This window comes from Apostichopus japonicus, chromosome 4, assembly GCF_037975245.1.
Source record: "Apostichopus japonicus isolate 1M-3 chromosome 4, ASM3797524v1, whole genome shotgun sequence".
Classification (NCBI taxonomy): domain Eukaryota; kingdom Metazoa; phylum Echinodermata; class Holothuroidea; order Aspidochirotida; family Stichopodidae; genus Apostichopus; species Apostichopus japonicus.
In genome coordinates, this window is record NC_092564.1 from 10,951,499 (window position 1) to 11,095,677 (window position 144,179).

Genomic DNA, 144,179 nt, shown 5'->3' on the forward strand with positions numbered 1-144,179 from the left:
CCAGGCTGACGTAATCCGAATAAAGATTTGATTTTCTTGATTAAGGTGGTTAATCCTGTCTTGATAAGAAAGAACTCAAATTGATGAACGGATAATTATACAATGCACTTTCCAGTAGAATGGGCAAATGGAGATTAAAATCGTTGGTAGTTCTCTCCTGAAAGGAATTCTTTAGTGGCGGTCTATTGGGAATATGAAAAAAAACGCCATAATTTTTATCGCCATAGTCCTAGTCTGGGGATCTTTCGGAGAGTTAAAACGTTCCAGAATTCTCTGACTAGGTTTTCTTCATAGTATGTTGTTCCCATATTTTTTATGTCAGAGATTTTTTTAATCACAGCCATACGCAAAGTCTGTACACATTCCTGTGTATTGTATCAAGGCCAAGCTTAGAGAGATCTTTTGTAGTCACATCCGTACGCAAAGTCTGTTCAATTTCCTGTGTATTGTCTTAAGGCCAAGCTTAGAGTGAGAACTGATCGATTCTGACTAATGTGCCGCACTGACGTCACATCTCGACGTAAGTCGAATTTTACGAATTTTCTGGTAAGACTCATCACAGAAACTAAAATTCATCACAGGGCAAGGCTTAGAAGGGCGATAGAAAGACAAAAAATGATATGACCTGAAGGACTGGATCACAGTTTTTACTAAAAAAATCCTTTAAATAAAAATGTACATATATAAACATTTGTTATCATGACTTGAAAGTATCCTGCATATCAGGCGCATGTCCAGGGAGGGCGTTGGGGCGCGCGCCCCCCGGGTAAGGAAAAGAGGAGAGAAAAAGAGAAGAAAAAAGGAAAAAAGAGGGGGAAAAAGAGGAGGAGGAGAGGACGGAAGGGGAAAGAAAAAGAAGAAAGAGAGAAAAGGGAGAAAAGGAGGGAGTAAAAGAAAAACGCCGAGACACCGGGAAGAGAAAGAGGAACAGTGACATCATTACAGCGCTGATCCCCATTATATACACAGGGTAGCCAGTGACGGATCAGGATATCGGAAGGGGCGTGTACCTCACCCTACCCCTTTACACCGACAACTCCATTTTTTACGTTTCCAATTTTACCTCTCTCACTCATGATATATATATAATATATATGGTCTATTATAACGCGTGTGTGTGTATACGCCTTAAAAAAATTGTAGAATTGTGCTATGAAACCATTTGTGGCTGGTCTCGAACTCGACCGTGTCGTCGAGGAACATGACGCATTTCGGGAAGGGGGCGACCGCCCCCCTCCCCCCTTCAGCATGTTTTTTTATGATAGCGCTAGTAATTTCAAAAAAAAAAGTGCTTAGATGCAACTTACAAAGCCTGGGAAGTGTCATTTCCAGCGATCTGGGAGGCATTTTCGGCCAAAATTTTCTTGTACGCTTCGCGCCAACTTATGGTGGCGCTACGCTTAGATACTTTGCCTACAGGCTTCGTTCCTCGCTACGCGCCTGTTCGAATTTGTAAAGCAAACAGCAGATATGACATCATATCAGTGAGCATGAAAATGGCGTTCCAGGATGAAAAGCCTCAAAACTGTCTGACTTGCCCGAAAAAAATAACCAAACCTTTTTTTGCGCGCGGAGCGCGCGTTCAACATGTTAATGTCAATATCATATAAGCAAGCATCAGTTATTACATCGCATGCCATCGTGTACCATACGGTTCGTGAAAGTTGCGCAGTATACCGCGGGGTGCTAATGTAAACAACGAAATGTCTATATGTAGATGGAGAAAAGCATGAAAGTCCAATTATGTCAAAACTCTCTTTTACATTAGTAATGGCGAATTAGGGGCTGCACCCCCACCCCCGCCTTGTACGCCTATGTGTATAGTGTTCGCTTTCGGAAATATATGGGTTTTTTTTATTTCCTTCAACGAAGTTTTATAATAGTCGTTATAAGAGGTTTTAATATTTCTACACCAATAAATTAACTGTGTCTGTATTTTCGCAAATTTCTGACCAACATTCTTCATCACACTTCCCTCTACTCGTGCAACTTTGACCGGTCTGTAGGGGGTTGAAGGAGGTTTTTCTATATTGGTTGTCCATTGATGAAATTTTGTACAACATTATGGGTATGTTTTGAAGTGAGTTTATTCACGATAAATGTGAATTTTTAAATTCTGAACGAATAATGGGCTTAAAACATTGAAAAGTGGGGTTGACGGATATTGTGGGCCGCGACGTAGAATCACCTACAAAAGCAATGATCCACAGGACATGCGATGAGTTCGAACATGATTTGTGAATGATGACAATCTTCAAAAAGGTTATGGATGGAAAAAACTATTGGGAAATACTTGGTTCTCAGGCAAAAAGTGTACATCTGGTTGGTCATTTTCAAGCCTGAGAAGTGCCATTTCCGGTGATCTGGGTGGTATCAAAACAAGAAATTTTCCTGTACGCTGCGCGCCAACCGATGCTGGCGCTCCGCTTAGACAGTAATTCGCGCCCCGGGTTAGAAAATCCTGGATACGCCCCTGCATATAGTGGTTGAAGTTAAAGGTGGATACCGAGTGATATATGGTGACAAACAGATCTAGTCTCCATAGTGCAGCAAAGGAAACAATCTTTTTGCATGTTGTGTGTCATGTGCGGACGAGTTGTACCTCGAGGCAGGGGCTTCTTCAGAGCATTATACACGGGGGGGGGGGAGGTTCCATGTTTTATCGACTAAAAACAGAACATACCAAAGGAAGTGTTGATAAACAAAGCGCGAGTCCAACGGGGTTGGGTCCAGTGGGTTTGATCCCCTAAAGCCTTGCCGAAGGTCCCCTAGTTGGAGTCCATGCCCACAGAAATGCTAAGGGTTACGGTAATGTTGTGCTAAAATGGGGCAAACTTCGACCTTTATGCTTTCTGGGGGAGAGGTCTTAATGGGAGGGATGGAAAATATTATTATGTAAGGTGGTTTAGATGCAAAATGGTGCTGAACTGAATACATGTTGAGTTGTTGATTTTCCTATTGTTTGTTTAAATTATTATTTTTTAGTAGACCATTTCAATTGAATTAAACCACCACAATGATTTACAAATATAGGGAAGATTTCTACCTTTCCTCTATAGCTGGCCGCCACTAGCATCCCCTTAATAATTATTTATTTTGCTGTATTTTTTCATACAAGAACCCAATGTAATGTAGCGTATGTATCATAAGTAAGGTCAAAATGTGATCCAAGCATTATAAGTAAAGTTAGGGCGTTTGGGAGGAAGCCCCGTAAATAGACTTCCACAATAAGTGTAACAGGTCAATCGACAACAAAAAAATAGTCTGTTCAGCTAAAGGATCATGTTTCCGTGACGCCAATGAAATCATTCATGTTTTGACATTTTAAGACTCATGGACCTTATCATTCTTCTGATTCAGTGTTTGTCTTCCAACTTCCAAGCGATGGTCATTATTGATGTTGACGTCACAAGTAATGTGATTGGCTGAAAACTCCGTAATTGCAAACCTGTTTGGGAAAACAATTCGCGCCCAGCATAGTGCGTCACTACCTCTCCTTTCTCCCTTCTCTTCTCTCTTCTTTCTCACTTCCTTTTACCTTTCTTCTTTCTCTCCTTCCCTCTTGTTGCTCTTTGATTCATTTTGCCGACTGTTGCAAAAGTTTGCCCACTGCATGAGTGAATAGGGGTGTCACCCCCCCCCCCCCCTCCCTAGCTACGGCCCTGCGTCGAAGAGCTTTTATGAATTACAAAATGACATCCCTCATTTACATAACTTTTAAACTAGGATATCTCCCATGCAAAAGGAACACGATATTTCTTAGCAGTTTGGGGTGGTTATTTTTCACAAAGATATGCCTATCTGTTATATAAAGATCAAGGGTTCGTTTTGTGTCTTCTTTAACGTTTTTGATATTTCACGTGGCAGATTGATTGAGCCCGTTTCTTGTGCGTTTACAAAAAAGGTAAGTGTACACGTATTAACCAACAACTGATGACATAAGAGAACAATCTTAAAATGATTCAGTCTGTAACATATTTTTTTTTTCAACAAAAAGCTGGAATAAAATTTCTCAAATATTTAAATTTACAGCATCTAGTATATTTATACACTATACTTTTAAATAACGTGTTTAACGCCTATGTTTTAAGGCCTATATTGAAAATGAAAATGACCTAATGAAAATCTACCAAAATAAGGTTCGTACAATCAATACGCAGAGACACGCTCTATCGAAACGTAATTTATATTTGGGAAACAGAAAAGCTAATACATTTCTACGCATCTGCTGCTTTGTGCAATTTTAAGTTCGTGCATAAAAAAATCGATCACTTTTGAATGTAAGATATTTAAATATGCATTTGAAAACTTGGTTGCACCTTACCTATTCCTAAGTGTCCCGAGTTTTCCCATGCAACATAATTCCAGACATGTAGAACAATGAGCGTTTATCATTAAATAGAACTGCAATACTATAGTGACTTCTCCACTCCAACCCACCCCTCGCCCCTCCAACTCCTCTCTCCACTCACTTTGTGTATGAGGAAATAGGCAGTCTAAGGTTGCTTTCCATCGATAATTTCGTAAAGTATCTCTATTACGGGTACTGTAATTTTTCACTATACTACACTTTCTCATGAAGTATTAAGAATACTTCCTTCATCGCATTTTTGGTAACGTCAATTTCCAATATGCAATGAATATACCAAAGATGCACGATAAGTTACCCACCCAAATGGCTACACAGCCATTTCCCTCATTCCATATGCATTATATTCATCTGTGAGCATACACTGACCTGTAACATCTGCCAAATTGTCCCCATTCGTGAGCCAAACGTCTCCCTATCCACTTTACCTATCCAACTCTTACACACAAGCAGCAGTGAAGCACTTAATGCACTGTTTCATATAGAAACAAACTAATCTCTATTACTCCATTATGCTCATTCGTTATTATTTCATTCTCAGAATATATAAATAAGATACTTATAAGCCGATGAATAAGAACTATGTAATATTGCCATCCTACATTCTCGCTAACACATTTTAATATTTTGTAATATTTTTTGATCATTTTATTAGATGAATATACGTTCAAATCGTTCATACTTTATGGTACATTTGCTGATTTGCTCGAACGAACCAAAATGTGATAGAGGCTTTTAACTATTGGCAAACTCCTTGAAGCTCATTTCATCTCATTTGATGTTGCTGTAATGTGACGATTTTTACAATGTCGAGAGTAATCGTCGGTGTTCGTTGTGTCATCGCTTTGTGTTTTGGTCACAGTTGTGAAGACAATTCATTATTAACCAGGATGAAGAGAGCTTCATCATTCAAGTCAGGAATCTTTCTTTGACATCCTTGCGACTATGCAGTAGAAAGGATGGCTGAGATTCGGCCATTCTCTCGAATCCTCTACCCACACATTCTTCTTCAAGTCAAGTTTGTGAGCCTTGCCTGTCTTACTGGCATCCGCGGTCGTAGTTTCAAGGCCATTCTCGCCACCGAAGACATACAATGTCCCATTATTCGAAACGACCTGATAGCTCATACGTCCTTCCGGGAGCTCTGGTCCAAACCGCCATTCGTTTTCGTCTGGGTTGTAAATCTCGACAGATTTCAACATGTTTTCTGGATCCTTGTCGTCCTTAGCCACATTGCCACCAATGACGTATATTTCACGGTTGAGTACCCCGACGCCAGCACACGATCTCGGTAAAATCATGCTAGCTACGGTCTCCCACGAATCTATACGTGGATTGTAACAGTGGACTGTGTCTAACGTCTGGTCGTTCGTTTCACCACCGATACAGTACAATCGACCAAGTACTGCTGCCGAACAGTGTTGCTTGATAGGCTTGGGTAAAGGTGCTATAAACCTCCACGAATTGGTAGCTGGGTCGTAACACTCCGCACTATCCAGAGCACCCTCAGCATTGCAACCTCCTGTGGCATACACGGTACCATCCATAGATGTCATGCTAAACAGCGATCGTTGCACATTCATCGACGACCTTGGCAGCCATTTTCTTTCAAAGTGATCGTAGAGAAAGATCCCGCCTCGTCGATAAGATGTGTACGTACGTCGACTGCTGCCGTACTCGGGAGGTTTTCGGCCAGCCACATATATATTATTTTCTCCGGTAACTGCGCATGCTGCAAACTCCATCATGTCCGGTAGTGCCTTGACACGATAGGTATCACTGTTCAGTGATGCTGCGATAGCCTCAGTATGATTGGCTAAAAACACAAACATATCACTAAAGGGCATCCCTTTACGGGTGACTGTGTTGATATTACTCAGGTCGAGGTCTTGCCTTCTTTCCCTCAGTACATGGTATTGGAGAGCGCGATCAATCATCTGCTGACATGAGCTGTTGCTAGACACGATGCGATCACGCTCAACCACGTCATGGATAAAGTATGGACTCGTTAAAGCAAACCGGACATTACGCAAAACATCAACGAGATCGTACTTTCTATTATCGATATCACCTCTTATCCATGTTAAGGCAGCTTCGTAGACGGTTTCCTCTCTGTCGACATTCAGGTCATCCTGAGAGAGAAGGTCGATAACCTTATCTTTGGAGAGACTTAAGAACTCCTCCTCCTTGAATACCTGGTTGAATCGATCACAAACCAGCTTCTTGGATTGTTCCTGGAGATTATTACAGTCATGAGCCGCAGCAAAGAAATATATACCGATGCAATTACCAACGGTCACATGATGTTCCAGGAATCGTGCACATGCGTCCCGAAGGTTGTTAATTTGAAACATGTTAACCGCTAGCATCAGTCCCTGTACGTTGTCCTCGTTGATTTCAATTTCAGCAGAATACGCGTACTCTAATATAAGTTTCATCGATGCTGCATCGATTCCACCGATCGAAATTCTGTCCTGATGACTCTCAACGAGTCCACTTGAAAACATGGCGTGAAAATATGGACTGCATGCAGCTAATGTCAAACGATGGCACTTGAATTCTTGGTCTTCAACTTCCAAGATAACATCAGTTAAAAGGTCGTCTTCCCACATTTTAAGCATCTCTTTTAATACAATTGATTTATGTTTTTCGTCTACAAACTTGTATTTGTCTGGGAAGCAACCCATTTCATCAGCTTTATCGGCAACTTTGCTGTCAGAATCTACACTATTGGCTGATACTAACTTTCCTTGTGATGATCCAGAACCTCGTTTGTCGTCCAATCCTTCGCTAAACTTTTCAAGGCTTGCCAAAACAGATGCCAACGACGCACTTGCGGATGAGGCGGAAGATGAGCCTTCCCTAGCCTCTCTATCTCTGGAACTCATGCTGGAGTAATTTGTGGAAAATGAAAAAGAAGCAGATGGAGAGCTAACGATCATGCTCCGTCTGTCACGTGGTCTGTAGCTAGGTACGGAGTAGTCACTGTCAAGGAGTGCTGCTGCTGCAGATCCATCCATGACCGACTTGGCGTTACGTCTCATCGGAGCCGGTGATCTGGTTCCGGAAGCTGATTTGTCTGGATCGGTCTAATGGAAGAATTGAAATAAAGTAACTGTTAGATTACTTTTGAATGAACGAACGTAGGTGTTTCGTTTAAAACATTACGAGCATATGCAGGGCTGATGAGAGGGGCTAAGGGTAAGGGGTGGGCAGAATGTGTTTATAGGCACATTCGAAAAGGATGCCTGAGGAAATATGGAAAACCCTGGGAAAAATATTGAATAAAGGATAAGGTCTTTTTATTTTCATGACATAAAGTTTTCATAATGGTCCCCGCTCGATGCGTCTGGCTAGAGGTCAGCTTTAAGTGCTTACTTATTCATCTTCGCCGCTATCTCTTGTCTTTGGTATACTAGTGTGATGACGACATATAATGCATTGATTAATTAATTATTAGTGATTGCCCGCAATGATATTTTTTATTCCATTGCAGGTAGACATAAATACCTCAAGCATTGTAGATATGCCCCTTTATAAACGTAACCATGGATGTATGATAGCTGGTCGAACCAGTGGAAATATAAACACCAACAAACCAATCAACCTGAAATGGATTTTAATCTGTGAAGGCAACTTATGAATAAGCACGTGTACTGACTGTTCATTTCAATTACAGTAAGAGGTATTTCTGATCACTGCTGCACGCCAGAGACCAGACATTGAAAATACGACTAAATATTTATATGAATGACGTGGTGCCGTTTTCAAAATTGCCAATATAAATATAAAAGAAAGGCAGACCGAAGGATTACTGGTCCCGTATTGACATCTATTATATCACTCCTGCAAATAAACATGATAATAATCATTCTCTATTTAGAGACGGCTATTTTTTATCAGGTTGTAACGTAGATAGGAAACTATGCAGGTTTATTTGTGGTACATTCCAACACTCTACATATTATGGGTTTTCATTCTGCGCAAGTGCGTTGCTATGGGTGAGAAGTCGCGCAATAGAATATAATAACGGATAGTTAGATTGTTACGATGAAAACATGAGCATAGACACGAGAAGGGCGGTGTCGGTATATGAGAAGGAATGCTAAAGGGGCATGTATGTGTTTATATTATCAAGAGTGGTTCATTATCAAATAGTATCACAAGGCTGTAAGTGATAGTAGACAAGCGAAGTGATACAAAGTTGAGCCATGAACAGACTGAGAGTGGTACATAGCTAAGGATCATACATCAGATACCATATACAAGGCCGGATCCAGGATTTTCAGGAGGGACGGTCCTGTGGTCAATTTAAATTTTACCCGTTTAAAAAGTGCATTCTGAGGTAGTTAAGATTATTTATAAATTAGGCCTTTAATTAGGTCTAATTGTTACTACTTTTTGTGAAGGGGGTAATGTTGACAAAGGAAGCAAAGCGGGGAAGGTTTTAAAACCTTCAATAGTCCTCATTGATGGTCTTCATCATGTCTGGTATTCAGACGAGCTGATCAATTTGTGACTGTTTAACTATAGATAGATGGCGTCCCAAATATGACAGCTCTCTGAAGGCTCTACAACATGTCATCTAGATAACTAAAACAAATGGTATTCGACCCTCTCAGTGACTCATTTTAATGCTGAATTCTTAAACTAGTTCATCCTGTTGACTATTGTTGCATAAAGGCATAACAGTTCAGTGTCCTTTCATTAGCAGTACGGTACGTCGTTAAACAGGGCAAAAGTACGATGCTGTCCATTGAGTTATAATATATTAATTATAGTATATGAATGAATACAATGATAGCAAGGATTGGTAATCTGTTTCGCATTTCCTTAACATCTTTTATCTTGGTGTAATGTACGTTCGTCGAGATGATCCATTTTAATGTATTTATCAGCTAAAATAATAAGTTTTGGGGATTTTCGTTTCTTTTTGTGTAGCATACATCGAGGCATAAGCTCTCTTTCAAAACATTGTAATTCGTTTCCCCGTGTACGTACACATTATTCTCACTTATAACTATATTGTAATAAATTGGAGGATATGAAGATCAAAATAAGGCAAATTAAATTAACTTCAATGTTCAAGTCACTTCTTGATATATAGTTGAAATAAATAAAATAAAATAACTTTGAGAATGTGGACCAAAGCACCCAGTTGGGGCATTTTGTTTCTATACTGTACGTTCATGTCCCGCTTCAAAGAACTCGTGCTGACAGTATGAGCATTATGAATAATATCATGTTTCTATCACATAAAGGTTAGGAATTGTCAATACGAGTGCTCTGAAGCATGATATGGGTGGACAGTTTAGAGAGGTATACGGTAATTGTCCCAACTGGCTTACCAAATATAATTCCTTGTCGCGACGAGAGATATATTCTGTCACACTGTTACTATAAACCAAAACATACATTATTATATGCCATCAGAATAATTATTATCACTTTGATGAATGACACAACCCAACAAAGGATTTAATGTAATCCGTGAGTCATATCCGGTACCAGCTTGAGAGAAGAATAAGAAACTGATAATCAGGGGCCAACAATGGGGTTGTATCGTGAGGTTTGAAGTGGGTAACCCAAGAAAAAAACAACATACACACACACACATACACACACAAATACCATATGATGCATCCAAACAAAATTTAATTAAGAAAACCACAGAAGGAGAATTAATGGAACTCAGAAATGTACAACCCCTATTAATTAGTATTCTTGATTTAATGTTTTTTGCATTTGGCTATATTATCAAAATAAAGATTTAAATACACGACTACACTTGATATAGATCATTCGAACTGTTCGACTGGTGTATCTCAATCTTGGGTAATATTCTAAGTGTCATACAACATACCCCCCCCCCCCCCCTCGCCCTCCTTGCTCCTAAAAAATACACAAGAAGGAAAATTAAAATGTCGTAATATTGATGGTATACTGGCACTAAGACTACTGACAGGTATAGTAGCGATGAAATGCCGCGAGAATTATCATTATACAGCTAACATTGTCTTCATTGCTGCAGTGTACGTTTGAACTCAATGTGATACTTTCCTCTCTACATGAATACCAGTGTTATCAATCATGTCATATCCAGATATGCAGAAGCGCTTGGGTCTTTTGCTGCACATGTTACACGTGTAAGCTACACTTGAAAATACTCCAAAACCAGTTAATGATTTATTTCTTCACTGGCAGTATACCTGTATAGTGATCGGCACTAACATCACCATTTTAATAATTATGATTATTTTAATATTATTAAATTAATCTGATAATTCCAAATGTTAGTCAGACAGTGGGGCGTTCATTTAAAACTGTGGATGTGCATGGCTTACCATTGATGTAACAAGTCATAGCAATTTATTTTATCTTTAATAAAACTGCAAGGAAAGTTTGGGCAAGAACGTGATTCGAACCAGTTACCACAGGATCAGTAGGCCTATAGCAACATCTTATTTTGCGAAATGTGTATATGTGATTTCTATGCCATGTATTCTTGGTGCATTAGCAGAAATACTTATCGATTCCTAGTTGTTACAGTTTCAAAATTATAGAAACAACCAAATTCATTCTCTTTTTCAACTTTACAAGGTATGAAGATCGGTTGATACCAAACATAACGACGCCATCTTCGAACAAAAATCAGCCACAATTACGTGCTTATTTCACTTTCAATTTGAGAACCGCCAGCATAGAATGTCACATGCAATATGTTTTAATGAGGGTATTCAATCCGGACAATCCAGCATAAACGATAGCTGCTATACTTTGTCCGACCAATGTTGAAACTCCAAGAAGCTAAAGAATTTAAAACATTTCACTTTAAGCCAGTTAGCACCACGGATATCGAGCTAATTATAACTTAGCCTCGCTATGTGTGACGTGAATCGTGTCTTTCCTGTGGTGTTGTTTTGATATTTATTAAAGTAATACGACGAAAATTAATTCTTGAGTGACAGACTATTTTACCAGTGAGTGGTACGACATTTGATACGAGGAGGGCAATTTGCGTGCAGCAGGGATCGGTTATCGTATTTTACAGTGTTGCATGTGTATAGCTGATGATGAGAGTATGTTTGGTATACGTTTAGCTATAGTAATGGTTTATATATATATATATATATATATATATATATATATATATATATATATATATATATATATATATATATATATATATATATATATATATATATATATATATATATATATATATATATATATATATATATATATATATATATATATATATATATATATATATATATATATATATATATATATGCTTAAGCACAAACAATGGTTATACGCAAAAGTAAAATTGTACGTAATACATTTGTAAGAGAAGTCGTAATGTTTTCTGGAGTTGCAACTATACCACTCTCTCCAACATAAACTAAAGGTATTAAACAGATGTCTGCAATAAAATAAGTTCTAGTGTACCGAATATTTCGGTTTAGGCCTATCAGGGAAAAGTTACCTTCATTGTATACAGCCTACAATTATATCTGATTAAATACACAATGACGTTTTCTATTTTGTAGTGAAAAGGTTCACAAAGTTAACTATCCAACTATGAAACGAAATAAGTCTTAAATGCTAAAGAAAAAGATCATATAAATATAGGTTATTTTAATAGTTTTTATAGTTTTTTTCTTCTGTAAACCTAAACTTGGTAAATCACAATTGTATATAATATAATTAACCATTTTTGAAGGAAACGTGTCCACTTCATGCAGTATACTTGGTACCCTGGAAAAATATGATGAAACAAAGCTCTGTACTTAAGGTAATATGAATTTGTAACCTACGTGTATGAATGTTATAAAATGTTTATTCATGGATGTCAGAAATTGCCTTGAACATAATTACAGATTCACGAATGCATATATCTGTGTATTTTGGTGGACAAATACAAACGATAAGTGGTACTTGTTTAGGCATTCATTATTTTAGGTTGAGTAGGTCTATATCTGCTTAAAAAATCAATTACGCAATAGGCTAGTAACGCAATTACACAAGGCTTTTGGCATACAGTTCATGATAAAAAAAATATATCTCGTAGCTCAATTACAATTGCGCCCAAACTTTACGTGAATATGCCGCTATTTTATATGATCATTGTAATAGAGAGTATTTAGAATACAATTATTAATTAAACTCTTGTCCTTTGGAGTAATTAGTGTATGAACAGAAACATTTAAAAAAGCTGGATATAAAACGTAAACTAAAGTGACTGAAAAAATCTCGGGGTATAGGGCTTGCGTACAAAAGCACTGTAAAAGAAACTTGTGTAAGTACTAAACTTGTGTGTTTACCACTTCAGATGCACACACGGTCACTTTAATAGTAACATATGTCAAATCAGAAGCAGCTAAGTGGCTAATGTTGTCGTTAGAGACACGGGTATATAGCTTTAACTCTTCGTCACGAATCAAAAGAATTTCGTCTACAATTTATCTCCGCGAGCAAACACTCTCGGAATGTTACGATGCCAAACATTGGGCAATCTATAGAGGCTTCATGTTGTGAAATGAAATAACGTAAGTAAAAACATTGTACTTGATAATAAACCTGAAACTCTCTTAATTTCGATCAACATTAACATCTATTCATTATAATGAAGGAATTAACTAAAGGCTAGTTTGTTCCGAAGTAAACATAATAAAATTTACTGTATGTGAACTCATTCTTATATTTTGGAGAAAGTCAATTGCGCAAAAATTTGGGATGTCAAATATGGAAACATACAGAACTGTCTTATTTATTATTTTTTTCTACAGATACAGTTAGCACCCCTGTTATACAGTTTACTATTTTACTGTTTAATTTAGGAAAAGTCACTTTGTATTACTTTCCATATATATTCTTAATGTAATCATTTCAATTTTCAAGAAAACTAAAAGAAGTTTTGGCTGTACTTACATATTATTGCGCAATAATTTCTTTCCAAAAACATGAATAAAATACACTGCATATATCTCAACAACAGCTTAAAGCTATGAAATTTGGAATTGGATCGAAAATTGTATCGTGTAGCAAGTTCTGAATTAATGTTTTTAATTCTCAAACTTTGATATCCCATTAGTTGTAATGAGATTTAATTTCAGAAGGATTTCTGTGAGAAATGAGAAAATAAATATCGCTATCTTAAAATTGAGTGGCTCGAGAAAATAAATCGCAGACTAACCACAGACTGCAATGTCTCTAGACTAAAATTTCTTCAATTTGCAACCCTTCAAGAAAGTACAATGAGTCAGAGTTTATATGGTGAGATGTTGCAATAGTTTGTTGATATCCATTGCGAAGGCCTCCGATGCATATGAAATATTTGATGACGTCAAAGAAATCGCGCGTAATATTCATAACAACCATCTTGACCCACCTTTAAACTTTAGTTACAAATACAAATTCATCAATGATGTTTCCTATAACGACGCAATGTCGAATTCTTGTGAATCGCAGGAGTGTCGCGTATGTGTCATTAACATTTAAAATAACATTTAACGTAACATTCAACATAGGGACGTTGAACTACTACTCCCTTTTAAAGGAAGCCTTTTATTTTGCCTGTAACAGTTCTCAAAATCAAAATCTTATTTGGAGCAATGATATATATAAATATTGAATTTTCAAATTTTATTCAAGTTTATTTCCTAGTTTAACCTATCACTTTACACCCAAAAGTGAATGGACAAAGATATATGGTATGTAAAACACGTGCATTATCAGCATGCTGACTGTGTTCCTTTTAAATTTATAAATTGTTTGACATTATCAATTCCTTTTCAAAAACTGAATGTGACTATAAAAACAAATACTGCAATTTCATTCAGGTGCATTAAAACATGCATTCATCGGAAGTAATTAAACAGTTTAGTATAATTTAACTAACAAAAGAAACAAACTAGTAATAAAGAAAAAAAACATATTAGCCAAAGAAAATCATTTAAGGTTCAACTCTATCCGTCAACTTAGCAATAACAATCTTATTTTCATATAATTGTGAGGAATTCCGACCAAGAGGCCAGACTCTCATAATGTAGAATGCTGTGCCGCTATATGTAACACCACCATGTTTCCAAATATTTACTTGATGATGTCCTTAATCAACTTGTTGGGCCCCTAATTTAGAATTTCTGGCCTCGAGTCTGTCAGGGGCGTTAGAGAAGGAAGGGGTGGGGGGTGGGCATGCGGACTAAACTGGCTAAAATATGATCTAGAATTATGTGTCACCATCGTTGTGCACGGTTTAAGACACCACTTCGAAAAAAATGATGTTTTCAAACAGCATTTTATTATTCCTTTGACTCATAAAACATATAAGCTGCAACTAAATGTCTGTAATTGTTTTCGTTTTAAAAGAGCTAACTGCCAAATAATTATCATCTCTGATTGATTACAGGAAAGAAATCTATAGATTTTACACTGTCTACTTATAGACGCCAGAAGCAGCTACTTATACCAAGTTTCTGAATATTAAATTTAAAGTTAAAACATGAGATAAATAAATACAAATAGGAATATGCGATATCATAATTGCAAAACCCTCATAATCCATTAAATACCTATAAATAATCATTCTATATGAAACATTTCAAGATACATAATTTGCGTAATATATTTTTTGTGTGTTTGGCTTCATTTTGCTTCGGTACACAACTTGTATGGCCCTTAAATCCCACATTACTAAGTGTATGAATTCATTCATGCTAATAACACAAAGTAGTACAAAACAGCAAATATTTTTTTTTCTCGGAACATTGAAGTTTTTTTATGTTATGATCAAGGGATTTGCTTCATTCCACTTTGCAATGTACAGTGACTAAAGGTCTTAGCATGTTTACGTCATGTTATTCTATCACCTAAGGCCGCATTCCAAGCAGATAAGTAAACATACAAAAATACATCTTACCATTGTAAAAAACGGATCTGATGGCCACGTTTGAGATTATCACTCAAGTAAAAGAAAACAAACAGCTGTTTTTCGAAAATACAAAAGTAAATTGGTAGTATATATGACCCACCGAGAACTCAGAATATGTCCTATGCGCTTAGGCTATACCAACTGAATGTAGGCAATGCATGAAAAGACAACTCTTACCGTGTAAATACATCTTCAAGGCGGTTACAAGAAAACAAAATAACAGAAACCTCTGGAAATGAATGATGTGAAGTTTTTTCAATGAAACCAGGCTACCAGAGATATAGCTAAAGTTTTCCACGCCTTTTTTCTCTTATGAATAGTGTGAATGGATTTATTTAGAACATCTGTCCGGGAAAGGTTACTTCTCGAAAAGGTCACGACTGCCTCTGACGTCACATAAACCCCACAGATATGCATGGTTTACATCTTCGTGATAATTGAAACCTTGTAAATCAAAACATATCGTTCATTACCTTGATACAGCAAAGACGAAGTTAACCTTTAAGCAAATTAAAAGTATAGGGATACTTACATCGTGCAACGAATTCTTGTTTCTTATACACTGCAGAGGTCGTCAGCTACGTCTTGACTGAGAGAACAAACCTAGCTATACAGCATCGAATTGGTTAACTACCCCCGATTCCAAAGCCACAAAAATGATGTATAAAAAGTAGTTAATCACCCCTTAAGCATTTGTGTGTGAGTTTGACTCGTAACTGAGGAATCTGTATTGTATATTTCGTTACCATGATACCTCTATACCCATTGTACGTACTACTACACGGGATCACTTGGCAAGCGGGATTTCATAATTGTGAATTGTTCGTCAGCCATGAAGTTAATTTGGGAGCTGCCAACGGTATACCTACGTCACTACCGAGGCATCTCCATCCTCCATGGGAGAGATTGCTGGAATGTGACTCTTGACCAAAAATGGATCGCAGGAATGGCGGGGCTTTTGATGTGTCATGGAGTTGTTGAATATGCATGATATGGGATGAAATTGATGATGATGTTTTATATTGTTATCAAACGAAGCAGTCTAGAACGAATAAACCGCATTTATTAATGAATATTGTAGTCTATTGGTTACAGGTAATCTGTCGTTAGTAATCACTGACTTCATTCTACAAGCTGACAAGGAGCTCAACTACATGATAAGAATGAAAAAAAGGGCAGTGGAGCCGGGGCACAGAAGGAACGCGTGCGCCCATCTCCCTTTCCCCGAGATTTTTGTGAAAACCTCAAGTGCCTCTTTTAATAAATAAGAGTGCCCCTTTTTGTAATAATAGGTACTTTTTCATTTATGAAAAAGTGCCTTTTCATTATTTAGAAAGTACCCTATCGTTGGAGAATTATATAAGAAAAGAGGAGATAAAAGGTACCTGCTGCTGAAAATGTTAAGAATCAATTGAAAATAAAAGTACCCTTTTCAACAACTTCCGAATACTTGAATTTTTGGCACGGAGTGTACAGAGGATTGGCTTGGGCATCAAAGAGGATTGAGATAATTTAGTGGTTTGCCGCTTCAAAATAAAATTCATGTTTCACTTGCCTTCAATTTATTAATGGTCTGAACTCAGTGGCGGCGGAACCGGGGGGGGGCTTGGGGGGCTCAGCCCCCCAATAAAAAAGTTGAGGGGCAAATGCATGATAAGCCCCCCCCCCCCCAATATTTACCAAGGCTCCGAAACGTGCATCTGCCCATTTTTCAATGCATACTTGTCGATCTGTCCGATGCACACGTTACTATATAGGTGTAATAATTTAAGTAGTAATTGCTGGGGGATCCTGGTCCCTCGGCCCGTCCCCTGGCTATAGACGACATTGTCACCCCAACCGCGTCTTCACGTCCCGTGAAAAGTGGAAACAGTGGGTGTGAGTACCGCTAAGCGTAACACAACTTCGTCTTAGGCCAATGACTTGCCTCATTTCAGCCAGTTCTCCAACATCCCCTTACTTAGTGGCGGAGCGTCCATATATACAGTCAGGGGGCGGATCCCCCCCCCCCCCTCCTGACGGACTCAAATGGACTGCTGGCGCCCTTTTCAGCTTTTCACTATTTTTAACTTATTCGCGATTATTGACTATTTTATTGCGCTCTCATATACCTATTGACATTTGTCATATTCTGTTGGTGTAAGTTTTCCGACAAAATGGCGACGACACCTATTTATTTTCCGTTTATCTGCAAATTAGCAAGGCCCGGAAAGGGTCATTTCCTGCAATCTAGGGAGTAACTTTACTCAAAAATTGTCTGTACGCTCCGCGCCAACCTGTGGTGGCGCTCCGCTTAGATAGTGTCGAAAGCGCCCCTACAGACCATTCTTGCTCCCCCCCCTGACCAATACCCCTAGCTCCGCCACTGCCCTTACTACACTCAAAAACGTCTTTGCGAGTACACTACGAGTAATAGCTACTCTCTTAAAACACCATCGAATATACAAATTACAATGTTTTTACAGACTTTTACGTGCAATCTGAGAAATTGCAGGCTTGAGACCCATATTTTAGGGCTAGGTATTCGCAGCATAAAACACTCGGGAAGTGCCGTTTCCGGCCATCTGGGGGTTTGAAAAAACCCAACATTTTCTTGTACGCTCCGCGCCAACCGATGGTGGCGCTCCGCTTAGATAGTCTCCACACATTAGCCCCCCCCCCCCCCCAATAATTTTTCCGTTCCGCCGCGCCTGTCTGAACTCCCCCTATTTTGTGCCTACGGAGGGGAAGTTATTGCATAATAAAATATGCATTGTACCACCTTTATCGGCCTGTTAAGTCACTATTGTAACGTTATACTTGATACGTTGTTATTATAATCTATACTGTAGAGTTTTTATTTTCATATGATCTGTTTGTTTACTCTTTTACCTTGCCATTCTTCTTTGTACTAACTTCATATTTTCAAAGCTTTTTAGCTGTTCTTTAGAGGAGAGAGGTAGAGGGGAGAGAGGAGAGAGGGGAGTGAGAGGTGGGGTGAAAGGGGGAGAGGGGTTGTCAAGTGCTTGTGTGATTTTCAATGAGATAAGAAAATAAATTATGATTACCAAACTCAAAACTTGTAACACATTCAGCTGATATTTACCGTCCAACCACCATTTTATACTTGCATTATAAAATAAACACCTGCATGTGAGTTTCGCACCTTCGGTGCTCTAGTTTATTGCATGACAATGCGAATACATTGCAATCTCTGACATATATTTTACCGGGGTTTCTCCATATTTCCCGGGCCCTTAATCGACACACTTACCCTCTCTTTCGTAGAGTTTGAGGAAAGGAATCCCCTATGGTTCAAACCCTCTAAACTATTTCCAAACACAGTGGAGCGCTAACTTGTACCATGTATGAATAAGGGAAAGTCAAGGGTAACGTTATCTGCAGATTGACCAACTATTTTACAAGTTTCTTATATTAAGATGGGGTAGGGGTGCGATGGTGTCTTTAAAAGTAAGATGCGGTAATAATATTCGAGTTTAGCTTTCATTAACTTCTTTTCGCATGGACATCAACAAGATTTGCATTTTTGGAAGTTTAAATTAATATATGTAGTCCAAAGATTATAATTAGCAGTGCATGAGGAGGGCATTGCATCTTTAAAAACCTTTCATTTTCCTTGGTATTGTTGAAAGCATTGCGCATGGTAAGTCTCTTCAGGAAATAATATCTTCCTTTATCTCGATATCACCAAATAGAAAAATACCAAACTTGAGTAAATTTATCACTTAAAGCACAAAAATTAAGTTGAACATGTTGAAATAACAGCAAACAGAATATTGTTGATGACACCTAAATTTGTATTCGTCGACATTTTCTTCATCTTTTTCATCAATGCACAGAATTAAATAGTTAAAATATGTTGTGTTCTTATCCAGATTACAGAACTCTAGAATTATTGTTCAATATTCTTATTATTACATCAGCGACTTTGTAGCAACTTTCATGGGAATGAAAAAGAACTATATAATGCAAGTTCTTTAACCTGAAAAAAAAAGATTCATTCAAAGAAAATGTTGAAGCTATGAGATTTAACAAGAGTTCAAATTTTTGTATTTTCCAAATATTAAAGTCATACAATTATAATTGTAACTTTCCAGATTCATGAACTTCACATAACTTACATTTAGTATCGATTCTGTGAGATAAGTTACACGGATATGAAAATGCGGTCCACCAAGCTAAGATCGCATTTTGAAATGATCACTTTGAATTCAAATAAAATACGAAGATTCACAAGATTAGGTATCTAGCTACTTTCATTTGCAGAAAAGAAATCTGAAAAGTGAAAAAAAGTTATTCCAATAACTAGCAACAATAAAACCATTCAAAGAAACATTTATGAAGGCCCAAGATATGATTAACATACTAAGATTTTTTCTGAATAGGAAGTTTGATAGATATGAGGGATTGTTTGTCCATGACTTTGCTTATTTTTCTTCTTCCTAAAGATCATATTATAGTGGTGTTGGAATCGTATATCACCTTGCAGCAGAACAATAATCCAATCATCACACTTAATTTCTCAAGTACCTACTACTCATGTACGATACAACATTGACAACAGGGATGTGTATACAAGGACTAGAACATATATATAACATTTGAATCAAATCCTCTCCGAGTTTAAACTTTACAGAGGCATGTTTTCAAGTGCAATTGCTGATGTTGTTCACTTTTGGTTCTCTAGCAGAAGGGTTTCCTTTCATATCACAAATGATAAGTAGACAATGCATTGACCATAGTTTTTCCGATTGAGACTAGCAATATTTCATATTTGATTTCTCAGAAAAAGATGACAGCTAGTCAGCAAATCAAGCACCTTTTACTACTGTGTGTGATCTTTCTATGTTGATAGAATCTAAAGAACACTTTATGCAAGTAATTTTTATTGCAAAGCAATGAAAATGTCCTCATTGTTTCAATTTATTTCATTGAATCAACCTTTCCAATTAATTAAAATTCAGTTCAGAACTGATATTACTGTCACCTTGCATCACAAATTGTCAAATTGAATTTTAATTACAATTAACTGGTGAAAGTGTCTTCATACAAACTTGCTCTTCCAATTTCCACTGATTGTAGCAGACGACATATGACATAAGGATACGCCACTGATACGCCGGTGCTACTGAGATCTCGGCATTGGAACAAACCCAGTGTGTCTGTTTTTTGCAATCTTACTTCTTAGGCAATCTCTCTGTTTGTATGATATCCTTCTAATATTATTGTAATATTTTCGACTCTGTCGTGTATCTTTAAACTTTTGTTCTACTATGCTGTATTTTTGTACTCATTTTGTTTTCTTGTAAAGCGTATTGAGATCGTTGGTATAATGTGCTACATAAATAAGTATTATTATTTTTATTATTATTAATACAACAAATCCAAAACCTGCAAAAGTCAAATTAGTCTTGTGACAAATACGGCACATGTCTGCTGGTTTTACAAGCCATGATTTGGAAACATCTTAAACTGGCTTGAATTATATAAGGTTTGGAAGCAAGTGGCTGTTTACCTCTAGCAAATCTGGAGATGAAAGCTGTCTAACCCCAATAGTCAGGTATGTCCCAAACAACAATGTGACACTAATAATTGTATTAAGAAACTCTGTTTGATATTTGGTTAATCTCTGGCATCTCTGCATCCCTAAATGCTTGGTGAAATATGTCACATCTCATTTCAAAGTGATAAATCCATCCATCTTCTCTTTAAGATATTCCACTCTTTTGGTCTCTGTCTTCAGATTACTCCATTCTTCAAATGAGATCTGAAGAAATAATCAAAAACTCAAAACATTTTCTATTTGTTTTTCAACAAACAATGTATGGAAAATGTAGGAAAAAAGATATGGAAAATATCATATAAAGCGTAATAAATTGTTTTTGAAGGTCGTAAGGGAGCCCGCAAAGTTTACAAAAGAACTTTCACCACAACATTTATGAAGAGAGACCTACGAATAAATTATTCAAATTCATGGTGATGGGATGGTGATGTGAGGGGCAGTTTGGGGTGTGAAGAGAGGAAAAGTGGTGTGTGAAACGAGGCAGGTTTAAACTTTGTGGTATTATGTGAAGGGGTTTGGCTTGTGAAAAGGGGTTGGTCTGCAGAGACACAATCAATCTCCTTGCCTTTTTTTTTTTTTTTTTTACAAACAACAAACATGTGCAAGTTACTCGCAAGTAGCAGGAGTAACTTGGGAGTAACTTGAGTGTTACAAGCAAAATTAACTCACAAATGCAATATTACTCTAACTTTTCAAACACAATATTCCATAGGAAACCACATAGCTATTGCCTAGAGGACCTGTACCAAGGTTTATGGTGTCAATACAATGCTTTAGGAGTCACATGGAAAATGATATAAAACCTTTTAAATCAAAGTAGGGTTTTTTATAACATCCTCATAGCTATATTCCATATTCCACGTACACAAAAACATTATCTTTTCATCAAGAAAACTTGAAGCATCCTCTAATTTGTAGGCATTTACGGCTCCAGCTGTTAATCATATGCTGGGTCTACTGCCACACATTATCAACTACATGACATACAGTATCAAGGGAAGTACTGTACCTAAAAACTACATGATGTAATCCTATTATTATTAACTTAAGTAATACATTGAAAATAGCCAGATGTAAAGAGGGAGGATATAGTCTTGAAATTTTGTTCAAAGTTTGATTTTTCATTTTCTCAATCTTCGTTGCAGATTGAAAATCTACCGCAGCATGATTCTGTGTATAGTGCAAAATCAATGGAATTAGCCTATCAAGATTGGTATCATTTGGTCTGGTTTTATAAATGAAATGCGGCTTTAAAAGGAATGGGTATCTTTTATTGGTCTTCTTTACCTGCACAACACGATATTTGAGAGACTGGAGCTGTCGCACCATTAATTGCCTTCGGCCCATTACCTCAGAGCTGCCGTAGAGATAGCTGTTAGGTCCATTAACAACTACTGCCACTCTGAAAGGTAAAAGATCAGTATTCACATATAAGTTAATATCAATTCATAAGTAAACATAAGTAAACACTGAACAAAGATCAGCTTTTGGAATCAAAAGAATCTCCAAAGGAGAATACACTGTCATGCCTTGCTTAAAATCTCAGGCTTCAAATAAAAGCTCTACTGAGTCTGTTTTGGAAAACATTTATATCAATTTCCGCAAACATGGATTCAACTGGAAGCAAGGGTAAAGCTGTAACAAAGGACTTAAGACATACAATTATAAATCACCACAGATTAAACCAAATATTACTGATACTATTGTAAAAAAAAAAAATTCAACTATATTTCATCACAGATTAAACCAAATATTACAGACACCATTGTTGTACCTGAAATTTAGTTCATATAACTTGAAATTTTGTTTGAAGGCATACAAGCATGTACTACTTTACCGTGTTATCCTACCCAGTTACTACCATCCTTGTGTGACACAATATACAACATTTGGTAGGCTTGCAACTAACTGCTGTTGAACTCACCGTACTGCAGTTTCAGGTAGATCTTTACACAAGGGGCTGTGGTCTCTTGAAGCACTAGAGATATTGTAATCGAGCTTAGAGAATGGTACACCATCTTTGTCAACAGCAATCATTGCATCTAGGAGGCAACAAGAAAGGAGAAATCAGCAAAATATGCAAGTTTAACATTTTCACTTGGAAGAATATATCCATTTAATACATACCAAATGTCTTCTTAGCTATATGTCACCTAGTGAAATTGATAATTGTGAAGATTAAAAAATTCAAAACATATCATAATTTTACAAATAATGATTCAATGAATCAAAATGGAAAACCAAGACACATTTCTGATCATAAATATTAGTCATTTCAAATATATAAATGAAACACAAATCTTGCTTTGCTTGACATCACAAACATGCAGGTAATGATTGCAATTTGAAGGAAGCATGCTAAACAGTGCAGTATCACCTTTTTTAGTTTCTACATGAAGCACCTTTGTAAACATCTTACAGAGGGTTAACTTAAATTGTCTTGATTCCACCGAAACTGTCACAAGGGCAGTTTATGAGTATTAGAAGCTTACCTATCACGTAGCCTGCATCCAGTTCAACATGAGACACAAAATATTTGTCATTCCCAAGAGCTGCTTCTAGCCTCCCTACGACGTCTCGATGTAGATTGCTTTTGGTAGTAGTCTCGATTTTGGGATACCGTGCAAGATCTTCCGACAAGAAAGGTCCTTTGTAACCAGGGCATTCTAATTTAGCATAGGTATTCAGCTGGAGCAGCTTCAGCTGTAACGGAATGTGTCTTGTCTCACTAGAACCTGTAGATTAGTTGGAGTATTTAAAACACATGTGTGATATTGAGAAACATTATAAGACAAAACTCCCTCCTCTCAAGTAATAACAATATACTGTAGCTCTTGGGATTATCTGCTTTACAAAGTAATCATCCCAGGAACAGTTTAGTGACATTCACAATTTGCATTGCAGATTTTGAAGGCCCTTAGCCCTGTCCCATATAAAATACTAGGGTTTTGTACTTAAATACAAAACCTGCTATTAATTTTGCACTTGTATAGCAATTTGCCCATTTTGTATAGCATGCTGTGATGCAGTACAAGAGAAACTATTCACTGATCATATAGCAATGTACTTTACAAAGTTTGAGAATCGCGCAGCTGGCCCTAGCCTAGGATTGTGGTTATGTCTATGACATTTAATTATGAAGGAACAAGTAGTATATAATCGATATTTCAAATCAATTGACAAAGAATGAATCTTCAAGAAAAGTTTGATGAGTGTCCTGTATCAAGTTTAATAGTCTCTTCTATTTATATAACATGGCATTGGTAGCACTTATGGGGCTTCACACTTGAGAAGGATTGGGTGGGGAGGTGAAGGGAAGGGAAAGAGGAGGTTTGGTGAGCCTTGTGGAACAGAGCATTGTATTACATAGCAACAGACAATGTGAATGTAGTTTTATTTTGAATGTAAAATTCTTCAGGATAATTGGTAGTAAGAAATAAATCTTAAGCAAGCAAATTGTTGAAACCATTGGAAGAAGAAATGAGAAGCTCTTAGACTGCATGATGACAGAGCTATCTCTCATCAAGTAGTTGTTGATCTCTATTATAATATTGTGAGGCTTCTTTAGATCTTACTTTGGGCCAAATCCTCCTTACTGTTTGTTTTGGTACAGTATGTTAAATTACTCACCCATTATTTCATCAACACTTTTGGTTGCCAACAGTTTTTTCATTTGTTCCGCAGGACAAGCATTGAACACTGCTAGGGCCAAGCAAACTTCCATTTGCTCAAAGAAACTCAGTGAGTCAAACTCAAAGACTAGTCTCTTCACTAGCTGTGTGGGTGGTTTCAAATTAAGGACACTCATTCCAAAAGCAATCGTCTGAAGTTCAGACACTTTGAACTCTGTCATGTGACTACTCAGGTGTTCAATGATTGCATCAAATAACTCCATCTCTGGCATATGAAGGAGCCCAAAACACTTGACGATTGCAGCTACTTGTCTGCTAGAACATTCCCTGAGGTGTTCTTTGCAAAAAGATGCTACCTCTTTGCAGAGCACATAATTCTGAAACTTTGATATCCTCATATTATTCAGCAATCTAAGGAGCTGAAAGACCTCCCACTGGCTTCGCTGTTCCTCTACCTGGTAAGATACTGATCGTAAAACCAGAAAAGATCTACGGGCAGATGATACGAAGTAACTGGAGATGTCTACTAAGTCCTGAAAAGAAAAATCATCAATTAGCTCAAGTGTCTTATCCTCGAGTTTCTCCACGAATGATGGAGAAAGGTGAAGTGATGTTTTGAGGAGCCGTTTCAGGACAAATGGATTGTTCATCTCCTTCCATCTCAGCTCCAGAACCCTCAATGCTTCTTGGGCGAGCAACGCTGAGCCTGGATGTCCGGAGAGGAGCCTGGTGTTACAGACAAGCAGAGCAAGATGACGTACAGCCACTCCTCTCAATCGTTGACGACACTCCTTCTCCAGAAGTCTTACTGTAGGAGTTTCCACTTGCTGAAGCTTTAATATATTTATGATTGAGTTCACCAGGCTCTCTGAAGTTAACTTTGTCAAATCGGTTTCAATTGTGCCAAGTAAAGAAACGAATCTTTCATCAGAAGACAAGTCACTTTGCTCTGCATTTGAGAAAAGATTAGAATTTCTTAATGCACTAAGGGCTATGGATGCTTGATTTCCATTCAGCTCATTCGTATGTACAAATGCCAGGATGTCCTCAAATTTCTGAGCAGACTTCAACTGGGATATGACATTGGAAGCAACATCATCTCTTTTCACTCTACTACCTTCAGCTGTTGAAGAAGATGACATTTGTCGAACTTGAGATAAGTGCGAGTCCCCACAGCATGATGAGGCTTCAGAAAGTCCTCTCTGATGAAGTCTTAGAGCTCTGAAGGTTGGGCGAATGATTCTCAAGGCTCTCTCCATCATTAACTTGACATCCCTTTGCTTTCATGTAACAGCTCTCAATCACTAAAACAAAGATAACAAATGACAAACATTTATCTTACCATAGTTTATAGGGTTAAACATTTATCATACATGTATCACTACTGTATATAAGATTGGTTTTTCCGTTGTTAAATAAACATGGCAAAGTGCAAAGTTTAAAATGGCTCAAGCAAAAAGAGAAGTATGTGGTTCATACAAGATACACAAGAGTCATTTCATGAATAGTAAGATCTTTTAGCTGTCCAAAAAATGAAAAGTTTTACCTACTGTACTATCCTCAACACACAGGTCTTTCATCGAACATTTCAGCAAACAATCTTACTGTACCTTCTATGCACAACTGTAAGTACTAATCCAAGACCCTTTATTTCCATTTCAAGTTTAACATAAAATTACTTCCTATTAGAGAGAGATATTGTTACAATGATGGTCTCCCTTTACCATATATACTGTACATGTATTATTACTTGTGTATCATGAACTGTGTATCTCAATTAACCCACAACCTGCAAAGTGCAGTGTTGGATACAATAAATTGTGCAGAGCTGCTAAAATATGTGGAATTCTTGACAGCCTCTCAAGGACTACCTGTAAAGTTCTTTCTTACATCTTCGCTTTGAAGTTTTCATTCCACTAAACTGTACTGTAAACATAATTGAACCTGCATTTACACATTATACATGTACCCTACACTGATTGATAAAAGTAATTGCCAGAGAGACAGTCATAAAATATATACCTTTGCTAAAACCAGCTTCAAAAATAACTCTTGGGTTGCAGACTCCAAAATCCTTTACCATAGTGTCTAGAGCTATATTCTGATTGGTCAGGTAACTGCCTGGGTAATAGACACAATCCTATTTAATAATTTTACTGCCAAGGCCTTGAGACTAAAATAGATTTTAGTTTGCAGACTATGAGTTAAGAATTGATCCAGTCGCTTCAAGGCCATCAATTCACAAATAGATACAGTATTTTTGCTTGGGTTTGGTTTCCATTTGCAAGACATTTTACTTTCTTGCTGTCATAATTTTCTCTAGGTTTGCATTGGGGCATGTCCAAAGGTGGAGTTGGGGGGGGGGAGGTGGTATTGGCCCCCCACTTCTCATGATCAATCAGGAAAAATGGTTCAGTCAGGAGATTTGTTGCTTTCAGCCAGGGAAGAATAAGACTTCTATGGGGGCACTGTACATGCCCCTCTTTTCATCCTCACATAAAGTATTTATTATCTCAGCCTTGTATAAAGTGACTTACTGTACCTATATCTAATTTATTCTCTAAATATGCCTCAGAATGCACCAATTGACACTTACAGTATTAGTTTTCTGTGGGATCATGGCCAGACCCTCTACATGATCTGGTCTATAAAGTTTCAGGACCCTAACTAAATCAGTTGGGAGGATTTTGTAATATTTATTTCCATAATGTTGGGTTCAGAGAGCTCATCATTAAATCGATCTATCTAAGTTATTGTCTAAGTATGCATCAGAATGCACCATTTGAAGTCTAATTTGTTGGGTGCAGTGGGTGGATTTCCCCAGATTCCCTTCATAGGGAAGTAAGCTTCAAAAGTTCAATGACCCCAGGTTACATGCCCTCATGCCCTAACAACTACGAATTGAAAAAAGAAAAAGAAAAATAGGCCAAGGCTAGGGCTCCCACATTGAATTCACTACCAACTTAGGCTAGATTAGAAATGATCCAGATAACTTCTTTTTTCTCCTTTTTTCCTTATTTTGCGATGCTTACTTACAAGTATGCCTACATACAAGCTTACTTATTTACATTACAAGCGATGCTTGCAAGTTATTTTCAATTGCTACTAACCATCTGCACAGATGTACCCAAACCTCACTTAACTGTAGTGTTAGGCTACAATTGGCCTAGGCTAGATTCTCGCCACAATAGTCGGAGTCCTCCCCAACAGGCAGAGTTACAAAACTTACATAAGTGACCGTTCGCATACAATAAAGCTGATGAAAACATAAATAATAAGATTACTTTAAAATAACGATGAGGTTGATATTCCTTACAAATCTCTTACCTAACAATATCTGTCGCCACAATCATACGTCGATAAATCGAACGACCATAGACTTTCACATATGCAACATTTGTGGGCTCGGTAGCACTCAACTTCTTTGCCAACTATATCAAAATTCTACACACCTCCACAGTATTTGAACAGGGAGGACAACATGAACGAAAATACAACACGAATGGCTGAGAACACTGGGATTGGTTTGGGGTTGGAGTAGTACGGGTAGGCTAGAGGGGTATTCATTGTGTCTGGTCTGTAGCATTATAACTGTTATTATTCTCACAGTCTTTTTTCCGTAATAGTAACAGAAAAGAGAAGTGTAATTAATATATATATTATAATTTGGGAAATTCATCCGGGAACAACGATTGTGCTCCTTCATATAACTCAGATTTTCATAGTTTATGCGTTACCTCAAGTAATACATGAATCAACAAATCAAATAGGCCTACATAAATGTGGTTTGGGAGGGCAAGAGTAACTCGGCACCGGCTTTGTTAATTGAACGTTATTTTAACAGTTGGAACATTTGCCAAACCTGTGTTGGGTGAACCCTCGCTTAGTTGATATTACCGTAGTTTCGAATTGATCCAAAATAAGTTCATCTTTGTGCTTCGTAACATCTGAAAGATGTCACGTGATAATATAGACTGTTAATTATATCACTGAAATGGCAAACGGAATACAGTATGTACGTATTGTTATATGACATAAATTGACAGGAAGCGATTGTTGCACATTGAACCTCAAGAAGAGCAAAACTTGTCAATACCGGATAATTGTGATGCATTTATCTTGTTTTCCGATTACGTATACATTCCTGTTATGTCGATAGCTATATATATATATATATATATATATATATAACAGCTGCCGTGGTGCAGCGGTTAATTGTGCTCTGTACTTGCAGCGATTACCAATTGTCCACTTATTTCAGGTATCAAATTTAGGGACATCGAGGTGAAATTGTTTCAGCATGCCGCGATGACACAACGTTCTTTGTGTACAGTCCACCATTACCAGTATGTATTCTTTATTTAATGTGTTTAGACTATATCAATATGCATCTGGTTCCAAGTACAACCTAGACAAAACCGAGCCTTTAGTTTTGGGGAATTCCCAAATTAATTGTCATGACTTCGACTTCCCCGTCAGAAACGACTACATTGAAGATGTTGGGGTTGCCATTGGCAACAACAGAGTTTTGATAGAAACTGTTAATTGGAAAGATAGGTGAATAAGTGCAGTTTATTACTACGTCGCAGGAAGGGCCGTGACTTATCTTTCAGATGTAAATCGATTGTTATTAATTCAATAGTTATTTCTAGACTTGTTTATCTCATCACTGCTCTTCCAACCCCTGACTGGGTTATTACGACTATGCGTGAGAGTATTTTAGATTTTATTTGGCGCGGCAAGAAGAGTCCCATGAAATAATTCACTCTATTGTTACCGTATGAGAAAGGAGGTCTTAATTTAAGAGATATAGAAATTGTTCGTGATGCCATTAGAATTAAATTCATAAGTAAATTGTTAAATGGTACATTAAACATTAATCTTAAGAAACTAATGTTTATACTGTTTGAATCACTACGAAAACATGAACCTTAATGTGAGTATTTCCCAGATGATTCCTAACAGCTAGCAAATCACTTCCATCCATTCAGCCTTTTTATCGCGAAATGTTGTTCGCGTGGAAGAAAATTACCCGACGGCCACTTCTGTGACCCTTTAACTAGAGAGGATATTTTATTCCAAGCCTTGTTCCATAATCCTCTCATTCGTGACGCCAATGGCACTTCTCTTTTTGATCGTTGCTTTGTTGATGGTGGGATCAGTAGAGTAGGCCTAAGCCATCTAATGTATGAGATTATATCCCGGCTCAATTACCTGCTGCAGCAGTGCTTGAAAACATCACGTTAACTAACCCCGATAATCCGATTTCTTTGAAACGACGTCGAAGGGTTACTTCAACACTATTATTGATGCCTTACCTGAAGAGTGGCTAGTCGATATTCATTATTCTTCAGACAAAGTTGTGTCCTCACAGCCGGAAGTTGCGTGTATATAACGGCGCCGACACTATCAATGCGTGTGATATTTTGCTGCAAAAAAGCCACTCTCCTACTTCGTACTAAGCTTGACTGCACACCAACCGGTGAAATACATTGGAGAAAGGTTTATGGTGACATTTGTTTTAATAATAGATGGAAAAATATTTACAAACCTCCAAAAAGCTTTTATGATGCCGACATTGACTTCAAGATAATGCACAGTTTGCAATGTTAGTTTATTCAAATTTGATATATTAGATTCGCCTTTATGCACAATTTGTAAAGCTACCAATGAAACTATTACTCATCTATTTATCAATTGTCGTAAATTCAACCCTCTCTGGAGTCACTTAATCCATAAATTGAATAAAATTATTCATATAAATAACATTGACAATTGGGAAATAGCTACTTTGCTTGGAAGTGGTTCTTAAGAACTCATATATAATTAAACAAAGAAACATGACACAATGATGCCCCCAAACCTCCTTAAGTTTTAGATCTCATGGCTTAGAAATTTAGTTTGGGGAAATACATATGTATGTATTTTTGTATGTATTTTAGATCCTTCTGCAAGCAGGAACTCGCAAAGAAGCCTCATTGGCTTATCAAAGCCGCAAGCTGACAGAAGTCAGTCTGTTACATTCATATTTAACGTCCATGATTATGAATTGTCAATTGTCAACAACTCTCTAACTCGACGACATATATCTTGGAGTGACTCGAACTGGGGACCTTATGATTGGAAGGCACCGGCGTTAACCACTGAGCTAACACGCCCATATATAGGCGTCTGCATAAAAAATCAGGGGACAAATAATCCAAGCAGACTTTTGTATACGATGGGTCTGGGGTCCTCTCCCAGAAAACAATTATAGACTCCAGCATATGCGATTTCCGTCCTATATCTAACAACTGTGGATAAATATAATAATATGAAAACTGTCCCCACCGGGATCTTCGTCCATGGTTGTATAGTACAGTATCATCATGTGTAATAATGTTATCAATTAATGTTGATGAGGTACTGGTAACACGAGTTTAAAAAGCCAGAGGATGCTTTATCATTATTTGATAAGTATATTATGCCACATTTGCAACACGTTGTGTTATAGTTTATTGCTGTTGCCCAAAGGTCGTTTACATGGCTGCATGTTATAAGTAATGTATATTGTCTACACGCAACTATAGACCACATCTGCTTCTTCGTAGATAACGGATGCGTACATCGTGCTCTCGGAAGAGGCTGCTTTCACGTCTGGCTCAGTTATAGCACTTGCGATAGATTCCGGCGGAACCACGACATCTGTAGTAATCGACAAGTCATCTTTTGGTCCATGGCTTGGTAGTCGCTTCCTGCGAGGAATCGTCCACGAGGCGTAGAATCCCTATCAAAAATCAGGCAAATAATATTTTGAGAAATTATGAAGTTTTTTTCCTGGAAATGAAATACCCGATTCAGGGATCTCGACACACGTAAGAGATTTGCCTAACTCATTGCGCCCAAAACCAAATTCTTCCGATATTGTGGATATTCAACTTACAAGACATATCAAGTGAGTAATGACTTCTGATTGCCAGTTTATACCACTTTTTGGGAATTATTACATGTAAAGCCGTTTGGAAGTCAGTCTGCAAAATTTGGGAAAAGGGGAGGAACGAAACGTCCCCGTGACTACGGTCCTTATTGGCATAATCCATAAAAGTAATATTTCAGAAAAGGCACTATGATACAATGGTATCGACTTGAGTATAGTTCATTTGTCAACTAAAAAGAACAGTTTTAGTGAACTAAAACAGACTAAGGCAAAACAGACTAAGGCATGGGCCCACCAAACTCTCGGGTGGGGAACCTGCACATTGCGGCCCCGGATGTTAGTGCTGCCGCGGCTGTCTGTGAGTTTCGTACGGTTCATATTCTAGTCTCATATATTCTAAATTACCTAGCTGGAAAACCCGCATTAGACAGTTACAATATGTTATACAAGGGTCTCAATAGAAGGACAACCGAGCAAATTCGGCACGCCAAACATTTCTTTCCGGTCCACGAGAAAGCCCCCCCCCCCACAAAAAACGGGCCAAAGTCTTGAACTCAGCAGGAATTGCAGATCCAAGCCTTAGATTTGAGCACCCAATCGGCCCACCTTTCCGAATTATTACCCAATAGGCAAGTAATAGTTTGAATCTGTATGCATACTAGCCCTTGGATCTAACCAATGTTTTCTCTGGCTTTCGTAGAAGTTGAGAATCTGATCGTTTTATACCAGGGGTTTCCTAACTGGGTTCATGAACCTCTGCAGGCAGGGGGTGCGTGAGTCCATCCCAGGAGGTTCGTGAGACGTTTCTGAATTTCAAAACTAGAGTACATTTTTGTTGAACTAAAATCTGATATACCCTATAATTTAGTAATGCACAAAAGTCGTACCTACTGTATATCGACAAACTCTTTTCGCGTTCCATACGCATATGTTGCCATAGTAGTACGGTACCGTGCATGTGATAAATAACTGTATTATGAAACAGACACAGGCTGTTATGCGTATTATAGTATAATAATGACTCAGATCGTGTCTCGAAAAGTTGGAGGTTCGTGGATAACTCTGATATCCACAGGGGGTTCGTGGGGGCATAAAGTTAGGGAAACCCTGTTCTATACAATGCAAACTGAGTCACCCTATAGGCTATACTGACCTCCGGCTGGGGTTGTGCAGTTTGGTAAATAGTATGGTAGAAGATTAATATTGCTCCAATAACACAGGAGGATACTTGCAACGAATATGTGCAGCACAGGATAGCATATGGGCCACCAAACGGCGCAGATGAGCCAGCACCAGTGGCCAGTAAGAAACCATCAGTTTCATTCTGTGCAACATGTAAAATAGAAGGAAAGTAATTCTAAAAGAATTTCGGCTATAATATGTATTATTACAAAATAAATAAATCAGTAACAGAAAACTAATATTGGAATGAATTTTGACTTAACAGAGCCGCAAAGGAGTTATGGTTAAAGCCATGCAAAATGACATCACCAGACACCAGGGCCTTTAACGTCTGGTGGGGTGTGGGGGGGGGAGAATAGTTAGGGAAATGGGTAAGCATATCTTACAATAGTATACTTATGTCCAACGATGAAACATGCATGTATCGCACTTATGTGGACAATTTACAGTCTCAACGAGAAATGTCAAGTCATTCGTATTTTTACTCTCACACTTTTTACTTTAGAAAACTCACGTCAAATTTGTCGACCGTAACTCTTTGGTGCTAAATGTATCATGAGCCTTAATACTTATGTAATTAAGTTATTATTAAATAGGTAATTATGGTGAATGTTTGTGATGCGGAATCACGCAACTTCAGAAATTTACTGTAAGTTATTTGATGCAGACAAATTAGGACTAAGTTACTTAAAAGGAGACACAAACCTCGCGCGGGGAGTTGTTCTTCAAAAACATCTCTGTCATTTATAAGCCAAAGATCATGGTTGGATGTGTGTTCCGTATAAGCCAATTAACCATTAACACTTCCATGCTTTGACTTTTACTAGTGGGCTTTATTTAGCTTTGTATCCACCCCGTTTCCGGTTACCATTTAAAATATATTAATTTATGGAAAACCAAGTTGCTGTCGATATAAAACTATAGTACGTTTCAACTAAAAAGGATGAATTTGACGTCTCATTGCATGTCTATACTTACTGTTGTGGTAGCATTGGCTTCCGGAGACACTTCAGGTATATTGGATACAATGATTAAGATGAGACAGGTTGCTGTTGAAACCGTAACTATGCAAGATGATACCATGAAACACTGTAACTGTAGGTATAGGACAAAAACAAAGTCGATGGGTCTATTGCAGCCAAACCTGCAATCCGATATACTATATATGTATTGAGTACATATGGTCATGAGAGCAATTAACTGGATAGAGAACGAATAAGTTACAAAGGTTATGATAATAGGGGAGGAAAGGGGTTAAGGAGGTTGTAGGGGGAAGACAGAAAACCCGGCGGTGGTTTTCTCTAAAAGAATTTTAGTTATTAAATGTTACAGTGTTACATTGCAAATGTCCTCTTTCTTTCTCAAAATTTCGACGAATGTATTTTCTTTAGAAATTTTCCCTTTTTTTCTGGAAATTCGACCTTTTTATATTATGATAATGTAACAATAATTATAATATTAATAATAATAATAATGATATTATTATTATTAATAATAATAATTTTAATAATAATAATAATAATAATACCAAGACAAAATTAATATTTTGAAGAAGGCAAGAAGAGCTCTCGCCGATAAATAATACTGTATCGTGTATGCCCTGTCAAAAACAGACTTAAAGGAAAATAGAAAATGGAGCCGGCAGGTTCAAGATTTATATCAGGCTGGGACAAAACTTCGTCGTTGGTGGAGCATGGAGAGGAAGTGATGGAAGACCAAACAACTTTTCTTAGAGCGGGATTGGAGAGTGAAAAAACTTATCAGTTCGAGTCAGACCATGGATATTGTGATAACACTAGCCTCTTCTCTTCGGTTTCGTCATTATTTTTATATAAAACATCTCTGTCAGCCATGGTTCTGCTTGTAGTCGGGGGGGGGGGGGCTATTTTATTCAAGCCAAACTTAGATTTTACTGTTATCAAGAAAGAAATTCATCAGTGCGGTAGATACATTATTATTGATTTCCTGATTCACAATATTGTGCTCACATTAAGTGCTATATATGCCCTAAAAATCGACTCCCCGCAATTTTTACACAGATTGCCGACAAAGCAAATTCTTTCAAAGGCGATTCCATTCTGTTTGCGGGAGATTTTAATTTTGTATTCAACTTACAACTGGACAAAATCGGTGGCCAGCCATAGACTAACTTTAAGGCACGTGATGATTGTATCGCATTGACAATAAAGATAATAATAATAATTAGAATAATAATAATTAGAATAAAAAATAATTAACTAAACCGTCGTACGTAAAACATGTAAATCTTACGATATATTTTATGAGATTTAATTCCAAAAGTGATGAGGGTCTCAATATTTTCTGTATGTAACTTCGTCTGAGACATACCTTTGCCAATAACGTTAGCTTGATACGTATATAGAGTTGGATAAAATCTTGTTATGAACAAATTATAAACATGCCTTTCGTATCAATTCTTTACAAATGGAAGCAAGTGAATATAGGATTTATTGTCGAATTAATTATGTAAGTTATACTTACCCTTCGCTTTATTTTCCGGCTGAAAAGACCAATGACTCCAGTGATGACCGCCAGCTTCGGAGAAATGACGGAAACATTAAAAAAAAATTATGTCATAGAAAGCAAATATTAGTCATAGACGTAGGAAGAAGTGGAGCAGAAGGTGAATTTGTCCCTTACTTTCAAAACGGTGGTTAGAAGTATTTTTGTGCCCCACCCCAACTTTTGTGATTAGAGATACACCCCACGACAGTGTTGGGTATACGTGAGAAATAAATTCGTAATTGAAATTGAAACCATATATGTTTACTCATTTAGGTGCCTGTTTATGCATTAGCATTAGCACAAAGATTACCATGGAATTGAAATGATCAATTTTTTTTTTCATAAACAGGCACCTAAATGTTTCCATAGGCAATGTTTCCCACATTTCCACAACCATATATGGGACGCCAAACGAGTAAACATATATGGTTTCAATTTCAATTATATTTATTTCTCATATGTTTGTATAAGATAAATACAATACAGTACAATACAATACAATACAATAGGGAAGGTTAACATATTAAGGACACTAGAAAAGCAGCAATGCTGTTATCTTAACTCGCTAGTGACCATGATGACATGACATGATATCCAAATAGACATTTCTATAATCTTAAATCTTAATTGATATGTTGCTCATGCATGTAAACTGGTAAGTTTGTATTTAGGGTTACATATTGAAATAATAGTAAATAATAAATTCAGAGCCCTATTCCGTTTGCCATGTCATATACGTGCCTGGAAAAGGGGGGAAAAAAGTCTATACATATGGAAGGAGAAATGTATGATTAAAACTACCGAGTAGTAAATTCACCTAATTGAGTGGTACCGTACTATATATTTTACGATTAGTCACGGTGGAAGTCTGTATATGCCCATATAGCTTATACATTCGTTTGCTGTACTGTAACAGAAATCAGGTGACCTTCCCTGTGAAAAATCACCTGTAAGCTATATGACGGCGCTTTAGGAATTCAAGTAAGCCATGCTGCCATTCAGGCCTGATGGGAGGGGAGAGGGTGGACAGGGGAGGTGTCACAGCCCCGGTCCCTACATGACTTTGGAAGCCTCGAGCTGGCTGCCACTAAGTTATGTTCCTTTCTATGATTTAGTTCAACAAACGTTAACCTCTTTATACTGTATGCATGACAAGATCAAATGAAGCTGGATCTTACCACTCCGTTCCAAGTATCTAACGCTGTGGAGATCAACAAGTCTTCTTCATACCGCTTCGTCATAATCATTGCTCTGCCCACGATTATGTCCACCAAACCACACATCATAATCAAGATTCCAATGGAAGATATCACGCGAGCACTCGGTCGGTCGATTTTAATAGTATGTGAAGTCACATAGTATTGCTTGTTATTGCGGCGAAGCATTTTTGAACAAAATCTTCCAAAACCGTCCCGCAGCCTCGTGTTCGAGTTTCAGTTAGACCTGTTCATGATAACTACAAACAAACATTTTAATGTGTATATACTCTGTATTTCGGAAACTATCCCATTGTATACTGTTATATAAATACTTTAATACAAACTACTGCAGTTGAACAATTTGACACCCTTAAACACTTGAAATATAAGTGTTATAACTAAGGCAATTTGCAATATTGTCATTCGTTCTGCAACAGATTCAAGTGTTTTAACCAACACTCAATTACGGAAGTACAAACGCGCATCACATTGAAGACTTACACAAATTACAAAAGGAAACAAAATCTGAAAATTAATCGCTGTTTAGCTCTTGCTACCATCTTTTAACAAACGTCTATATTCTGAAATGTATAGTCTTGACGAGATATAGCCTTTTAAAGCTGTCAAATATTGAATTCACCTTTGATACGGCCAAGGTAATTTTCAAACTTCGGTATAGCTAGTGTGCAAAACGGTCATTTTATGAGGTTTAATGACATTTTGTTTTATAAAGCGATTATTACAAGCAGTGGCGTAGGAGGGTACTTTTGCGTGGGGGGCTGAAGACTGATGGCCAGCCTGGGGGAGGGGTATAAGGGGAGGGGGTGTCCCCCTCCCCTTTGGAATTTTTTGCATTTCCAGGTGGCCTCAGATGCAATTTGGTGCAATATAGCACACTTCAACACCCACTCCATTTTGTAAACTTAATTTTGGCCTCGTTTTTGAGCTCTTCCGAAGTAACAATAGCGACTTATTATTCCGAATTGCAGCTTATTAATAAGAGATAAGTGTTTGTATATACACAATTAAGAATGCAAAAGTCAATGGAAGGCTGCATATACATGCGACCACACGCCTTAAAGCCCGCCGCACACTTGCCCGACTGATCACGACAGGGCCCGACTCGACCGTCATTACCTGTACAATCGTGGATAGTCGGGTAGTGTGCGTGTTAAGACTACGACTTATCTCGTCTTTGTCAAGTTTTAGGTCGCATCGGTTTCACTGTCCGGAAAACGAAATATATAGCGTTTTCCTGACTGGCAATCGGCAGGGTTCGGCGGTTTACGACCAAAAAAATAGAAGAATATTCTGGTTACTCAATTTGATCGCTTAGCAAAATTGCTGGAAATGTACCGAATCTGTAGGTGAAAACCATATACTCATAACATTTTGTATTGCGAGGATACGAATTTTAAAAGAATTGTGATAGTTTGTCAAAAAATCTGGCAATGGCAGTATATGGATGATGTCATCAGGGCAATTCAGCTGAAAAATGTCTTTGTTTTTCTTTCGTATTTGTCATTCATTGATCCACAGAGGACTAGAATATTCTATGAAAACATTACGTTTTCATTAAATTACAGAGAACTTTAATTTTTTTTCATGGAGCTATATAATTCAAAACGTAAACTGAAAACATGGCTTTCATAGTACGCGATTTGTAGTAACACGGTTGGTGTCGGTAAGGGGTAAAAAGCGCTGGTCAGATCTTTGACAACATTAGCCCTTGCAACTTTTCCTAAAGTGTCGGTGGGCGTGTATAATGCCACACTATTTGGGTGAATATATGACACCTCCTCAGCCATGTGTATACATATGGTTATTTATTGTAGGCCTACTCACGGTCAGTTACCACTATTTACGCCTCTCATATCTACTTCTAACACAATGTTACAAATATTCGCGTCGTTTTTATTGACTTCTGGGACGTATCTTTTTTTTTTTGCCGCTGTTATTATTATCCTACGCCCTTACCTATTATTACACCTTTGTAAAATTTGATTCATTTGACGCGGTTGTTATCAACTTGTTTCTTTTCGCGTTCCATACTAATATGATTGATTAACTGCGAACAGCTTCGCTATTCAGCACTAATCATTTCGTTGCATAGCAACGTTTGCCCATGTGACACCACTGATTGAAGACTATCAAAACTGATCGATAAATGGAACGTTGTCTTGACAGGTTCCATGATTGTGTGTGTGAAAACGAGGTCATGTAGGTCCTAGGCTAGCTACTAATAATATGTGACGGAGCCTAAGCCTTGGAACTTAAGACAGACTTAGAACAGCGATAAAGGCTAAAACAGTGCTGTTTAGCATGTAACTTGGTCCATGCAAAATGAAAACAATCTAACCAATTCATCATCACGCCACATCGTCTCTTTTCAGGTCTTCAAACACCATCACTAACAAACAGTGACTGAATTTCAAGTAACGAAATCCATGGTAGCCTAACCTAACGTTAGGCCAACACTTGTAGTAAGTTCCGTAACAAATGCATACCTTAGTTGTAAGTTAAACCAACAGTAGCCTAAGCTTCGCGCAAGTAACTCTGTTTGGTAAACTTGCAGAATTTCTGATGCACACGCTTGCTAGCACCTAAGCCTAGCCAAGTATGGTAACTTTGTGTGGCCCTAGTTAAGGCTTTAGTTCTTGTATGTAGTAAGGCCGTGGCTATTCTTACGACTAGTTGTAACAATTATTTATAAACTATTCTTACGACAAAGGCGAATTCAAGCGCAGTAAAGTAAATAAAGCAACTGCGCATGTAGTAGGGGTAACCCTAACCCTAAACATATATAACCCTAAACCTCAATCCTAACCCTAAATCTAACCCTAACCGGAAATTATTGTTACTCCTCGTCGTAAAAATAGTAGGATGGTGACTTCGAAGTTCGGCCACTTAAGACTTAAAACACCCCAAAACTAAATCTTCTGGTATAAATCATTTGAAAATATACTTCATATGGTGGGAGAATTTTGTTATAGTATGATACACGGCCAAACTTTCTTTCCTGCAAACTGTTTTCACGTTGTTTTCCAAGAAGATTCTTCGTGATTGTGGAACTGGTATTTCTTGCTAGAGTATTGCGAAGTTCGGACACACAACCCACAGTGTGGCGCTGGTGATAAAATTGGTGGCGCAGTTGCTTTTTCAGTAATTATAACAGACTTCATAGATCTTCGTCATTTTATTGACAAATATGTAAGTAATTTCTTGCACACGGGTCATTTTGGAGAGAAAATAACTGTAGCTTCGTACTTTTTGGTGAAATTTGACTCTTCCTGTAGATTTTCATGGTGAAATCGTGTGTTTCTTAGGGTGTCCGAACTTTCACAGTATGCAGAACTTCGCAATACTGACTATACTCCTGGTCATAAAAATAACAACTGCGCATGCGTAGTTGGAAATTATTCTTACAACTAGTCGTAAGAATAGCCACTTTGATGTAGTAAAGGCTTCGTAATTGAGGCACCTTCAAATATTACTAGCAAGTATACAGCAGGCAACCCAAACTTTTGCAGCCAAGCAGAGTGACATATTTGATGAGTTTAATCCATTTCAGGTATATGCTGATCTAATTTTATTGAAGATTTTGACACCCTCCCCCCAGTTTTTCACATTCTTTTGGCATTTGGAAATCTTACTCCCTAAACATACCCAGAGTTACCTCAGTATGTTAACACTACCCTCTGAGACCTAAAGAACTTGACGCGACAGACATTATGCGCTCAAATTCTGCTTAATTGTACGTTGCGTAGGCACAGAACAAATATTTTGAGATTATTAATACATTTCTGAGAAACTACACATAGGCCTATATAAAAAATGCATCATTAATCAAATCCTTAATTGCATCAACTATGAGCCCACCAAGCTACTGTTTTTTTATTCATATCTAGACCTCGCTACACTGATGATGCTATTACTTGTATTAGTAATTACTATAATTGCTGTGCTTAGTCATTTAAGTCATAGGTGAAATTGTTACCACTTTCTTAATCGCAATTTTAATCTACAATTACAAAGCCATAATGGAAATTACCAAAATAGCCACTGTTAAACAAGAAAACATCAAGTTCTTATGCTTGTTGACACCTTTTTGTGGATTGTTTCACCCGGCCATTTAGCAGATTAATACAGTCAACTTCTTGTGAGTTTAATTTCCGACCTTTACAAATTCTTTCCATTAATTGCAGTATCAGGTCAAACCATCAATGAAATCATATTGCAAAAGGATTATTATAACTAAACAGCTGAGCATAATCAGCAAGATTGTCATCACCTCAATCCTATAAAAGAACATCAATGCCCTTACTATCGCAAATTTACCATATACCATCATACCTAGGGAGTAGGGGGCTTAACTTAGTTGCATAGTAAAGGCTTCGTAATTGACGCACCCCAGTAATTGACGCACCTTCAATTATAACTAGCAACGATACAGCAGGCCACCTAAACTTTTTGCAGTCAAGCATAATTACATATTCATGAGTTTGAATCCATTTCCGCTGTTTGCTGACCAAATTGTGGTTTCTATTAAGCTTTTACCACCCTCCCCCCAGTTTTACACGTATTTTGGACATTTGGAAATCTTACTCCCAAAAAATTACCAAAATTACTTCAATATGATACAACTACTCTCTGGGACCTGACCTGTCTGAGCTAAGTGGTTCAGAGCATAGCAAACAGCATCCAAAGTCAATGGATGTATACTTAGGCCTACTCTACAGTTAGCTTATGGACGTATGTGTCAATTTATGGGTATGAAAGAACTTGACACAGCAGACATTTTGTGTTCAAATTCTTCTCAATTGTACGTTGCGTAGGCACAGAACAATCAATATTTTGAGATCATTACATTTGTGAGGAACTACACATATGAAAAATGGATGCAGTTGAGTGATTTGGATTTTAGGTTGACAGACATCGTCAATCCAATCCTTAAGTGCGTCAATTATGAGCCCACCATGCTACTTAATAACCTATTGCAGTGGTTCTTATATATGTTACTAACAGTAGTGCTAGAGGGATGTTATTGTTCCTCACACAGTTAATGTCTACAGTTACAGACTACTTTTTGAGACATTACTGTTGTGTGAAACACTCATGTGGTTGGTTTAATAATATGACGCTACTTCATATATTATTAGCTCCTCTAGCTTCAGTTAACCACTACAGTATTGGAAATTGATTACCTTTGTGTGAATATGCAAATATCTCTGTAGATCTTGGTGTTGGCCTTGATTCTTTGCCAAGTTTGTCTAACTTGAAATTTTGTAAGTAGCTTGATTGCCCATTGTCCTGAAATTGTACTTTGGCTATACAAAGGTTAGCAATCAGCCCAGGAGGGGTTATTTACACTGAAAGCAAAATTTTATATTTAAATACCATTCCACTCTTTTCTTCATCTTTTTATGTGTTACGTGTGTGTGAATGGCAATTTCCAAATATTAGCAAATTTCTTGTGAATTTGATTTTAGATGGTTTGCAAATGCAAACGTTTCAGCCTTGCAAATTGCATGTCCTGGTTTTGTAGACATCCCTCCTGTAAGTTAGTGGTAATGTTACTTGCTACAGTAGTTGGTACAGTTTTAAATGCTGTTTCAGGCAACGTGCATAGTGTAAGGCTGACACTAATGGTCGCAAATTTTTTATTACAGGTCCTAATGTCCTTCACCTTTGTATGATCACAGAACAGATATCAAAAGCGAGTGTTTTCTGTGCAAAAATTCTAAAACCATGCACACACAGGCACAGAGAATATCACTACAAATCACATGCTTTTGCATAGAGCATGTTGCAGACATTTTACCTTCTGGTTGAAGATATACAGTACCTGCTTAAAGTATTACTTTCCTTCATGCAAATTTAAAGATAAATCTTTAATCAAATTTAATTTTTTGCCGAGTGTCAAAAGCCCAGCAGTCAAACCATATGTAGTCATTAATATAGCATGTTTTCCATCCCTGTAAAGGCAGGATGGACAAGTTGTAACCTCATAGCAATATTATTTACAGACAGAACACATGCATTTAAATCATGCACTTGATTCATTCTTGGATGTCACTGAGTTTCCTGACAGTAAAAGTATAATACTACGTGTTAAAGTCTTATTTTCTTTTGGTACATCTGCAGGATGGTTAACTAAATGAGCACACGCTAACAGTTACAGATCCCACCATGGCTGCATTAGCTGTCGGGAACCCAACTTTGGAGGCTCAGGATTCCGTCAATGAATCCTTAGCGCTTCAAGTCTTCACTGAGCCAGAGGATGATTCAGCTCTCATCGGTGAAGCTCTGAAAGATCGTGGTGACTCACCAGCTCAGGTTGTTCTCGACAAAACCTTAAAAGCCCAGGCTGACAGGAGAGCAGAAGAAACTAAATATGAACTCAATAAAATTCAAGCAAGGGTTGATCAGGTAAGTTTTTGATGTTGAAATGAATTTGGAAACTGATCGATATTATTATATGCTCTCATAAATGAACACTTCATTTTTGTTGGTACATTGTAATCATTTGCAAAGCTCTCCAACCTACTTCACTCTAGAGTTGTAATACTGTAGGTGCCATACAGTTCAATATGTCACAATACAGTTATAATCAGAAATCTTTGATAAATGTTGAGTAAGACCCACAACTTACCTAGAGTAACTATTGGCAAAGTAGATAATGGGATGAAAATTTAAAGTGAGTTGGTTTATCATAGTATTTGGAAATGTCACTGTTTGTGCTCTATCAATTTTGCAATGCTCGTCGATACCAATCTGGTTGGAAACGGGAGATGTAAATATGGCAATTAGTAATATCTTCACAAGTGTACTTAAATCTAATCCTATTTGACAGTTAGAAATTTAGCTAACAGTGGATGTCGTCTATCAATGTCCATTTTAAAGCATTCGTCGTAACCAAAAATTACAACAGCTGGATTAAACTGTTGCAGATAGCTTAAGTTGGTATGGGAAGCAGTACAGTAAATAATTTGTGCAATTATGTTATCAATAACTCTAGATATTATAATCTGAGTAGAATCTCTGATATGTTGAAGACATTGCTGTTTTCATCTGATTTATGAGCAACACAATTCTATCGGTTTATTTCCTTTGTATGTTTATCTCTCTCAACAGACTATGGCTGCTTTTGAATTAAATGAACAACTCCTTGAAGACAATAAAGCTGCTTACTTTGTTCCAGATTTAGTGAGTAACCGTAGCAACGTTCACTTCATATTCTTAATAACATTGCTATAGTTTGAAGTCACTCGTGATAGAGAGTGTGGAGTATTTCTAAACCCCTCATTGGTGTATTCCTACACTAATACTTTTCTGAACTAAAAGTTCTTTTTTTCTGGAAATTCCAGAGCAAGCATATATCATATAGGCCAACAAAAGTTACTACTTTTTATTCCATAATTGTATCTCATTCTATGACTTTTACACCGATTTATGTCCAAATTGGGCCAAATCGGGCTGAAACACAGTTGTAGCAAGCCTTTTTTGCACACGCTCCAAAACTTGTGCGCCCACGTTTCCCTGTTTTTGATGATTAAGCCCCGCCTCCAAGTCTGGGTTGTAGCAGATTGGCTATGACTCATGGCAGCTACATGTTAGATATACGAAAATGGCTACCCTTGCGACCAATTTTCTCTACTGTTGTTAGGTACGCGGCTGATACTAGTAGTGTATTGCACACTAATTCCATATACACATTGTTGTACTGCTGAATGCTACGTAGTGCATTTAATTTATATTAGGCCTTCGTCTGTTTATAGCTCCATGGTTTTAGTAATATCCATTTAAGGATTGTACTGGTGTTCAGGTAGCTTTTCAGAGCAAGGGTCATAATAAGTTTGTTTGATTGCCCTTGATTGCCCATCAGGTATTTTTGTATAATTACATATAGGCCTACACATTGTTGTACCGCTGAAGGCTGCTTAGGCCTAGTGCATCCTATATTAGGCCTTCATTTAGTAATAGCCACATTAGCATTGTACTGGTGTTCAGGCAGATTTTGGGCCAGGGTAAGTTTGTTTGATTGCCTTACAGTGTGTTTTAATTAAGTTTAGTTTTCAACTTATATATTAACTGTGACTCCATAATTTTAACATAATGTTAATGGGATAATACAACAACTATTCATTTGGAATAGAGTGTATATTGTGCATTTCTAGAATGAAGCATCATTATGAATTAAAAGCTTGTTTGGTATATTTCTATAGCCCCCCTCCCCCCCCCCAAAAAAAGAATTAAAAACAAAAATAATAATCTATCACATTTTATTTTCACTGGAGTATGTATAAAAGAGGAGCCGGCCATAGCATCAAAACTTTTATAAAACTATAAAAATTGTATAAGGTTATGTTTTATTTATAAGGATATAAGATGTATAACTATAAGGTTATAAGAAGTATGTTTAGCTTTCTTTTGAACCTGTGATGTTTGACATCAAATATACAAAGAACTAAAAGAAAATACTAAAATGGAGAGGAACTGGGGTGGCTATTAGGGGAGGAGGAGGCCACCCATCACTTTCAATTAAAAACTTGTAATCTACTTGTACTGTACATTATTTTTTCCAAGTCATAAATCCATGAAATCTTCATGTCAGAAAAATTGAGATGGAAACACGTGGGTTGTTTTGATACTTGGAAGTGGACACAGTTTTGATGGTAGTCACCACTACAGTCTACAGTAACATACAGTAGGTCGATAGGCCTAGCTTTCTCAAGGCAGGCATCAAGAATATGGTCGAGTTGTTCGCCTCTTCTTTGGTCGTTGTCATTGACGCCAAACTATATGACCAAAAGGTCCAACAGAGACTGAGCCAAGATGAAGGATACCACATAAAAAACAAGTTCTTAAATTTTCTATGACATTACTCTACCTTGCAACGCCGTTCTCTTGACAAACAGGCAATGAGCGCTAAAGGCAACACTCGCAGGATGAAGTGTAACCTGCAGAGACTATTCGTGGCAAAGTAGCGTAAATGCAAGTTCTTTTTGTTGTACCATGAATCCATGATTGATATTGATAATTGTAGAGACAGAGCAAAGATATGAAATTAGGAATCAAAATTAGAACTTCCAGTATTGAGATACTGCGTCATTGATGCTCTTGTCAGTATACTGTTCTGCACGATATTGTATTTGTGTAATAAAGGGAATGGTTACTAGCATAATTACCGCATGTGCCTGATGAGTAAGAAAAGACAATGTTATTATCAAGTACATACAACTTGCACGAAACATGATAATGGTCCTGAAACTTTCATATTGCCGTCTCTAAGTAAGATTTTTTTCCTTTTTTTTTTTCCACACTTTTCTGTCTTTGTCCTTCTCCAGTTTATTCCCTACCCCATTCCTTTAATCCTCCCTTTGTCCCTCCACTGTTTATCTCCTACCTCTCCTATTCCCCTGTTGTTTTCTTCTCTCCATCCCTTGTCTACTAATCCCCTTACATGTATCTCATTGTGTTCACTGTGCTCATTAACCTGTCTGTATTCTGTGCGTGTGTTTGTCCCTTCTGTTACTGTTACTTGTCATTTAGCCTCTGAAGAAGATCCTGCTAGGATCGAAACGTCAGGCCAACTTACTTTTACACATTCTATTACACAGGCTGTCTAGTGGATAAGCAGTTTGCTAACAGTTTTATTTTATTTTGACTAACTAAGATTCAAAGAAAGCAAAGTGTTTCTGTAAGATAAATATAATTTTGGGGGTTCGAATACTGATGTTCAGTTCTTTGCACTTTCAGCTTGAACTGGAAAAGGTTATTGGAGATGCAATACAGAAGAGAAAATATCAACAGCATGTCATGATTTTTGTCGTCAGCTTTGAGGAAGCAACAGAACAAAAACTAAAACTACTCAACCAGATCAACGATGTGAGTATACTTTGAAGTTCAGGTAATTGCCGGGTTGACAACAGGATTGTACTTGGTCAGTGTAAGTCAGATGACACACTAGATGCCGACAACGACAAATTGTTATTACGTACATTCAAGGACTTAGTTATTCTTGTTTCGTTGCATGATGAATGATTAAACTCAAGTGAGTGGTGACTGCTTATGTTCAGCTTGTGATGCATGCCTGCGTCCATGCCCATTCAGGGAATGATGTATCTCAACGTCCAGGCATAGATGCATTGATTGATTAATGCCACTGCTCATGCTCTGAAGCTGTGAGTCATTCATATCTACATTCAGTATAAAGCAACAAATGTCCATAGCCAGTGAGGGATGAATGTCACATGCTGCTGTGGTAAAACTGCTGACAAAGTTTCCAATAAGTTTGTCTTTAATATCAGGTACAAGCCCCAAACAGAAGCCTACAGTGGCAAAGTATCAGAATCTGTTATATTTTTGCTACAATTTAAATTTAAAAAATGATGAACTCATTGTAAATTTAATTCATACAAGTTTTCTACAATGGTGTAAAAGTCTGCCATATTTGGTTATTATGCTATTCTGTATGCATATGCAGTATTTCAAAGAATATTTAAATCTGTCTAAACATTCAGTAGTGTAGCTAACTTCCTTCCATGAAAGGGCCATGTACCACTGTGCCATCTACATACAGAAATAATACTCTGTGCTTAATAATTTTCAGATACAGTAAGAGGCAGTGGATTGAAAGGTCTAACAGTATAAGACATGTCAAGCAACGTATGAGTATTTAATTTATATAACATTATTCTGTTAATCATTTTAGTCTTGCCTCATTTGAGTGTTTGGTGGTTGATGCAGACTTCAATTTACTTCCCTTTAACTACAGTTTTACTTCTTAAAACATTATTGTGATTAGTTTGTAGGTTGTTTTGCTTGCAGTAATGGAGAGGAAGTCAGTTTTATGAATAGTTCTCTCTCTCTCCAGTTTTTTACCATTTACATCAACAACATCGATGAGAAAGATCTTCAACCAAAAGCAGCTGAAGTTGACCTTGAAGAAGTTTCCATCAGTGTTCAGGAGGCTCTGGCTACGGCTGATATGGCGACTCAGAAACTCTCCGAAATAAACCAGGAAATTGTAACATATGTAGAAAAACTGCACAGTGGGAAGGCATTGACAAAGTTAGTATATCTGTAGGAGAGAATAAAGGATATTGCAAGCATTGTCATGTATTGGTTCTACACTTGTTACAACGAGACTGTCAATTTTTTTCCCGCAAATCATTAGCACCTTGCTTTTATTCAAGGGTTTTTGTTGCAAGTGAAAAATGCTGGTAGAATGTCACAATTTGACTGATTGTTACTTGTTGTTTTAAGAAATATCTGTCAACTGATGAATCATTGCTTTTTGACAACACTCACCTCAGGTCTTGAATTAAATGGTGAAAATGGCAAGGCAAATATTTTCTTTCTTTCTTCTCTCCATCCCTTGTCTACTAATCCCCTTACATCTATCTCTTTGTGTTCACCATGCTCATCAACCTGTCTGCATTCTGTGTGTGTTTTTGTCCCTTCTGTTACTGTTACTTGTCATTTAGCCTTTGACGAAGATCCTGCTAGGATCGAACATCAGGCCAACTTACTTTTACACATTCTCCTACACAGGCTCTCTAGTGGATAAGCAGTTTGCTAACAGTTTTATTTTATTTTGATATAAATATTTTTAGGACAGTTTTTAAAGTTAGTAATTCCATAGAAATGGCAGACCATAGCAATAGTTTTTCAGTTTTCAAAAGAGCAGCTAGGCATCAATTTGAAAGAGACCTGAGCTTTGTTTATTGAAGTGAGAAAACAACAACATGTACAGAAATAACAGAAAGCAAGGAAAAATCATAAGGATATTTGTAGAATCATAGTTCTAGATATTTCCGTATCTCCTTCGCTGCTTTCATAGCTGTTTTCTGGCACTGATGTCAGGGAAATTTTGAGCCCTGATCAAGATGATGAAATGTAGGAGAAAGGCACTTTGTTGCCATTAGTAATAGATTGTTTAAGGGTATTATGAAAATCATAAGTAGTAAATGATAGTTCTATCCAATAACTGTGCTCTCTTGTTAAAATGGGTTAAAACAGTGCTAAAAACAGAGTTGAGAGATAATGACCTTGATAATTTACTTTTGGAAAATTATTGCACATTTTGTGGATACTTTAACTTTGCAGAAGCAAGAAGAAGTTAGAGAAGGCCCTGCTGCAAGCCAAAGATGATATTATGGGATTAACAGAGAAACTAATGGGAGCCCAGGCAGGTAAGTTTACCATTAATGCCATGTTACGTACGGAAAGGCTGCAAGCATGGAGGTACAAATTTTATGATGGGATTAACATTAAACCTAACAGGAGCCTAGACAGGTAATGCATCTCTTTGATAGCATGAACATTGGGATAAGGATGCAAGCCTGGAGGTACAAATGTTATTATTTGCATATGAAGTTTGAACAATTATGGTTTCACAAATTCGAAATTAAGCTGCATGTGTGCATAATTTATGCAATGAATATTCAAATCTGACAGCTGGGTTATGTGTACAGTAACCCCTTTGGGATGTGTATCCTGGCTCAAGATTCTCTCCTTGTGTGTGCGTACCCTGTATACTTCAAGAAGCCCATTACAGGATTTAAGACTCGGAAGAGACTATATGCAAGCATGGCTGTACATTAGTTTACATGAGAGGTTACTGATTGCATCTAACAATACAAAGCTGATTTGGTTTCAAATTTAGCTACAATGAAAGAAGAACTTTTCTAATAATATTTCTCAGCAAAATGTTGACAAATTGACAGTTTAAATGTGTTTGACCTCAGGTAATCTTTTAATACTAATAACTACAACATTTTAAAGACGAAGGACACAAGCTTGCTTTATTCTTCACCACCTCTGTAACAGTGGCAGCAAAAATATGGAACTTTTGGTCACAAAGTTTTCCAAAGTATAAACCTATTAATGCTTTGATGGGAGCAATGTTTTGAATACATCTGATTTGTATACACAGACGGAAAAGGCCACAATTCTAATCTTACAACAGATAAAGAACCACGGCCAGACACTATGAACTTGTTCTGACAGATGGTCTAGGGTACAATTCATACCATACCTTCTCTTGATGAGTCCCCAAAGGACAAAACCAATCACTGAGGGGATCTTTTTATATTTCTTTTTCTTATTGAGGATGGGGGAAGGACTGGACTGGCTTTTATGATAGTTTTAAAGCTTCAAATGGAATCTCTTTATATTTTCAGAAATTGAAGACAAAGAGGACCAAATGACTAAACTCTATAAACAAATCGATCTTAAGAATCTTGAGACAATGAAGTACAAAAATGTTGCAGAGAATGCAAAGGTAAGTTCAAATCTTATTTAATGGGACTAAAAAAAAACCAAACATTTTCTCAAGGATTGGCTATTCTACATAGTGGATAAGTATGTTATGACAATGGTCATAATATGGGCCAACTTGTCTATAATAATTCTATGATAAAACAAAAAATATTTATAAGCTTGCAGCTTGGAGGATGATTTTAAAGAGCAAAGAGTAAAATAATAAAAATCAAATAAAAAGGCAGTTGTTGATACTAGTTAGCTAAAAAAGAATACAATTTTTATGGTTTCTAGAATGAATTTTATATCAATTAAAGGTTTTATTAAACAGAAAATGCTTGAAATTGAGGAGGTGAACTGTTCAAGGTTTGTGAGGAATCTATTCCCATTTGTGTTCAATATGCTAGATCTTTATAATGCAAATGCTATAACTTCATCATGATTCTTGTATATGTAAATTCTGCAGTATTAATTTTAGCTGTAGTATAGGAATTAAGAATATAACATTCAGTTTGGTCAGTGATTTTAATAATGATTTGAACAATAATTAAATTCTTTTTCATAAAGTTATCGCTATTGATCAAATAAATAGAAAATGATTACCTTGTAACTTTGAGAAAATTTCAGCAGAGTTTTGGCTGATCACTTTGTAGAACCAAATCAAATGTTTACAATCTGTGGACAAGATCCCTGATCCAAAGTTAGGGCTTTCGGGTTGCCAACAAAGGTCTCCATAAACTTTGGAAAAAACACAGACTTATGACAATATTGTGGAAAATGTGGAAAAAATCTTGAACATAATTGACTTAAAATAATTTCCAAATATAACTGCATTATACAACTGAGCACCCTTTTCATATAACAATTTATCAAAGGGGAGGGAATAACTCCTTACCATAGACCCCTTACCTAGGCCTCATCATCATCTACTGGGGGAGTCACCAAGACAATTGGGGGGGTGGGGGGTGGGGGATGGAAGTAGGCAAGTTGTTCTCAAGCAACTTTAAATGCTAGGCCAGGACATAAATTAGGGGTCCTCATTATGTTACATTATATTGCTTCCTCACTACACACAGAATAAAACAGGTACATGGCATTGCATAATGGACACCAGAGTTTTCATAACTTGGACCCCTCATGTAAAGAGTGATCTATTTATTTAACCCATCTTGGACAGAGAAAATGACCTTTGCTATTGTAAGGGCTTGATTGGATTGGAAGAAACTGTGGTCATTTTGTATTAAGTGAAGAAGCTTGAATTACTCCTTAACATTTGTGGGGTTTGTGGGTAATGATATTAAGGTGCATGCGAAATTCAAACTCCTATGATCTCTCACAGAAAAAGCTTGAACAAATCGATGACCTAAATTTAGAGATAAAGGAACGTGATGAGGAAATAGAACGCCTGAATAAAGCTGCATTTGATCAAGAACTTTCCATCAAGCAAATGGAACAGTCCAAAGAGAAAAGCTATGCAAAGCTCAAAGGTGCCCATGAAGAGAGTGAGGTAAGTTAATAAATGCTCATCATTTTCTTCCATTTTCTGTGGGGTAGCTAAAGTGCACATCATTCACTTGAATTTTCTGTGGGAAAGATTAAAGTGCACATCATTCACTTGAATTTTCTGTGGGATAGATTAAAGTGCACATCATTCACTTCCATTGTGTGTGGGGTAGGCTAAAGTGCACATCATTCACTTTCATTTTCAGTGGGAAAGATTAAAATGCACATCATTCACTTTGAATTTTCTGTTGTTTATTTTAAAGTGCTCATCATTCACTTGAATTTTTCTGTGGGATAAATTAAAGTGCACATCATTCACTTGAATTGTCTGGTGGGTATGTTAAAGTGCACATTTATTGAATATAATTGTCTCTCTGTATGTCCAGAACCAACATGTACCCTACAGTACACATATATTTGGGTAGCTTTATAGAGGAAACATTGACTCATAAAGAGCAGAACGTGTCTATGTGAATGTGTCTATGTGAATGTGGAGTGGAACCAGTTTGTCAATGGAACAACACTCTACAGGTATTCAGGTAGTCACCATCACAAGAAACAAAAATCATTGGGGTTTTTATTAAGGGGATTCATGTTTAACCTAATTCTAATTGTTCAATCAAAGATTTGAACTCTTATACTCCTCAGATTTGGAACTAGTCATTAGTCATCAATGCCGTTTAGTAGAAGGTTTCTAAGGAGAGAATGTTTCGACCTAAATGCAATAAAGTAATCCAAATCACAGATTTTGATTTTTGGGGTAAAAAACAAACTGGTTGCTATAATATACATTCTCCTGTTTTTGTTTTTTTGTTAGTAGGTACATGGTGTAATATCTCTTCTTTGGCTCTGTAAATTAAATTGATGCCATCTATATAGATAAACCTTCATCTGATAAAAAAGTACAGCTCTTCCTTCAATACTAATTAGGAACCATTTTTGTTTTGATTTGATTGGTCAAAAATTTGCAGTATCATGTAAACTTCAGTGCAATATCTGTATGTGGCAATAGGTTTAAATCACAAGAAAAAGGAGTTTAACCCCTGCTCGACCTCGCAAGAGGTCCTACCGGGGGGGGGGGGGGTTTAAACCACACTCTGGGAAGTTTCCCTTTAAAGCAGGATTTTCATAATCTGTTGACGCGTTATTCTACATCGTTGTTTGATCTGAAGTTTTATGCATCATGAGTATTAGCGAGTATTCAATAGAAGGGAACAATGATTCTATAGGGGGCTTTGTGACTAGGGCAATGTGAATGTAATGCTGAAATACAACTAGCTTCTTTACTATGTTCAACATGTCTTCTTTTTTATTGTCATTACATTCGCTGTACCTACTACATGTCTGTTTATTTCACTTCTTCCATGGTTTGTTTCCTGGCACCACACAAACTATCATCTGCACAGACCAAGAAAGTAATGTAGTCATCCATGCTTTATTTGTTTGCTGTGTGAAAGGGGGGAAAAATACATTCTTTGCTGTGGCTTCAATATTGTTTTTGTATTAAAGGAAACTGGAGTTTGTAATCCAAATCTTGTTATATAATAATAATCATAATAATCATAACAATAATAAAGTAGATTATATCGGTTTATATTAAGTTAACTGTGAGTGGTTTCAGTTCATAACAGTTCCGATTTATATGCTTGCCTTACTTTTGTAACACTGATTTCCAATAAAAAGAATAACACATTAATAATTGTATTAAATCTGCCTTTGTCAACAACAGTGCCATTGGAGTGGAAACCTTCAATTGTTTTGCAACAATATGTTTTCATGTCAAGAGCTATTAAAGATAACATTGTTAAAGGAAAGTGCTCACTTGTCAAAATGGTATCGTCTAATTTCCCAATCCTATTTTCATCACAAAGATACATTGAACTTTTGTAAATTTTTTAATAGTGTACGTGCTGATCAATGATGTGAAATAATTCAAGCTTGCATTTAACATTATATTGATTATTTCTGGGACTGTTGCATGCTATATATTGATCTTTTAAGCACTAATAAAGAAATTTGTCTGTCCTTAAACTGAGAGTAGAAAGTTGTAATAACAAACTTCTAATCTACTATAAAACTTCCTGTGTGGTAGATTTATGTATAAAATACCATCAGACAGTTTGAAAGTAGTAGGATCTTTCATCAGTATCATACTTTGATCGAGATTGCCAAAAAAAATCCAGTACCAGGGTTAAACTTTCAGATGCTCTAACATGCATACTGTTCCTTTTAGAGGAGATTGTATTAAAAAAAAAAAACTAAAGGAGAGGAATACATGTTGTATTCAAGAGATAAAAACATCAATTTCTCCTTAAGACTGAAAAGAGGCTTTATTCTCACAGGGCAGAACATTTTTAAAAATACTTTATTCACAGTAGGCTTCCAAATGTATATATGACACTTGCATTGTGTTTTTACCATAGGCCTAGTGTTATCTTACACAATCTAACTTAACATCATATTAAGCTTACATTTTCAAAACTATTTTTTGGTTTGTGCACTGTTTTTAGTTAAATAACAGAGCTAGTAGGCAGTGTCTGGCATTGGACCTACAGGTACTTTAACTAAAGATCTTTTAAAAATGCAAAGGCCCGTACATTGTTTTAGAAGTCCTTCTTATACTGTATTTACTTTTCTCATCTTTTGATGGTATGTCCTATGACTGTCCCATGTTTAAGTAAGCCATTAATGCTCATGTAAACTGTATCCTTTGAATCGAAGTAGCGTTACTTCATCTTCCTGTAAATGTCTATGATATCTATCCAACCATCGGTGCACATTCATTCAGTCATTGCCTGCTGAACCATCTTAAATATCGCTTGTTAATACATACTGACCCATACTGTATATCCTAAGCTCTAACAGTGTACTATGGGACCCCATCTCGTAATACATGACGTTGATGTGTGACTATATGATGCATTGCATTCTAACATGTTGTTCCCATATATTACAATTACAATGATCATTGCATGTTATATCATATATAAATTGAAACTGCAGTGTAAGAGCCAGAACTAAAATACTAACAAACTCAATGTTGCATTGGTAACAATATATTTAGCATTTGATCATTTGATCATTTAATGTGGAACATATACATGTGCTAAAAGCATAATTATTTACTATAATATATAAGCTTTGAAGCCAAGTGTGACAATTTTGGTGCCTCTGTTGCATTGTATCATTAATTCATATTCTGTGTAACCAAATTAATACATTTTACTAAACAGGAAAGGGTAAGTAGTATTTGGGCACTACAGAGGTTTCATTATATCATGTAGACACAGTGGCTACAGTAACCTAAACTTCATACAGAATTAAATAACATTGCAAATGATGCAAAGGTGTAACATTGAAGGCATCAAATGTCACAAAGTTGGAACCCATATTTATGGAATGTGTTATTACACGTTAGACACTGCAATGTGTTTTTATGGTGTTAAGAGCAGGGTGGAGGGATGGGGAAGGGGAGGGGAGGGGAGGGGGAGGTTATTTGGGAAAGGGGAGAAATGACAAACATGTACTGTATATATCTTGTGAGAACTCTTTGTGGCAGAAAGCATATGGTGCAATAGTTTCAATGGTTCAGGGGTAAGTATTTGGGCACTACAGAGATTTCATTATATTTCACTGTATTGGGAAAGGGAGGGGAGGGGAGGGGAGGGGGAGGGGAGGGGAGGGGAGGGGAGGGGGAGGTTATATGGGAAAGGGGGAGAAATGACAAACATGTATATATCTTGTGAGAACTCTTTGTGGCAGAAAGCATATGGTGCAATAGTTTCAATGGTTCAGGGGTAAGTATTTGGGCACTACAGAGATTTCATTATATTTCACTGTATTGGGAAAGGGAGGGGAGGGGAGGGGAGGGGGAGGGGAGGGGAGGGGAGGGGAGGGGGAGGTTATATGGGAAAGGGGGAGAAATGACAAACATGTATATATCTTGTGAGAACTCTTTGTGGCAGAAAGCATATGGTGCAATAGTTTCAATGGTTCAGGGGTAAGTATTTGGGCACTACAGAGATTTCATTATATTTCACTGTATTGGGAAAGGGAGGGGAGGGGAGGGGAGGGGGAGGGGAGGGGAGGGGAGGGGGAGGTTATATGGGAAAGGGGGAGAAATGACAAACATGTATATATCTTGTGAGAACTCTTTGTGGCAGAAAGCATATGGTGCAATAGTTTCAATGGTTCAGGGGTAAGTATTTGGGCACTACAGAGATTTCATTATATTTCACTGTATTGGGAAAGGGAGGGGAGGGGAGGGGGAAGGGGAGGGGAGGGGAGGGGGAGGTTATATGGGAAAGGGGGAGAAATGACAAACATGTATATATCTTGTGAGAACTCTTTGTGGCAGAAAGCATATGGTGCAATAGTTTCAATGGTTCAGGGGTAAGTATTTGGGCACTACAGAGATTTCATTATATTTCACTGTATTGGGAAAGGGAGGGGAGGGGAGGGGAGGGGGAGGGGAGGGGAGGGGGAGGTTATATGGGAAAGGGGGAGAAAGGACAAACATGTATATATCTTGTGAGAACTCTTTGTGGCAGAAAGCATATGGTGCAATAGTTTCAATGGTTCAGGGGTAAGTATTTGGGCACTACAGAGATTTCATTATATTTCACTGTATTGGGAAAGGGAGGGGAGGGGAGGGGAGGGGGAGGGGAGGGGAGGGGAGGGGGAGGTTATATGGGAAAGGGGGAGAAATGACAAACATGTATATATCTTGTGAGAACTCTTTGTGGCAGAAAGCATATGGTGCAATAGTTTCAATGGTTCAGGGGTAAGTATTTGGGCACTACAGAGATTTCATTATATTTCACTGTATTGGGAAAGGGAGGGGAGGGGAGGGGGAGGGGAGGGGAGGGGGAGGTTATATGGGAAAGGGGGAGAAATGACAAACATGTATATATCTTGTGAGAACTCTTTTTGGCATTAAGCATATGGTGCAATAGTTTCCTTCCTTTGCTCAATCAGTCAAAACATGGGAATTAAAGTTAGTGCAAAATTGGTCACAGAAGCTGCTCAAAAATGTAGTCTCTTGGTTGAGAAGTTATGAAGAATGTTGCTATGGTAATAGATGCCTCATAAAGTTGGCTTAACTTGTAATATATGTTGTTGTGTTGTTTGCAACCATAAAATTACAACCATAATTATCACAAATACTTTTGCTTGAAAGGAGGATGTATGAAGTACAGTAATCTGACCCTTGACTTTATAATAAATTCCAATTCAAACAAAGAGGATGCTTTGAAACAAAAGTTTCCTTTCAATAATAGCTGTGCCATGTTCTCATTAGGTTTTTAATTAGCATATATGAGGGACTTTACTTTTAGTTTGATAGATTAAGTATTATTGATCAGATAAGTTTGTTCAATTACAACTATTGATTCTGTACCATAGAAGGTCTCTTCCCTAATCCCCTAGCATATTGAGATGAGCACTGTTCAAAGATATCAACAGAAATTGATTTTGAAGCTCCATTGAAAAACTAACAAGACAATAGTGTTGACAAAGTCCCACTCAATTTACATAACTGTAGCCTTTTGAAATTCTCTGGAGGCAACAGTTGGCAAGGGTTGACTCTGTCATCGTCGGCCTGGTCACCGTTCACGTGACTGGTCGTTAACTTTCATTTGATACATCGTAACTTCCAGTAAGGTTTAATAAAATCAAAATGCAAGAATTTGTGGAAAGATAGAGCTATTTATTTGGATTTGTTTTAATCAACAAGATTGCATAAGAGGTGAGGTACTATAAGTATATATGTAAGGACTAAATTATATATTAAAATATACACATACAACATGTGTTGTAGGTAATGTGTTTAATGTGTTAGGACAGTAGTGTTTGAGTGTACAGTTAGCTATTTTGTAGAGCTACTTTGTTGTTTTAGTATCATTGGTTACTTAGTTCCTAAAATTAGGAGGTCAGTATCTACTGTACAGTTATATTTTGATGCCAAAAATATTATGCATCACTTTATTAATATGGTGCATTGTCAAAGCGCTTTGAAGACAACAACATGTTTTATTTTAACATTTAATTGAAGCTAGGGTTAAATCTCCAAAGTACCCAGTAATAATAAGTAAATTTATATCACTAATGTAACTCTAGAGTAAGGGTACATTCTAAACCTAATATGTATTTGTAACACTTCATTAGTGAATTTTTTTTCTGTTACCTGAAGTTATATGAATTATGAAGGAAATAGTGAGGTGGTTTTTTGGATGGGGGAGGGGGGGGGGGTGGCAGGTACTTTACTTCAGTCTTAAATTGTAATAGTAAAGAAGTGTTTATCCTGAAGGTTTTCACTCTATTGGGGTTATATTATCTTGACTCTAGACTTTGACCTATACAGTAGTAACTAGGTCACTAAGTAAGTATGCTTTCATAAACACTTTCCTGTATGGTCACATGACAATAGCATTAAGTCACAGGTGATATCAACACGTTATGTATGTGACTCTGGAGCCATTTCTAACAGATATAGATTGCAGGTGAAAAATATAGAATAGTTTAGTTTAGTTTAGTAGAAAAAAAGGATCAGGAGGGAATCAATAATTTTAATTTCCAAACTATGAGTTTTCTAAAATAAAGTCTGTGCCATCTGTTCTATATGTTCCTTACTCATCATATTAGGAGGGCATTGTGGTCAAGTGGTTAAGGCAGTGGACTTGTGATCTAAGGATTACAGGTTCGAGCCCTGGCCAGATCATTGCGTTGTGTCCTTGGGCAAGGCGCTTTATCTCCATTGCCTCTCTTCACCCAGGTGTATAAATGGGGACCTGCGAGGTAACTTGTAAATATAGTTGCGTGCGCCGGTTTGTGGCTGCACCCTATGGGAAGTCCCCCGTGGGACACATGGTTGTGGTGCACTGTGGTGCCCCAGGAGAGATTGATTGAATTGTGCACACTTTGGTGTGTGGGTGTGACAAGTTACCAATGACCAGGGGTTAAGTTATTAAGTCGTGTGAGGAGGCATTAGCCTCATACAAGACTGTAAACCTTCAACTTTAACTTTTAACTTTTACCAATCGTATTATTTAAAATAATGAAATTTAATTTCAAGACCGTTTTTTTTTTTTAGCTTTTCATTACTCATTTGGACATAACTTATACATCTGTACTGTAATGCATTACCATAGATGTATATGAGCATCTCCTTATGAAATGATGTGTAATAAGGATAAAAATTTTGTAAACTGTTGAAGTCTTAAATTGATACGATTAATCAGGCTAGTCAAATTCTCATATTATTTACCTTGTTACTATTTAAATAGCTCAACATCCAGAAGCTGCAATCCAAGGTTCAGAATTTACAGCTGCTGTTAGAAGACACCAAAGCTGGTAAGTGATTCTTATTAATTGTTTATTAATGGTAATTAATGGTTGTACAGAACAGATGATGTCATGACTTTGAAAAAGGAATTATCTGATTAGTGTTCTCGTCAATACCGTTTCACTATCAGCTCAAAAAATTTGATTTAAGAAGACGAAATATATTATGTTTTATATCATAGAATAAGAAAATTGTAATAATTTATTAAAATATTTAAAGTGGAAAATTTAAATAGACAAATTAATCGTTTTGATCTCTAAATTATGTATGAATATGACCTCTTGTAGATCTTCAGAAACAACACAGAATTCAAGTTGAAGAACTGAAGCAAGCTCATGAAGAAGAAATTACTGATCTGACCACAGAACTACAGAAGAAAATAGACCATCTTGAGGTAAGATGCAGGACTCAACAGTTATACTCAATTCCGGATGACATTTTTAAGAATCTGTCTTTTTAGCATTTTCTTACTCTACGCTACTTCCGTAGAGTATCCTAGACAGGAATAATTCCTTGGTTTTTAAATTGTAATGCTTTCTTAAATATCTGCTCAATTAATAACACGAAAATTGAGATAGTGAATCAGTTTTTCTGGTTATTTGTAATATGTCTCAGAATGTTTTCTTTCCATGTCTGCTTTTTTTATTAGGGCGGGGGGGGGGGGGGGGTGGGGTTGTCTACAGCTACCATTCTACTTGGTGTGGTAACACTAGAGGGGAGAGTGCATTCTGTGATAAATGAATGAAACAGGCCTGACATTCTTCATAGCTATTGTCATGAGTGGCTTAATAAATTCCCACCTGTGTTTTCTCTCTCCGTCTAATGTATCGCTGTCCCAAACTTGATATTTTTGTTTACGTATGGGCTGTATCTATCCTGTCATGATCTTATGCAGTAACACTGTGGGTTGAACTTTATGTGCTTAATATGGGCTTATATTCAGTGCATTAGTTGTTCCTCGTTCTTGCATTCTTCAAAGTTAAGTTGCGGAACATGGACAGGATTGGAAGGCATCTCAGGGTACAGTGCCAAATTTAAGATTTTTAAATTTTGTAAAATGGGTTTACAACTTTCAATAATCTGTTGTATGCTTTGGTTAGACTCTGTTTAGGCCAAATTTTATGGAAATTTATATAGTGTTATTGAAAATATTTAAAGAAACCCCTTTTTTTGTGTAAATAGTATGAAAAAGAAAAAGGTAGGCTACTTTACATAACCACTTATCAGATACATTCTTTGGACACATTATTTGAAATATTTTGGACATAATATCCTGTTTATTAATATTGATATATGTATGTCTTTTTCATTTCAGAGTGAAGCTCTCAATCAGGAGAGAGGTTGGGCGTCAGATTCAGAGGAGGAGGGAGAGATTATCTCCAGCCCTCACTCTAGCAGCAGACAAACTCAGAGCAGGAAGTCTGTCAGGGTAAATGAACAAGATTGTTGTTATTTCTTGTCCCTATGACAACCTAGAAATTCTCTGGTGATTGTTTGAACAGCAAAGTTATTTGTGTGTAATGTACAGTTTGACTGAGTAATCACATTTACTTGGACTGGGATAGTTTTGGTCGCCCGACAAGATATTTAATCTCATTTCAGACCTGTCGCAAGTCATAATCCTAGATATTATTCAGTGCTGGTATAGAATTGTACACTGCACCACTTATTCATCAGAATCTCCACAATATCTTGAAATAGTTGGTTGTGGTGATATAGAATACAGCATCAGTTACTTATTAAAGAGGAAATATTCGGTTCAGTATGCTAGTATGGCAAAATGCACCAATTTAATTGACTGAAAAGTGAATGTGATCGCTGCTTCAACAACAGACATGATTCAATTTTAATTTTAATTAATAAAGTCACATTATAAAGAATTTGCTCTTGGAGTAGTATATTCTCTGTTTTGTTTGTCAATGAATCACACTTAGTCTAGGAACTACAGTACTTATCTAGTCTGTTTATCTACAAGAACTATTCACCCACTAGGATCCAAACAGGGAAAGGTATTCCTTGGAAAATTCAAGTACGAAACCTCAGATATTGGTGTAGATACTTTGCAACGCCATGTATATGTTCTAAAGTATGTGATAAAAATTAAAGTCTTTTTGCAAATAAATGTGCTGAATAATTTAGAATATAACACAATTGTTCCACTGACTGCCTCCAAGGATCCTGAAGTTGAATCTAAAATGTCTGAAGCTAGTGTTGCTGCTAGTGGTAGGATGTCCAAAGATAGTGGCAAAGCTAGTGATGATGGGTCTACTGTAATTGAGGTATGTCACTACATATGCACCCTCACACAAGCCTTGAGAACATGCACAACTTTGTGGTGATTTTTATCTCTTTCTGATTGTATCAGCGCAGTAATATTTCAAAATGTCTCCAAATCTCTCTACTCAAGCTCACTTTAAAGGCCTGTCCTGTCACTCTGTCCTTTACAGGGCTTAACATTAATTTCCCTTGCACTGTCTTGTGGAGTATTGTAAGTTCTTGCCATAATTAGCAGTACTTATTCACTATACGGTAGGTTTTACATTAATACGTTAAAGAAACTGCACCATTTTTGATGTCACAAATATTGAGATTATGCGGATAGTCAAATAATTTAGTCCACCAACCATTGCATTCTGATTTACCTTAAGATCACTCACTGTATATTTCTGGACCTACTATTTTCAGCATCTTTGATGTGCACAGTTTTGTCATTGAGCTCTGATCTTAAAAAATAAATTGTTGAAGTGGTTGTGTGATTTGCTGAGTTTTTTCCCTCCCTTTGCCAGTTCTGACCGATAGTTTTGTATAAACGATTAATATTAAAAGTGCTTTCAGTATAGCTTTTTCGTGCAGACAAGGGTTCTGTCAAAACATAAAATTACTGGCATTCTCAAAGGGTATTGAGGAGGCTGGGGTCCAGATTATATCAAAACCAACTGAGAGTGCACAAACCTTGCAAAGAAAGAAAGAAAAAATCATTATTTAGTTTAACAAATAGATTGGAATGCTCAAAGGACATTAAATTTGCATTGCATTAAATTTAACATAGTTTTTTCTTGTGGCTGCTTAAAAAGTTCCTAGACCTGAATTTGGAATTAAAAACATTTATTTCCTTTGTTAAATTATAATAACACATTGTTGGAAGGTAAGAAATTGCAGTTGCACCAGCTATGTTTGTGTTTGCTGTGAATCCACCTACTCTAGACAGAAATCAGTGGATGATCTTCAACTATGAGTGGCAAAGAAACAAATACAGTACTTGCCTTTCTTTTTGGGGGAAGGGGGAGGGAGGGGACTAGTAGGGGTGGGTAGGTGGGAGATTAAAACAAAGTTTGGATCTCTGACAGGAGACGTTTGAAGACTCGGAAAACATTCCCATCAGACCAGTGCATCACGGTCATTAGAAATAGGCAACCATTGTTGTGTTGGTTGTCTATGGAAACTTTTGACAAGCTTGATACATAACGTTCGCTTATGGAATGAGCTCTTGTGTGTGAACTAAATAAAATTGTTTGGTACTTACTACAATCAACTGCTTATGTTGGCACTATAATGCAAATGACACATTTGATTTAAGATTTCAAAACCCACAGAGTTATTCCTCAAATTAGTTTGCAAATGAACAAGCCAAGATACCCTGATGGATTTTTCCATCAAATGAAAGTCATTGACCGATTTTATTTCTCGCAGGACCAATTAAGTAGACAGTCTACACGGGTATCTCAAGAGAAGTCTGTGAAACCATCTCCACCAGACACCCCTAAGAGAGGGAGGAAAGGTAATAATTGTTTACAGCCCCTCACATTTATGTATCTCAACACAAATATCGCACCAATTACCCACTATGAGGTTCCTGGTAGTCTCTTAGTACTTACCCTGCCATCATATGACACAGGTCATGTCTAGTGCTAACCTAATTAACATTTCAGCGTACTCACTAAATTTTACGGTACCTTATGCTCTTGTATCTCTGGCATCAAACATGTGATAAATAACTTAAAATGCATAGTATTGTGATATATGAGAATTTTCTCCTTTTTGACAGTTTCCATTTGAGGGAAAGGGAATTGTGGATTATCCCTCAGGCCCGATGAGAAGTGGGATGGATCAGTGAGATAAAGCCCTTTGGCACATGCCAGTGAGGGATTCCTGGAAAATGTGGGATAAAAATAGTGTATTCTCATTTTAAGAATGTACTTGAGGAAAACCGAAGGGTGTAAAAAGAATAGGGTGCCCTTTGAGATATTTATCTCTGAGGCATGACCTCTATCTCCATGCCTCTGATTGTTCTCAAGCTGTGGGGGGGGGGGCGGTATTAAAGGGTGTGAAGACTCGTGCACAAAGAAACGTCTCATGCCGGTAATCTGACCTAGTTTCGAATGAGGTGTGACAAGTGTTAGACACCACCATCGATCCCAGAAACTACACACACAGCTTGCTACCTTCGGTAATTAGACACTAGTGTAGTCAATACATACAGCTATGGTCAATACCCACAGCACAGTGTACATAGCAGGGAATGAGGTGTAACAGAAGTGTTAGACACCACCATCGATCCCAGAAACTACACACACAGCTTGCTACTGTCCGTAATTAGACACTAGTGTAGTCAATACATACAGCTATGGTCAATACCCACAACACAGTGTATATAGCAGCGATGGACATCTCAGGTCTAGATAAATGATAACAAGGTATCACATTTCATTACTGTCTGCATATTGTAGCAACAAAAAAAAACTTCACTTTTGAAGCAACAGAAAGTTAACTTTTTCAGAGGGTGGCACGCGGTTCAGTGGGGCGAGTCTTCAATGCCTTTAATGTCGTATAACCTTTTTTTCCTCCACCCAGATGACTTAGACCCAGGCACCCCTAAAACACCAAAGAGATTAGTGAGAAATAAATCAAATCTGGAACCAGTCCACGAGGTTCCCTATGAGGGCAAAGTTACTCTGGAAGATGAAGACAAATGGACAGGTATTCCTCCAGAGACACTGCCATCGGCCTTTAAGCAATATCGAAAAGAGGTTATTAACAATTTCATTTCTGCTTTGATGACATATTTTTAGGTGTCAATCATATCTAGTTTTGCTCCTTCTGTTGCTGAAAGAGAACAATGCAGTCTTATGCCAAATCGGATCAAACAATAAAAAACAGTTGGAAGAACAAATGAGAGAGAAAAGATAATGATGGCAAGGTTGCAGCCAATTTACAATGTCAGCTTTCTGCTGTTTGAAAGATAGACAGTTGTCAACAGATAATTCAGGAAATAAAAAGATGAGACATTAGCAAAGTTCTCAATGTTTTTATGGCAAAAAGGTAGTTGCTGAAGATTGAATAAAAAATGCATCTCACTGCTTAAATAAATATAGAAAGTTACCGTGTATTGTTATGGTAACCTCATACATGGGAGGTTCATTAACATTGAAAAATTCACATCTGACACTTCTGAGAATCAAGCAGGTGTTTTTTGGTGGTCCATGTTATCAGTCTCAGATTAAGTTTTTTTTGCCAGTCAGACTTGTAGTGAGGCTGTACTGGCCCTTTTGGAGTTGTTTTCATATTTTGGAAATCTAGTATAGATACTCACAGAATAATTGATCAGATATCATATCACAAAATGACAAAGTTGCAATACCAATGTAAAGATGCATAGCAGGTTCTTTTATACACAGGAACCATGTTATTTTATAAGAGACTTAAGTTCAGAGCCTTCAAAACTGCTACACAAAATTTCAACTCTTAAATTATTCCTTGATAAAATAGTGCAAGAGTATAGACTCATTATTTCCCTTAGAGCTTTGTTCTTGCACTGCTACTCTTACCAAGGGGCATTCTGCTTGTAACCATATGCATGTCATTGTATTCCGAACTGCAATTCAGATCACTGTGTTTTCATTTTGTGCCCGTCTTAATTACTTAGGCCTTGCTCGTGGTTCATGGACTCCAGAACCAACTTAAAGTGCAAGAAGATGATCATCACAAGAAAGTTAAACAGCTCAGAGAGCACATGAAAGATAAAGACGATGGATTTCAGAAAGAAAAGTCTTCCCTTCTTAAACAAGTCGATGTCGCTATGCTCCTGAAAGAGGCAGCTGAGAAAGAGGCAGATGATGCCCTTGCTCAGCTTGAGTCATTTGTAACGGAACACGGTCAGCTGGTGAGTCACTTTACTCTTCCTACTCTTACTGCAATAGTGGCTGATTACCCCTCCGCTTTCCCCATCCCCCTCCTTCCCCTTCCCCCTCCCCTTCCCCCCTCCATTTTCCCCTCCCCTTTCCCTTCTCCCTCCTTCTTTCCCTTCCCCATCCCCCTTCCCCCATCTCCTCCTTCCATACTTTCTGAAAATACTCAAGATAGCTTTAAGCTTCTTAAACCATTTGTTGAGTTTCATTATCTTTTTCAACTTTTATTGCTTTTCCTTGCAGGCTGATGTAGCAGAAACGGAAAAGAAAGAATTGAAAAAATTGACTCCGGAACAAAGAGAAAAGTTCCTGGAGAAGAAAGTAACCAAGAAAACCAAAGATGAGAAGGTAAGAGTGGTGTATCTTGTTTGGTCTGTGAACCTGCAGTGGTGCATCTTATGACAGCACCAATATGAACTGAATATAATTTAAAACATATTTGCTGAAGCTTGACTTAGACCCCTTCCATGAAAAGTCTCTTTCTTCTTACCCCCTTCCCCTCTCTCCACTTGTTACAGCTGGTAACTAGTAAGACATTTCACCGCGTAGTTACACAGTTGGGCTTGTTTATTAATTGTAGTGTTAGCAGCCAAGAGATGTCTTTAGAAATCCAGACGGTTAAAGAATTATTAAGAAGTGATTTATTTGGTTTTATGTATCAATGTTGACTAACTTTTGTTTCAGTTTAAACAATTTGTTACTCTATAACTGCATGTTGACATCTCAGAGTCATATATATTTTATTTTCATCTTTATGTTTAAATGTTAATTAATTCTCATTCTTCTTCTTCAACTGTTAAACAATGTCTTCAACTAAAACATCACCAGACCAAAGGAAAATTAAAATAAAACAAAGTAAAAAGTCTTAATAATCATGTTTGTTTAACATTGATAAACATTCATATTCTCTTTCTTCTTCCATGTCATTCTGTCATCAACCTTTTCACTCTGTTCATCCATTCATCCATTCAACATCATCAGAAATCATCCAAAAAAGGAAAAACAACTTCCAAAAAGCAGACTTCAAACAAGTCCAAAGAAAATGTAGGAGAGAAAAATGAATATGAAAATGAGGGAGAATCCCCAGACAAGAATGACCAAAGTAAAGAAAGTATTAATAACGAAGAAAAATCACCAATAAAAGAAGTTACTCATGATGCCAAAGATAATGTAGATAATCCAGATGATGAACAGTTAGCGGAAGCCTATGAGGCAGCGCTAAATCTGGATAAGGAAGCAAAGGAATGTGTCGATAGAGGGCAGCAGACGTCTCGTCCAGAGTCGGAAGCGGTAAGGGCAGACTTAATTAAGGGTTGATTTGAATGAATTAACCTGATTATGTAATATGTCAAGTCAGTCAGTGTATGACTTTTCATTCAGTGAGCTTCTGATCTATATGGTTACCATGACGTCATCTCATTTTCCTCGTGCCATTCTTGCCAATGAATGGCATAGAGACCGGTCAGTAGACCTGTAGATGTTTCTTTCGGTGTCCGTCGCCATGGGCGACCTGTCAGAATTTTGACACCTCAACAAGTGTGACATCTGAAGAGTTACACGTCAGCAGGGAGTCATGTCAGTAGTGTAATGTGCAGGATTGTGAAATATTTGTGGATGACTAAATTTGTGAAGGGTGACAAGTTTGTCTTACGTTGTTATGGTGATTTGTCAGTATCATGGTGATTATGACAGGTGAGGAAGTGTCAGCCGAATGGAGCCAATCGAAAACTTCAAGGCACTTTTGCAATTTCGGTTTATAGCTGGCCTGAATATAGCCAAGTTTATATTTCCATTATGGTATTTTTCTGTCTTTAATTTAAAGCCACTCTCTTCACTAAAGACCATGGTCATGCACTTTCTTTTCTTTGCACTTAAAATTTGCCAAATGTTGCATTTGAGTTTCAAGTTTTGTACGATTTTCTAATCGTGTCTTGCTTTCCTTTCTGAGGCTCATTCTTGAGTATGTTCTCTTTACTCCTAACTTTGTTTCAACACATTTCTATACTTTAGCACCAAGCTCTGGTTAATAAGCTAATGTCTACCGGGAAGATGAAACCGCCTCCTCCCCCTCCTCCTGAACTTTCGTCAACGGAAAGTCGGGAGAGCGACACTGACAGCAGATCAGCTCTCCTAGAAATGGTAACCTCTATAGGAAAGCACATCCATGTTTAATGTAAAATGAGTATGTCCCTAGGGGGACCAAAAATATGCCACCAGTTGATGAAATGCAAGGAATCACTCTTGGTATGAAATATTACCAACTTCAGAGTTGTGTGTAAGTGATAAAAATACCACACGAAACACAAAGAAATTTGAAGAATTTCTTGTCTACAAGAGCTCAATGTAAATTTAGCAGACAAGTGAAAATTTAAGTAGGTTAAGTTATATGCAGATTGGAATATGTGGTTGCACAGAGGCTTATTTCAATTTCACAACAAAAATTTGCTTTAAACTGGATGTGCCTTTGAAGTAGCAGAATGCAATTTGCTATTGTTTCCATATAGTTTGCATTGAGTTTTGCTAAAGTTCCCCTATTGCTTTCCTATAGTGGCAAACCCTACTAACAATGTCTGAAAATCAGATAAATTTATTCATGCTGAATTTTAAAAATCAGCAGTGTCTCATGTACATGAGATGCCATTTAAAGCTGACTCCAATCATTTGTTATTACCTACAGATATTTGGTGTCTGTGAATGAGCCAATCACTATGTATGCATTCTTCTGAGAGAAGTAGAAAATCAGCTTAATTTATGTAAACATTGTTGGATCTTAAAATAATCATCGTAAGATCTCTCGATGTTATTTTATACGGCACTTGTGACTATTACCGATTGAAAACCTCTTTGCTGCAAGAGATATCCAAGCTTGCAATAACATGCTCCAAATCCTAATCTCAGTGTTCGCCACTCCCACTGCATTTTGAACCCTCGTTGCGGCCCTGAAGGATTCAAGTTAGGGTGTGTGGTTATTCAGTTAAGATGTCCGATGCACATTTGTTCTATATTTCTTGGTCATTCTCAAGAAGATGACACGCAACAATTTGACAATCATTATTGGCAGACAACAGGGTTATGGTACACATCAGACCAGCTGATATGAGCATTTCTATAAGCCACACCTCTGTGTCTCTTACCCTTGCTTTCTCCCTACAGCAGTGTACCAGCTTTGGTTTCTGTCTACCTAACCTTGCTTTCTGAATGGTGTAATAAATAAGCTTCCCTATAGAGCATTGTAAACCATGTGAGTTTCTGCAATATTACTCTCATTCAAACTTTCCCCACTGTTAACGCCAACGGAGATTGAATGTTTCTAACACCTCATTGTATTGCCCGTTTCTCATCGTTTGGATGTGACTAGGGCGGGTATGGGGGGGGGGGGAAGCTGAACCAATTAGTTCCTCTCCTTTCCTTCAGTCTTTGAGTTGTCACCATTATTATCAGATCCCTGTCAGGACCCACCATCAAACTAATATTCATCCATTTTCCTAATACTTCATATTTGTTCAAATGTCCTTGTAGTCCTTTGCTTCATTATGACTAACCTTGTAAGAATTTGAACAAATAACACCTGCTTATCATCCCTTTATCATTTCAGTTCATTTTTTTTTCTCTGAGCAAAAGCTTAATTCTCTCAAAGCTCATTCTTCAAACTTCATGTACACTCTCTCTGTTGCTTTAATGCTGTCCATACCATTTGCTTTAATTGTTTATTGCTTCTGCTACCATTTAAATATTTTATAAAATGAGTTTCCTTTATTAGCTTTAAAGCTCAATAAAACTTCAAATTTTTAATTACATGCATCAATGAATGATATGCCATAATTATTTAATACTAATATCGAAAGCAGATTTTCAGTCAAATTGTCTTTGGAATATATGTTTGTTTTGCAAAACCTTGCTCCTGCATTAGTAAAGGCTTTATAGGTTTTTATATAATATTTAATTCAGAAGAAATATCAGTTTTATTGGTAGGCTGCTGTCTATTTGCATAAAATGAACAGAATAATATCAATTATGATATGGCTGTGGGCCTAAGATTTCTTTCTGTAACAAGTCTATCTTTAGTGAATTTCAGCTTGGTGATTTCACATTAGAAGGAACATCTTTCTAGTTCTTCATACCACAGACTGGCCTATGATTATGTACTTGCTTTCATGATCTCCTTTAGTTTCTCCTTTTAGATAGTTTCATCACCTTTTACTTTTGCTGCACATCTGTTATTGCCCATACTTCTCTATCACTGCACAGAAGAGCACGGCTACATCGTCCGTTGTCAAAAAACCCCTCCTCGATCCTAATGAGAAAAGACAATCAAAGATGAAACAAAGAAAGAAGAAGTCACTCCATCAAAAAACTAAACCAAGTGATAAACTCCAAAATATTGAAAATAAAGTAAATAAGAAAACTGTCGATATTCGTGATGTAAGAGACGGTACAGTTGGGATAGATTCTGTTGATGGAATGAGTTTGTCGAGGGGAGGAGGGGATCCTAAAACTCGTTCTAGTGGTACCGATCAAGATAGGATCGAGGAGGAGGTTATAGCACAGCACTTGGAACGAATTCTGGATTCAGCACAGTGGGTAAGGAAAGAACTGTGACATTTTCTTTGCAGAGAAAATGAATTCATCATCTTATGTAAAAGTTAAAAGAGAAATTTGAACAATAGTTTGGCTCCATCTTCTGTTTGAAACAGTCTGTTTTTGTTAGTTTTATTAAAGATTCATTTCTAAAATGAATTACCCGACATATGTGTTTATTAATTTCACTTAATTACCAGTGACTCACAGAAACTTCAGTTTGTTTTGTTTTGTTTTTTGTAACATGAAATTAAGCTTGACGAGTTGAGTTACTTAGATATTAATCTTATTAATTTAATAAATAAATTTAATTGTTTAGTCGGACGGAGACGATGAAGGAGCCGAGGGGGACGACGAAGAAGATGAAGACAGGCCATCCTCTGCTCTCAGTCAAAGATCACTCTACGAAAAATTCAAGGCTCAACTGGAACAAAAGAAGCTGGAGGTGATTGAACGCAGGTCCAGAGCAACGTCCATGCATGGGTCTCTACTCAGTGGTCAGGAGGAGCCTCACCCTGTGGGCAGCAGTAGGGGCAGTAGTGCAATAACCACAGCATCTGCTGATATGGGCCTGGCTGACGAGAGGGGTGTAGGTAGGTACTCTATCGATGTTAGGACTTTAGTCATCCATTCATCTGATATGGGCCTGGCTGACATGAGGGGTGTAGGTAGGTGATATCTTGATGTTAGGACTTTAGTAGAACCATTCATCTGATATGGGCCTGGCTGACGAGACGGGTGTAAGTAGGTGATATCTTGATGTTACGACATTAGTAAACCATTCACCTGATATGGGCCTGGCTGACATGAGGGGTGTAGGTAGGTGATATCTTGATGTTAGGACTTTAGTAGAACCATTCATCTGATATGGGCCTGGCTGATGAGAGGGGTGTAGGTAGGTGATATCTTGATGTTACGACATTAGTAAACCATTCATCTGATATGGGCCTGGCTGATGAGAGGGGTGTAGGTAGGTACTCTATCGATGTTAGGACTTTAGTAAACCATTCATCTGATACGGGCCTGGCTGACAAGAGGGGTGTAGGTAGGTGATATCTTGATGTTAGGACTTTAGTAAACCATTCATCTGATATGGGCCTGGCTGATGAGAGGGGTGCAGGTAGGTACTCTATCGATGTTAGGACATTAGTAAACCGTTCATCTGATATGGGCCTGGCTGACAAGAGGGGTGTAGGTAGGTACTTTCTCGATATTAGGACTTTAATACACCATTCATCTGATATGGGCCTGGCTGATGGGAGCGTTATATGTATATATTCTCTTGATTTTATGACTTTGGTAAACCATTCAGCTGATGTGGGTATGGTTGATTGGGAGGGGTATAGGTAGATGGTTTGCCATCTTATCACTTTGCTAGACTGTCCAGCTGATACATGGTAAGGGCTGATGAAAGGGGAATGGGTAGGTGCTTTCTTGATCTTAGGACTTTGATGAACCGTAAAGCTGGTATGCATGGGCATGACTAGTGAGAAGAATATGGGTAAGTACTCCACTCACTTAGTCTTATGACGTTGATGGACCATTCAGCTGATATGGACATTGCTGATGAGAGGTGAAAAGGCTGGTAGGATCTTGATTTTAGTTCATATTATCCTGGTAGACTACGATATTCCAGTCTCTTTGAGTTTCCAGTTTATTGATTTCTTTTTGTGTTCTGTAAATGCTGATCAAAGTTATCAATTTCATATATAAAAATTCTATATTTTGTGTGCAAAATTGAAGAAAGATTAACTGCTAATTTGATTGAAAACTACAACACTAGAAAACCTTAAACTAAGGTCATGGCATTGTCTTTACTGTGTTCATCTGTAACTTCCAGTAAAACACAATGATTTTAAAACTTTGAAAGTTTATACATTAGTAATTAATAAAGTTCAACGCGAATTGCACTATGGAGTCTTTTTAGGAGTACGAGTCAAAACTTGAGAACGAGAAGTTATATTTTTAGCTTTTCTCTTGATTAGATCTTTCAGAATAGACTTGTCTACATTTTGTCAAAACCCTGAGGCAAAAGAACATTTCCACCCCCCCTCCCTCCCTCCCTCCCCCCTCCCCTCTTATTGTATAATATCATTTTTATTTGTGAGATTAATCCCTATCTTTCGATGAAATATACTTGACCTCACACAATGATAATGTCCTCTACCACACAAGCATTCCCTAAGTCAAGGACGCCTTCTGTTACTGTGAATCGATTAGGCTCACATTTAGTGAGTAGGGCTCCCTCTGTATCAGAGAGCGGTGTTTCAATGGAGGATGAAGATTTTGAAGAGGAAGCAGAAGTTTCAGAGAAAGGTAGTTTGACTCCAAATCAAGAGCAGGGTATGTTCAGCACTACTCATGCACATACAGTCTGCAGTGGCACAGCAGCACCTCAACTAATTCTGAGACATCTCAAATCTCTATCTCGTAAACGTCGTGGTTGTGCTTTCTGTCAGCAACAACTACTTCAGTTTACACTCCCTTTTTTTACAGAAATTAACATTCTGACTTCAACTTGCTGCACAAAGCACCATTAAGGACGGTTGTAAAAAATGATTTGCTGCACTGACACTTTTCACAAAGTTGGTTGACTGCTTCTTCAATAGTAGAGCCTGTTTCTACTTAGTTTGTGTGAAAGGTAGAGCTCTACATGCAAGATTAATGATCATATTGTAAGGTTTGTCTGTCAACAAGCACATTTTATGAATGTGTCTGTGGTGTCTGGTGCAGCTATGGTGTAAGGGCTGAAATGTATGAATGCTGATTATTGTCATATCTTGAAGGGGTATGATGGGGGGATGGGCAAATATTATGAATATGTGGTCTTCATGTCTGTTGTAGCTAGGGTGTAAAGCATAAATATGCTGATCACTGACCATTGTCATATCTTGTGGGGTGCTAGACTAGTGAAACAAATATTATGAACATATGATCTTTATATGTCTGGTGCAGCTAGGGTGTCAAGCATAAATATGCTGATCACTGACCATTGTCATATCTTGTGGGGTGCTAGACTAGTGAAGCATATATTATTAACATATGATCTTTATATGTCTGGTGCAGCTAGGGTGTCAAGCATAAATATGCTGATCACTGACCATTGTCATATCTTGTGGGGTGCTAGACTAGTGAAGCATATATTATTAACATATGATCTTTATATGTCTGGTGCAGCTAGGGTGTCAAGCATAAATATGCTGATCACTGACCATTGTCATATCTTGTGGGATGCTAGACTAGTGATCAAATATGATGAACATATGATCTTCATATGTCTAGTGCAGCTAGGGTGTCAAGCATAAATATGCTGATCACTGACCATTGTCATATCTTGTGGGGTGCTAGACTAGTGAAGCATATATTATTAACATATGATCTTTATATGTCTGGTGCAGCTAGGGTGTCAAGCATAAATATGCTGATCACTGACCATTGTCATATCTTGTGGGGTGCTAGACTAGTGAAGCATATATTATTAACATATGATCTTTATATGTCTGTTGTAGCTAGGGTGTCAAGCATAAATATGCTGATCACTGACCATTGTCATATCTTGTGGGGTGCTAGACTAGTGAAGCAAATATTATGAACATATGATCTTTATATGTCTGGTGCAGCTAGGGTGTAAAGCATAAATATGCTGACCATTGCCTTATCCTGTAAGGTGCTTGACTAGTGAAAGTATTATGAATATGAGCCTAAACCAGCTGAAGTCACTGGTTCAAATCCCATTCTAGACACATATTTCTGTGCTCTTTTAAACTTTAAAGGAAAAGTTAAACAGGTCATGCAGGGGTAAATTTATATATGACTGATGAAAAGAACATAATTTCTATAGCGTCATAGTGAATTTTGTATTCACTTTCCTAGATGCCATTTTCCTACTCAAAAAATATTTGAATTTTGACATATGTTTTTTACCAAAACCTTTTGAGGGACACATTTTGGGTGAGAATGTGGTAGATGTTGAGAATCTTGTTATAAACCAAACTTGATTGAAGGGATTGCCATTGATTTCCAACATGAATAAATTCTGTTGGTGGTAATGCTATCTTTACCTTTGGTTTACAGTGATCAAAACAGAAATTGGAACCAGTCCTTTCCTGATGACGGCAGAGAGTCAATCTTCCAGGTAAGAATGAATGAAATAGGGCAAAGGCAATTTCATGGTCTGTTCTTTTGGCGGTCACTTCATGCTATATACAATACTCCAGAAGATTTGGAAAATACAACTTCTTAATCGTTGGCATTTGGTGCATGGTGCAAAGGTAAACTTAAGAGTTTATAAAAAAGAATTTATTGTTACAAAACTACAGTGATCTAGCTTATTTAACTCTGAAATACTGTCTCATCTAAGAATGCCTCTATATCGATGCATTTTACGATCATCGCAGGATAAATGACAGAGGTCTGTAGGTCATTGAGAAAGAACGTCAGAACCAGTTTGTCCTCCCCACCCCCTCTTTTTGTTATTGTACTGTTTATTCTTGGAAATATGGGAGTGGGTGTAACATCTGATTGTCAGGGTTTCTATCTTTTCATTTTAGTTTTAATGAATTTTGATGATCTCTGGGAATATCTTGCTCCTGCTGGGATATACAGTGGTATGTCTTCAATGTGGCAGATGGATTTGTATGTAAATTTAGCTGTAGTTTTTTTTTTTTTATTTATAGTTACTTGTAATTCGATTTGTGGTTTTTTTTGTCCACGTAGGCATTCTTCCCTATCTGTGTACGATCATCCAATCGTCTTGGATTACCTTAAGACTTACGACCATGTGAAGGTTTTTAAAGAGGGTCTGGCCCAGGCGTTCTCTGAAAAAGGTAAAGATATGAACATTTGGAATTATTTTATTTCTCTTCAAGAAAACAAAATTAGGTACAAAATAGGGTTACGATATGTCCTTAATTTTTACTGTGGGTGGTTTTACAAAGTTTTAAAAGATGTCTGACCTTTAAAGGTTGTTATGAGACAGTTTTCACAAACACAGTGGAAAAACTTTCTCCACAGCCATCTAATCTTAGCTGCTTCAATTTGAGCACAGAAAGGCAAATTGTCAATATTATCAACTGGCCTCCTTTAACTGTTCTGAATCTACAGGGAATTTTCATTCAGATACTTTTCAAAGTCTTTCCAAAAATGGGAAGGGAAACCCCCAAACCTAGATCCCCCCCAAGGCCATGAAATTCTTTACTCCTTTCTCTACATAAACTATATGTTAAGCGTAATCAAAATTTATTTGGATGTTAGGATGGCTTTTTTGCTGTAATGTCTTCTGTGCTTCCTATGTTACCCCTATATTTCCTTAGTTTGGTTGCCATTCATCTTTCAAACAAGTTTCCTTCCTTTATTTCTGTGCTTGCATACAATGTATGTGTATTGACATGTCATCGTGCCCTTTTGCTTTTTGATAAAAACGCATTCTCATGTCTGATCCTCCGATTAATATGCATTTGTATAAATTTACATACAACATTTATGTTTTTAACCCAAGCAACTCTTTATCAGGCAATTTTTCTGCTCTACATTATTATTATTTTCCCAGATTTGACAATTGCCAGCGATAGACTACACGAATTGAAAGCTGTAGAGTTTCATAAAGATGACCCTGTTGCACAGCAAATTAGTGTCATGACTGCCAATGTGGAGCTATGTAAGTCATGAAGAGTAGTCATGAAGAGTAATATGAAACCTATGTAGGGATATACAGGCCTCAAAATTCAGGCTACATTTTACTGGGCTGTTTATTTGCCTGTAGAAGGAAAGGCACTGGCATTTATATGCCAGTAGATATAAATAATATAATGAAGACACATGGTAAAAGTATGTTAACAATAGTCAGTCAAAGAATCAGCATGATGTCTAGACCTAACACAACTGAGCCCAACAATTGCTACTTATAATCAGCAAATATTATAATTGGACTGCCCCACTCCCTCCCCCCCCCCCAAAAAAAGACTCTACTGTACAGTAATTGATGTGTTCTGTAATTCAGAAAAGGGCCAGTGAGAACTTGATAAAAGCCAGTGGATTTGTTGACCACTGGCAGTTTTTAGCAAGTGGCAAAAATCATGAATTTCTAGGCGATGGGGATGGAGAGGGGGGCAGGTAACTAGAGTAGAGCTCTGTAAAATTAATGAATGGCTTCTACCTGTAATATACGTCATCTTATATCTTTGTTCACAACCTGGCTTGTTGCTGTATCCGCCATTTTAGTTTTGTTTGGCTTGCAACCAGGTCGTTTTTGTGATAGTTTTTCGACATTGATATGTCTAGTATACATTATCACTGAGAGGAACCTGATTCTCGAACATATCAAGCTTTTACAACTTTGCACATGGTTTATTACCTTCTTATGTGAGCATTGAATTTTTATAGGTCGATGGCAATAAAATCAAATAACTTTTAAATTCAGTTTAGATTTTGAGATCAATTGGACTCTTTGAAAATGTCATCAGTATTTTAGTGTGTACAATGACAAAGTGTTCCCGATTCAAATTACTACAAGTTGAGAAAAGTTGATATTTTGGATATTCCAGTTCAAAAGATTGAAATGTATACATGACATGCAGATCCATAAAATAAATGTTGTATTTGGTGGAGGTCAAAGCATCAACAGAAGTCAAAGTTTTGAAAACCAGATGTAAACATGGATGAACTCTACTTGAACTGTTGATCAAAATTTTTTGTGAAAGCCTTGAAATCAGCATTGATCAAAACTTTTAAAGATAACTTTCAAATGCTGTCGTATAAAATATGACAGGAAATAAAAGATGAATGTAAAGAAAGAAACTTGGCATTCTGGTTAAAGTTAAGATTGTCTTTTGATTTTTTTTTTCTCTCATTATTTATAATTTTCAGTTCTCAAAGAAGTTGGAATGGTAGTTAGTGATTACCTAAACCAAGAGCCAGTAAGTTAATATTCAGTCAGTTTCAGCGTGTATAAGAAGTAACATTCTCTTAATAAAGAATTATTACATGATTCTGTAAAGATGAAGAGCTTGAGCTATATCAAAATAGTGCCTTTTTTATGTAAATTGTCTTTGGTGGGGATTTTTGAGGTTGGGGGGTGGTGGTTAAGGAGAATGGAACATCTGCATGCATTCCAATGCTTTTCTGTTGCTGTAGGATATTTGCTGTTTGCAGAGAATGTGAAAACACAAGAAATACAAATGTATAAAGTATGCTGACATTTGCTGTTTTATATAGATTCTTAGTTGTTGAAATGTAAAAGGATATGGGTTAAAAAATAGTGAAAATTGGACATGTGCTCCTTTTCCTCATCAGCCAATGAATGAACATTACCTAGGGCACAAACAAACATGGATTATTCAGTATTCTGTATTTTATATTTTGTAATTCCCTGTCATGGATGTATTGATAATGTGTGTAGTTTACATTGAATCTCAGTATTGCAGATACATAGCTACAGATTTGTGTGAGTGTTTAATATTCCCGAGGTTCATTGCAAACTAGCAAGAAAAAATGTTGCATAAGAGGTATCATCCAGCAAAATATTTACAGATTTATTCAATCTTGCTGTCTTTCCAAGACAAATTCCATACAAGTATCATTATGTATATACTGTAAACTGTAAGATAAAAAATATACAATTAATGATTAAGCATTTTGCTGATATTCATTTCAATTCTTTTCTGTTTTATTTGCCATTTTCATCCATCCCAGGAGGCAACTGTTTCCTCTGTGATGACATCCCGTCTGAATACCGGTATATCCCGCCTCACGACAGCTCCCTCCCTCGGTGTTCATGGGTTAGCTCCTCCTCCAGAGGCGCCCAAGTATGCCGTGCCGACTGAATCTTCTCCTTCCCAACCGCCTCTCGACTTTCCGGAGAGCAGTCCAGATGTCGCCCTGAGGAAAGAATTAGAGACTGTCATATCAGGAACAGAACCTGCCTACCGGAAGTTACAACAAGATTATGAAAAACTGTGAGTCAGCTGTATTACAATTATTTATTTTAATATTGTGCAATTAAAAAGAAACATGTGGTTTATTTCTAAATGTTTGTTCTATCTGCCAAAACTTAAATTCTCTCACTTTGAAGAGCTTTAATACTGTCTAGGTTTGTAGATAGTGCAACATACACTTGTGCACACTTTTTTCTACTGTATTTTGAGGGAATAAAAAGTGTGTGATTAGTGACGGAATAATTTCACAAGTAGCAATGCATGAATGTTTTTACTGGCATACCTTCAAAGGGTAGCTACCGTAGCTGGTTGTGTGTATAATCAAATGGTTGAGAAGAAGTACTTGTGTTCAAATTGTACATGTAAGATTGATCTTGTAACATACAACTAGCTTCAACAGTGTACAGTAGCTGCTTTGTTGTATTAACTTGTGTAAGTTTAAGTATATAAGAACTGATTTTTACTGTTATACTAGTCATATGTTACTATCAAGGTGAAAACTATTTGTGTCCTTTAAGGGAATGTTCCTATATATCCTATTTGTTTTATCCCTGGGAAGTCTCCCTGTACTTCCTAAGAGACTTGATATGTTCAACTAGAGGAAAGTATGCATTATTCTAATAATGTGCACAGTTGATGAAATTTAAAGTAGTGATAACATTACTATTCTAGGCCTTCATTATAGAGTTATATAAAGTTACTTTACCCTTTTCTGAACAGGAAAGAAGATCTTGATCTACAAAAGCAAACATATGAAGAAAAGATGAAGTAAGTCTTTGTCTCTCCGTTGGCTAAATGGAATATGTCGTAGCAACGTATCTATCTGTCTGTTTGTTTATGTGTCTGTCTGTCTGTCAACCTCCGTGCAACGTCTGTTTCTGGCAGACCATACATTGCTTTACTGACCAAAGTTGCTGCCCATGTCAGGGGCTTGCATTTGTGTTTACACAGAAAGACAATTGAAGGTTATTTGAAGTCAATTATGGCAAAGCCCAAACACGAAATCGTTTAAAATGCTTGTCTTCCTAGGAACTTAATCTGATGAATGCTTTAATATTTAAATACTTACATATGATGTAGGAATCTATCTAAGCACTTGACGGATAACCTTCAAATGTGGGAGGAGTTTGCCCTATGATAGGGACTTGTGTCCTTAAGAAAGTAGCGTAGGTCAAATGAAGCAAAAAATGACCTTTTTGAATACCACACTAAACAGGAGTTAAGTATTATCAACATGCATGGTTACTGAGGTCAAAGGTCAATACTGAAAGAAACAAGTGCTGTTTTGTTCAGTGCAGATTTCATAAATGAAAGGTTTCAAATTTAAACATTTCATAATTACGTATTCTAAAATTGTTCTAGAAGGGTGTTTGTAATGAGATATGCAATACCATGCATTGCCCTCTTTGTTCTATTATTAATTTATAATAAATCTGTAAGGGTGCATCCAACGATGTTGTTGTAAGTGTATCTTCTAATACACTTGACATGCTTGAGTTTTAGACTAGAAGATGGTTGAGTAATACTGTATTTGTGAAGGCCATCATCTGTTGTGACACTTTCACACTGTTTAGGCCAGTGAACCTAAAACCAAATAAGCATTGGTTAGGGGCCCTAGGAAAACAGGGATGGGGCCTGGGAAAACATTTGCTTAAGAACTGAGCATTCTCTTTTGCATAATGTACATAAGGAAAAGTGTAAACAGGGAGCCCCAGTGGCGTACTTTTATCTGAGGCCACATGTGACTTTAAATGCATCTGTAAACAGGACAAATGAGAAAGAATCACAAAATGCTAGTTTTTACTATTCAAATGTCTGTAACTAATATCAAAGTTTGATGTTTTTTTGTTGTTACATAATGCATAAAATTATATTGTTTGTAAATTTGGTAATCAAGATAAGGGTAAGTAATATTGCATAGTTACACAACTGTGCCTCCTGACAGGTCAATTTCAAGTTTACTTAACATCATAAAACTGATTTTATATCACAAAATGTACCACATTCTGATATAATAGGTTCTGGTAATTTGAATAATATTTAAGGGGTGCTGTACGGATGGATTTGATTCGTTCAGATAAGATCTTCATTAAGCTTTATAAGAGTATTAAGAAATCCACATCTTGACTATTTCTGACATTTAGACTGAACACAAAATACGTTTTAACTTCTCCATAAAGAATCTCTTCAATAAATGTACTACATTCTGATATAATAGGTTCTGGTAATTTGAATAATATTTAAGGGGTGCTGTCTGGATGGATTTTATTCGGTCAGATAAGATCTTCATTAAACTTTATAAGAGTATTAAGAAATTCACATCTTGACTATTTCTGACATTTAGACTGAACACAAAATACGTTTTAACTTCTCCATAAAGAATCTCTTCATTAAATGTACTACATTCTGATATAATAGGTTCTGGTAATTTGAATAATATTTAAGGGGTGCTGTCTGGATGGATTTTATTCGTTCAGATAAGATCTTCATTAAGCTTTATAATAGTATTAAGAAATTCACATCTTGACTATTTCTGACATTTAGACTGAACACAAAATACGTTTTAACTTCTCCATAAAGAATCTCTTCATTAAATGTACTACATTCTGATATAATAGGTTCTGGTAATTTGAAAAATATTTAAGGGGTGCTGTCTGGATGGATTTTATTCGTTCAGATAAGATCTTCATTAAGCTTTATAATAGTATTAAGAAATTCACATCTTGACTATTTCTGACATTTAGACTGAACACAAAATACGTTTTAACTTCTCCATAAAGAATCTCTTCATTAAAAAATACCCCAAAAATATGTGTACTGAGATCAGACTACAATGAAAACCTTAGCAAGAAAGAAAAAGGAAGCTAGATTAAAGTTCGTCCCCGTAACTTGGACGTAACTGGAGATCATTAAGTGTTTAAATTTTTGCAGTTTAATTTTTGGAATCAGGAATGTTTATCATAAAAAAACATTGAAAATGTTAGTGTTTTTGTTTACCAAAACTGCTATGAATTCTTGCAGTTGTGTAGCAGCTTGACCAGTTTGCATAGAATTTTGCCAAAACAAAGCAGGTAAAAATAAACTTATATTTAACTTTAAAATTAAAAACAAAATTGAAGTTATTCCTTGCAAACTCAAAGCTATGAGCACTGTCACATTCAATAAACTCTTGTTATTGTTATTAGAATAAATTGTAAAATGTTGTAGACTGTAATCAGTTGACTGCAGTTCCTTCCAAATAAAGAGACCTGCCTGTACAATGTGAATAGTCAGCAAAGTAATTACTTTAAGAGGCAAATATTTAATTTTTGTAAGCAAAGATCTTTTCAAACTTCCGAAGTAAGTTATCGCATGACCTTTTGTCACAGGGTAAGAGAGAAACACTGATAATTCAGTTGGCAGCTTAAGAGTAAGAAAGGGTGTATATGATTCTGGTTGATATCATGTTTTATTGATAACTGAATTTTATATGACACATATTTACACCAACAGAAAAGGTTTCAAAATAATCTCAGTTAACTGTGATCATTTCCAGAATATGTCACTCAATTTGTTATATCTTCTCAACTTATACATGTCTTTAAATAAAAATTGCAGGGACCATTTGCCGAAAATTTCTTTTTTTTTCCAATCTTGATCTGTTTTCTTTTCAGAGACAATGCTCTCAATGTGCTTGAGCTAGAAGGTACAATACATGAACTGCAAGACGAGCTGGCAGGTTTAGGAACATCGCCCTCTGTGAAGCCTCTCTCCTCTGTAACTCGTGCATCTTCCCGTCTAGAAGGGGAAACGGACGCAACGGTCATCTTCTCTAGAATGGACACCGAGAGGAATCAGAAAGCTTTGAAAAGAGGAATTAACTCCCAAAAAGTAAGAGCTGGTTGATGTTTTTGTTAAAAAGGCTGTACGTCACAAACGCTGTGCTGGTGTTTTGATATGAAATAGCTAAATGTCTGTCAGTGACAAACCCTAGGGTACGGAGAGCAGAGCTACAGTAACTATCAAATCTGAAGCACTTTCTTGGAGCCAGAAGGAACGTGCTTATAGCTGGCTAATAAGTCCTTGAGGACTTAAAGCAGGGCTTAAAATACACTCTTTAGAAGTAATATTGTATTTATATCTGGCTAATGAAAGCAACCTACAAGACAGAAGACAGAGCCATCTAACTAAGCTAGTACCCCTGAAGCACGTTCTAGCATCTAGCTATGGTTTATGGTTTATATGCTATCATAAAGAAACAAGCAAGAATTTAGCTAAACCTTTGGAATCAGCTCATCTATTTATTTTGCAGTCTTTATTAACCAATTAGATCACTATTAGGTTCCAGTTAATGGCAGTTGAAATACATTGAAATATCAAATGTATTGATTCAAACAAGATATATTTTAAATATCAGGTATATAAATGTACTGAGAGTTAGTTTTACACACATTGCAGTGTGTATTAATTCATTTATTTGTTTATCGCCAATTGTGTACAATGGGAAAGGAAGTCTCCTATAAAGTCTTAAAAAGACTTAACAAGGTAGGAGACTCACTGGGAGAAAAGAAAAGAAAAATGTACAAATATATATAAATACAGTATAAACGTAAGGATTAAATATACAGTTATGATATCCTAATGATGCTGAGATGGATATCTAAGATTATCTAAGGATATCTAAGTATTAATATCTAAGACCTATTTCTTTGTTTCTTCTGTTTCCAGATATCTCCTGACCAGTACAATGAGGCTGTTAGATCAATGGAACAGTACAATGCTGTACCAGCTAAGAGGCTGCTAAACCTGGTCCAGAAATATTCACATCATGTTCACATGAAAGAAATAGAAGGTAACTTGGACATTCTTTATTCCATTCATAAACTTGAGGGTTCTAGCATTACAACTGTATTGGTGCAATGAGGATAATCTAGCAGTTGTTTTTTACTGTTTTTCTGGGCAGACATTGAGATTACTTTATCCTTTCCATTGGTTGGTTACAATACAAGCAATGAAGATGAAACTGACATTCTTAAATAATGTTTCATATGTGATGGTTGTATTTAATGTTTCAGAATAATTATTTACTTTGTATCCTCACACTTTGTGCACACTTACACCATCGTACTGTATGTTGAGTGTTCTGGTAACCTATGTTATACTGTTCTCCACCAAAATATGGTCTTTTCCAACTACCACCATTCTCATGATACCACGCACAAGTGTCTGAAAGTATTTGTGCCTGACAATTGTAGCTTTGGATATCCAAGTCATTCTTGGGTATCTTAACTAAGTTCAGGCTCATTAAATGTATGGGGATCAATTTCATATATTTAATTTTAATAGTTTGATTAGTTGATCTTTCGGTCCTAGCAAAATCCTCCTTAAAAGGCTTTGATTGTTTGATTTGTATTATTTTTATTTCCCTCTCATTAGAAAATGTCAAAAGAAGTCACTCCATAGATGATGAAGTCTTCTCCTTATTAGAGAAAATGGAAGCTCTTCAGAATATTGTAAGTTCTTCCATCCTGTCACTAGATGCCTTTTTTTTTTCAAGTCTCCAAACTTTTCCTTTGACAGTATATTATGAAAAACGAGAATAGTACTATGCTTTGTCCAATAAATTTCATGGCACCTACATCTCCTGTGCCCTCCATGGGCACTCCATGCGGGTGCCCATGCGGGGCCCCAATACGGGGGCCCATGCTGGTGCCCAATTCACCTCATGCGGGGGCAAGTCCTCCTGAGTCCCTGTCTTGTAAGAGTTGTTTTAGTTTAATGTAACAAGGAAGTTAATTTCAAAAGCAAAGCAACTGTGCAACCAATGTCACAGTTTTCATGGTGTATTCTGTTTTTTTAAATATTTTTTAATCTTCATTTTTTACAGAGAGCAGAGAGATGGGGTGAACAGATGGATCTCCTGGCAGAAGAGAGGATGAAGTTAGCTCACTTACTAATGGAATCGCTTACAAAAATAGAGGAAGAATCAGGGATATTTCTCATCAAGCCAATCTTATCGTGGAAGGGAAGGTACAGATAGAGTTCACAGAGAGTGTTAACATTTCAAGAATCTGAACTCCTTATAATTTTGTGGTTGTTTCATTTTGCGGAGCCTCACCAGATTAAAATCTTATACAAATTTGCATAATATAGTTCAGTTACAGTTAATGTATCATGTGGGTTAGTGTATCAGATATGCTGCAAATGATGTTTCGGTTATAGGTTCATACTATGGTAATGCAAAGTGGGTTGAAATGTGAATAATATGCGAAGGGGACACTTGGACAGAGGCTATAATAAGTTTACTACCAACCTTTTTGGAAAGATTGGTAGGGGGGGTGGGGGGATAGTTTTTTGCTTTCAATTATCAATAACACATGAAGCATCCATAATTAGGTATGGTAATGTAATGCAATGTGATGCTGTGTGATGTGGTGTATTATATAATATACAATCACACCTTGTGGGATAAGGAGCATTTTGATTTTTCTGTCTTTCCAAGCAAAACTAACACTTGAGTAACAAAATGGTCCCTTAATGCCACTTTAAGATTATGCCTGCCCTTCCACCACATGACCGGATAACACAGGATGTATGCATTATGTTGTTATTTTCTGTATGACTCTTATGAAAGCTGTATTGTTCTACACAACTTGTTTTTGTTTTTGCAGGGGTTATCTTCCTCACTTCCAAAGTAAACTGAGTACATACAAGGCACCAAAGACATTTTTACGACCCCTAACAAGAGATGGTAGTGCAAGATATGGCCCTGCACCCACACCGACCCCTTCTCAGTCAACTATTAGGAGAGTTAATAGTAGAGTAAGTATGACTGCTAGCCGTTAATAAGATCATGGTGACAGGTTTGATAATTTATTACTTCAACAGATGCTAAGTTGCATGCATTAGATCAATGAAACTAAAATGTTTGAAGAAATATTAATTCTCATATGTCGAGGACAATTCGCCGATAAAAATGTGGATCTGTATTTATCGGCTTCAAGACTCTCAAGCAATCAAGTTGGACTTTGTAACTAGTTGGTTGAAATTTACAAATGAACACAATTAACCTTGGTAGCTTTAATATTTGGGATGTGCAACGATTTCATTACAGCAAAGTGAAGTAGGAGGTGGAGATGCTACTACTGTCATAAGGGACACCCTGAAGTCTCCAGCCTGTCGGGACTCACCTGTACCAGTCAACGGATCAGCTATTCAGATGGTTGGCACTCCTCCTCAAGCCATGTGGTCCATGTCCAGCTCACTCCCGGCTGACCCTCCTAAGACGACGCTGGACGAGGATGGAGAGAGAATGCTGAACAAGCTGAGTAGCCCACTGATCACAACTCCTAAAATATTAGAATTAGAGATCAACAGAATGCTGATTGGTCATAACACAATCAGGTAAGAACACTTTATGCCAGCAAATACCGGTCAATTCTGTAATTTTAAGCTTAAATTAGGGAATTTTAGGGAGCTGGAGGTGTTATTGTTAATTACTTGTTATTTGTCTTTGGGTGATTAGATTAATTTACAGGTATTGTTTTTCAGGTCATCAACATCTCCAAACATAGTTCAATGTTTAGCTGGTCATGCATTATAATATGTAAGTAAAGGGATGTAAGTAAACACAAAATAATAGAATGAAAGCTTCTTGTTTCATGAGTGTGGCTATTCAAGTAATTCACATGATCATCAAATTCAATCACATCTATGAGACAGCATATTAGAACAGAATACAGGCTTAGCGGTATTTGTACTCGTAATAATAGTTGAGTACAGTTTTTCTGTTCTTGCAGTCATCCAAATGGGTTTGTACTTGTGCTTGTATTTATATTTGTAAAATGAAATGAAATACTTATTACTAATGCTTGTATTTTTGTACTTGGGGCATTGAACCTGTAATGGGGATACTTTAATGTCATGTTAATACTATTCTGTTGTACTTTGCAGTTTTGTACTGGGGACATTGAACCCTTTATCTGGATGATATTAATGTTCATATTAATACCACTCTGTTGCCAAATGTACTAACCAGAAGCCAATAGAACTCTTTCTGTGACTAGGAACCAACCTGGTTAGGTCAACACCTTCAGTATCTCACCTAATAGGTATTTTTAGAAAAAGTAATTTAAGGTGCTGTGAAAACACCTGCTGTTCATGTGTAAAAACGATGCAATGGAGATGTGAAAATTCGAACTTTTGATATACGGTAGAGTTTAACCTTCTTAGTACTACAAGGAAACTGACACCAATGTGAGAAAGTGAATGTGTGCCAGAAATTTAAGCTCTATATTTTGAGCACATCAATGACTCACAAAGTAAAAATTATATTTGATGCCAAGCCAAAGAAATAGAAATAGAAAAAAAAGTTGGTGGAAAGTAAAGTAACAGTAAGTTCAAAGGATGGTCATAAAAATGAATGTTTTTATCAAGAAAAATTCATAACATTTTATATAGTGACTTTTGTTGAGGAAAATTTCTAGTGTTATCTTGAAATTTTTTTTTTTTTCATTGCTACTTCATTTGTTCCGTTTTAGATGTACTCTAAACATGATCAAATTAAAAAGTTTATCATTTTGGAGCATTCATTATGGACTGCTATATCTTTGTATAATCTGTATAGGGTTTGCCAAGAATTACTGATGATAGTGTTGTTAAGCCATAAAGATGATAATGGTGCTATTAGCCACACTGTAGATAATGACAGTGTGATCAGCAGTAACAACACTACCTAACACTTGTATATATCTGTCACCTCAACCTCCCACCATCTCTTTAATCACCCTACAACAAAGTTACCCCAAAAGTAACCCACCATGGATTGCAGCTTCTCAATTGTAAAAATTTGCTCTTCCAATACACAAAAGTTTTTTATTGACTTGTGAAACATGTAGTTTCAACATCTGGATACAATCTTGTCAGAATTGTATATATATAAAAACCATCATTATAAAAACATTGGGAAACAGTGCTTCAGCAGTGATACGACTGAGTAGCTAGTGCAAGGGAACAATAAAAGTGAAATATATTTCTTTATAAAGGATATTCTATATTTCAGGTTTTAGTCTCTTTCACCAGATTTTAATGTTATACTGTTTGGGATAGCTTTATTAGTTTTGTATTTTATTCGTAAATCAATGTACCATCAAACAGGAGATATGCTGGTTTATTTAGTCGTGAGGTTATTAAAGACATAAATGCTACATGTAATTCAATCTACTCGTATTGCCATCCGAGATGTGAAACTGTAGCCAAAAGCTGTAAACTACCTCGAATACCATAACTCCATCAAAAGACAATCTTCCAAGCTCTGAGCCACTCGCAGCCATAAATATTTCTTCAAAGACTATACGCTACTTCTCTTTGTCCCCTGTGCTAAATAACAACAGACGATCAAGATGTTCATTCTTTGATAGAATATTAGGAAGAATGTAAATAAAAGTGACAGTTACAACGTTACGCTGCGTATCGTCATGGTGATCACACAGGCGGTTGTAATGAAATATTATTACGTGGGATTTAATTATAACTTTTTATGATCTCGGTTTGAGTGGGAGCCTAATGACCATGTTACAAAAGGCAATTAGCTAGCTTTTAGCCATTTGAAACTAGTGTACATCACTAAAGTTGAACAAAGTCCATTTCCCAAAAAATGAGCTTAACACAGACCAATTCTGTAGAGTGGAGATAACTGTGTACTTGAAAGTGTTGCATTGCTTTTGACCTATGGAAAAAAAAAGACATCTAATTCCATTAGAAAGAGCATAATACTAGTGTCATGATACGGCAAAGTTATCCGATTCACGTGACACATGGTCAAGTTGGATTATCCGGCCTGGATAATGGAAAACTTTGTGGTCAAGTTTGCGGTCTCAGTTAACAGTTTAAAAAGAATCTAGACAGATCTTTCTCAAAATGTGCCTGGCATTTTTCTCTAATGATTATGTTCCTATAAATAAGTCATAACTTTTGAGTAATTCAATTTTCGAAGTAACGAGAGTTCAGTGAAACAAAAAAAATTTTCTGGACATTCTAAAAGATTTGGGACTGCTCTTTGAATATCTCACAACTTAATCAACCAAATGTAACAAAACAAGTATTGTACAGTGATAAAATGAACCTTTTTGTAGTATATATGTCAACAAAGATTGATTATAAAAAGAAATATTTCTAGTAATCCTTAAACACTGGTAGCAAAAGCTGTTCAGTTATATGGTAACGATAGACATATTAATGGTCGTTGTTATTATTTCATCACCTTAACCACTCTTTTGTAGCCATTTACCTGTTCTTATTGGGTGGAGAAGGATTCAAAAAATGTTTATTAATATTTAATCTCACTAATAATTGTAAAGTGCATGGTCAAGGAATCTTCCTTTTGTTTTTGATTGTTCATTTTTACAGGGCTCACTGTTTTTTACTGGTAAATCAGTTTATTTTGACATATGTTTACTACAAACGTGCCATAAATGTTAACTTTGTGCTCACTGAGACTTCCTTTTCTTATATAGGCGAGTTGTTAATAACAAGGTGTTACAAAAGAATATAAACAATTTATGTATATACATTTAATTTCCCTTGTTTACTTAATTTTTAAACTTGTTTTTGCAAAGAAGGTGGAGAACTTTTTCTCTTTTTTTTTTATTCAGTTTATTTAATTATTCAAGTTAGAATACATGTACTAGCCTTACCATCAATATTTCCAATATTCAGCACATAGTGGGGTCACTATTACATCATTAAAGTTAATATTTTGAGATATCATATACAATAGCTCCCTGCATGGTGAGCAAATTTAAGTTGAAGGATAGCAAGAAATTTGCCTTATAAATTCGAAACATTCACTGCCGTAATTTGGAGTGGACTTAGGTTAATTCTGATGAATTTAATCCCACGAAATGGTTACTAGTGTCTGTATATTTAAGTTTTTCATTCTTTCACCAGATTTCTCATTCATTTCTCTTACTGATTCTATTTCAGCTCTCCAACCAAACCATTTCTTTCAGATGATAGATTAGTCAATGCAGCCAATGCCAGTGTGAGGTCATATATGACCATAGCCAGACCTTCTGCGTACCCTATCTCAAACCTCAAACATGCCAGACCAAATTCTTCAGGTAAAGATTTAACATAATTAATCACTTCTTTTACTTTCTTTAATTCTTTATTTGATATTCACTGGTCAACATACCTGTATTCTTTAATCACAAGTCAAGTCCCTATCAATGTTTTCTGAAAATTGTTAAAATATTTTCAGCAAAATTTTGCAAATGTTGCTTAAGAATTGTAACTTGATGAAAAATGAACCTGTTAAAAATGGTGACAGTGAATTGTATGAACCCCAATGAAATAACAGTGTAGGAGTTTACACATTGTTAGTATTGTGCTCAAAGCATTTCTGAGAATGATTAACACTTCGATTTAGAATGAGTTGCTGAAAGCAGACAAAATTTGCTGTTATACAAACAAAACTAACCATCGGGTTGACCTATATTAGTATCATAGAGAATTTACCGGTTGTTATATAATTGGGATGGCATTTTTTATCAAAATGAAATGGACTATACTTATGAACATTTGGAAAGTTTGTGATCATGTCAGGCCTTTAATTCTGATGTCTAAATTCCTCACCAGTAATTACACCAGTAATGAGACCAGTAAGTTCTGATGAAATTAGAGATTTCTATTCAAATAGTATAGGTCTTGCACCAGGGAATAATTTATCCATCATTGCACCACAAAATGTTGTCATGCAAAATGCACCATTTGCTATTTATATATAAGTCCTGTATAGCAATTCTTTACACAGAGACGACATTTGTAGAGCCTGTAAAACTGCTACACAAAATTTGAACAAAAAATTTTTCCCTGTTACACCCAGTATTGCAATCATAAACAGCTTGACATAAATTATTAGCTTGTGTGATTCCTTACTTTTAAATTTGGTGATCTGGATGTAACAGCTATGAAACTCACGGACTTGGTGACTAGTGACTAAGACCCAACACAAGTTGCAGCTGTTATTCCCTGTATTTTTTTCTGCATACCTAAGCCAAAACATTGTACTATTGATGTGAAATATATGAAGTGTAGTAACCAATGCCAATCAGTGGTGACACAACATTTGTTTTGCTTTTTTTGTTTTATCCTTAATTGTCATATTTCATTTATGTTGTTTTATTCTTGTCACTTAGTACATAATTCTGTTAATTAAACATCCATTAATATCCATTACTTACGAAGCATTATAATTTTTTATTAAATCCCGGATATTTATCAGCTTCCTTTATTCCATGCTGTGTCTTTGGAAACTGATGGAAACTAATTTCTTGTTAATAATAGTGTAGTATAATATAGTATAGTATAGTACTATACATAAGTATAGTATAGTATAGTACTAAACACATAAGTATAGTATAGTATAGTACTTTCCATATGTTAGAGTTCCTGATGTTTGTTGGATCCTCCCAGGATCTCCTTCAAATGCAATCAAAGTTTGCCTGAATTTCAAGAAGATCTTGCTACAATCAAAACTTTCTTTCAAGGCCTTTTAACTTTTAAATTTATCTACACACTGGCCTTTTTTTTTGGGCAGTAGATAAGCAAGATTATTAACAACTTTTTTTTCTCTTCTTTATTGAAGTACTAGATAGCAAACTCATGGAACTTTTCTCTTGATTAATAGTATTATGAACTTGTTTACTTATTTTGTTGTTTACTTATAATATCATGATATGAGCATGCGTTATTTAGCTGTTGCAAACATAGTTGAGCTCCACATCCATTTATCGGTGCATGGATCATCTCTATAGTAAAGATGTAACACTTGTTGATCTTGACAATCGTCCCCTCCCGTCGACTTTTGTCAAATCGTGAATTATTTATTTTGACAAGAAAAGATCATGGTATCAAAATTGACACAATCCTCTCAACTGCAATGAAAAATACCGCTGGCAGCTCCTGAATTGATGAGAAATTTAAATTTCCTCAATATATACTTTAATATTTTAAACGTGACCACTGCTGGACATAAAAAGTTTAATATATATTGCATTGCCCTGGATTTAAAGACTTATTTTAACCACTCACTTGAAGCACTGTGGTTAAGCTCAATCACCCAGAAAACGAACAGAAAAGAATATTGACATATGGCACAATCCCCTATGAATATATATTTTAATAATTTAGCCCTGGGAGGCACTAATATTTTATTGAGTCAATTTTAACAGAAATTTTCCATCAGAAAACTCTTCCTTGGTGTAAACTTGTACAGTTTACAAATACATCTTTGTACAGTTAGAATCTGTTAGTTTGATGAAAAAGTACTTTGAAATATCATTTTCATTTATGTCTTTATATGATTATGGATGATATTTGTGCATTCCAAATGACCTCTTTGACTATTAACAAATAACATTTATTATGGAAAACATTTATACAATGTTGCACTGCAATATAATTCAGTCTTTACATTAACAGCCTTCAAGAAGATGCCACTAAAATTCAACTACCGTAAACTTAACAGTTGGTCATCAAACTTGAGTGTGATTGGCTGACAGAGAGAGAAAGAGGTTACACTCGATAACTTTCTCATTTATTTTATATTTCAGGAACAGATAACTCTAGGATTGGAGCTGGGTCACCTCTTTCGAGGTCCTCATCACCTAAACTTCATGTGAGAGCAAAAAGTGAGAGCTCTCTCAACACATCTCAACCCCTCCCTCCGATTAAAGTACCCACAGAGGAGAACGATCCTGATCAACTGGTGAAAATGAATGGTGACAATGAGCAAGGCCACGGTAAGTGACTTGTAGATTACATTTAGAACAGTAAATCCTGTTTAATTGTTTCTTTTTTCATTAAATTGGAAATTAAGATTTGTTTTTAGTAGGAATTTTAGTATTAATTTAACAAAAATGATTGCAAACTTTCCAAAATTACCATAAGATTCTTAATAGTCCTATATTTAACTTGGAACTATTTTTGTGTTGAAGTCAATCAAATTCTTAAGAAAAATAATATAAATTGATTTTATGTCAATCTTATTTTTAGTGACTAATCAAAGCACAAAAAAAAACTACAGTGGATCACATAATTTGTGCTTTTCAATAATACTTTACACAAGTTTTACATAAAACTTGTCTCATATTATGGAAATTTTAACAGACTGGCTTTGTTGCGTTAAAGACATAATCATGCAATACTAACTTTTTAATTCAACCTTATTTGTGATTCAAGTCCAAGTCCAAACCATTAAATCGTTTTGTCTATATCAACAATACTGTACAATGGTCAGACAACTTTGTCTCATATTCTGCAAAGTATCACAGCATGTTGAACATTGTTGTGTAGAAATCAATACATTTACAAATGTCAAGTCAAACTTGTGTTGTGACTCAAGAAAGTTAAATATGTTCAAATGTTTTGTGTTTATGAGTAATATTAAACGATGTTCACATAAAGTTCTCACATATTCTACACAGTGTAATGGTGATAGGATAAAAGAAACCAGATAACCTGTGAGCATCTGAAAATCTCTCCATACAGTCACATTTCTACATTTGAATAAAAGAAACACAGATTGTAATATGTTGACAAAAACATTTCCTCAAATCTTTCTTCCGTCAATCTGGTCAAGGATATTGATACCTCACGAAAGGCTGTCCACAAAATATAACATTTTCCCCTTTATTATCTGTCATATCTTACCTGTAACTTTGTTGTTTCTTTCTGAACCTCCTCAAAAAACAAAAAAATATGGAGAACTCATTTTAGCAGAACACTCCTCCTTTGATAATTTGTAACAAAGAGCTTCTAGTAGTAGCGTGTCAATTCTCTAGTGGTGTAGATTCATCAGTTTTAGTTGTCGATTGGTTAACAAGCCTCGGCTTTATTTGATTGACATAATATACTTTGCTGTCCTAGCCTTGACATGTCTCAATAAAGACAACCTGATATACATTATGACCTTTATCGAGACTCTGGACTCAGCCCCTTTTTTTTTTGTGGAAGATAAAACGAAATTACACCTCTTATCTAAATGAGCGCCTCAAAAGTAAAAACAATCGGCTAACGTTTATTGCCAAATTGAATTACTTCCACCACGTTATTGGCACCTGTTCCCAAAGTGACAAATTGTTAGATCTGGCGTAGAAACATGGCAAAGAAAGAAGCATCATCTTTAAGGGCTCCTTCCTTCCTTCGTTTCCTTTTTCTTCTTCTTCTTTATTTATTTTTTTCATTTCCTTTCCTCTAATAAATCAGTTGTGCACAAAGTGGAAGATTGATCATGAAATTGTCTTAATTAGATATTTTTGTTAAGAATGTAATTAACATTTTAATTATCTACAGTCATTATCGTCATTTTGAAGAAATATATTTAATATGCAATTCTTTGGAATGCCTGCTTCACTTATCAAAATGATTCAGTGGCGTAGGAAGGTACTTTTGAGTGGGGGGGCTGAAGACTGATGGCCGGCCTGGGGAGGGGTCTAAGGGGAGGGGGTGTCCCCTCCCCTTTGGAATTTTTTGCATTTCCAGGTGGCCTCAGATGCAATTTGGTGCAATATAGCACACTTCAACACCCACTCCAATTTGTAGACTTAATTTTGTATTTTCACCTGGCCTTAGATGCAATTTGGTGCTCCAAATGAGATTTTTTTTCTCATTTGAAAATGAAAAAGGGGTTTTCTGACTTGCGAACCGGGGGGGCGGAATGATACTTCCGCCCCTCTACATTTTTCACTGGGGGGCTGGCGCCCCCCCAGCCCCCCCGGTTCCTACGCCCTTGAAATGATTGCTTTATTTGCATACATTTGAGTTATTAGTTATTTTTATTAGGGGTTCAGTTCTTTCTCTTGATCGTCTTCTGGTTATATGGACAAGTAGATTATGACAGAATACAGCCAGGGTATGTGGGTACCCAAAATACCTAGCAGTTTTATGTATTATTCGATCGAACTATGTAGCTATTTATTAACAACAGAGTGCAAAACTGTACATTCTGCACTGCTTAATCCCCATCCCCATCCCCCCCCCACCACCACCACCACCAGTTTCATGAGGCCTTTTTGGTATTTTCTTGCAAGTGGATTGGTATTGTCACAAAACAATGATATGATATGTGAAAAAGAAAAGTTACCATAAGCCTACTGGTAGGTGTAAAAATTGAGATGGCGCTAACTCAAAGTAATTTGATTTTTTTTGGTATTTTCTTTGATTCGTATGTTCATGTGCAAATGCATTTAGTGCATGAAAAATATAGTCCATAGATTCCTGACAAAAAAATGATTAAAACATGGACAAGTTCTATAAATGTAGCTCACTCTGTGGTCTCATGTAAGGTTAAAGTTAGTTAGATTATTTGTGGTGGGTACAGAAGAACCCCTGTCATATTAAGTCTCGGGTTCATAGGTCATGTTTGGTGAATACAAGTGACTGTTGAGAGCACAACATATCACAAAGTGCAGCAGGCATTCTTTAGTCTCGTACATGGTTTGTAGATGCATGTTGGTAATTACAAAGTCCCTGTTTGTTTTGTGGAGATCATAGTGTCATTTGAGGCCCGACAGGACTAATCACACTAAGTTGAGTTTAATATGCCAAGTATTCTCCGCTCAGCTGATGGCTGTACAGCTGCAGGACACTTCATTAAGTTTATTCTATCCCCAAATTACTCATGATGTCTGCGAATGTTTGGGGGACTTTTGTATCAGAATAATCACCTCAGTTGGCTTTTAAGTCTTTCTGATGTTGGAAGTAAATGTATGTATGGGTGTATGTATGTATTTTAGATCCTCCTGCAAGCAGGAATTGGCAAAGAAGTCATCATTGGATTATCAAAGACGCAAGCTGACCAAAGTTAGGCTCTTAGATTCATATCTAACGTCCATGATTATGATTTGTCAAATTGCAAAAAACTCTGTAACTGGACAACATACATTAATCTTGGAGTGACTCAAACTGGGGACCTTATGATTGGACAGCACAGGCATTAACCACTGAGCTAACACTCCTAAATGATCTGGACAAGTGTATAGTTTGTTCAACTTTCAACTCAACTGCTAGAAGTTGCTCTCTGTTTGTAGTTGTTTGAGTTTTATCTCAGTAATACTTATTCAGGAGGAATTTCCTTGATATTTCTTCATTTTTCTTTCGGTAAGATCTTCCCATTTTCCACCAATAATATGTACAGATATTCTTTGATAAACATTACATTATTTTCTGACGCAATTGCTTGCTCGAACCTACTTGGAAATTAGATAAATGAATCCTTTCTTACTAGATATCTTTTATTTGACTTTTTCTCTTTCGTGTTTCATTCTTGGAAGCCGCGGACGTACAAAACACCTACCATAAAAGCAAATGACGTCCTTGCACTTTGTGAATCAGCAAGCCACAAGCTTTACCCAGCAATATTATGAATTTTATCTGATTTCCATCATCTTTTTTTGTCGTTGTATAATTTGCCAAGCTATTTGTAGACCTTATTACCAGTGACGCACTTTCATGGGTCCTGCTGTTTGACAGCTTTGTTACGTACTTCCAATATTCACTGCCTATATCATGCCTAGGTGTATCCATCAATACTGTACCGATTGTTATTGTTAGTATTTTTTAGTTTTAAACTCTCCAGAAGGAACCAGTATTCTCAGTTCTGGGAGACCACAGGGAGTTTAGAGTGATGAAATTATATGATACATGTATTACTGCTGTACGTTCACGGGAGCCTTTGATAGCTAAGTTTGCATCTTAGGCCCCCCAAAAGAAATGTTAAATGCAACAGCGCTGAATGAATCTGTGTGTCCCAGAAATTAAAACCCATATGGAGAAATGAGAATGGATTTTTACAAGTCCAAGGATTCTTTGGAATTTGAGAAGGTCAAAACATCTGTTGAATAGTTGTGGAATGTTTTTGTTCCAGTTGTCATGTGAAGGATCTAACCTCCACCCCTCTTAATGGGTTACCAGAAAAAGAAAAACAATGTATTTAATACATTACTGATTAGTTTGTGTCAAAACCAACCGTATGTTCTTAATGATGAAAATAACAGTTTGAAGAGCACTGAAATGCAAAATAGGGCTCAAAGTTGCTCATTGATCAGTGTTCTACATATTAGTGTTTTCATGTTTATTTTAATTAAATTAAGTCTTTGCTTTTGTCTTCTTATTTTTCTTATGTTGTTATTATTATTATTATTATTATGCGTAGCTGTAGATGGTACCTTTTAACTCCAAACAGTATGGAAACTATATGTTTTTTGTTTGCATAATGAGGTGCCGTATTTGGTATAGGCCCCACTATTTTTTTTTATTATATGACCATTTCAATCTGGAGCAATGTTCATGTTTGATGAAATATTAATAGAGAAGAGCACATTTAGGAAAGAAAATCTCATATGTCAATGCCATATAATTTTCGTTATTTCACAAACTCAATGGAAGGTTAAGCTGCTGCCGTTGGCAAGGTTGATAGTATTTAACGTATTTCCCCCCGTAATCTGATTCCGTAGACTTATAACAAATTTCCCCGTTCGATTTTGAGGATTAAAACTCCTTTTTTTTTTGGAAGCTAGATTGATGTAACTTGTAGTAAAAAGGTCTTCACCTCAGTTAGTACAATGTCAAATATTGCAGTTGGAGAAACGTTTTAGGAGACACTCAACCTCGGTGTCGTAATTATATGCAATTCCAATACAGTTGCCTGCACATTTTCATTTCTAAAAAGTTGCATGATATTATAGAATTCTGGCGCGAATCCTGGGGGTGGGAAGAGGGTGCATAGCCCCCCCCCCTCCCGACCACTTTTACAACTCCACTGTAAAAAAAAAAAAAAAGTCCATTTATTAGTACAACCTTGCGTGTAGACCTAACTAAAAACCTAATTTTATGCCTAAATATTCCTCAGAGTGCACCGTTACATACATGCCTTGCATATTGGGGTTGGAGTGGGGACAGAGAGAGTGGGGACAGAGGGGTACCCCCTGGAAACCCCTAATTGAGTGTGGTGACCCCGGGCTTCTACCCCTCTTGTAATAAAGCTCCTGGATCCTTATTCAGTCTATTACATTGTATTATTATTATGAAGTCAATTTGTTGTTGTTTCAGCCAGTATACAGCACATGCTGATCTTGGCGCAATTCACTGACAAAACCGAAATCAACGTAAAAAAAATCAACAAAATATGTTCACCTTCACTCGCTTGTTGGCAGAATAACTTACAGTCCCAACATAGAAAATCTGGTGCTTTCTTTCATTGCACATATATGCATTGACTGTCATTTTAGGGTGTCCTAACAGCCAAAAAGGTTGGATTGACGTATACAATGGTGGTACATACCCACGTACCGTTAAATAATGTCAAATCAATTTTGTTTCAAACTGTATTTGTTTCCTTTCACTTTTCACAGAATTCTATTTATTTTAAAGATAAGTAGTCATTGCTTGTGTCTGTTCTTCATTAAAACTTACTTGGAATTACATTATCATGCATGCAGCCAGTAAGTCATAGCACATCTTCGCTGCTTAACACAAAGCTTTACAAATCCTGAAAAGATGGAGAAAAACATTTGATTTTGTTAATTTGAGTGATTTCGGTGATCTGTTCGGTTTCAAATGTAGTCAGATGTTCCTTAATCATTTTTTTTCCACCTGTGTGTGTGTATGTGTCTTGATTAAATATAGAAAAATATAACTTCAATTTAATATAATTTGGATTTATTTTTTTATGAATATATATATATATAAATCAATTTTGTATTTTTGATAACGTCTCTTGATCCGAATCATTCAATTTTCTCACCCGTGGTGCAAATTAAATATTTTCCACTCGTTAGTTCTATTAAGTCATAAATAGCAGAAGGCAATTGTTACTGTGCCCCTCGATTTCGCTAGATAACTTCTCTCGTTAACGACAGGAAGTGGTAACATTCCGTATTGACTTTTTTTTTCTTCGCTGATAAATCAATAACCCGACGAAATGTTTACATCATTGACGTTAGGTGGCCCTTAAATCTACTCTAAGGCCTCGACTTACAAAATCAATGTCTTTTATTCGGTCAAGAAAATAAAGAAAAAAGGACTTCCAACATTTTTCTTGTTTTTTTTCGGGCTTATTTCTCTCTTTGAGGAAGTTGTAAATTGTTAAATTCACAACTCAAAAGGATGACTTTGTGACTTTTTTAGCTGAGGTTAAAATCGGATAAAGTTTGTCCTTATCATGGTATCTTTGTGACGATGGGGGCAATTCGAAGCAAAAAGAGCTAAGCGATATTTCTCGTCAGATTTTGTGTATTTTAACAACCTTCAAACCTCAGAGTCTGACGGCTGGTAAAATTATTGCCTTCTTTTAGTCAGATTTTAAGCACCAACCATCAATTATTTGATGAAACCCTCATCCCCCTTTCTTCCCCCCCCCCTTTTTTTGTTGTAAATCAGCACATTAAAAAAAGGGGTTATATGTCCTTTTTATCATTTAAGTTCTTTGTCTTTACATTTTACTGCTTTTTATACTATTGTTATTTCTCTACTTTTTAAATGTTTTTGTAGTTTCTAATTTCAAAGGCCTCTTGATAGATCTAGCTTTCACTTAACCTAGTTTCACCCTGTGTAATGCTAATAAGAACATTCAAAAGCATCAAATTAAACACAAGTCGGGTGTTATATGTCCTTTGATAATTTCAATTCTTTCGCCCTCTCTTTATTTCCTGGTATCAATTTCTTGCTTTTCCAGGTTGTCTCTCATTTATTTCATCTTTTGGATTCTTTCAATGGTCTCGTAAGAGAGTATAGCTTCTATGTTACGGAGTTCCACTCTGTGTCAATGCTCATTAGATCAAACCTTTCAAGATATCAAACATTTCAAACATGTTTATTAGCATAACGAATTGTTCACATGTGAGATAGTTATATACTTGTCACTGCAATGTCATTCGTTTGCTATTCTCATAAATCCAGACATTGTTCTACACAGCGCACCAATCCAGTTTTCTTTCTACAGGGCGTATATAGTATATGAGTTCCTTCGGTCATTATTTTACCGCCGTGGTAGCTTTTCAATCGAAATTCTAATATTTCTATTGGTTTTGAATTACATTTTGTATTTTTTTTCTTCATTCCATTATAAGAAATAAAATTTATAAAGAGGAGTCATAAAATACGTTAACAGGAAGAATAACTAATATAAAAGGAAAACTGTTAAGATGATAGGATATATAAAATACATCTACACATACAAAAGTTAATACATAAAACGATATAACAAACAGACTCCAACATACATTCTAAGTGCTTGGATTGAATGTATAATGCAGCACGATAAAATAGTTTCTGTAAACTTTTGATCTTATAACTATACTAGTTATATAACAGAACAGAGTTCCAAAATAACAAGGTTGTAATTTTCAATAAATATTTATGTAAAAATACACCTTTTGCATCCTTCGGTGATTACCATTTGACAAAATATGATATAAATAAAAACAACCTTCTTTCTTTAAGGGTATACAAAAAAGTATGTCTTGCCATATCGAAATAAAAACGTTGACAGATTATGAAATTGTCAAAGGATAGTGCTACTGCTTTATGATGATAACAGCTGGTTCTATTGTTTCATGGTTTTATTCTTATATATCTGATATCATATATTTAACGCATGTGGTTGACAATCAGGCAGGCATAAACACAACCAAGTTAAATGTAAATTTGGTAATCTTATGACTACTCATCTTATCTGTTAATTGATTCATTTTGAAGCTGCCAGGTCGTTTTGTGGAAACAACAAATGTTTAGAACTTACAGTGTTTATCTTATTGGAATGCTCGGAAGCTGATTTATAGCAAAAAACAGTTTCACGCGATCACTTAAAGCATATCCAAACTTCGTCAACTTTGTTTTTTGCTTGCTGATTCAAAGTTCAGTGTCGATATTCAGACTTTCACTTCCAACTTTCTGAAAACTCTTGCTTATCGCGTACAGTGCTGTTAACTGCGGTTATAGTATATCACGAATGTATACCTTTGAACCATATGGTCATGATCAGTTGTATATCATAGCTATATAATAGTGGTGAGTCCTACAGTAGCGACCACGATAGTCTAGTCAGCCTAGGCTCTTATTTGGGGACATATCACTTATCCTATCAACGATTTGTGGTAAAATAGCTGAATTCCCCTGGGACAGTAGTATGTTGCTCGAAGATACGAATTATAAACAATATAAGACTCGAACCTTTAGGGTGAAGGGTATTTACTTCATTAGACATTGTCTGTCTGAAAAACAAAAGAATATTCACCAACGGGATGAAGATAAATGTATTGACGAAGATTGTCTCACTTTAATCCCCCGGTGGCGTGAGCTCATATATCCTACACAGAGGTCAAAGTTAGAAATAACTAAGGACAACCTTTCAACTGTTATAAAGGAAATCTTTCTCAGTCTTCCTCGGTACGCATGTACTACCCCCCCCCCCAGACAGACGTGTAGTACCCTCCAGACATACTAGTAATAACCCCCCCAGACGTACGTGTAATATCCCCCAGATATACGTGTAATATCCCCCAGACATGTGTGTAATATCCCCCAGAGATGCATTTAATATTCCCAAGACTATACCAGGGCTTACTTCCGTTAACGGTAACCACGATGCACTCGCTGCAGGCAGTATTATTATATTTCGCTACTTCAGACAACGTAGGCAAAAATCAAATCGAATCGCTGTAGGAGATTTTATACAAAGAGCTATGAACCTCGCCAGGGAAATTAATTTCTGCCAATCGATGGCAGCTTTCATATTGGAATTTGTTTCTCATGAATTGTTTCCAGAGATTTGCCTGTTCTTGTTATGTTATGTTTGTTTCGTTTATTTTGCCTTTAATAGAGATAGAGGGAAAATTTCAAGTTGTGGTGGTATTTTAAGATTTCGCTTATTTTTTGGATATATTATTTGTAATTTGTTTTTATGAATAATGTCTAAAATAGACTCTTTGCATAAAGAAGGTTGTTCCATCAAACACATTTTTCATTTATTTGTATGTACTACGTTAACGTAATTAATCGGGCAGTGAAACAAGATGGTCAGAACTCTTTCCCAATTAAGTAAAGATCTTTTTAAGTTGAGATATCTCCAGTTCAGTTCAGGTAGTCTTGATTTATCTGCATATATCTTTAATTTCGCAAATTATATCTTCAATGCGAATCAAAGATATTATTAATTCCTGTAAGAGTTTATACTAAAGAGTGTTAAAGTTATCAGCTTTGTATTTTACAGACACCTTAAATGCGATGCTTATTTATTTAATAAAGACATCTTTAATAAAATATTTTTAAATATTTAGAAAAAGATCTTCACTTTGAATAAAAGCTAACATGCCAATCGTACACGAGTTAAAGACTCATTTTGTTAACATATGAGATTCGATCGTGTGATATTACAAGATCTTTCATCCGTTTTTGTGAGTTAATCTCTGATGTATTACGGTAATCCGGTATTTCTGTCATGTTACACTCTATTTAAACCTCAAGATTTCTGTTACTATTTTATAGTTTCGAAATTTAGATCAATATTTTCGATGTATTGGCCCGTTCATATTTTTCAAAGATGGAATATTTGTAAACTTTAATAAGCATTAATGCCCTGTTCCCCCATTTTTTTTTCACAGGGCATTCAAGACCAGTGACGCACCCTTCACCTCCCCAGACTCCACCCGGTTCCTCCATTCGTCAATCTCCACCCACTCTTCCAAACGTCGATAGTCACGACAGACTGGACAAAAACGACGAAGACGGTAAATCCACCAATGGTCACGTGACCAGGATATCCATGAAATCTCCAACGGCGGTTGAGGAAACACGATTTGTTGAATAATGAAGTTAAACAGATGAAAGATGAAAAGTGATTTTTATAGCTAAATTCTCCACTTGTCGTTTGGATAGCTTGCAGAGAAACTATCCGCTCACGTGGACAGAAGAAAGGGTTTCCAAGATAGGAACCTGGTGAGAGATGAGAGTGGCTGCTCTCACCCTCCCCCCCCCCCCCACCCACCCCCAAAAACATCTCTATAAGAATCCCTTCAACGTTACACAATTTAAAGACACGAAAACTAGATCATTCGGATTTTATAAACATGAAAGTCTCGGTAAAAAGTGCAGAAAGTTGCCAAGTTGTTTTGACATCGCCAAGGATCATGAAGTTTCATGCCGATATTGGCAATGATTTTTATTAGGTTTCATCGACGCCATCTGGCGCAGTCGAGTCTTGTTTATGGTTACATTGAGAAAATCAAAATGTATCTCGTAGATTCATCTAGCGTAAAGCCATCATGCCAGACTACATATATGTTACAGGGCCGAAATGTAAACTTGGGACGATTTTCATCTGTAGGAAGAAACTCATTCGAGTCAATCTATAGACTGAGAGTTATACAGGAATGAACTTGAGACTTCTTGCCCCTAGGTGGATGGTCTAGACATGGTTCATATGGATACGAATATACTGGCACCTAATCCATTGGATACAGATGTTATTCTATTTGATACATTAATGTACCTCCATGTGACTGTTAAATTGATCAAGCAGATAAAATGTTTTCAGAATCATGTATATGTCTGCTTTGAATGATGTGATATGTTAGACAAAAGATAACTTAGAAAAAACAAGAATCCATTTAATACATTTGGTCGATGGATATAGTTTAAGATAAATCAGAACTTTTTGAAATTGAGGATAAATTGGTGAGTGGAACATTTTCTTGTTTATAACAATTGTAGTTTTTACATTTGTTTTATCACTTGCTAAAGCACTAGAAAGCGATATGCAGTGGATATTGATCCAACTTAGTAGGTGGGAGAACCCTATATATTATTTTCCGAGGTCAAGAAAGGTCAAAAATTGGAGCTTAAACTACATCTTCTGTGCAAGACCCCTTTATTTTTTTTGTGAAGGTCAAATGTCACTTACAATAGAGGTTAAAGTATGAAATATTGTAAACATGATTACTACAAGCTAGGATGAACTTCGTATAGTGAGTAGATCCACTTAAGTTGTGTACAAGAACCCTGCTGTTTTATGTGTAATTCAAAGGTTATTTCAGGTCAAGATGATAGCTGCAAGTAACACCAACTGAATGAACCCAGTGGTATGTAGAACCACCGTAGCAGGTATGTAGAACCACCGTAGCGGGTATAAGAACCGTTTTGGGGGATGGGGAGGTAAGGGCGAATGTCAAAGGTAACTCGAGGTCAATAGAGGCAAATAGAAAGAAATACATTAATGACCTTGATATACATGTGCAAGAGTCTGTTTGATCACCTGAAGTCATAAATTCCTCAAAGCAGAGGTACTAAACAACTTCAAGATATCAAGGTCACGCGTGACACATAATGGTATATCTGGGAAGTGAACTTGTTTCAAAATCGTTGAATATTCATTAGTCAGATTTATGAAGACCCCCTTTAATGTAATCAAATCTACGTCATTTACCCCATGACATTTCCAGCTAATATGACGTATATATCAGAGTATCTTAAAAAAGAATACATTTTGACATTGATTAGATCAATATTGGTCACAATTCACATGCCACTGAGCTTTTTATAGAAACAAAGAACTATTAATTTCATAACGAGTGGGATACGTGAATGATTATGACGATGGTATCAGATTTTTCTACTTATATTAAAAACTTTAAATAAATGATAGTTCAAACTTTAATAGATACGGAGATCTTCCTATGCAGTCACATATATACTATGTTGGATGTTGTGACTTTTCAAAAAAGTTGGACAAGGCAAATAACTTTGCTGGGTACACAGTACACTATGGACCAATGGACGTTTGATCACGTGGTATACGTATTCCACAATGCATTTAGGGTCGTCAGTACGTCATGAGAGTTTACTCAGAATTTTTTTTTTGGTATTTCAAACGTGTCCTCTCCAAATGTAGATCATATTTCTTTTTCATTTTTTCTTTTTTTAGTAGACTCTTTCCCCGGGAAACTCTTGCATGTATTTCGTCGCCTAAAATTGGCCTCTAGAAAGCAAAATCAATATGCAATCTCATGTTGTGTTGATAGCAACGTTGTTTTGTTACTACGAGAGTAGACAAAAAGACGCAAAGAAAAGAGAAAAAAAACTTGAAACGGATCAGACATGTGTAGGAAATATATATATGATATATATTTAAATATATATCTTTATACATATATATCACAAATAAATATATATATATATAATATATATGAACGTCGACAATTGAAGGCGGAATTAATTCTAGCTTAAAATGGTTTAAAACATGTTAAGGCAGGAATTGAGTTTGTCTGTTTACCGTTGCCTGCTTATTATTAGACTGCCATGGTACGTATTGCACCACGTGATCAAGAGTGCTGTTAAATCGTACAATAAATCGGCAAACAGATTAATCCAACGTAAAGACATGACCAGATTCTGTTTCTTTTTCATCTGATTTTCGATGGTATTGCAATTCTGCTAGGAAGACATTTTCTTCATTATCGCTCAGGCAGTATATAGGGAGATGTTGTAACCTTGTGTGCACAAGCATACTATCAGCTAGGGGAGGGGATAAATAGAAAGGAAGGCGGGTGATTGGGGGGGGGGTGGAGCATCGGGTAATTGTCGACATTCTTTAGTAATCTTTATACTTGTAGGTGATGGTAGGTGTCTTCCTTTGCCTACACAGTCCGTCCTAACCATTAGTGTGCTATCGATTGTGAACCATTGATCATAAATAAGATTATGTGGGCAAAATTGAGATTGTGTATATAATTGGAGTACTTTATTTTTCGATTGCAGAGTAATGTTGTATCGACTCACTTATGGTACACCATGACCGTACAGTATACGGTGCAAATGTATGATTAATGATGATCTAGGTGATGAAATGTGACATATTTGTATAGTTATCTCTTGTATTATATCATTATAATATACAATAAAGTAAGGAAATAATTTAAACATAGCGTTTTGACGTTCTCTTTTCTTGTGTAAACTAAGCAGATTTAATTCATCAGGGAAATATCTCTAAAACAAGGGTATCATTGGGGTGAGAGGGGGGCTGGGTTATTATTTATGAGTAATCAGTGTTAGAATATTTAATGTGATTAGTGACTAAATACTCGCGAAAATCGAACACTAATTCAACACGATATGATTACATCATCGGCCGTGCGTAGTTATCGATGTTCAGGAGAATCTGGGCTCTCCGGTAATGCGAAACAGAATCAGCGGTCCTGGTAATCAAAAGTGGTATTGAAGTGATTCCGTGCGTACCGAAAAGGAAAACACATAAGATAATGTTTGATCTTATGTTTTCTTTATCAATGTACCACCGGTGTTGTTCATGGATGAAATATGTCACTTAATAACAGTGATTGTCGTTAAAACTAGCTAATGGAAAGGGGTAAAAGTGGTATAATTTTTGAAGAAAAAAATGGTTCTCATAAGAGCTAGACCACGCCTTGACGTGAATTTAGTAATGAACATGCAAAACTGAACAGCGACGGTGTCAAATGTGTAACAAATGCATACTACACAAGTTTTTGTTTCAGATTCCAAATCTGAGTTAAAATGTTGAATTGGAAGCCACCCGACGTGAAGTTGTAATCCATAAACCTTTGGGGGCTTCACCCGAATTAGTGGTCGTTAAAATAACTGCCTCATGACCTGGACTTATTTATTTATTTATTTAGCTTCATGGTCGCGTCAGTATGGTAATGCATTGGAAGGTATGCATACTTCACATATACAATACACTAATCCTGTTAGGGAGTAGTATAGGCTGTACTGTAGTAGTGATACCGGTTGTGTTCTTCTCGACTTAAATCTTCCTCTACGTTAGGTTTTATTACAGGACAATTATTCTCATAACATAGGACTTTGGAAGCGAAATTATTGCTCAATTGAATATACAAGAAAGATTGTAATAAGTCAAGTGTTCCTTCGATCAGCTTCATCGAATGTCAGTTGGAACTTGAGCTAACTGTTAGAAGCCTAGGTCTTAGTACAATATATAGCATAGTCAGAGACCTAGTTCTAATAAAGTTACGCTATTAGGCCTAGTCAGAGAGAGATTGCGAAGATGATGGAAGATCTGTGTTACCAAGTGTACTATCATGTGTGACCAAAAATGCTATAGGTTTTGCACATTTACTACTGTTATCTGCTAGTCGCATCGACGATTATGGCGCGCCTAGTGTGTCATAACTCTCGAAATTAAAATATGTCCAATTATTAGATAAACATTTGTTAGTTTCTCGTGCTCTGATTGGATGAAATCGACGCATAGTGTGCCATAAGTCTTGATATGGATAACGATTAACACATCTCTTCACCCAGGTGTATAAATGGGGACCTGCGAGGTAACTTGTAAATATAGTTGCGTGCGCCGGTTTGTGGCTGCACCCTATGGGAAGTCCCCCGGGGGACACGAGGTTGTGGTGCACTGTGGTGCCCCAGGAGAGATTGATTGAATTGTGCACACTTTGGTGTGTGGGTGTGACAAGTTACCAATGACCAGGGGTTAATAATCAGCGCACTGAGACTTAAGTGTTTATTTGCGCTTTATAAGAACTGTGTATTATTATTATATTATTATCTCATCAGTCTTATGTATGGTGATTGTGTGATCGGATATTGAACTGCATTGTCGACGACAGAATTGTTGTGTACAGGTCCCTTTAAGTATACATATAGGTGTGCAATTTGTAGTAAGTAATTCAGCTTCCAAATTACCAATTTCTGGGGGTAGGGGAAAATTGGGTGGGTGAATTTTGCTCTCTTGAATCCGTAACGTTTTAGTCATCCCACGTTGTTATATATGGTGATTGTTGATCTCACTCGGGGCAAAATGGAATGCTGTGTGACCAGATGACATATTTCACCTCCTTACCGCGTCCCCCGGCTGGTTATGCTACGGGTTCCAAGTCAACTTTGCACTACTTAGTTCCTTCCTCATCAATGCATCATTACAATACCGTATATGCATTATACTAGATAAATGTCGTTCGCTCGCTGCCTGCTGGGTAACAAAAGTTCAATATACTGCTGCTGTTGGCGATAACACTGAATTAGGCCGTTTGATTGGAACAGAAAATAGGTCGTAATTATCTTCTAGAAAGGAAACAAATTGTAATCCAGTTGGTCATAGATTGCTTGTATAGGGTTTTTCTATTTATATATATGCTATATATATGTTACGTTTCAAAGATGTGGAATGTGCTACTGCCAAATATTGCTGACGGAGGTCCCAGGGGGACCGAAAATTACAAAATATTGTTTAAAACAGTGCTCCTTATTTGTGAATTATGGGTTATATCTTATTTCTCTGCTTTTGTATATATTATGCGTTGGTGTGGGACGGAATTCATGTAAATCCCACGTGCCAATAGATAATTTGTATTTATTACATAATAAAACACAACCGTCAATGTGTTCATCTACTCAAGTAAGCTAAGTACATACACACACCGAGACATATCATTTGTAGGATACGTGAAGTACTCAGGATTTACACAAAAGATAGTTCGTTCATCCATGCAGGTATACACCAGGCCTACCACATATACCTTGTCCGTTCATTTAAGTAGGGTAATAACTAATATACACACACCCACTTCAACCTTTGTCCAGTCAGGCGCGTAGCCAGGAATTTGCCAAGGGATGGGCGAAAATGCAGGCAAACTATCAGAGCCGTAGATACGGCATCGCAAACTATCTAAGAGTAGCGCCACCACAATTGGCGCGAAGCGTACAAGAAAATTCTGGCTGAAAATACCTCGCAGGCCTTGTAAGCAGTGTTCGATTTTTCCGGTATCGCATCGCAAAATGCGATCCAAAACGACAAACTTGCGAGACGTTTCCAAATCAGCATCGCACATTGTGCCGATTTGTGCGATACAAATTCCTAGTCAGATTTGGGAGCAAACACTCAAACCTTAACTTACGAACTGTCGATCACAATGTAGAAGTTATAATTTATTGAGTTTATACTCAATGTACAACTTATTCACTTGACCGTATAGCGAAAAAAAAAACTGAAAAAATAATATCCTACCATAGTTAAGTGTAAAGCAAATAGCCTAACCACCTCGGCGGTTACGGATCTCATGTAACTGAAAGGTTCCCTGGCAACGTGCCAAAAAAATGTTAACAAACAGGTGTTACACAGGGGATGAGCTCACAGTTGTTGGGAAGGTACCTGGGCAAATTCGCAGCACATGTACCGTGGTACAGTAGTTGGGTATAGGGTTAAACACTGCAGTTGTAAAAAGGCCGTGGCTATTCTTACAACTAGTCGTAACAATTATTTATAAACTACTCTTACGACAAAGGCGAATTCAAGCGCAGTAAAGTAAATAAAGCAACTGCGCATGTTGTAGGGGTAACCCTAACCCTAACTTTAACCCTAAACCCTAATCCTAACACTAACCCTAACCGGAAATTATTGTTACTCCTGGTCGTAAAAAAAAGTTCTCCTGTCATAAAATAGCAACTGCGCATGCGTAGTCGGAAATTATTCTTACAAACAGTCGTAAGAATAGCCACTTTGTTGTAAAAATGTACGCATAGTGCACGCGATTCATTGTTAGGCAGTCTCGAAACGGGGCTTTGCTGAACGTTGTTCTTTTCATAATATCGGAAGTTTTGTAAGTTGCACTTTTTAAAGATTGAAAGACAGATTAAATCTCTTTTCATTTTATAACATAATATAGCTACTTTAACTTGTCATTTTAAAATTTTCATCAGTTTCGTGACAATTTAAATAAAAAAAGTTGTCAGTATTTTGCATCCTCAACTGCGATTTTTTTCATCGCCAGACATCGCAAAATATGACAACAATTTTCGGGGGCTTTCGCCCCCAGGATCCCCACGAGGGGTTCTACCCCATGACCCCACCATAGACCTAAGACGGGCCCCTGGACACCACGCCTTTATGCTCGCACGTTACGCGTGCTAGGCAGGCGAACACCGGCGGGAAATCGGCAGTGTGTTCGCGGGAAATTGAACAAGGTTTTCCAATACTGCTGAACTGTGCAGTTACTGTATGCATCATGTTCAAGGTTTTCACGGAGGCCTTTGAGGAAATGAATGGTTAGTACAGTGTATATATGCTGCACTAATGCTGTGTGTAGGCCAAGGTTCACGAAGGTCATTGGTTATATTCGCGCGCCGTAGACGTGTTTTTAGATGTTACGGAGAGTCAGGTTTCCATGGATATTAATCGAAAATGAATCTGAGTTTAACTGACGCTAAAGAAATGGATCGTCTTGGGCAGATTAACAAATCATTGCAAGTATAAATAAGTACAGGTAGCTCTGCTGTTAAAAAGAAAAGTTCAATATCGGTTTGCTGTTATCGGCAATTAGGCAAAATTTTACCGATACCGATATGCTGCCGATATTGCAAATATCGGCCGATACCGATATTGAAAACGATTATCGTAGCAACACTAGTATAAATAATAATAATAAACAAACATTTTCTAGTTAATACATTGATCGCCAACATTTGGTCCGTTTTGTGGTAATTTCAAAACTGCTATTCAATATTGGGGAACTGCTATGCAACAAAAATATTGTATAGCAATTGTCGAAATTTGTTGCTATGCAATTTTTTGGCCATAAGTCGAACACTGCTTGTAAGTTGCATCTTAGCATTTTCTCTTTTGAAATTACTAGCGATGTCATAAAAACATTATTTTTTTTTTAAATGCTCAAGGAGGGGCGGCTTCCACCTACCCCCCCCCCCTTGGCTACGCGCCTGTGTCCAGTTAGTGAACAAACTACTGTCAATTACACACAATTCGTTCATAAATGCAGATAACTTTCTGATTTCAACACACTCAGTTCGTTCTTCCATACTTTCTACTGCCGGGTACTGATTTACACACACCTAGTTCAATGTTCATCATGCAGGTAGGCACATACCTAGTTCGTTCGATCATTGGGGCAAACTACTGATTTATACACACCCTGTTCAAAGTTCATCCCTGAGGTAAGCACATAGTTCGTTCTATCATTGGGGCAAACTATTGATTTACACACGCATGTACAACATGTGGACACATTTCACTCCTTTCCCTTTTTGATTCGTCTTTGAAAACGACTTATGCTAATTATCTGCTTGCCTTGTTTTCCAGGTGTATCCATCACTCGTTCTTACATTCCTCGCCAAAAGAGACCAAAATCAGTTGCTTGATTCTGTAAAACACCGCTCTGCGATGCCCCTATTCGTATAGGCAATCTCTAAACCAGCCCTATTTTCAATTAACTTTGCCTTAAATCATTTGCTTTCTCTAAATGTCGAACGCGGACCGCTCTTTACTTAATGTTAACGAACTGTTCGGAAAGGGTTAGCTTTGGGTTCAGTAAGTCATAGTTTCTTTGAAACCGTCTCCTTCTTGAGTTCATCGTAGAGGAACGACATTGTTTGTATAATCACAAAAGAAAACTATTTATAGCCAAAGCAATCAAATGTAAGGAAGACTCCACTCACCATCCCAGTTACAAGACAGTAACAATTTGGAGCAACATTTGACAATAACGGTTGCTTTCGAGCTGGAAGCTTAAGGATAAGGATAGTTCATGAGGATTTGTTATGCCAAAAAAAAATGCAAAACAACACGTCACCAAAGCATATATTCAATATGGATAATACGTTAATGGCAATCAAACATAGAGAAACTAAACGGTTCGAACACGGTTGTGACGTCACCGTTTTATTTTTCCTATATTTACCAGTCCTATAGGTTCTGAAATAAGCTTTGAAACTACCCCATAGAAGATGTTTCCATAATTCCAAATTCCTTAGATTGATTAATTTAGTCAATATATCATTTACATATAAAATCATAACGCATTAGTGTTTCGTTTTCTCTTGCCTTGCATCATATTTATAACCATTAGAAACAAATAAGTAGCAAACAGAGGCTATCGGACATATATTCTTAATGCCATTGCCAGCACTAACCCTCTCCGTGACACCCCCCCCCCCGCACCCCACCTTCCCAGTATGCAAGATGTATCGACCCCATACAGACATAACGGAAAATAACAGTATGACTTAATGAGCAAACGATTAAAGACTGCAAATGATAATCAGAGAGAAAGTACGAATCTTTCAAACATTTCAACCTTTGTACAACTTGCAAGCTCCTGTAATTATCATAGTAATGTTATGTATTCAAAAGACAAAGTTGTACAGCATATAAAACTAATATACTCTCGTTGAGTATAGGTACAGGATCGTTTGGAAATTTTGATACAACATCAAAAATAATTCACGAACCGCAACAAGAAATTATTAACATCAAAGGATAATCCTCCAATGGAATGATCCCGAACAAGGGTAATGGCGTCCCCCGTAATTCCTAATTGATAATCATAATCCTATAACCAAATAATCCCGAAGTAGGATCATGTCCACACCACATCACTTATTAATCCTTATTAATCATCGTGATCCTAGCAGATGATCCCGAATGAGGATCATGTATCAACCACATCACTGTGTTCCTTAAGATGATCCCGAATGAGGATCATATATCAACCACATCACTGTGTTCCTTAAGATGATCCCGAATGAGGATCATATATCAACCACATCACTGTATTCCTTAAGATGATCCCGAATGAGGATCATATATCAACCACATCACTGTGTTCCTTAAGATGATCCCGAATGAGGATCATATATCAACCACATCACTGTGTTCCTTATTAATCATCGTGATCCTAGCAGATGATCCCGAATGAGGATCATATATCAACCACATCACTGTGTTCCTTAAGATGATCCCGAATGAGGATCATGTATCAACCACATCACTGTGTTCCTTAAGATGATCCCGAATGAGGATCATATATCAACCACATCACTGTGTTCCTTAAGATGATCCCGAATGAGGATCATGTATCAACCACATCACTGTGTTCCTTAAGATGATCCCGAATGAGGATCATGTATCAACCACATCACTGTGTTCCTTAAGATGATCCCAAATGAGGATCATATATCAACCACATCACTGTGTTCCTTAAGATGATCCCGAATGAGGATCATGTATCAACCACATCACTGTGTTCCTTATTAATCATCGTGGTCCTAGCCGATGATCCCGAAGTAGGATCCATATTGCCCATGCGTAGTAAATTGTTAGGACGTATAGTCACTGAGATCGGCAATCCTAATGATGTGAGAGGTTGTCCCTGTTCTAGACAATTCGACGTCATGGCATTGAAAAATTAGAAAGGTGAAAGCTACTTAAGAACATTATGCACATTAAGGAACATTTCATATGATGACAGTTTGCCTCCCTCTTCACCTGGTTAATCGCTGATCAAATTGATAATATTCGAATGCGTGCATTGTACTCGTACTCGGGACATCGTAGTCGTACTCGGGACATTGTTCTCGTCCTCGGGAAATCGTACATGTATTCGGCACATTGTTCTCGTACTCGGCACATTGTACTCGTACTCGGGACATTGTACTTGTCCTCGGGACATGGTACATGTATTCGGGACATTGTTCTTGTACTCGGGACATCGTACATGTTTTCAGCACTGTGTTCTCATACTCCGGACATTGTTCTCGTACTCGGGACATCGTACTTGGGACATTGTTCTCGTACTCCGGACATTGTACTCGTACTCGGGACATTGTACATGTACTCGGGACATTGTACTCGTAAACTCGACACATGGTACTCGGACTACAAGTCCGTCTGTCTGTTGATGATATGTTGTTTAACATTTCTTTCCTTTGCGTTACAACCGCGAATAAGTGCAGAAGGGAACGTTGGCCTTTTCATGAATGAGTATTTCAGCTTGTAAATCAACATTCAATATGTTTTCCATATAAAGTGGGTAAATTAAGCAAGACAGCTTATCTTAGAATCTGCGGTTGGCAATGTTTCCCCCATTTAACCATTTTGTTTTTATTATACATAGTTAAATTCAGATGGTTTGTAGGAATTCCATATTAACACACCCCACATTTGCATCCATGTTCAATTCTCGTCTAAGAGCTATTACTAGAAACCTCCCCTACGTAATTAATAGCAAAGCCGAATAAATCTCATGTAAATTGTTTTACTATATTCATCAAGGTTCAATAAACTGAATAATAAATAAGATAATATATAAATAAATAAATGCAAGAGTCATTTCTTATCGATTTATCTTACGAATGTTTACAGAAATAATCAAGTTATGGTCATATAACCGATATTCATAAGACAATGTACAACCACGCTAGGGCGTATATAAATATAACTATAATCGAGAGCTTAATAGGACCTCCTTCGCTCCTTTATTTATGCACATAATCTTAATTTTATTGTACAATCATGAGATAACAGTTCGCCGAATTTACGAAAATGAAAGAAAGAGGTATATTTAAATGACTTAGCGTGACATGTGTCTTAATCCGAATGACGAATGTATATATAATGTCAGCAGGTAGTATTGTGTGACCTTGTGTTATACATCACGTGATATGATATGTGTAACGTCACTATATAGAATCATTATTATGGACGTAGTCATACAGAAGGCGTCATAGTAATAATGTTCACGTCTTCACACGCGACATGTTTTAATCGTATCAAACCAGATGTGACAACAATACTCTGACGTCATCATGACATATATGTATGGATGTCTGTATCGATGCCGATGTTTAGCAGTGTAGTGGAGGTATACATCATCATGTGTTTCCCCCCTCTACAAATATATCAACATTACAAAACAAAATGGCATTGATTCTGTCTCTCAAATAAATCCATTTCATCTGCCTGGTTCAATTTACTCCATTAAATTGGGAGGCAGCCGGAGAGCCGGATGACGAGATTACATCAGATAATACGTCATATAGCTTCGGTCTTGTGGTTTCATGATCACATCGATCGACTGACTCCTGGTGGGCTTCCCATCCGGCCATGCTTCTTAAAGTAGAAGCAAATCCAAACCAGAATCATTGGTCTGTGTGATAGAGGTACATGTTATTAAAGACTCCCGACAAACAGCTCAGAAAAGTGTTATTCCATACTGGAGATATCACTGTCCTAATTAGACATATCACCCAAGGCTGATGACTTGAGCAAGTCCAAATACGACATCATGAGCAACGTGTGGTAGAATTGTGGATGATATTCTTTTAATTATTATTATAATGTTTATTTTCTGTCACGAAAGGATTTTTTGGGCAAATGCTGAATTATAGAAGTAAATGTAAAATATTTGTATTGGCATCGATTACAGAATCATCACTGTTTACATATTGATCTTGCATGATAGTGCATAAATGATATAAAGGTAAAAGTACGAGGTGTTTACCTTATACAGTGGTAAACTAAGAGATTACAATATGATGGAATGACAGCCTGGTCATCTTAAGCCATCTTTTTGTTTCAACAGTGCATGGCTTGTTGTTTCACATCACGCAATGTAAAGGGTCGGTATAGCTAAACAGTCCCACTGGTCAAATTTTGTGATCGTGTTTATAATCTAACGGTTACCTCCGTTCAGATAATCAAAATTAATTTTATAAAAGGGAAGGTAAAAATATATATATTTCGATCCGAATTCTTTTCAGATTTTTCGTAAAATCTGTATTAGTTTGTTTCGCCGAATATAGAGTGGGGAAAAAAACGGTTCACGACATGTCTGCTTGTCTACTGCACGAAGCTAGTGTGTCGATAAATATCAATTCAGTTAGCCTGTAATTTTTGATCCTGCTCTCGGGATCCCTCTCGGGACCCCTTTTTTGTTGGTTAATTGTAGTAACATTTTCGAGGCTATTCTCATTCCGTGACTTTATCTAGTTCAGTCAATTAGTCAACTGTATTATCAAGTTACGGAGTAGTGAAGTATTCTTATACTGTTAATTTGCAAGAGTGTCTGTGATGAAATATTAAGAATCGAAGCGACTTTTATTAATCATATACAGAGACCGGGGAGGACATTATAGTTAACTTTGATAAACGGTTATCGAATTCTGAGTAAAAGGCCAATAACTGCTTGGAACAGTTTGGAAAGAAATGCCGACAAAACGAAAGAAAAAAAAATGAAATTGCGTTTAAGTGTTATTTTATCTCGCAATACTGTATAGGCCGCTCTGGGAGTCTACAGCAAGAGTTTTAACCTATAAGTGGTGTGTCTTATTTTGACAGTCTCCGTGCAATAATGAATGTTTTAATCGGACTTTTATGTCAAATAATGAATAGCGCCACGTTTAAGTACTATTAACGCACACTGCACTTCAGGCTCCTGTGAAAATATTAAAGGAATAACAGTCTGAGGTTTAAAGCCTTTTAATGCATAATGAAGTAGAAAATGCAAAAAAAGGGTTATGTTGTTGAAGAATAAGTCATTTTTACTAAAATTCTTTGGGTGATATCTATGTCATAGCTATTTTATAGCAAGTCACTTTCGGCTTCTTAAGCCCGTTTAACGTTATGTACGCTGAAGTCATTGAGTAAATGCGAACATGCTCCGTTAAGTTATGCATACGCTACCCAGTTATATTTTAACATGAATAATGTCTGGCTTTAACTTCATCCCATCCTAATAGATAAATCAGTTAAAACTGGTAGAGGTGAGTACTCGTTAAATCAATTAAACTTGGTAGAAATGAGTACCTATTTAATTAGTTGAATTTGGTAGAGGTGAGTACCATTAATCAGTTAAAACTGACATGTATTATAATTTCTTGAGATGTGTTACATGTATACGAACAGCTCCTATACCGGGATAGGAACTACAAACAGATAATATTATAAGTACACAAACCTATGCATATCGCTTGACTGACCTAACCAGACTATAGAGGTTCTTCCAATATTTTCACTTTAACAGAATGTTGAGGACGCTTTACTGCGAAACGCTTAAATTCTACAAATTGAAACATCTTCGCGAGGTAAACCTAACAGTATGCGCATGCGGAATGGTGTAAAAGAGTTTAAAATATGTTACCGTGTTTTTTTACATAGGTCGGTCTTAACTGCTTAACGGGTTTTCACCTTTACCAGTTTTAGCTGATAAAGCCATGAGAATCGGCTGGTTACTTATATTACTTTAACTTGAAATTAAGCAGTGAGAGCGATTTGTTGATCTTAGGAGAGCTGTAAAATTATCATTAAAGTTAGAGATACACCGAATAAACCTGTTCGGTAGGAAGTTAGGTAAGATCATTTGTCTCAAATCTGCCGTGAATTACAACTTCATAATATGTTGATAGTATAACTTGAAGTTATGAAATACCTTTAGAAAGAGAGAGAAAAGAAAGCCTTTCAAACTAATGAATGATACAGCTGCACAAAAAACCTAAATACTGAGCACTATGTCATACTTGTGAGTGATTTACATCAGTTTAATGTTGTAAAGTACCATCACCGCATAGGTCAAGATTAGTGCAGTATTTGTATTTCCCGATGGTACTCAGTTCTTGCTGTAGTAGTAGCACAGTACCACCGTACGAGGTACTCGTGCTTCTCTATACATTACATGACCTCATTCTCGTTACCGTCCATTTCTATGGCAGCGACCCACAAGTCCGGTAAAATACCGACCCTCTCCATCGCCTCCACGTTTCGCTGAGGCCTATAAAACCTAGATAATCTTTCACCTCCATGAATGTACTATACGCCATGCAATCAAAACTATATAACTTGGTTCGCAGTTAATTGTAGGTAACGGCTATTTACATCAATTCAAATTTGAGGTATATATATCAACATGGACTGCCAAATTTATAAGAAAAACTGATCGTCGTTGTTAACAATATGAATTAATATTTAAGCAATTAACTTGTTAAATTAAGGTAATTATATAGCTCTATTATAGATGGACTCTGATTCCTCTCGAATTCATCAAACAAACCATAATTTTTATAAGCGGAAGTTGGATATTCCTGACAGTCAAGGTATACGATACTTCTCAAGTAACACCAGCTGCATCTCGACTCCTCGAGTTGCTTTCGATTTTATAACGTGACAAGACAAACGTCAAATAGTATCCTAGTTTTTGTTACTTCTGAAAGGTTAAACCACTTGTGTGAGAATCGACGGAATGCTTAATTTTATTTTTTTGTTAAACAAGAAAGGACCTGTCATAAAGTGGCCAATTCAAATGAATGCATTTAGAACAAAACAGAAAATATAGAACTTTGTGGGATACAATTAACAACCTTAGAACAACTGAAGCATAAAACCTTCGATTGATCAGTGAGAAGATAATATATAGTGAGGAGATAATATATAGCGAGGAGATAATAAATAGCGAGGTGATAATGTATAGCGAGGTGATAATGTATAGCGAGGTGATAATGTATAGCGAGGTGATAATATATAGTGTGGAGATAATATATAGTGAGAAGATAATATAAAGTAAGGAGATAATATATAGCGAGGAGATTATATATAGCTAATGCACTTAAAAGCGTATAACTTTAGGCAGAACTTTGTTGTCTCGCTTATGCAATAGTCCAAGGGAGCAGGAAACATTAAGTGCTAGTAACTTTTCTGTAATTATTCCATTTATTAAGAAGATACTCACATTTAACATATGTTAGGGTATATATCTCTAGATTGCTACTTAATGTTAAAACCCATAAAAACGTCGGTTTCTCTTGACGGTACATGTTAAATTCAATACATGTTTTATAAATTGTAATAACTCAACAAGACATGTTCTTTTTAGAGTTCGATAAGAACGTCCTTGTCCTTGACAAATGTTATACTGATCGTAAAGTATAGTTATTTGAGGCCATGCCGAATTTTGCGTTGCATCTGAGGAAATGATGATATATGTGTGTGTTATAGACTAATATGTCCAGCCACTTTAATTGATGCGTCTCGTATGTTTAAAATGGTCATTTCTTGATTTAGTATTTGCACTCGGTGTGTTTGATAGTCTACACGAGATATATGTCAGTGATCATATAAATTGACCACTAGGGGTATACAAGTTTGTTCTTAATGATTGCAGAATAGATCATTGGAAAAATATATCCAAAGTTATAAGCCAGACTAACTATTTTACGAACATCAACTTGTGTTTTCTAAACCATGTTTTTTGCTCAGCGACTACTGCACAAGCAGAACCATTCATGCTATGTACAAGTTCACAGATATATTCTGGTAGTGACGAACGCGAACGTGTTACCTATACGTTGATTCAAAGATCTGTTAACAGTACAATCACGTACATAATAATAGGACCACGGCAGCACCCTCCATTGAAACGCCGCCTGAGAATCCCATTTATTTAACGTGTTATAAAGTCTAAGAACCTCTGACATCAGTTCCTGGGGTCGTCCACTTTTCTTCTTAGCTAATGATCTTACCAAGCAAAACAGGGGATTATATCAATATTAATGATTAATATTTCTAGTTTAGGTTTTAGCGCCTTTGAACAACTTTTGTTGATTTTGGCGCTATATAAATATTTTCTGATTGATTGATTGATTTGCCTAAAGTCTACCTCTACATACGGATCTCAGGCAATTTTCATTGAATTGGATTAAAATGGCAAGCAGTGTCAAGAACAATTGTTGAAGAGGCAGTTTGTGCTTGATTTATTATTATGTAGGCCTAATGTTGTAACTGTACTCTTGTATGAAGATATGACTTTACTACCACCCTCTCACTACACATATCAGAAAAAATCCTGTTTAGTAATCTCGATATTTCTAATCGTGTCAGTAAGTGCTTTCATTTCTATTCATTTAAAATGAACTTGTAATCATTTTAATCGCTACAACATATTATTTGGAAGTAAAACACCTTTGGCAAGTCAAGAGAAGCCGTTCCATATGCCTGTAGTAAAACGCCCGTTATAAGTTTAGTGCAATGTATTATAATGGACGCCATCGAAATAGAACAAAAGTCGAAATTTTGACCTGGAAAGTCAACATCTTGTGTCCTAATTTCTACGCCACCGTAACAAATACAAAACTAAAATTCTACTACAGGTGAAGACCACAACACCTATAGGTTACCGGTTTTTTGCCCCTTCCCTTTATGATAGCTCCCAATACCGGTTATGCTCCCTCGCTTTTTGATAGCCTCCTAAACCGGTTTTATATCCCCTCGCTGTTTGATAGCTCCCAATACCGAGTTTTTGCCCCACCCCCTCGCTGTTTGATAGCTCCCTATATCGGTGTTATGCCCCTCGCTGTTTGATATAGCTCCCTAAACCGGTTTTATGTCCCCTCGCTGTTTGATAGCTCCCTATACCGATATTTTGCCCCACCCCTTCGCTGTTTGATAGCTCCCTATATCGTTTTTTTTTGCCCCTCCCACCCCCCCCCCCCCACCCTCGCTGGATTGATAGCTCTCTATACCGGTGTTATGCCCCCTCGCTGTTTGTTAGCTCCCTGAACCGGTTTTATATCCTCTAGCTGTTTGTTAGCTCCCTATACCGTTTTTTTTTTGCCCTCCCACCCCCACCCTCGCTGGATTGATAACTCTCTATACCGGTGTTATGCCTCCTCGCTGTTTGATAGCTCCCTGAACCGGTTTTATATCCCCTCGCTGTTTGATAGCTTCCTAAACCGGTTTTATATCCTCTAGCTGTTTGATAGCTCCCAATACCGGTTTTATACCGCCTCGCTGTTTGATATAGTTCCCAATACCAGTGTTATGCCCCCTCGCTGTTTGATAGTTCCCTATACCGGTGTTATGCCCCCTCACTGTATTGATAGCTTCCGATACGCCTCTGGTTACAGATTAAATCATTATCGAGTGTATATGTTTGATTCGTTTGTTACAAGTTCTATACTAAACAGTAATGTATGCTTCTAATTATCAATGGGAGTTTGGAAATCCCCTAAGTCTATCAGCATAAAATTAAAAATAAACTAAAGCTGCCCGTGGGGATAATTAAAACAGTCCGATCTTGTTTCACCCCTTTTAATTTTTGTACATTTGTTTTAAAATCATAAGGAAATCCGGAATTCCCTTTATTAGATTTTTGTAGGGACCATATGACAAATTGTATATCTAATAGCTTGTCACGAAATCATAAAATAAAACATAAAATAATAAAACAGTTTGTTTTACCAAAGCTTCAAAGGACTGAGCAAACCTCTCGACAATCTTGACTTTTGTCAATAACATCTTACGAAGAAAATAACTTTATTCTTACCTCTGATCCTCTGTATTTTACTTATTTAATGAAATTTAAAAGGATACACAAGTACTTCGGACTAATAAATTAACCAGAACGGCTTAATAAAGTTAGCTTTTAACGATCAAATCACGATTTTTTGCAAGAATAATTCTAATCACCGCATATTAAAATTTTACGTTTATATATATATTTCCCCTTTTTTTCCACTTTTTAGTTTGTTATTTAGCTTGTAGTGATTTAGTTCCCGCCTCTCAATATCTAGAAAATAATATAATATAATATTATGTGGAAAAGTAAGTTGGCCTGACGTTTCGACCTTATAGCAGGATCTTCTTCAAAGGCTAAATGACAAGTAACAGTAACAGAAGGGACAAAAACACGCACATAAATAATAAAAAAACACGCACAGAATATTATATTATAATATGTAAAATGACCTTGATGATGGGCTTCCATATATGAAAGTTGATTTCTGCATGCTTTAGAAGAATAGAATAATGACAAGGAGAATACAATGACGCGCATATTTTCAGAAACTAGTTTGCAAAATCGACGAAATGTGAAAAATCGTACAAAGAGGGTGAGAGCAAGTGGCATAACTAGGCCGGTGCGAATTCACGGGGACCGGATCCCGTGGGGGGGGGGTGTTCAAATACCGTCAAATAAGACTACAATTCGGCTGAAGGCAAGTTTTCATGTCAGAAGATTTTATTCATTTTCATATTTCTCAAATATTGTCGAATGCGGTTATTAAATTTCTCTCCCGATACCCTCTAAATACGGGAATTCATGCGAAACTTAGTCTTTAACATATATATCCCGAGGGCGCCATATTTGGGTGTCCAGAAGTGCCAAATATGAAACAAATTGCTCACCTGGTCCAAACCATGGTTGGGCTTGGGTGGATGTACATTCTCCTTTTGAAGGCCATTTTTATGCTGTATACCAGGACCAGGTTGCTCCTTGCTATGCGTCTGCCTGAGCACACTTGGCTTGATCTCCCTATCATGGTACCAGGGATGATTTGCGAGACGGGCGGGGCGGGAGAGGGGGGTTAGATAGTCAGGGTTTTCAGCCGCTGGCCCCATGGTCTATAAATTGCCTGGTCAAATATGTATTAGTATAATATATTCTCATTTTCATGAGTTACTTTCAAAAAAAGTGTCAAAAGGGGGGAGGGGGGAGCATGATGACATAATTGTACCGATGGGCCTGAACTACATTTAACTACAACGTTCCGGCTAGCGTGTCTTAGTGCATAGTTCAAACCCCTAATTTAATCTTTGCCTCTAATCTCTTGGGGAATTTAAGCTACGATTCCAGGGAGATTACCTGCAGGTATAATGACTTGTTAATGGGTGCATGATGCTATACTGGAGAAATGATCAGCAGAGAATGAATCAGACGATTGTTAATTGGTTTGTGAAGTTTTCTAAAAGACAAGCTGTCGTCTGCACTGTTTGGATTTGCAAAGTAAGAAGCAATGTATTTTTATTGAAAATAAAGTTCACTAACGATTTTGGAAGTATTTACCGTAACAAGTAATTTATATTTATATGATATTCACTGACGGTCACCTATTTTCATGTCATAGCCTGCATGTTCTCCCAGCCCCCCCCCCCTTGCACCCCACCCACTCCTTCATCGTAAGGGCTGAAATATGTCACGTGAAATACTTGACGGCTGGTGAAAGCTGATGATATTACAAAACTGAGGTAATTCGAATGATTCTGTCATTGTAAATTGATATCAATACTGTAACTGAGTTCCAACGATATCAATGGACATAGGTGAGCCTACAAGTGCCTTTTTCAACATATATATTCGTGTATGTGGGTTGCATATTGAATTATCATAAGTAAGGATACTCCCAAGCCGTGAAGTCAATTCAGACTGAGGTCTTATCGAAAGGATAGCAGGCTAACAGTACTCATGGAAACCCGGCAGTTCGGGCATTGTTATGAAAACTGTACTTTCACGTCCGGCTTGAAAGCACTCGTACTGACAGTATGTGCAGTATGGGTGTAATGTTTCTATCAGATTACAGCTGCTTAGGAACTGTTCATACTGTCAATGCGGGTGCTTTCATTCCGAAGCATGATATGGAAGGACATGTAATAGGGAGTGGTAATTAGCATTAGGAAAAGTGTCCCAACTCATGGCTGGATGGGTATTTATGAAGCCTGTATACTTACCCAGGTCAGTAATCCTGCCAATCACGACACACCCTATGTGTCACACCATATGTGTCTGACACATAGGGTCTGACACAAACGACACACCCTATGTGTATTTGCTTAGTCGGGCTCTGTTAATTTAAAAAAAAACTTACAACGTAATAGATTTATGATAACTGTGGAATGTAGGCTGTTGCAGAGAAAGAAAGGAATTAGGAAGAATTCTACATATGGAGGTTTATTTCATAAATGACGTTTATACGTACCCTCGGCAAAGTAGATCCAAAATTCCAGATTACATAATTAGGCTGTACTCATCAAGAATCCACAGTTCGTTACATAAATTCTGAACGATACAGTGATTGAATCCCAACTTGATTGTTGTCAAAAAAAAAACATACACACAAAATCAAGAACCTGCTCCAAACAAAGGGATTCAATCGGATATGCAAATAATTAGAATAATGACTTTTGGAACTTAATTGTTGAGTGAAGATTTAATCTATCTAGATTATATACATTACAATACGGTACAATGTTAAATTAAATAAGTCAATTAATTCAGAGTAGTCTGAGCTACTCTTCCATATTCTACCGGTATTTCGGGAGATATGGAATATATTTAATGTTGAAACCCCTTGGAATTTATCTTTTAATTTTTTTTTTTTTTTAAGTACTCTATGAGTTCTATTTACGGTCGTTTGTGCAGGAGAGGTGTCATCAACCCAGTGATATATACTTGGTATCTTAATGTCCGTGTCAAATGAAGAAATATTCTCCTCCTTAGGTGCCAATAAACCACGACTTTTCAAAACAATGAAAATAAGACAAAAAATAAATTGCGTACGCATTGATGGTATCATGCTTGGTGTTTATCATATTAAGGTTCCATATTAATGTAAATATTACAGTTTTGTACCACAGTAAATACTGGATCGTGCTGACAAATCTGATAAATCGGTAGCATGTGCTATTAAGTTTGCAGTAAGAACTGAGGATATTTGTAATTCCAATAAATCCCAAACAACTGAATTTGGTGGAATCACACATATCCTCAGTTCTTACTGTAATCCTAATAGCACATGCTACCGAACTATAGCACGATCCAGTTTTTAATGGGGTACAAAACTGTAAGATTTAGAGTAGTAACTGTGTTCTCTATGTGTATCGGGTGCATAAACTGATGTATAACTGTATATGTAGGCTCTACATGTGTACATGTGACGTTTATCAGAGTTTATCAGACAAGAGGCAGACAAAACTGGAGAAAATCTAATCAGTAAATCAATCCCGACCATACATTACCAACGACAACGGCTTCACTATGGCCGCAATAGGTAAATTATGCATGTTTCACTCTAATTAGTTTTTGTTTTATTTAAGTTTTTTTTTATTAGGGGGGGTCGTTAAATTAAGTTTAACATTATTCGTTTGCTGAATTTGTAGATTGATAATATAGATTCACGTCATGCACATATAATCTATACTAGATCGAATAATTTCTTATTCATGTTTTTCGCATATAACATGAGCATTATAATACAGGTTAAATATTTGGAAAAAATCAGTTAATTTTGTTTCAAAGGTGAGTCATTTTAATTTAAAATCAAGTGCAAATAGTCATTTAAGGTTTCTCTACTTAAGTAATACAGTAAATGCATTTTCTAATGCTCCACATATGTTTGTACTTTTGTAAAATTTTTGTAATATTTACCCCTATATTTACATATATTTGCGATGAATCATTCAACTGGACAATAGCCGTATTTGGACGCTTTTTACTATCAACTTAAAAACGATTAAAACAAATCGTGCTTTTCTTCGAAATAGGAGCAATATCGCCGATAAAAAAGAAAGAAAATAGATGAAAAGGGGGAAAACAAGAAATATAAAATTTAAGCAAATTTGAAAAATTCATATCTTTGCAATAAAAAACGCTATAAGAACACGGTTTGGACATAAACATGGCAGAAAATTTCTAGGAATTTTCCTAAGCAAACAAGTTTAAGTCAACAGAAGATCCCTTTGAAACGTTCCTTCGTATCTTGTTTGTTAATGGCATTAAATATTTTCTTTTAAATTCTCCCTTGGTGAAGTTAATTCATTCGCCAATAATCTGATCGAAGTCACGACCGTGTATTGATCCTATCAGGCTAACGCCCTCTCGTAGCTAGTCACGTGGTTAAGTGCTATATGCTATTTGGAGAAGCGAGGTGTAAATATATTTCATTATCCTTTGCGGATTAGAGAAATCATTTTCTGTGATATTCTGTGATTTAATATAAGCCATCATAATCCGGCAAAAACTTCAGGTTCCGTTTGCTTTTAGTCTTTGGTGAAGATGCTTAATAAATTGTATGATTTCATAATTGGTTTTGGTATGCCTATGGGAGATAGCTCATTCAAAATGGTTCCTTTGCTTTGAAGCATCAGCTACTGAAAGGCGAAATTCTATATTATTTGCAAGAAACAAAAGAAGTCCATTACACCTTATGGACGTAGATAAACGAATCAGCATGTTCCCTTTTCCATAAACATCTATAAGAGTGAAGAGACTATACTTATTGTCTTTAGGAGAATAGTTATATATTATTAATTAAGAAAAAAGAGTAGACTATTTCTTAACACTCTGGTGAAATTTGTATGAAACTTATTTGGATGCACCGTTTGGAGTTGACACGGTTTGCATCAATAGCGAATTTTAGGCAAACCGTTTGGATCTCATTAGAAGCGCACTGCAGGCAAATGTATTCTATGCCTTCTTTTAAAGAAAATGATCACCCAATTTTCTATTCCATAATTTTAATAATTCGGTTGTTTTGGTTTCGTCTCCATGTACTTTCCTGGGTGAAATAATTGAAATCGTATTCTCCTTAGGACTAAACTAAATTCTCCTTCTCAAAACTAAGTTCAATTCATGGAACTTCGAATCTAAGCGTTGGAAAAGTACAGTGACTTCGGTATAGTCAGTGATATGCTTGCTTTATCAATGTCCTTGGAAGTGTTACTGAACCCTGCTGCCTAGCAACAGTAGACCCTCAGTAACCCCCCCCCCCCCCCCATTCCCAAGACGTATAGTGTTACTATAGGGATGTCTGCGTGCCAACGGAAGTCGATAAAATCCGTGTAACAGATTATCAAGAATGATCATCACATGACAAAATATCAGTCCATCATTGATAAGAATAAAACCTTATGTTAGAAAAGGGTTAAACAATATTGACTCACTGTAGCAGTGTTGATATTATTACGTTAAAGGGCGTCCGTTAGAGATTTGCCCTTTAACTATAATATTCAAAACATCACCTGTCGTATTGGTCAATTTTATTCCAATCCTAAATCGAAAACATTTATGGCTTTTCAAAAGAAAAGAAAATTACCTCCGGCTATAAAAAATAAAACTAAAAAAAGTATATACGTCCACTATTTCCATGTCCACAAGAACACGCCAGATCTTTACGCATTGACCACTGCAGGCCGAGACTAGTGTTGCTAAGCAACGTTGATGACGTCAAGTAATCATTTTTAATGGCTAGAGTGATTTCCCTTACGATACGCGGTAACGTCTGGAATTGTCACGTTTCATGATAACCATAGTTGTTTCCTTTCACTGTATGGCCTCCCCGTTAGTTAATATTGTGTGGTTTTCTAAAAGATACCCAAGCAATCGAAATATTTCGCTCTAAGAGCAATTTATCACGTGTTAATAGAAACTGGGAATCTCCAAAGAGCTATTAAAAAAATCATGTCAGTAAACTGTTCGAAAATGGCATTGATATTTAACTGTTAAAGCCATGCCATCAGTCATTTGGGATGGTAATATTTGTTCAGGTATCGCTTGGTACACGTGTAATGATTTCAGCCGTACAGATGGATAAAGGTCCTATACTGTGTCATGACTGTTGCAAGTTGACAACGAACCTGACGAATGAGGAATAAAGTTGTAGACATTTGACCAGATTTTGTTAGGAATGAGAAAAACTCGGTTTTAGTGTCAACCCATGTCTCTAAGAAGCCGAGGTATTCTTTTGTAAGTAAGAAAGGTGTTTAGAAAACTATTCCCTGTGAAATAGAAACCACATCTGTATTTACTAATTGAGCATTTCACAACAGTACATTGGCCCTAAGAATATAACCCAGTCATTGTTTCAATATTTAAATACATTAAATAAAGTCGCTACAACAGTCTCACTCGATTTGAATATCTGAGAGTATGTTTGCGTGCATTATTGTGCATATTAGTAATGCAATAATGCATGTTATACATAATAATGCGTATTATGCATAATAACGCATTATAATGCGTAATAATAATAATAATAATGCATTATAAATCATGCACAATAATGCAATAACATAACTTAAAGTTTAATACGATTGTGAATTGATGTTGGTGTAAATGATCTCTGATGGTTATTATTATATGTCGTTCTTCATTAATATAGGTTATGTTGAAAATGCCCCTACAATATTCTGGCCCCTGGGCCCTACAAGCTTAATCCTGTCCCGAGACTACATGTATACAATAATGCAATAATAAAATATATGAAAGGTATCCTTACCGTAAACTGCAACGATCGGTATATAATGTATGCTCATTAAAATTAACCCCTTTTTTTAAAATTTTCGTCGAAACGTCGTTACATCGATATAAAGAACTCGAAAAATATGAAAGACGGCAAAGTTTTTGATATGTTTAAACTAGACCAAAATTATTCGTTAATCTTATCGAAATAATGCAAACATATAGGCGTATACTCCGATATAATTAGAACTATCGAGAAATCGTTAAATTAAAACAGAAGTAAAAGACAATGTCTCCGGAAATTGGTTGAACGAGACTGATTAATCAGCACTTCTATTACAATTAATATTTCCATGGGTTCCTATGGGATGTTTAAACCAGACCAAATTTATTCGTTAATCTTATCGAATATATCTTATCGAATTCGTTAATCTTATCGAAATCAAGTAGGCCCATACTCCGTCATAATTATAAAGCTATCGGGAAGTCGATAGATCAAAAACAGAAGTAAAAGACGATGCCGCCGAAAATTGGTTAAATGAGACTAATTAATTATAGCGCTATACTATTATAATTAAGACTTATGCGTATACGGTCAGATTAAAAAAAAATAGGAACATCAGATCTATCAAAAAGGAGTTATAATATTAACTTTGAACGGAAATTTATTTATAAATTTTAAATATATGCGTATATCATAGTCGACGCAGCAGCGAGTATACCATATCACAGTAACACGGATTTGATCAGCTCTTTCTCCACAGAAACGGCGTTCACGCTTTGCCATAATTATCTGCAATTAGCAAGAAGGTGGTCGGTCTCCCCTCCTCCCTCCCCCTTCCCCTCCCCCTGATTGTTTTAAAAGAGCTTTAGCATTATACTTTTGTCAAACACATACTCCTTTAAAGAACTGTTAGCCCTCGCCTGAAACAATGTTTTCTGAAAGCGGGTATAAGACACATAGAAATATACATTGAATGCATTATATACTTGATCAAAATAAAAAGTTTGAATTTCTTAACATAAACCAATGATTGAAGAGTCAAAGCACAAATTTATGTTCATACAGAGGCTCATTTGAGATATGTAGAGACTCCTCGATATATGTGTTATAAACAACAACAACAACAACGATATAAGCAACATATTTCGATATTTTATCCATATTTCATTATGACGTCATTTCCCTAGCAGATTATATCCTTTACCAACTATTTTGCCGGGTTCCTTAAGGCCATGCAGGGTTTTCTTCCTTGTATATGTCGTATAAATTAACAGGTGCTCTTTAAGATATTGTAACATTTCAAATAAAAATGGTCACCTTCGCTCTGGCTTAAAAGTAATTACTCGCTGATAGCCTCCAATAATTATGATCAGTTCCGTTCATTAAACAAATTAACAAACAGTTTACTTTCTTCTTTCGGCCTTGACATTTTCATTGGGTTGTTTTTGAATGTTTATTAGATAAAAATGTTTGTAGTTAATTTAAGAAAAGAGTCCAAATTTGGAGGCCAAAAATTTGAGATTATGGTAAAACAAAAAATCGAAAAGTCGAGGAACAACAAAACAAAACAAAACAAAACCTCTAAATTTCAAGAAAAAATCAAATAGTCAGAACTTGAGATGAAAGATCGACCTTTCGAGGAAATAATCGAAATCTCAAAAAGAAAATATATATAAATATATATATATTTAGATTTGAACATTTTGAAAAAGTTCCAATATCCCATCTGGGCCACTGTAGCGTTCATAAAACGAAACTCACTCTAGGGTAGCCTCCCAAATTCCCAGCCGTTTCCTGACACGTCCCACACACTTTTGAAATATTTCCCTATTAGGCATGCTCTGCTTAAAATATCTTCAATAACAGTGTCAACATTTCCACGAATGTGTCGGTATAGGAGGGGGGGGGGGGGGATTGTCCAGCAAATGGAACATTTTAAACAACAATGATCACACGTATTAATGTTTATTACTTGTAATCTTTCAGTTGCGAGGGCACAAATCAGCTGGAATGCCACAGTCCGTAGTATCGCCCTCTTTATATAGCATCTTGATGACGTCTTAATCGATACTTTATCAAATTAATGTGATTTAATGGATTAATAAATAACTAAAAACTGCACCAGTTTGTCTTTATCATGCATTACTTTTGTCGTTCTCTTATGTTGTTCAGTTGTTCAGAAGTTCTATTCGTGAATATTGACTAGTCACAAGGTATGGAGGTGTGGGAGGGGAGGGGTGGGTACAAGCCTGTCCAAGCTGTGAGAAGCATAGCTGCTGTAGGTTAGCAAAATATAAATAATAGCACACTATAGTATATGGAAAAAGCAGGAGTTAAGTAGACAGGCAAATCCAAGCAATGAGTTACGTTTAAACTTGGTATCTGTTATTTCTCTAAAAAATAAACACCGCTATGCAAAAAAAAACCTCATCCAACTCGTATTTTGAAAACCAAAATAAAATAAATGAAATACTTGCATTTATCCCTGTCCTACCTGTTGCAGCGTTTGACGTCATTTCCGTTCATTAAGCTAAGTACGCGTTCAACCTTGACATTTTCAAGAGGTTGCATGGCGCTTCATCGTCCCCTTCTAGATCTATGTGGAATGTGAAATTGCGTCAAAATGTTAACTTGATGATCATGAAATAGGAATGAATAAAAGACAAGCAGCGAGAGAGAGGAGCATATCATGAAGATTAAAATCAGTCTGGCTTACAGGAAGTAATTTATAAATTACAAATCAGGAATGATTGCGTGAGGTATATAAGTGGAAAATGTGTATGAAATAATCTTGCTTAGGGAGTATAATCCGAGGTCGGATAAAGGGATATAGTTACCAATCCATTCATAATTGCCTTAAAAAGAAACAAAAAGATGAAGAACAAAAAGAAGAAAGAAATAAGACAAAGGAGATACATTCCAAAGAATTTTCAGAATAATTTAAGATTTCATACATGTATTTTAGAGTTTGAAAGTCACTACAAGAGAACATGAAATATCTCAAAACTGTGCTATAGTTTCCGGAATTTTCACTGCCCCTGGGTCCCATCCAGTGTTCATCACGCTCCCTTGGTGGTCCCCTGCACCAATAAATAGTATACATCTCAGTCGAATACATCCTTCTACGTCCCTTCTATCTCCCCCTCCGCCCCCCTCTCTCTCTATTTAAGTCTCTTTTCATCCTACCCTGTCTCTTTCTCTCTTCATGCCTATTAATTGAATATAAACTTATGTTGATGTTTTCGAGGTAACTCTATAATTTACTTCATGTATTTTTTTTTCTTACGTCACTATCATTACCTCAAGTCACATACCTGCCAAAAAATCGCGACTTTTTCGGAGAAACAAGGGAAACGAAAAGAAGAAGGAAAGTAGAAACTTTAGGTCTTCGATAATCACAATTTCCAAAAGTGACTTTTCTTTCTGATGACGTCACTACCCTTCGAAAGTGTCAGATTTTAGTCTTCGAACACTTAACTTTGCACACACATTATCAATCAGAAAATTGCCCTATACCACCGAGAAAGGGACGAATATAACAACATGACACATTTCGAGATAAGGACAAATATACACAAAATTCTAACACTCTTTTTAACAACAATTCATGCAACATAGAACCTTAGCAAAACTCATCAAACGACTTAACTGATCCATTTACTTTCTACCCCAGTCCCATAACATCGAGACTGTGACCGTGTGATCATGACTGTGTTACCTCTGATGTGTATCCAGTCCCCTTACATCGAGACTGTGACCGTGTAATCATGACGTCATTACCTCTGATGTGTATCCAGTCCCCTCACATCGAGACTGTGACCGTGTGATCATGACGGTGTTTCCTCTGATGTGTATCCAGTCCCCTCACATCGAGACTGTGACCGTGTGATCATGACGGTGTTTCCTCTGATGTGTATCCAGTGCCCTCACATCGAGACTGTGACCGTGTGATCATGACTGTGTTACCTCTGATGTGTATCCAGTCCCCTTACATCGAGACTGTGACCGTGTGATCATGACGTCATTACCTCTGATGTGTATCCAGTCCCCTCACATCGAGACTGTGACCGTGTGATCATGACGGTGTTTCCTCTGATGTGTATCCAGTCCCCTTACGTCGAGACTGTGACCGTGTGATCATGACGGTGTTTCCTCTGATGTGTATCCAGTGCCCTCACATCGAGACTGTGACCGTGTGATCATGACTGTGTTACCTCTGATGTGTATCCAGTCCCCTTACATCGAGACTGTGACCGTGTGATCATGACGTCATTACCTCTGACGTGTATCCAGTCCCCTCACATCGAGACTGTGACCGTGTGATCATGACGGTGTTTCCTCTGATGTGTATCCAGTGCCCTCACATCGAGACTGTGACCGTGTGATCATGACTGTGTTACCTCTGATGTGTATCCAGTCCCCTTACATCGAGACTGTGACCGTGTGATCATGACGTCATTACCTCTGATGTGTATCCAGTCCCCTCACATCGAGACCGTGACCGTGTGATCATGACTGTGTTACCTCTGACGTTTATCCAGTCCCCCTTACATCGATACGGTAACCGTGTGATCATGACGGTGTTAAATCTCATGTGCATCCGTTCCCCTCACATCGAGACCGTGACCGTGTGATCATGAAGGTGTTACCTATGATGTGTATCCATTCCCCTTACATCGATACTGTGACCTTGTGAAAATGACGTCATTACCTCTGATGTGTATCACGAGTCTCTTTGAAATCGAATAGGTAATACCACACATGATCTTAGCCAAAAGGCGTCGGAATACGAAACTCTTATTACTCGATACCAATTAGACGTATATATAGCCTACCGCGATGAATATACCAGTATAATCCTGGTTTATATTATCGTCGTGAACGAGACATCTCAATCCAAGTTTTAAAACGTTCACAGCTTCAGATGGATTCATTCTCCACATGAGATGACTGATATTGGCATCGTCAGCCAGCGATTAGGTTAATTTCCTGTTAATTGCAATCTTTTGTTTTTGGCTGAGTAGTACATCGTAAAGCTCTTCAGGATTGAGAATAATTGCTATTCGTTTTAGTCAAAAAGAAAAGAAAAAAAGGAAAGAAAGACTGATGCGTTGGGAAGTGAGCTAGAATGATTGAACTATGAAGTGCATCAAACTTGTTTCAAAAGCAGCTAAAAATAAATATTTCATCCGAAAAAGAAAACGTCATCTTTTTCTTGGCAATATCCAAAGACAATTTACACTACAACGGATGCGGGGTAACTGATTTGGCCATGACCTGTTCCCTTGTCCTGGTTGTATGTGGCGTTTATACATGTCTTCAGAATCTGAAGGTTAACCATTTAAAGGCATATTCCGGTGGCTGAAGGTTATTTTGTGACAAAGTTGTTGTGTATATTTTGGAGACGAAGAAAACCCAAATTCCTTTATAAATTTCTGTTTTACATTTTGTGAATTTTTTTTATGAAAGCGTATAGCAGCGTTTGAATAAGCGATGTCATTATGGTAATTTAGCATGAAAAGTGTTTGCTTTTGTTTTCTCTTTATGATGTGCAACTTATTCATCTATATACTGAAGGAAAAAAATATTATTACTTACAAATTGTATTTTGATAAAACCATATTTAAGCGAATAGAAAATTGACAACCAAACAAACATTTCAAAAGGTATCCCATTTTAAGGACAAATCGACAACAATATTATAATATAGATCAGTATAAAGATTTGGATGAACATCTTCCCGACAATGATGACATCATAGGTCACACACTATGACCCACTTCCTGCAGTAAGGAATGGCTCATATCTCGTTAATATAGTTTATATTCCAACAACCATATCCTTAGAGTTGGACACAGGACATTGAATTTTCAACTATAGTTATGTATAATGTTGTGTGACATTGGAGTATTCCTTTAATGAAGAGACACATCAGAGCTTCAGTGCAGCAATCGGCAATAAAGGGCCGGAGTTTAGAATAAAGTCGACCAGACACAGTGACGGATCCGGGTTACCTGGAAGAGGGATGGGTTTTGGCAGGGGGCAATTATCTGTAAATTATCGAAACCGCGGTGTGTATGAGAAACATCAGCAAGATGTTAAGAACGACGTTAAGCGAAGCGTGTTAAAACCTGTCCCCTATGTACATAACTGTTGCGTTCAAATTTCAATGTTTGTAGATGTGTCATACAATTTCATAGAGGGGAAGGGGAGGGTGGGAGTAGTTGGGTAAGGGTCCTTACATGGATTGGCACTTGAAAACCTTCCGAATCAGACTTATTCCAAGCTTCTCTTGAGCGTTTATTGATTTGGGATATATCTTGACACTGGTAGCGGGTATCAAGTGGGTTCTTGAAGTATGTTAACATAATATAGCAAGGAGATTCCGTGACGTCTCCATTAACTGTGCGTCAGTATCGCTATAATCTGTGGTGCAATTATGTCTTTATGGCTTTTATTCTTTCTTCTTTCCTGTTCATCTATTGATCACCTAAGACTGAATGCTAATATAATTCGATATAGCTCTTACAAAAAACGAAGCATTCATTCAACTTTATGAGGATGAAAGAGGCTGTGGGGATGTAGAGACCGATGTTTATTGAGTGTATGTGACTATTCATGCCTTTATGTTATCGTTTGACGATTAAACAGAATTAACGGAAGTCAGTATAACTAAGTTATAAATGCACTAAAATGCATCGGTACAGGGAAAAGAATTCTCTAAACACTTGAGTACCCCCAAATCATGATTATTAAACGCAGAACGTTTTGACTTGCGAGTAGATAGAACAGACTATACACTATAGGCCTACTTCAATTTGTACATTTGTGTCGTGTGATAAAGTTTTAGGGAGAACAGTATGGAATATAGAATACAGAAACCTGTGAAGCTGTTTCAATTTCCTACGATATAGAGGGTGGTTGTGTTCGTATCCTAAGCAATCTCGTACATGTATGGGAGCACATAGTGGGGGAAAGGTGGGGGTGGGGATGAGGGTGAGAACTACATAATAAGATGCGGTACATTGCTGGCTTGCTGTATTAAAACTTCGTGTTAGATGCTTCACACCTTGAAATAGCCAAGACAAACTTCAATGCTTCAGTTCATAGAGTGACGTTGGAGCGTTGAAGCAATTTTAGCCCTGACCCGCTTTTGCATTTACAAAACATTTTTTAAACTTCCATCGGACACTCGAACAAGTCCCACCCCAAGCCCCACCCCCAACAGTTAAGGGAGATCTTGCTCCCTTATGGCAGATATCCTAGTTCTGCGGGGACCTGACATTTGTAAATCTGTGATGTCATATATAGTATAGTGTAACTACAGGATCTCAAACTCTTTACTTTGTGTTTTTGTTTTCATCTTCATATTATCAAGGTGGAATGTTAAAACTGATAACACTAACACCAATGCCTTCTCAATATTTTCTTGTCAAGGGCTTTAGTACTTTAGATTCAGCTTTTAACAACAAATAACCCATCTCCATTACAGACATAAGAAAACATAAAACTTGGCTTTATGCAGAATTTCAGCCTTGATATTTAAAAGCCCATAGGAAGAGGGGGATAATTTTGAGTGCTATAGTAAATGATTCCGTGTTTATTTTGGTTTCTAGATAATCAGCTGTAAAATATACGTAATCTCCAGAATGCTCCTCTAAGTCTAAAATGATAATGACGGCCGCTCTTCAGCGCAGGCTAGAATGCCAATGGTAATCCATTGTTTTATATATTCAAATGTCTCAAACAGAAGATATTATTTTAACTTCAAAAGTAAACCAACAACAACAACAAAACAAAAGAAAGTCTTATGTTTTCCTTTAGGGTTTTATGTTGCATCTGCGAAACTGATCCAATTGCCCAAATGGCCTGTTGTTTGTAAGAATAAGTACTCCACTGTGCCAATTCAACTGATGAGCCTTGAATGTTTATGGGGTCATTTTTGAACAAAATTTCGAACAAATTTAAATTTAGTTACCAAGTATAGACAGGACTGATATAAAGTGTTTGTTGACCGTCTAAACCATAACAAACTGAATTTTGTCACTTAAGTCACTTCAAATTCCTAAGAATCACTCTGCCAGATCCTTGTATGAATTTTGGTGAAGTTAAGTGGATTTAAGCATAATTTTATGTCTGGGAAAAGAACCATGTGTTTGGATTAAGTGCAGCAGCATACTATAGTTGAACGATCAGAATTTTATAACCTTTGTCAACTCCGGATAATACCAGATGGCGGGAGAGAAACTGTCGAACATGTTAAATTATGATCAATTGATCAGTTTAAGTTCTTTACAATCGATTTATTGATAATGACGGAGATCTGAGTACAATGCTGTCCCATCATTCCTATTACGACTGTAATTAACCGACGGTTTAATTAACGTCGGTGCCCCTTTTCCACTTGCCTTCATGCCCATAAAAATCGTTTTTATACCTTAATTGGGTGCCCTGATATTATCGCGATCATTAAACTTCGGTTTATTGATCAGACGACTGAGAAATAAAGGGGGTACGCTCTTGATACCAGCATTCCTGTATTTTATGTATTTTCTTTCACTTGAGAAATGATTTGCTGCTATTCCAAAGTTTGAGAAATGTTTTGAGGCCATGGAATGTTGAAAGCTAAAATATTACCGCATGTAGCGGCCTTGCCATTGCAATGAAAGCCCAATGTAATTTCTAACTCGAAAAAAATATGTTTGCCTTTCTCCTATCGATCCTTTATTCGGAGACCAAATGCATACGTACTAAATCTCTTGTCTCCATTAAGTGACAAATATTTCGCTAGCCCTGTAACTTGACCGAAGAATACGTAGAAATCCAATTGTATTTATATTATGCTGAAACAATAAGGACTATAGCAATAAAAACAAATGAAAACGACTTGCTGTGTTCTGATAATTTCTTTATTTCACCATCTCGGAGATTTATTTTGTATAATTAGGTGAATAGCGACCTCCTAAAAACTCATCAAAATTTACAATTGACCTCTCACGAAAAGTTGACAAAATCGAATCGAAAGCATTTTATCACCAGCTGACTAATGTTACGTATCTTTACAACGCCATCACAACAAACTCGAAATCCATCTTTTGTTGTACAAATTCTCCACACATTTTAAATTTACCTTCAATTAAACCAGCCATTATCTATATCATAATCACCTTTCATTGCAATGAAAAGAATGAATATGACCATAATATGTTGAATAATTTTACACATTCATCTTGTCATCTTATTAACTTACTCTAAAAAATATCAAAAGTCTGGCAGATTAGGGAGCACTTTAGTTAAATATAATATTTCCTTTGTTTTCGATAATTTTTGTTGGAATTTTTTTTTACGAACAGCTGACTACATCTTTGATCAATCATAGAAGTATTTGGCAGTAGCACTATACCGAACCTCTTTATCCTCAAACTTACATTTCTTTCTCTCTTCCAAGAAAGCTGGCTCTATCAACGACCACAATGAACTATATATATATCCAAGTATAATGTTTAAACCCAAATTAATGTAATGTTGACACAAACACAAAAAGGAACCAAAAAGAATTACTCTTGAAATGGAAAACAAAATGTTGTTTCTTTCACATATCGCTGTCTCGATACCAATATGCATCAATAACTGGTACGAAAGCACTATACCAGAAAGGTATACATCCCTAAATAAGCCCATCATGCTAAGTTGGACGCGATTACAGCTGAGAATGTCACACAGTCCTTTCGGCATCCCTTCACACACACACGCCCTCTATAAACCTCTCATTGCTACTGACGATTCAGTCCTCACAGCGTATGATGCAAGTTATACATAAATGGAATACCTTTAACTCATATGGAAGCATATAATACCTGCTGACCCATTGCCACTATCATTTAAATACGGAAACCACTCATCTCAAAACATTTTAATGATAATGATAATCTGATCATTAAATCTACACTGCATGGGGAATACCAAAAAAACTTCTGTTTGGAACAAAGGGTTTACATAATCATCTTATCTACAGTTAAATGTTTCTTTGAATTTATTCTTTGTTGTAATAGTGTTACAAGTATATATAGCATGATACGAGTCAATTATCTTACAAAATCTTTATCAGTAAAATTTCTAATCGATATAAAGCTTGTTTGCAACGGAATAATATGATAATTCCAAACAAATGTTTATGGTAATATTAATTTTAATATAACGTGAAAAGAACATTTGGTATAATCTAGTTGCTTCTTTTCAGTGATTGTGATTTGGTTTCAATTCTGCCTATCTGCTTTATACTAAGAATAGATATTTCTATCCAATCGGACAACCTAGTACAATTTTCACATAGAACACGTTTCTGGTTTTTTCAATAAAGGACTGGAATTCTGTTCATTAACATATATTATAACACGTGTCTGTCTCCAAACAAAGGACCATTTCCTCTTCGTACGCAATGAAAGATGACAATACTTTATAGTTACTTGTCCAATAGTATAATAACATTTACTCTCATGTGACGTCAGACAAATGACAAGATTTCGTCACCTTATTCGTCTCTGCTGCAAGTACCCGGATGCGGTGGCGTGCACAGAAATTGTATTTCCAATCGAGTAGAAATCAAATTTGATTGCAACCGAATAAAACATTCACGCTACATCATTTAGACCTATTGACCTATGCGCCAGTAAGTTCTAAGTTCATTGAGTAAGTGTCCCTTTTCGAACAGTCTGTGGCTTTTATATGTCATAACACACCCAAACCTAGATCCGTTTACCTCTAGTAATAACTTCTATATCCTTAGGCTAATATATACCAATATATCTACACATTAGCTTCAGCTTCCTGCTGTATTATTGAATAACATCTATTATGACATTTACTGCTTTTCAAATTGTGTCAAAAGTAATTTCTTTTTTCTCTTTCTCTCGTCCCTGCCTCTCATATTTTTTGTTTTTTTTTTCACATATAGCATTCGGGAATGGTTTACCATCTTACTAATAATGCCTCCGAGTTTTCAGGAAGCTCTGTACGGATGCTAGCTAATCTTTAACTTATATTTATTTTTTTTCTCTCCAGGAATTAGATTGTGCCGTATTTGTAGGTTAATCCAGGCTAGCAGGAGTCCTTAGGTTTAACGGAATCGATTAAAATCTAATTAAATCCATAATGTGTGTCCTCAAGCAATAATTTAGAAGTATCTGATCTTCACCTTTTTATCTGCTATGGATAACATAGCATTTCCCTTGCAGTTATTCCTATTTGAAATAGTTGGCAACTGGAAGAAAAAAAACAAGTTGCTCGATGGAAGCTCCTTGAACGAAATATTTCTTCAAATAATAAATCTTTGGTTTGTAGGGGATAAAACAAAAAAATATGACGACTATTAACCCAATTATTAGGACGTTATAAATAGGATGTCATCATAATATCCCAACCAGCTTTCACTGGTAACTTTTTATACTATGCACAACAAGATAAAACTGTCGTAATATCTTTGTTATTTTGAAGGTATACATGCGCGCAGCCAGTTTTTATGCGTTGTGACGGGGCAAAATGAAGCTTTATTTTGAGAAGTGAAGATTAATTAACGCTTACATTAATATGACTTTTCATTGCACCTGCAGATAGTCTTTACCATCAGTTACGAATTCGAGTTTAGTGAGAGATGTACATAATATGACTGACGTCCGTTTTGGGGAGGAATATAAGGGGATGGGGATAGTTTTTATTTCGGTAAGATGGAAATGGTGACGTAAGTTCATATAATTTACGTAATAATCAAGTAAATAAGTAAAACCTAAATAATAAAATTAAATAGCCTATCTCAGAGTAGTTTAATGATATAAGCAACACGTGCCGAGTTACGCTGAATAGTCGATGCCTTTTTCCAAAATTATCGTCAAACCATTGCTTACGGAAACATTGTTGGGGAGTATATGAACCTCACTGTCCGAACGTCTGACTGCAATGAAACGTGCTACCACAACATTACACAGTACCAGTTATGCGACATTGTCGTTAATTGGTAATATACAAGTACATCACAGTTATATGACTCTTGTGTTTTTCTTCTAGAAATGAAACGGTATGAGAGAATATGACAATATTGAATACGGGTGCAATCTTTCCAGTCATCTCCTTATAACAGAGTTTCAATTTGATGACCGTGTCCAACTAAAGTGACCTCGAATCTGACCTCTGACAGCTGACCTCGATGACATCACTTATTGCCTTCGAACTCAGATGATGGCTCAGTATTGAATATTTATGGGTTTTAACTGTCGTCTGTTTGTTTGTTTTGTGGTTTTTTTTTTTTAAATTCTAGTAATTCGTTTCGTCATATGCTACGTTAGAGAGAGGTTTAGTTGCTTTGGTAATTCCAGCGCCATCACTATATCGTTCCAGGAACTCTTTCCAAGCTATCCGATGAATCAATGACATCCAAGATCGTGACCTGTCTCCGCTAAGTCGACTTGCTTCCGCCGCAAAATTGTTCTGAGGAATCAATACAAACTATTTACTATAATAATAGATTCACAAATAAGCAAAAACAATTGAGTCGGGAAAAGGTTGGATGTTAATTAAATGATTGACGTTAGGGAATTTCGGTTTTGTGGGATGTGTTATCTGAGAATAATAATCTTTGAATTTCAAGCAGAAAGGAAGAAGACATAAATCCTCTTAAGTTGTACAAAGTTGACTTAGGAATAACTTGAACCGTCGACGACACGTTTTGAAGACTACCCAAGAGAAATCAAAGAACACGTTTATGAGGGTTGTGATGAAGATGCCAAACCCAAAATAAACAAAATGCAGAAAAAAAGAAGAAATATCACACTCAGAAATCAATTTGAAGTCAAGTTAGAATTTGTAATGACATTTACAAGAATTAGTTGATAGATGTTTCCCTAATATTGAGTGAAATGCTATGGTTTGCTTCCAATATATATCTTACTTTTGTAGGTAAATATCTTTATATTATCTCAAAGAACCAGAATGCCATCAGGCTTATATTGATTCCCGTGCATCATTGTTCTTGTACTTGATAAGATGGATCCATATGATGGAGTTCTTTTGGAGTTTCATATCCTCACAATATTGTCAGATATATGACCTGTATCGAACTCAAATGAACTACGATCTCAGAAAGTAACACCCAATAACGAACCAGAAGTTCACACATCGTGTACTTTTTTCGTTATCGTGTTTACACCAAGCCGTCATACCCACACACACATTCACGCCCCCCCCTCCCCTCCCCAACCACACACACACATTCACACATTCACACATTCACACAAATATATAGACCCACGCCATCACCATCACATAGATTCCTGTTAATTTTAGTCAAGCAATCAAAGTCCGTAACAACTATAAAGACAAAAAAAGTATTATTTCCTAAGAAAGTTCAAGTTTGCCAGTTCTGGTATTTCATTGTGAAATATTTGATACTAATTGGCGTTATACATACCTGGGTTGGACGTTCCACTGAAAAGGCAAATGAATTACTTGTTGGTAGGTCAGACCGCTTGCCAGCTGAATGATAATAAATCAAAGAAATGTTCTCAGAAAAGTACGCAACTGAAATATGATCAGTTTAGTGAATCTTATACTTCACAACCTATTTTGATCTTCTCCAACTGAGCAATAAGTTCCAAACATTGTTGTTGTTTTCTTAACAGAAAAACACGCTTTCTTATGTTTTTGACTAAACAGGTCAAACAGTAATTCATTCTTTTGATTTGTTGTTTTTTAACAGAAAAACACGCTTTCTTATGTTTTTGACTAAACAGATCAAACAGTAATTCATTCTTTTGATTTGCGTCTACTTAGCTTATAGGCTTCAAGTGTAAAATGGCCTTGTCACGAATTTGACCATACAATTTGTAATAAAATGCTGCAGAGAATTATCGAAATGAAGAAATGCATTTTTGTTAATCTGTTTTTTCCCTTTACAATACAAGCAAGCTAGTCTACTACTCCTCTCGACTAACTATCTATAGTCTCATTGAGTTATGCTAAAATATCTTTTTCATCTCAAGACAGATCATGGCCAAAACTTGAATATTAAACTAAGAATGTGATCTCGATGACGGAGCATTGAATGTTATAATCGAGGTATGAGTGTCAGTGATGAACGCATTTACAATATGTCTATTTTATGCTAATATTATTCAGGCATCTTCAGTAGATGTAATTAGTGGGATTTCAGACGATTTGCTGTAAACCAGTAGACTGTTATTATGGTTACTCTCTCTCTATCTATCTCTTTATTAAGGGGAATGGTAATATCACAATACTGGGAGGGAAACTGAATTTGTTAGTTCTATCTTTCATAAAATACAATTTGCAATCGTTGAATTTGTTATTCAATGACAGATAGTTGAGAGATAAGCTATGCATGGATGGTACTGTCAGCGTTAAGACAACCTTATAGTTATGGCTCCATTAAGGTAAAGGCTACATATTCAGTGTTTATATTAGCTTCAAACGAAATTAATTCCCTTCAGCCATTTGCGCTCCAAAAATCTTTCGATTCGCAAGAGATCAAACATTCGTCGCATTGATGTTCGGGTAGAGGTGGGAGTGAGGTGGGGTGGGGTAGAGGGGAGGGAGGAGTTCTCGTGATCAAAGTACCACTAATGACATAAATATACAGCAATATTTGATAATAATTGTACTTACACATAAATCCACATCTTCTTGTATTAGATTCGTGAATTTCAAAGGACATTTGTTTACATCCAACTGTAAGAAAGAAAAGAGAATATATATATGAGATGTAAAATCATGCTTGAGTTGCTCAGATGGCAAAATGACATTCAGATGGGCCTTATTTCTTAAAGTCGCTTTATGACTCTTAATTCAGCAGTCTAAACTTAAATATGAAAAAGGTATATCACACAGTGAAATGACTAGAAAGATTATTAGAACTTTGAAATTTACATCTTGCCTTGAACAACTTTAGTTGGTACGTAAATGTCATAATAAAAAAAGTTATATATGATGTGCTGTCTACAAATAACTGTCAACATTTAGGAGAAATAAACTTTATGCCATAATATTCCGTCATTTCTTCAAGTTTATCAATGACGTAAGTTACGTAACCGTTTTTTTTCTTTTCTTTTCATTTATTTGTATGTTTTTTGTTCTGAGATATGCGTATGAGGATACAAATCCTTTACAACTTGTTGCTTTAATTTTTATTTTAAATAAAATATTTATATATATATATAAAAGTAATCAATTAAAAACCGTTGTTTAAAACCATATATTGTTAAACAATAATTATCATAATATTTGATAAGCTTAACGTGCGAGTTGTATAATGAAGATTTTGAATTTCCATTCTTCTAAAAATGATTTAGTTATTCTGGATTAGTTCAACCATTGTCTAACTCTGGGAAGACTCTTCAATTCAGGCGAAATGATACGTCACATTAATGCAATTATAACATTTACATTTTACTGAACTATCAGTTTTATTGTTTTATATAATTAAAGTCGTGCAGCGATGCAACAACGAAGTCTGGTACAATGTATCAATCCTACTATTGTAGCAGCGGCACATATAAATTTACTCGCTTGAGATCGTTCTTGATCTAAACTTGCATTTGATATATAGGTTCCATATATTTGACCACAAAATCTCGCCAAATTTGGTGATCAGTGGATTAAAATGTCTGTCAATACTGACAAACCTTCCATAAATGAAGTGGGCCACATCTTTAATTGGAATTGATGTTTAAGAAGGTCACGCAAAATTAATCTTGGTCAACAGATCAATGAAACGGACTCGTGGGGACCGAAAATCAAATCTAGGAGACGAGGTGCGATCAATAACCTTAATAGGGAAATCTTCAGAATTCAACTGGTGTCGAAATAAGGAGAGAAAGAAAAAAAGAAGAAGGATGAAACAGAACTTTGACTCAGTAGAATAAGTCTTAATAAAATCCTCATCGTTCTGTTGGGAGACCATAGCTAGCGATGCATGTCATACAAGGCACGAATATTTGTCAAGCCCAGACAACATGACTATATATGATATCTGGTGATATCATGAACGTTTGTCATTATATATAGGCATATATAACATATATATAACATTAAAAAATATATATATATAGGCATATATAACATATATATATATATATATATATATATATATACATATATATATATATATATATATATATATATATATATATATATATAAGGCATATAACTATATATATATAACTATATATATCACTATATATGTGTGTGTAAATATATATATATATATATATATATGTATATATATATATATATATATATATATATGTTATATATGCCTATATATATTTTTTTTAATTTATTTATATATATAACTGTATATATATAATATTCTCTTCCCGTGCGGCATCGTCGACAAACTCTTCACATTCACAAACCACTCTTATAGCCGCTTACTGTTTTTACATTACTATAAGTTACAATGTCTGATTGCATTCAAACAAGAAAACGACAAGTTTATCTGTAACTCATTTTGAAACGCACTTTTAATCCGCAGACGTCATATGTTTGAAGTTTATGTCAAGTAAACTTGAGAATCCTCTAGCAGAGTATGGCTTATGTCGTGAGTTTGTACTAGTTTCCTTCTGGAAATGCACGTTTAAACCGAATCAGTGTAGTTTAATTTATTCATTCATGTATTTATATATTCCAGTATAAATATTAAAACTCATAACATACGTTAACAGGGAGAATAACTATATATAAAAGGGGAAAATGTTAAGATGATAGGTTATCATATAAAATACTATACACAAACAATATATATATATATATATATATATATATATATATATATATATATATATATATATATATATATATATATATATATATATAATATTATTATATTTTATGAATAGATAGATAGACATTGAAATGAAAATCTTTGTATATCTCTTGCTCCGGTTGTTCGGTATCGACATCAGCTTTTCCCCCTAAAGGGTCTAGAATTGACGATATTAAGACACAGGAAGGTACACCAGCATGCCCCTAGGGTGTATTCATTTTGTATATTATTTAATGAAGTTAATTCTAACCCTTTTCTTATTCCATTTCTTTTCTAGGTATTTTCATCTTTATAGACTAATCTACAGATATGGTGTGTAAGAAGAGCCAGAGTTTTTGTCAAATCTATATTAAACCTAAGTTAATAAAGATACTGGCTTTATAAACCTGTGATAATGGGATTATGTCATTTGGACTACCCTTAATGCTATAAGAAGACTGGCTATAATAAATGTACTTAAAAGCTCCAAGGATGCTGTTTTTCTTTACTTATGAATATATTAAGCTACGGTCGTAAACGCATTCACATATCAATATGTTTGAAAGTGTTCAAATTGTTAGTTTTGAATTAATTACTTGTTGGAAGATCTCGCCAAATTTGACCATTTGTAAGAAAAAAAAAATGGCAGTATTATTGCATTCTCTTAATAACATTTATTAAGTGTCCAGAAATGTATCATTTGAACCTACTTGATCAAATTTGTCGAATTGAAAAGATTCGTAAAATGATTGACGTCATGATGTCGATGATGAGTATTAAATTTAGTTTACTTTAAGTGAAAGAAATTTCTACTTGCCGAAAATGTATGAGATAGGTGAAGTTTTGATGTGAAACTATTTATTCATTCGCAGATAAATGGTTACGTACAGTTTTTAGAATAATGAGGGGTTCATTCTTTTTACTGAAGGAATCTCCTCGCCTCCTTATAATTGCTTGTAGTAACTTGCGCAAAAAACCAAAAACCAAAATGAAGTAAGAAAGAAAGTAGAAACAAAATGAAAAGAAAACATTTAGGTTTTATGAACATTACGCAGATGACGTCATTCGTCTACCGCCAACGTGACGATCTGAAGTTTGCCTTCAAGCAATATATCGATGGCAATACAACTATTTAGGGTGTACCGCCAAACTCAGAACAGGAAATAAATTAGATAAAAGAGATAATTCAGTACTGTCGTTGTCTTTTAAAAGTAGGTCGGGTTGACCCTAAGTTTATGCTTTACAAAGGGGAACGTTAAAGGAAGGACGATATGTAGTTCATTCCTTCATGCGAGTATTAGTGGCGTGCGCAGGATTTCAAAGGTGGAGCTGGGGTTAATACACCCCCCCCCCCCGCACCATCTTCCCTTTCGACTGATTTAGGTAGGCTCATAGACCTTGTGGAAA

General features: G+C 36.4%; 5 protein-coding genes across 15 annotated transcripts in view; 1 reads left to right on the plus strand and 4 right to left on the minus strand.

Moving 5' to 3' along the window:
• Positions 1-3,952: 3,952 nt before the first annotated feature.
• Positions 3,953-16,093, minus strand: LOC139966424 (kelch-like protein 41). Of its 3 annotated transcripts, none has more exons than XM_071969398.1 (2): positions 15,838-16,093; positions 3,953-7,458 (listed from the first exon to the last, which is right to left on the minus strand). In XM_071969398.1, the coding sequence occupies exon 2, from the start codon at positions 7,411-7,413 to the stop codon at positions 5,284-5,286; it is 2,130 nt and encodes a 709-aa protein (XP_071825499.1). In that variant the 5' UTR covers positions 7,414-7,458; positions 15,838-16,093; the 3' UTR covers positions 3,953-5,283. The 3 variants fall into 3 exon arrangements, with proteins under 3 accessions (XP_071825499.1, XP_071825500.1, XP_071825498.1); XM_071969399.1 differs by lacking the exon at positions 15,838-16,093 and adding an exon at positions 15,483-15,684; XM_071969397.1 differs by lacking the exon at positions 15,838-16,093 and adding an exon at positions 15,294-15,455.
• A 2,993-nt stretch (positions 16,094-19,086) lies between these two features.
• LOC139966425 (FAST kinase domain-containing protein 4-like) lies at positions 19,087-27,978 on the minus strand. Its single transcript, XM_071969400.1, has 6 exons — positions 27,828-27,978; positions 24,499-25,804; positions 23,361-23,603; positions 22,793-22,910; positions 22,156-22,270; positions 19,087-21,072 (listed from the first exon to the last, which is right to left on the minus strand). Exons 2-6 carry the CDS (start codon positions 25,760-25,762, stop codon positions 20,980-20,982), a joined length of 1,833 nt encoding a protein of 610 aa, XP_071825501.1. The 5' UTR covers positions 25,763-25,804; positions 27,828-27,978; the 3' UTR covers positions 19,087-20,979.
• A 2,166-nt stretch (positions 27,979-30,144) lies between these two features.
• Positions 30,145-36,815, minus strand: LOC139966008 (uncharacterized). The gene is made up of 5 exons (XM_071968648.1): positions 36,303-36,815; positions 35,101-35,154; positions 33,577-33,693; positions 32,570-32,740; positions 30,145-31,266 (listed from the first exon to the last, which is right to left on the minus strand). The coding sequence occupies exons 1-5, from the start codon at positions 36,507-36,509 to the stop codon at positions 31,054-31,056; spliced, it is 762 nt and encodes a 253-aa protein (XP_071824749.1). The 5' UTR covers positions 36,510-36,815; the 3' UTR covers positions 30,145-31,053.
• A 1,630-nt stretch (positions 36,816-38,445) lies between these two features.
• On the plus strand, positions 38,446-104,022 carry LOC139966427 (uncharacterized). 8 transcript variants are annotated; one of them, XM_071969401.1, is made up of 36 exons: positions 38,446-38,806; positions 42,468-42,752; positions 43,458-43,529; positions 46,083-46,211; positions 47,200-47,396; positions 48,435-48,520; positions 49,511-49,611; positions 50,929-51,096; positions 58,376-58,442; positions 58,722-58,828; positions 59,750-59,863; positions 60,609-60,713; positions 62,125-62,212; positions 63,286-63,461; positions 64,358-64,594; positions 64,863-64,967; positions 65,601-65,909; positions 66,630-66,758; positions 68,868-69,200; positions 69,517-69,790; positions 71,373-71,540; positions 73,272-73,332; positions 73,914-74,023; positions 74,746-74,853; positions 76,062-76,111; positions 76,887-77,149; positions 77,849-77,896; positions 80,782-80,998; positions 81,836-81,959; positions 82,544-82,620; positions 82,995-83,137; positions 83,779-83,929; positions 84,222-84,511; positions 88,091-88,227; positions 90,721-90,909; positions 100,768-104,022. In XM_071969401.1, the coding sequence occupies exons 2-36, from the start codon at positions 42,513-42,515 to the stop codon at positions 100,971-100,973; spliced, it is 5,379 nt and encodes a 1,792-aa protein (XP_071825502.1). In that variant the 5' UTR covers positions 38,446-38,806; positions 42,468-42,512; the 3' UTR covers positions 100,974-104,022. The 8 variants fall into 8 exon arrangements, with proteins under 8 accessions (XP_071825502.1, XP_071825505.1, XP_071825507.1 ...); XM_071969404.1 differs by lacking the exon at positions 71,373-71,540; XM_071969406.1 differs by lacking the exon at positions 68,868-69,200.
• Positions 104,023-134,849: 30,827 nt separating this feature from the next.
• The window catches only part of LOC139966435 (uncharacterized), a 47,827-nt gene continuing 38,497 nt past the window's right edge, over positions 134,850-144,179 (minus strand). For both annotated transcript variants that reach the window (XM_071969426.1, XM_071969425.1), the window contains 3 exons: positions 140,636-140,698; positions 139,422-139,486; positions 134,850-138,442 (listed from right to left, as the gene is read on the minus strand). In XM_071969426.1, the coding sequence (XP_071825527.1) occupies positions 138,269-138,442; positions 139,422-139,486; positions 140,636-140,698 (302 nt within the window). In that variant the 3' untranslated portion in view covers positions 134,850-138,268. The remainder of the gene's footprint in view (positions 138,443-139,421; positions 139,487-140,635; positions 140,699-144,179) is intronic.

Bases quoted from the DNA above. Each gene is read 5' to 3' on its own strand.
- LOC139966425 (XM_071969400.1), bottom strand. From the start codon at position 25,762: ATGATGGAGAGAGCCTTGAGAATCATTCGCCCAACCTTCAGAGCTCTA. The intron at 23,604-24,498 runs GTGAGTAATTTA...ACTAATCTACAG, and splicing joins AAGTGTTGATGAAATAATGG to GTTCTAGTGAGACAAGACAC. The intron at 22,911-23,360 runs GTAAGCTTCTAA...GTTGCCTCCTAG, and splicing joins GGATGCAGGCTACGTGATAG to ATGCAATGATTGCTGTTGAC.
- LOC139966008 (XM_071968648.1), bottom strand. From the start codon at position 36,509: ATGCTTCGCCGCAATAACAAGCAATACTATGTGACTTCACATACTATT. The intron at 35,155-36,302 runs GTAAGATCCAGC...ATTTCTCCGAAG, and splicing joins TAGATACTTGGAACGGAGTG to CTGGCGGTCATCACTGGAGT. The intron at 33,694-35,100 runs GTAAGTATAACT...CTATACCTACAG, and splicing joins GCCGGAAAATAAAGCGAAGG to TTACAGTGTTTCATGGTATC.
- LOC139966427 (XM_071969401.1), top strand. From the start codon at position 42,513: ATGGCTGCATTAGCTGTCGGGAACCCAACTTTGGAGGCTCAGGATTCC. The intron at 77,897-80,781 runs GTAAGTCTTTGT...TTTTCTTTTCAG, and splicing joins ACATATGAAGAAAAGATGAA to AGACAATGCTCTCAATGTGC. The intron at 83,138-83,778 runs GTACAGATAGAG...TTGTTTTTGCAG, and splicing joins ATCTTATCGTGGAAGGGAAG to GGGTTATCTTCCTCACTTCC.